Source organism: Ipomoea nil, unplaced genomic scaffold (genome assembly GCF_001879475.1).
Source record: "Ipomoea nil cultivar Tokyo-kokei standard unplaced genomic scaffold, Asagao_1.1 scaffold0755, whole genome shotgun sequence".
NCBI classification, from domain to species: Eukaryota; Viridiplantae; Streptophyta; class Magnoliopsida; order Solanales; family Convolvulaceae; genus Ipomoea; species Ipomoea nil.
This window is the reverse complement of record NW_017617183.1, coordinates 1,287,674-1,431,852: the sequence shown is the minus strand read 5'-3', so window position 1 is coordinate 1,431,852 and position 144,179 is coordinate 1,287,674. Positions and strand designations below refer to the sequence as shown.

The following is a 144,179-nucleotide window of genomic DNA, read 5'->3' as shown; positions in this document are numbered from 1 at the left end:
GCAATTAAAGGAAATTGAACAAGCTCATTTGAAGGAAGGCATTCACAGATCCCTAGCAGAAATTCATCATCATCCCGGTGCAACCTCTAGCCCTCAACCGGGGAATGCACATATTCAGGGGGATGATCAATTTATTGCTCATGATGTCTATAATGAACAGGTTGTAGCTCCAGAAGGTCCAAGTTTGTATGTGAATGAAACTCTTGTTGATAAATTAATTGTCAACCATGATGCATTAATTATTGAGGAGCAGGCTATTAATCACAATGATGCAGAATTATTAGAGGAACCGGTCATGATTCCCGGTCACTCTCAGGCAATGATTCAGATTATTGAATCTGTGGCAAATCTTGGTGGAATTCCAGTCCCAATTGCGGAACCTATTTTGAAGATTAATGAGGCTACAGTTGGAGATTGTGCTGAAGAAGAGGAACTAGCTACGGTTCAAGCCACGGTTCAAGCTACAGTTCAAGAAGATCTTGCCGTCCATAATCAATAAGTCACCCCACTTTCAGTTACTATGTCTCATTTCCAACCAAAGAAATCCCTGAACATCAAAATTCTTTGGTTGAAGCAGACATTCAATCTTCTGAAAACTTAATGGATACTCAAGAAAAAGAACCGACTCCATCAACAAAAAGAAGGAAAGTTGTCATATCTGAATCATCTGAGACCAGTGATGATAATGATCTTGACATGGAAAATCAAGCCGAGGAAGATCAAATGCAGTTGGTTGCAAGTTCCATTCATCGGAAACATGCAGAATTTGATAACCGAATTCTTGATCTGAAGAAAGGTCTGACTAAAGGAAACAGGGAAGATGAAGGAAGTTTGGTGAACTCTCTATTTCTCAAAGTAGATGAATGTCAGGAAGAAATCAGCACAAAGATTGCAAAGGTGATAGAACTCAAAAGTGATATTGATAGAGATGCACATGAGAATTTATTCAAACAAATGAGAAGTCTGAATGATCAACAAAAGAATATCACCAAGATGCTGCAATATTCTGATGAAAAGAATGAGAAAAAGTGGGATGAAAAATTTTCAGAGTTGTTGGATGCACTGGAAGCTGACAGACAAAGCGCAAACAGATTCACGATTGAACAGAACACTAAATGTTATTCATCAGCAACAGAACCATATTAATGATCTCCACAATGCATTGACAGCCATAAACTCCAAGGTGGACAAAGTTGATGGCAATGTTGAGCTTCTCCTTGATTATGCTAAAAAGGGGGAAGAGAGGAGTCATTTGGCTATCGAAACCTCATTTCGTCCAAGCAGATGAAGAGAAAGAGGAAGATCTGGTGTTCCTAGTTTTTCTCAATTTGCAGGTACTACAGGTCCAAAATTCGGAGTAATTGATTATTTCAGGAATGAAAGATCGACGTACACTCTTAATGATACTCCACCTATCATGATGAACAAAAGCGATCAAGTGAAGAAACCAGAAGATGAATCAAGAAGGGAACCTGAAGTCTCAAGAAGGAAGATAGTTTCTATTGAGCACATGATGCATGAGTTGAAGAAGTATAGAGGTCATGAAGGCAAGCACTTAGATGATGGAAGGAATTTTATAGAATGCATAAAATGGTATGTTGCAGGTGTGTTACCAGGAGAGACAATCGAAGAAGCCTATGGTTACTATATTGCAGGATGTGTTTTTGACAAGTACAGGAGTGCACAATGTGGCAACAATTTCAGATCAATCAGAAGCTAGATGAAGAAGCCAAAGGAAAAAAGGAAGATATGATCTCGGTAATGTAATCTCTTTTGAACTTAACTCTTAAAATATCTTTTGAACTTATGTTGATATTTTGGCTCTTAATCTATGTGTAATATTATAACTAGTTATTTGTATTTTAAAGAAATGCTTTTGGACCTAGCATGTATCTATCGCATATTTGAGCGTATTTTCAAAAATAAATTCAAGATCAGTCTCAAATGCGTTTAGGAATTATTGTCTAAAAACAATTCTTCTAGGTCATATTTTTTTTATGTTAAACTCATCTTAGGCTAGTCAAATAAAATAAATATTCAAGTATATTTTTAAGACTAAGCCAAATGACTGAGTATAGGTTTTGGCATCATCAAAAAGGGGAAAACTGTTAGGATTAAATTGTAACTAGATTTTGATGAGTCAAATGTAATTAGGATAATAAATTTAGTCCCCTATTTATTTATTTTATTATGAGCCATATTCAACAAGTCCAGAGAAATTATACTTGCCGAAAGAAGATGATGCTACATGAAATTATGCAAGGAAATATTAATTTGAGCTATTGTCTCAAATTAATTCAAGAAGAATTTATGCATTAAAGGTTATATACTCTCTTGGGAAGAAGATGCAAGTTAAGGGATCACAATGATGGAGACTACATTTTTCTTAAATTATGAACAGGAGGCTATACTATTTTATGGAGGAATGTCACGCCAATTTGAAGAGAAGGAAGGGGTCACACTTTCTAAATCAAGGAAGGGTCACACTATTCTTGAAGAAAGAAGAGGTCACACTTTTGGGGGCTAAGGATTGCTCTTATGTTCCACGAGTAAAAGTGAAAAGGAAAATGGAACAAGAAAATTAACAAGATTCTAAGTCGCCTAGTTGGGAGAAGAGCTTTGCAAGGAAGTTATTATTACTAAAGGGACAAGATTCAAATCTTCTTAATATTATATTTTTAGAAATGCTTAGGAGGGGATCACGGTTTTCTCAAACATTAAGGAGGTCACGGTTTACCCCAAGAGGTCACACTTTTCAACATGTCAAATATCATCAAGATAAAGATTATATTCAGAATATATTAGTTAATGAGTTAGTATGGTGTACTGGCAAGAGACTTGAAGGCATTCTAGTTGCGTATGAGTTCAAATCTTGCTTGTAGCATTTTTTAGTATATTGACACGTGGAGATTGCATGATGCCGAAGAATGCACGTAGAAAAGAAGCACAGAGGATTCAGCTGTATTTATTTGAAGATTTCAAGTAATATCATGAAGATTTTTGTAAGAAGCTATTTTACATCAAGTCAGATTTGAAGAAATTTTTTTTCAAACCATTCTGACAAAGCCCATTCCTCACCAAAAGCTGCTGCAGTAATGAAGATTTAAGTTGATGAACGGTCAAGATTGAAATTCTACAAACGACATTATGGATCTCATTGGCTATAAATAGCAGCCTACTTGAAGACTTGAAGTAGTGAAGCAACATACAAGATCTGAGAGCAAAATATACTACAAGTTGAAAAGCTTCATTCGAATTATCCAAATTCTTGAGCCATTTTCGTGAGATACACCAAGTCTTGTGAAGGAGAAATTTATTTTCACTGTGAAACAATTTTATCTATTGTGTGTAGAAAGAGGGAGAGTAGCAAGAGTGTGAAAACCCTGTTGAGTGTAGTTGTGTGCGAGACACTCATGAGTGTAGCTGTGTGCAAGACACTTGGGAAAGTGCCTATGTAGCACTTAATTCACTATTTGTATCTGGGTGAACGAGATAGTGAATTTCCTCCTTGGAGTGAAAGGAGAAGAGTGGACTAGGAGGATTACACCACCTCTGAACCACTATAAATCGCCTCTCTCATTTTACTTACTGCTCTCTTTGATTAACTGGTTATATATTATTGTAAACTAACTCATTTTAACTTCTACTTCATACGTATATGCATGCAAAATAATTTATATTTTTGTCTTGTATATTCAAGATAATACTATTCACTATTTGCATTTCTCATTTCATACGTGGACATGCATGCAAGTTTAATACCCACATATTTCATCTCTTGACATTGCATATTTAATTTTGTACTTATTCCTTTCGAATAAAGCATTGCTTATATTTATCTGGGTTTAGTATTTTCCACGTCCGCATGCGAGCTAAATTTAGCATACATATTATTTGAGCTATTTCAAGCATATTTAACGTATGCATGTGATATATCTCTCTGTTTTACGTAACACTTTACTATTAAATTATTCCGCTGTGCATCCAAGTTGTATATCTTGTTATTTATTTGTAACTTGGAGTTGAAATTATCAAAGTGTTATTAATTGTGAAAAAGTTTAAAAATTCTATTCACCCCCCCCCCCCCCCCCCCCCTCTCTAGACTTTTTACCACCCTATCGGGACCAACAACAGCACCAACACCAAGGCTACCACAAGGCCCTGATAGTTATCAACCCTGCAGAACTACTGTTTCTGCCTGAAATAATCCAGCCGCTGTGTCTCAACTTTAATGTAAACGTCAACAATAAATTGTTGGAATAGGCGACCACTATGGAGCAACATAGATATGTCTCCATGGCGTATCTGAAATTTGTAAGCATAGTATTCTCTGCAGGACACACTCTGACGCTTCCGGCCTTCACGGAAGGTCGAATCATCTGCCCTGATCAAATCATTGGCAGTCGTTACATCATTGGCAGAAATAGATACCGACTTTGTATAGCCAACTGGTTGCACATGACGCGATGACCAATTTTTCTGAATACCCTCATGCCATCCCACATCACCAAAGGGAAACAAGAGTGGATACTGTAAGGGATCATAACAACCATAATAGTACTGGATATTTTGACTACGACCACACCGACGATACACGCGAATATGCCTATTTTCACGAATGCCATCAGCCTCTTCAACCCAGACAGCTGCAACCTGGGAAGTTGTTGGGGTATTACAAACTCTCTGATCAAGTGAAGGCGAGGAGTTCAAACAAATACTGAACTCATCAGAATGGACAATATCCTTTAGAGTTATAAAAAATCTTGCATATGGATTGCAATGTAGGAGCTCAACCAATTTCGTAAAAGTGGTTTCATTTAGACGCGAAACCGACCCTAGCCGACTTTCAATCTCATGTTCCGTATCATAAAAATACAATTGAAGATTACGTGGAGGACAACCATTAGGCAACATGTCATCAATAAAATGATACATCTGACCTTGAACTTTGAAAGTATAGACACCTTTATTACGCCTGCAGAGGTTGGGGTCAGTCTTATGTATGCCAAGAGACGTGAATGCGAATGTATTATTATACGTTCTAACAGATGCCCTGAAATTCTTGACTTCGTCATCATTTGAAGTATACAGCTCTCTTAATAACATTGGCATCTCGTTTGACACAAGCACAACTTCACATTTGCAACAACAAAACTGGAGTTGTTCATAGGCCATACGAATTGCACCGCAGTAGTTACAATCAGGGACAGACGGCAAAGTCAGAGCTTCAGCTGTATCATTCTCCCAGTGGATAAAGGAGTCCGACAAGCAGAAAAGGAAACCCCAGTGATACAAAGACAATTGTATAAAGGAGGGTAATCAAATAAATGAATCAATGGTGGACGTTAACGTTGTTAGAATATATACAATTATAAGAAAAAAATAAATTAAATAAATCAATAGTAGTGGTTGATATTGTTAGCATATGTAAATTTATAAGCAAAGAATATAATTTAGTATATTTGTGAAAGGCAACAATCGAAAATAACGCAATCCAGTAACAGCAAATCATTCCAGATCGAGAAAACAACGAACATAACACTAAAAACAAAATCAAAATCAGTCAGCTGCAGCACCATATGAAAATAACCATTTAATTATCAAAAGAGCTAATACGATTATGCACCTGTCTCATGTGCATTACACACAGAAGTTGAAGCTGCGCCATTTGATACGTCGGCAACAACATCCCGTGATGGAATAGTATTGCTTTCATTCGCAATTAGGCGTTGCCACGCAGCTGCAGTACGTTTTTTTTTTCGTGCACGTGCCTCTTCATGCGTAAAACGCTTTCGAGTTTTCTCCATTGCTGTTCAATAAAACTACAAACACATCCATTTTTCAGAACGCAAAAATGCAAACCAAACCGTAAGTACGTAACAAAAATAGTCATAAATAAACAATGTTACATCCCAAAAAGGGAGACCAATTAACGTAATCAAAAAATTAAATTGCCAGTTTTCATTGAAATTTGGGAATAAACTACAGAATCGGAATTTGGTTGTAGGGAACAAATGAACAGAACACCAAATGTCATGTTTTGGTATATACAAAGTGTTTGGAAAGACAACCAATGAACAACATATAATCAGCGCACGACAATAACCAACGCTACGATAAATGTCTGCACCGTCCATGATTGCAGCCGGCGACGGCCAACGATACATTTCGTTCTACCGAAGGTAACGACCGAGGCGTAGAACGGACAGCACATTCATAACAAGCGCCAAAGTCCATATAGTCATTCTCAACGTTAGGGTCCTTCAGCATACAATGACACCATCGAAAATCAACCTCTTTATTCACCGGCTCTGGAACCATTTTGTCCATACGACGCGAGGAATGCCAAGCACACGCATATTGATGTCCACGCGTCGGTAACATCGGCTTCAATGGACGAGGCATGAGGTCTTCATCATTTGAATCAGAAAACAACCAATCCCTCATCGCGTTAGAGGCGTCGTCTTCGCCTGAAGAGACCTGTATCGGAAAAGTCTCACACTCCTCTAAATAGGCAGGAACTTCAATACGAACCAGCGGCAGCCGCCGAGGCATGAGGCCCTCATCAATTGAATCAGAGAACAACCAATCCCTCATTGACATACAGCCATCGTACCCATTCTGAAGGCACATGTATACGGAAACTGTGGGAGTCCTCTGAATACGCACAAACGGAGTGGCAAACCTCGGCGGCCGTCTGTGAAAATGGCCGTCGATTTTCCGGACGCGTAATGTTTACGCTGTCGTTTTCATAATCCATTAAGGGTTAATCAACTGTAAAATAAGAGAAAATGAACAAAAGACGCAACCAAGCGCCAGATGTATACGGTGTGTTTACAGCACATGTCACAATGACTCAGTCAAACGCTTAAACTAAGTCAAATACTAACGGTCAGCACAGACGATAACAATAACAATTACAATTACAATAGTAATAACATCAGACCGTTTTTAGCCGTAAAGAATTTGAACTGTCGTTTCATTTCGGCCAAATAGACCGGCACAGACGACGCCTCCTGAACGTTGACCGCATAAAAACACAGCACGGACCAACAACGTATCCGGTAGAGGTCATCAAAGACACCGTATATAGAATAGATAGAAGTTCAAACCAAGGGCAAGCAAAAAGCAACGTAATAAATACAAAAAAAACGGCAGCATTAATTCAAATCTTTATACCGTCGACGATGTATATAACCAAGATGATTGTTTGATGACACCAAAACGCCGACCCAAGTGCACCGCAGACGAAACGGCGAAGAAAGACACTATTGTTGTTCGAAATCGGTGTCAACCCAGCAACGCGATCCAAAAAGAAGTGTTGTTGTTCCAAATATAAGTGAAGCCCAGCAACATGATCCGAAAAGAACCAACCTCAAATAGATTCAAAAACAACCGCAAATAGATTCCATAAACTACAACGGAGAGATTTCTCCTAAAGAGTGTCGTTACAACGAAGAAAAGATGTATCCCAACGAACACATAAAGAATAACAAAGAACAATTTTGGTTTGAGGATTTTTGTCAAGCCAACGTCCTTAAAGCGAAACGACCGCAGCACTACATCTCTCCTCATTTGTCGTAATCACGCCGAAAACAGCCCGCATCATATGCAATGGTAGTACATCCGGCGACGTGTGCGGCCGATAAAAGCGGAAAAATGAGGTGAAAAGTCAAAAATACTGTGTATATGTCAGAACATTAATTGTTCCCTTTGATAAAGGCGTGGCGAAAGTGTTACCCCCACGACTGCTGCATTCACAAGGGCATAATAGAGAATTCAAAGAGAACAACCGAGGGCATATCAGGTAATAGAAGTACAGGTATATAGGTACGCAGAACGAGAAAACGTGGCTGACGACAGCCGATGTCATTTCCGGCCCTGTGCCGGCCGGCAAAACGAGCCGAACGTGCCGGGCCTATTAACCGCCGATGCATCGGTAAGGGTATATGAGCCAATGCACCTGAAACAGTAATGGCAAAAACGGGATAGAATTTCGCGGGTGCAACAACAAAAGCACATAGTACTAGGAAAACCGCCTGAAAATGTCATGGGCAAAAATAAGTGAACCTTTATGCGTATTTATAGATATTATTGATATTTAATATTATATTTATAGTTATTATTATATTTATAGTTATTTAAGTTTTCCATTTTATTTTATTTTATTCTAATATATTTTAGAAGTTTTCCATTTTATTTTATGGTGCACATTATGCGCCAATTCTACACTTAAAGTGCACCATTTTAACACTTAATAAGGTGTCATTTTTTACATTGAAGGTGCGTCATTTTAACAATTAATGTGCACCATTTTAACACTTAAGGTGCGTCATTTTAACACTTAAGGTGAACCAATTCAACAGTTAAAGTGCATCAATTCAACAATGGTATGAGGAGAATACATCCAATTTGTAGAAAACGCATTTTGTTTTATAAATTTTCATTGATTTGAGCCTTTGATCTAAATTTGATTAACTTGAGATCTCACCCCATCTTTCACCTAGAAACTCTTCACACGTAAATTATCCCTCCCTCCCCCCCCCCCCCCCCCCCCCCTATCTCTCTCTCTCTCTCTCTCTCTCTCTCTCTCTATATATATATATATATATATATATATATATATATATATATATATATATATATATATATATATATATATATATATATATTGAATTATTTATTTTAAAAATATATATTTTAAATTATTTATTATCATCCTCTATCGACAGAAATTATAACAATTGTCATTGGCAAACTCTCAAAATAATTTGTCTCAACAACAGATGTAAATTTAAAAAATCAATGATTTCATTATTGTTGAGGAAAAATATGTACACCACTTTATTACTCTTATTAAATTAAATAAATTAGTAGCTTCAACAAAAAATAATATATAAGCATTTAATTAATTTAGAATTAGATGACTATAATGTCTTTATTTTTAAAAAAATTATTCATTATTAAAAATTTAAAAAGAGATATAATTTCATTAGTTATATTATCTTTATTTTCTACAATTCAAAGATTCATTACCTTCAAATTTATTAATTTATTATATTCACTACATTGTCCATTATCTTCTTTTTACATTATCTTGTAATTAAATATCAAAGTTATAATACAAAATATGTTATATATATTTATTTACCAAGTATTTTATACAAATATAATAAATGCATTCAAAAAAATACAAATATAATAAATATTAATATTTTGTTCAATACTTTCACATGATAACCTACGATACACATCTCACAACACATGAAACATGTAGGGAAAAACTACCACTACCAAATATCAATAGGTGCTTGTAAGATAAAGAGTTAATAGTACAACTAAGATGCTATCATATACATAACAAGGCAAATTTTAAAGCTTCGTACACCATAATCTTATTGCACGATGAATTCATCTATGCTACCACCAGTAATCTAATTGCAGATGACACACTACCAAAAAAAAAAAAAAAGGACATGTACTGAAGATGAAGACAATGACAATGCTACCCAAGAGAGAATTAAGAAGAATTAGAGAAATTTAAACCAAAAGTAGTATTTATTTAGACTATCGTTTTTAGATTAAGTATTTAGACTAGCGTTATTACAAAGTTGCAAACATTTATTTTAGTTACAATATAATCAATCTCTCATATATTATATTGTATTTGTATACTTTAAATTATCGATTTAAATAAACAAATTCAATATTTATTTACCTATGCATGAACATCTTCAATATAATATTGCATTGATATACTTTAAAATACTTATTTAAAAATAATTATTGGGCATTATTTCATTCGCAAAAAGCACGTAAAAGAACTAGTATATATATATATATATATATATATATATATATATATATATATGCCCAATTTAACATCTGCAACTACTTCCTGACTTATATAGCCAACCCACGTTTCTAATGGAGCACTAGACCTTCCTAGCTTATTGGCACCATGCGAAATGAGAATCGCCAAAGACATTTGAACAAACCCCCGTTGTCAAATTCAAGTGCGTCATTCAATAACAATACATTACGATCCATTTGGAAAAACAAGAAAATGACTTCGAAAAATGTTCAGTGTTTGACTGTACAACAGAAAATTATCTTTATGTGTTTGGTTCATTTTTCAAAAAATAAACAGAATTATATAAATAAAGATTTTATTTATGATTAACCATTTTAGATTGCAAGCAACTACCAATATTAGAAAGCAAAACGAGAAATAAAATGCACTAATAAAAGAATTCCATTATGAGTCTTGCAATGGATGGGCATTTATTTTGGTCTGAAAATTTGCTTGAAAAAAAAAACCAAAAAAAAAAAAAAAACAAGAAACAAAAAAAAAAAAAAACAGAAAAACAAAGAAAAAAACTGGAAATGAAATCACACGTCCGAGGCTGAGGAAACAAAGAAAAAAACTACAGAAATCAAAATCTATATTCTATACTATATATAAAAACAAAATCCTAAACTTTAACTTCCGCTCAATTCTTAAAAGATCTCGTTTTCTAATAGAATATATTGTTTCCTACTTTCCTATTCGTACTATAATTCCATATTAAAATTCCTATTCTTCCAAAGGGCTGAACCCCAACCCTAAGGGCCCCCCACACCCGACCCGGCAGAGTATTTGGGAGGATGTAAATCATGGTAACTCAACTGAACATGAACCACAGAGGCTAGACCTGTGCTCACTGCGCACAAGGAACCCCCTCACTTTGAGAGGTTGCTCCCGCACTGTACATCAAAATTCCTATTCGCAATACAATAGGACAATCAATATCTATATTATTATCTAATTAAAAGTAAAATATTCCTTCTAGCATTTTCCCGCCCAAACTCATTATATTGGTCAAATTATTTAATTATCGAATAATTAATGATGGTAATAGAAATTCTAGAAGAATATAGAATACAAGAATATTTAATTATGGTTGTATTATTATTGTGCCTCACGGTTATTATATACTAACAGAACTTAACAAGAAAATAATAATAATATAAGTGGTAATAATAATATCTAAAAGTAATCAAGTGTTAATAATAATAATAATAATATTATTAACGTAACAATTATAACATAGAATAAAACGTAATATATATATATATATATATATATATATATATATATATATATATATATATATATATATATATATATATATATTTATTTATTTATTTATTTATTTATATTTATATTTATATTTATATTTATATTGTTCAAGTATAATAAAATCTTATGTAATAATGAAATAATAAAAAAATTACAATAATAATAAAATAATAATAATAATAATAATAATATTTATCCTAATATTAATAATAATAATAATAATTCAAACAAAACTACATACAAAATAAAATTAAAATTAAAATTAAAAAAAAAAAAAAAAAAAAAAAAAAAAAAAGAAGAATAAATGGCTCCCCTTTGTAAATGATGTGGAAAAGAGGAACTCTTGAGGTCCTCTATATAAGAGGAGCAATTGCTCCTCTTACAAACGTAATTGATTGCTCATCAATGTGGGCAAGTATTGAGAAGCCAAAAGGCTCTTATTTAAGAAATCTTAGCTTGATGACTTCTTATTTTAGTTTTTTGTTTTTAAAAAAAAGGGAATAAGGGTCAAATAGGCCATCCAACTGCACACAATAATTCAATTAGGCCATTGAACTTAAAAAACTAACAATTGGGTCCTTAAACTAACCAATTTCAAACAATTCTTACAATTTGAAGGTTTCCAACAGGTCAACATGTCATCCTTTTAAATTAATTATTTTTTAAAAATAAATTTTTAAAATTAATTATTTAAATTTAAAAAAATATTTTAAAAAAAAAAACCTGGACTGACCTCCGGCCGAAGTATGTTTCTTTAAAAAAAAAAACAAAATTTAAAATTAATTATTTTTTAAAATTTATTTTTTAAAAAAAATAATTTATTTGAGAGGATGACCTGTTGACCTGTTGGAAACCTTGAAATTGAAAGAATTGTTTGAAATTGATTAGTTTAGGGACCTAATTGTTGGCTTTTTAGGTTCAATGGCCTAATTGCATTATCTTGTGCAGTTCGATGGCCTATTTGACCCTTATTCCTAAAAAAAATTATTATTAGGGCGGTTTGGGAAAGATTAACTCAAAATGTATATGTGTTGTTTTAGTTTTTAGCAGTTTGGAGTAAATTGCTGAGTTATTAAATAATATTTTTAGAGTAAAAGACATTTTTTGTCCTAGACTTATAGTGACACGGACAATTTTAGTCTTTTATAAAAAAAAATGAGACAATTTATAGACACGCTTATTGTGATGAGGACAATTTTAGTCCTCCGTCTATATTCACGTTAGATGGTCGTTTGAGAGGGGGTATTTGCGTCATTTCATGATATTTCCTTCTCTTTATTCTATTGCTAAATGTTTTGTTCTTATGTACGTAAAAATAAGAGTTAATACCTCCAATGGTCCTCCGAGTATTAGCCATATACCAGCTGTGCTCATCTGACTTTTAAACGACCACGAGACGTACTCCTAGTTTTAAAAAATAACCACTTGTGGTTCTTCCGTTAGATTTTCTGTCAAAATGGTGTTAAGTTGGAGGGCAAACTTGTCCTTTTACTAGATTTTCACGTCCACACCCATCTGGTGCAGAAGATTTTGGAAGTACATGATGATGCCTTGTTTTTGAGTGCCTAGAACAAGAAAAATGAAATCGCCCAGTAAATTAATGCCATTTCAGTGATGGTGCTGCTGCTTTGGTAATGGTTAATGGAAAGAAAGCCATTGAGTTTAGTTCAACAGTGATTGCAAAGATCACGAGCGGCGGAGAACTTCTAAATCCGGAAAGCCGTGATGGTTGAGTTGAAGTTGCTGACTGCAGAGTAGGACAAGGCGGTGGGGCACGTCAGCGTTTATGCTTATGGTTAAAATTGAGAATGGTGGGTCGCATTAATCCTTAGAAGGGGATAAGTAAGCACGATCCAATGCTCTTAATTTCACGAAATAATCTTTGATAAAGTCTTTGTGCTTGTGGATTTGCAAACAGGGAAATGGTAGGGATGGTGAGCTTCCGGTAGGTAGTTCGGAAACGGAGGGGTCGTCTATGCCGACGCTGAGGAGAGACCTCGCTACCACTAATCGCTTTGAACCACCGCGACGGGCTGAAGTTAAGGCGTTAACCACCACATTCACCAATCACCTCTGCTCTGGCAGGCTTGGAAAGGCCGTATCCGTTTTCTTTGCGCCCCATTCCCCTTTCCGTCCTCTCTCTACGCTCATCTCTTCAGAACCTGCGCCTCAAACAAAGCCATTGTCGATGTCCAGAAAATGGAGTCCCACTTGGTCACCTTATCCTCGAACCCGCCACTGTTTTTGCTCAACAAAGCTATAGATGCTTACGGAAAAAGCGCCTGCTTGAGGGATGCCCAAGAGTTGTTTGATGAATTGACTAAACAAGGCCGCCAGTCGTGGAATGCAATGATTACTACTTATTCGCAAAATAGGTATGTCGAGAAGGCGTTGGGAATGTTTCTGTGCATGCGTAAGTTAGGGGTTTCTGCTAATGAGATCACATTTGCAAGTGTTCGGGTGTCTTGTGCATGCAATTCTGAAAACTTCACTTGTGGATGTGTATGGGAAATGGTAGGAAATGGATGTAATTCTCATTGAGTTTTTTTTTTTTTTTTTTTTTTTTTGAGTAAATTCTCATTGAGTTTCTTCTTCTGTTTTAACTGAGCTTTCATCTCCCAACATGGCTTTAATGAAGAAATATAGGTAAAATAACACTTTTGTCCTCAAACTTAACACCCATTTGACAAAAAACTTAACGGAGGATCACATGTGGTTATTTTTTAAAACTAGGAAGATGTCTCGTGGTCGTTTAAAGTCGGATGACCACAGCTGGTATATGGCTAATACTCGGAGGACTATTGGAGGTATTAACTCTATAAATAATATAGGCAGTTGTTTTTTTTTTTTTTCTTTCTCAAGTTGCTTTATTCCATCCCTGAGTGTTTTGCCCGATCTCACAAACGCTCACAAAGATCTCATGGTTTAATCCATTACTGAAGATTGAAGAATATGTCGGCGAAGTCAAAATCCATCACTGAAGATTGAAGATTTACAAAGATCTCACGGTTAAGTCAAAATTCAAAATTCCTCTTACAACACGGCGCCATGTTTCCCCTACGTGAGATGCACTCTGAAATATATTATCAGGCTAGAAATTTCTCGACCGATAACCTCCGATTCTCTTACGCTTCAATCAACGTCGAAATATACACCGTACAGGCTAGCTTTTGGACCTGTTTATGGATTACTGACGTCAGAAACGGTGTCGTGGATGTCATCTGGAAGATGTTTACTGCTGCGGTTTCTTGCACGGCGGTGCTGGGATTCTTGATGTACGGAGGAAGGGTGTATATGGTTCTGAGATGGTACCCTATTGAATTTAGAGGGAAGAGAAGGAAGACTCGTGAGAATGGATGTGTGACGGTCATATGTTTCAGTTGTTTCCTCGTACGGTGCTTTATGGTTGTGGCGTCTTGTTTTAACTATATTGCGACGGTTGACGATGTGAACCACCTTGTTCTGAGTTTGGTGTATTACATGACAACAGAGATTCTTCCTTCGACTCTTGTATGTTCTGTATATTCTGCATCCTGAGCCATGTTTCCCCAACGTGAGATGCACTCTGAACCCCACCTGCGTCACTACGAAAACCCAGTTCCAACGACTTTCTTCCTGTTCCGCCGCCCACCGAGCACGATTACAAAGTACTAGCCATATGACTTATCAGAACCCAATTCACCATAACCCAAAATTTCTTTTTGATCTAAAGAAGATCCAACTCTGAGAAGCCTATAAATTTCAGCAATAGTATAGAAGTGGAGCCCAAATCGGTTCGATTCGATTTGGGTTAGTTTAAGAATAAAAATTTGTAAATTAAGTGAAAAAAAAAAAAAAAAAAAAAAGTTCAGTTGCGGGTGGTTACTAGCGAAATGAGAGGAGATTCGAAGATGACGTTGAGTTCTTGATGGACTAATCATCCCCAGAATAATTGTTAATTGTTTGGGTATAGGTGAAGCCGAAGACGGTGGTCAAAGTGGCTAAGGAAGGAGGAGTTGGCGATGGACTAATGGTGTTGCCGGAAATCAAGAACAAAACACTCAATGATGGAAAAAGAGAAGGAGATATCATGAAATGACATAAATACCCTCATCTCAAACAGCAATCTAACAAGAATACAAACACATGATCAATATGAGCGTTTGATTAATTAACTTTTTGTAACAACTTATTATTTCAAAATGCTAAAATTCAAAAAACTAATTTTTTATTAACTTTTTGAGAAAGTGATCTTACATATATGTAATGCTTTCATATATATTTATGGGTTTGTTCCATCTTACTATAATAACAAAAATATATTCAATTCCTAACAGAATTGCAGGCAAGGGATAGGCTACAATTCCCTTCAGGTTATTATAATACTATCCACTGATAATTGACTTATTCCACTTCTAGTTCCCTTCGGAGAGACCAGGAAGCTCCCTCCACTCAGAGTAAGCTTCCCTCGAAGGTTGCAAAAGGGGTTCCAATAATGAATTTATTTAGTTTACTACCAAAGATCCTCTCAATCACTAAAGGCTCGCAACAAGTCCCATCCATCCGGTCAAGCAACTCAAACAAGTCCATGGAGTTCTTTAAACAACAAAACCCGGTTGTCGTATATGATGTTCAAAAACACTAAGGTTTTGGGTATTCACTTTTTTTTTTGTCCTTAGTTTTTTAAGTCCAGTAGCCTAATTGCATTATCGTGTGCAATTCAATAACCTATTTGACCCTTATTCTACTAATCAGCTATCAGCTAATTTACACAACATTTCTCTACAATCAGTTAATGCTATCAACTACAGCTATTTACCAAACATCCACAAAATCTGACTTCATGGAAAGAACCTCGAATTGGTAAACATTAATATATGCCCCTATGGCTAGAACAAAGCCATCTCTACCTTTACAGCCGAAAGAAGAGGCAAATCGATACACACATACATATATACACTCATTTGGGTGTATACAATCAAAATCAAACATCTGATACGCAACACACTTTGATTCGATATATAGGAATATAATTATATTTATACATTTATACAAAATTATTAACATTAAATGCACAAATACGAGGCAACCCAGGAAACACAAAATCTGGGTTCATGGAAAGAGCCTCAGATTGGTAAACATTAATATATGCCCCCAGAACAAAGCCATCAAGAAATCAATCCTCAGATCTCTCCCCTTGCAGCTGAAAGAAGAGGCAGATTGATACACACAAATACATATATACACTCACATTTGGCTGTATACAATCAAAATCAAACATAATGTACCAATACGAGGCAAACCAGGAAACACAAAATCTGGGTTCATGGAAAGAGCCTCGGATTGGTAAACATTTATATATGCCCCCAGAACAAAGCCATCAAGAAATCGATCCTCAGATCTCTACCATTGAAGCTGAAAGAAGAGGCAAATCGATACACACATACATTTGGGTGTATAAAATCAAAATCAAAATCAAAATCAAACATCTGATACACAACGCGCTTTGATTTGATATGTAGGAATATAATTATATTTATACAAAACTAACATTAAATGTACCAATACGAGGCAAACCAAGAAACACAAAATCTGGGTCCATGGAAAGAGCCTCGGATTGGTAAACATTAATATATGCCCCCAGAACAAAGCCATCAAGAAATCGATTCTCAGATCTCTACCCTTGCAGCTGAAAGAAGAGGCAAATCGATATATAGACTCACATTTCGGTTTATACAATCAAAATCAAACATTGATACACAACACGCTTTGATTTAATATATAGGAATATAATTATATTTATACAAAACTAACATTAAATGCACCAATACAAGGCAAACCAGGAAACACAAAATCTGGGTTCATGGAAAGAGCCTCGTATTGGTAAACATTAATATATGCCCCCAGAACAAAGCCATCAAGAAATCGATCCTCAGATCTCTACCCTTGCAACTGAAAGAAGAGGCAAATCAATACACATATATACATATATACTCTCACATTTGGGTGTATACAATCAAAATCAAAAATCTCATACGCAACAAGCTTGGATTTGATATGTAGGAATATAATTATATTTATACATATTTATACAAAACTAACATTAAATGCACCAATACGAGGCAAACCAAGAAACACAAAATATGGGTTCATGGAAAGAGCCTCGAACTGGAGAAGTGGAAAACTGACGGCGTCGCAGAAGTGGAAATCAGTCACTGTCATGCCGTTTAATAGTGGTCTGTGAGAACTGAGATTTGAGAAGGGAATCGTGGACAAGGAGACTATGAGAGAGCCGAGAAGGAGAGAATGAGAGATTCCGCCTGTGGTCTGTGGAGTGGAATCGTGGAGAAGGAGAGAGCCGAGAACGGCGAGAGAAGGAGTGGCCGACTGAGAAGTGAGATTCTCGTAGGGAGAAGTGAGGACTAGGGATTTGAAGGATTTCAGTTTAATTTGGGCTATTCGCAAGAATGGCCACAATTTATTGTGGAGCAAATACCAATTTTGGTTCCACGAATTTTAGCAAAATGACAGTTTTGGTTCACATGTTTGATTCCTACCAATTTTCATCCACGACTATTATTTTAATAAATTTTCATCCACAACTATTGTTTTACTGTCAAAATTCATCACGCCGATCACTCCTTCGTTTAAGACATGCCGGAATATGAAATTATTAAGGGTAGTTTCGTGCTTTTCAAATTAGGATCCATATTTGAACATGAATAAATGGATTTAAACCCTAAGATCTATCTCAATTCGCAATTTTCCTCCTCAAATTAAGGTAGGATGAGGAGGAGAACTGCGAATTGGGATCAATCTTAGAGCTTAAATTCATTTATTTATGCTCAAATTGGAATATTAAGTTGAAAATAACAAAAATGCTCTTAAAATTTTTAGATTTCGCGATGTCTTAAATTAATGGCTGACCGACGTGATGAAATTTGGTACTAAAATAATAGTCATTGATTAAAATTGGTACTAAAACAATAGACGTAGATGAAAATTGGTAGGAATTAAACATGTGGACTAAAATCGTCATTTTGCTAATACTCGTGGGACCAAAATTGGTATTTACTCATTTATTGTGGGACCATAGTTCACGCAATGCTACGTGAATTATAAAAAATAAATAAATAATTAATATAATAAAAGTACATTATTTATATAAAAAAATATATATTATATGAAATAATGTATTTTTTAGTACTCAAATAATATACTTTTTTTAATATAATATATATTTTTAATATATTAAAATACACTATTTAATAATATGATCGATACAATAATGATTGAAGAATGACAGGTTGGACTATACCGGCAAGTGGGCTAATGTGTTGGGCGTATGAGTATTTCATATTATATATATTCGGTTATTGGTCACCGACCAAAACAGAAAGTCAATGATTGAAAATAACTTCAAAATCAAATTTTTATAACATCAATGATCGAAACCGACTGAAAACTAATTTTTTCGAACGGTTAATCAATATTTTGTTCAATCCTAGCAGAGATCTAGGATTACGGCAAATTGTGTCGTGGAACCGTGTTCACCTTGCAAGGTGGACACAGTTCCAAAACTGTTCATAATTATGAATATATAGTTTAAAAATTATGAACATATAGTTCAATTAGGGATGTCAATTGTACCCACACTCGACGGGGAACCCGATTTCCCGCCCATACGGGGACGGGGAATGGGGACAGAAATAGGGGAGCGAGGATGGGGATGCGGATAATTTTGAATTTTCCGCCGGAAACGAGGGTGGGGATGGGAAGTACTCTCCCCGCCCCGCCCGTCCCCGATATATATATATATATATATATATATATATATATATATATATATATATATATATATATATATATATATATATATATATATATATATATAGGCACACACATATGTATTACTTTGTATACAATATATATAATTTTAGAAGCATTCTTGTCATTGTATGTCATGCTTATAAAATGCATATTTAAATAACATGTTTAATTGTAAAATATTAAATACTACTTTAAGTTGGGGATGAATATATATGCGTTATTTATTTAAATATTTTTTAATGTTAAAATTTTTTTTTTATAACTTATTAATGGTGTGGGGATTCCCCATCTCCGAATGAACCCCGTGGGGTTGGGATGGGGGAAATTTTCCTTTCCCCGGCGGGGATGGGGACGGGGACGGGGAATGGAAAGAAAATCGGGGGCGGGGATGGCGGGTATGTCCCCCGTCCCGTTGACATCCCTAAGTTCAATAATTATGAACATAGAGTTGTGAACATAATTATGAACATATAGTTCTGTAATTATGAATATAGAGATTCAATAAATGTGAATATGAAGTTCAAAAATTATGAATATATAGCTTTATAATTATGAATATATAGTTCAGTAATTATGAACATAGAGTTCTGTAATTGTGAATATAGAGTTCAATAATTACGAATATGAAGTTCAAAAATTATGAATATATAGCTTTATAATTATGAACATATAGTTCAGTAATTATGAACATAAAACCGCGCAAGATGGACACGGTTCCACAGCATAACGATTGTAGGATTACTGAATTAGGATGAAACTAGAGATACAGAAAGTGAGAGCCTAAGAGATATCCGTGTAATTGTGTAAATGACTAAATGAATAATGAAAGTGTGAAACTCTATCTAACATATGCTAAGAGCATCCACATATGTACTAGTGTGGTTGTTCTTATATACCTAGGTAACTTCAAGTTTCAAGTCGGATCATAATTTTAAACTAAGAATCCGAAACCCTAACCAAATTAAATTAATACTTTATAACATTATTTTTTATGGGTTCGACTCGTTTAATTTGGTCTCGAATCCGACCCGATTCGGACAAGAGGGGGTCGAACTCGTGATTTTTTCTCTGAGTAAAACTTGACTTATGCATAGTCATAAACTTAACTAATAAGGTTGTCTCTAGATTTGGAGGGTTTTGATTGGGCGTAAAGATGATCACTCGATCACACATGATGCATGCATGAAAGGTTTTTCATTCATGTGGTTGGAACAGAGGACATTTACTTGGTTTATTTTAAGACGGTGATTTCTACTTTGCATATTGTGACAAAAGTTATCATATATTTGTAAAGAAAAATATTATTTTTCCTTCTGAATATTAAGCTTATGAATATTAAGAAGTAAAATAAAAAAGGTGAAGTAGCATTGCTCATTTGTAAAGATAGGAAACTTGAGAAATCTCTCACATGCATGCTCTGTCGGATCGGAGTGTGAGGGGCCCTTAGGGTTGGGGATTCAGCCTTTTGACATAAGGAAACTTGAGAAAAGAGAGTTATATGATAAGTCTTGGAGGTCAAAGTGAATGGATCATTATTGTATTACTGAAAATAAGATAATAAAAAATTAACAACAAGAGAATATTCAACACCCAACAACAATATTAAACATTGTTTGTATAATCCTTCTATAATAAAGTCATAGAGCCATGATCAATCAAATTGCTTCATTTTGTTAAGTGACAGATTTCTTCTTAATTTTGCGTAAACACTAACATGGCGTTTGGTTGGAGAGGGGGGAATTACGTGGGAATGGAATTGCAATTCCATGGGAGATGAATTACTGGGAATAAAGTGGGAATTTAAATTCCAGTGTTTGGTTTACAGGAATAGAATTACTGGGAATTTCAATTCTAATGTTTGGTATACATGGGAATTGAAAGGGAATAAGTAGTATAAAGTAAAAAATGTCCATTGTTGTTATTAGGCATTAATTTTAGGTTAAAAAATGAAGGGGTAATTTTGACTCATCAATATCTTTTTTTTCTTCCTAAAATCCCATGAATTAAAATTCTTGGAGGAGACATGGGATTTTAATTCCATGAAAATGGGGGAATTGCAATTCCATGGAATTGCAATTCCTTTCAACCAAACAAGGGAGTTTTGTGGCCTTTGGAATTAGGTGGTAATTAAGTGGGAAGGGAATTTAAATTCCCTTCAATCAAAGGCTATGTAATAGTTGATTTATATTAATGCACTATTTTGGTTTTTTTCAATTTACTGTGTTGTATAGTATTTTGCGATTTATGTTTCCAACAATCTTTGCCCCTGAGAAACGTGTTAAGAGTCATTAAACTCTTGGAACAAGTTGTAATTATTACTATTTTTTTTGAATTGTTGTTTCTTATTGGTTGAATATTTTTTTCTTTTTTATTTACGATAAAGTTATTGACAGAAGTTACATATATAAGATACTGTAATCATTCATTTACGATAGGAGTCTATTTTTATTTGTTTTCCTTTTATGGTTATATTTAAAGTGATTGGTTTAATGTGTTTAATTTGTTTTCTTTTTATGGTTATATTTAACGTGATTGGTTTAATGTGTTTAATTTGTTTTCTTTTTATGGTTATATTTAACGTGATTGGTTTAATGTGTTTAATTTGTTTTCTTTTTATGGTTATATTTAACGTGATTGGTTTAATGTTCATGTTCTTGGGAATCCATTAGTATTACTTATGTCTATTCATGTTCTCGGTTCTATGCACGTCATGCTCTGATCGTTTGGGGTGCATGCATCGCATATTTGATATCTATATATACATACATTTACAAGACGACCTTCGCACTCTCCCTTGCTACACTCTCTACCAGTGTTGCAAAAATCGGGCATAGGCGCCGATTAGGCACTAGGCGGTCGGCCACCTAGGCGCCCGCCTAGGCGCTCTAGGCGGCGATTAATCGCTCTAGGCGCTCGCCTAGGCGCTCTAGGCGCCCTAGGCGGTCTCCAGGCGCCCTAGGCGGTCTCCAGGCGCCTAGAGGGCGCCTAGCGATTTTTTCAACCTTGCTCTCTACTTACAACTTTATTCACTTCAAAAGTTTTGGCCAATTTGTGCTTGCATCTCAACTGAACCCAGAGTTCAGAACGAAAGCTTTTGGTGCTTGGTTAGCTTCAGCAGTAAACAGCAGCAAAATCCAGATCTGTACTCAGATCTTACATGCATGTCTTCGATCTTACCTATACATCCACTCAAGAACAAATAATCGCAGTAAAAGATTGAAATGAAAACATATAAATGAAAATCAGTCATTTCTCGGAGAACAACTTTGATCTAGAATCAAGGTTGAAAACCGATGGAATGGAGAAGCTAAGAAACGGGTAGCAAAGGTTTGGGCAGAGAAGAGGAGGGCAGTGCTTCTAGAGACAGCTACTGTCTCCACCAAACAACATATTTTATATATATATATATATATATATATATATATATATATATATATATATATATATATATATATATATATATATATATATATATATAGGCTTTAGATCTGGTGCACCCCCTCTAATAGATGAGCCCATGAGGCCTAATAATACCCATTGATTGAATTCCCATCTATGGTTGAGATTAAAAGAAATAATGTCCATTATTATGTATGGTAAGGTTAAATTAGTAATTGTAAGGCTGATTTAATTAAGGACTTAAATTAAATGGAATATGAATCATCTTTTGCTGCTTTTGAGGATGGAAATTAAAAGATTCTATTAATAAAAAGATTAGAGGAATAATTAGCGTTAACAATGGGAGATGTGTGATGACGTCGCTGGTGATAGTAGGAGCAACAATTTAGGACTTTCAGCAAATAGATATTGGCAGTAACGGTAAGTGCATATTCACCTCTAAGTCTGTGCGCTACCATGGTTTTTCCCGAAATGGTTGAGGTGTGAAACGGGTTTGGGGATGGTCGATAGCAGGCGTTCACAAATCGTGTGCGTATGGGTACACCTGCCTGTGCGTACACCGTACTACGTTGTAGTGAAGGTAGTCTATGTCTGTGTTGTTTTTGTTTTGCGTTGTACCGGTCAGTGCATATATACTTTTGTGTCCGTGCATATTCGGTGGTTTTTTTTTTCGTCCTTGCATACTTCGTGTCTGTGCATATGCTGGTTTTTGTATAATGCTTATAAAATATACGCCGTACTACCTAACAAACAACCTACACTGTGGCCGTGTTTTTGGTTTTTTTTTTTTTTTTTTTTTTTTTTTTTTTTTTTTTTTGGTTTGTACCAGTAAGTGCATGAACAGTTCGTGTCTGTGCATATGCTGGTTTTCGTAGAATGCTGATAAAATGTACGCCGTACTACGGTTCGTGATATGCTGTGACCGTGTTTTGTTGTTTTTTTTTTTTTTTTTTGGTTTGGACCATTAAGTGCATGAACACTTCGTGTCTGTGCATATGCTAGTTTTTGTATAATGCTTATCTACTGCATATTTCATCTAATAAACCCATGCTATTGCATATACCTCGTATTGCACGGACTATAGAGTAAAATGCATACAAAATGCACAACACATGATGTATACCAATAGAACCCTTAATGCACACCGTATATATAAAACACACAAACTTAAAAGTACACTCTTAAAAAAACAGAAATAAAGCACAAATAATATAAAAAACTACTGCATATTTCACCTACTAAACTCATGCAATAGATATTATGTAAATGCACAGTAAATGACTGTTTTGTATCCATAGACCACTTTGCATGCCTGTCAACCAAACAATCGATCACAAATTTGCACCAATTCAGATTCTTAATCTCATCCTCGTCCGGAACACTATCCGGCACCGGGTCAGATGGGGCTTGAGCCACCTCGTTATCTTCATGTGGTGCCGAGGTCGGCGGGGGGTGGTGTTCTTCGACGGGGGGTCAGGCTGTAAAGTTGCAACCGGATCGGTTACACCAACTAGGGTGTGTGGGTCACCTTGACCTGCAAAAATCGAAAATAACACCATCATAAAAATAGATAACACTGCATTTAACTACATCCCAAGCACAAACCACATACACTCCCCACAAAAAACATACTCGACATTGTAATCAGCACAAAAATGCACCTACCATACCATACATTTGCACAGACTTAAATAGACAAATAAAAACAGGATTTTCCACTGCGTTAGGCACCTATACTATCTCTGGTGCACATACTATATATTCCCCATGATATAATTAAATGAAAAAGATGTTTACATCACACTAATTAGCATAAAAAATGTGCATACCAGCGCATTCTACACTGTAACGCACACACTATACACCTACAATGTATATGTATGCACAGACTTAAAAAACAAAAAGAACTAAAAACCACATAATACCCATTGTATAATTAAATGAAAAAGATGTTTCAACACACTGCATCACCCTAAAACAAACTTTATAAATGCAAAATCAAGATAGTTAACACTGCAAACAAACACTTATACCTAACCAAATTAAACCATATAAAAAACATATAGCGACATACTAATAACCCAAAAAAAAAAAGCACATGCTCACACAGCAGAATGCACAAAATGTGCATGTAAACGATGGTAACATGGGGGCAATGACATAAATTACGGCTAACAAGAAATGCACACGCATAGTCACTACTGCGCCCATACCCCTCCCATATTATTTATTTTTAATATGCTCAAAAATTAAAATTACAAAACCACTATACTAAATCTACACAAATATGTTTGAACATACTTAACGCAAATACAATATCCGCTATATGCACATACTATATCCCACAAATTTATACTGGAACGCACATACTATATCTCTAAGATGCATTTTCCTTCATTTCAATCGCAGGCAATTACACATATCCCCCCAAAACAATTACAAACAAAACCCAAGCAAATATACAGAGAAAAAAAAAAATGGAAACAGGATAACAAAAAAAAAAATAATAATAATAATAATGCTCGTAGACCCCGGCTCCCAGACCGACTCCCCAGTCCCCCGGCGACAAGACGCCGCCCATGCAGCGACCGCCCCAGAGCCCCGCACCCACAAAAAGAACCCACAACCCACACAAAACCCCGGCGACACAATTCGACCGCCATTGGAGCACAAACCGGCGATAAAAAACGAGAAGACAACCATACACATGTAAGACACCCCCAAACTTGACTTCAGAACAACAATAATGGGGATTGCGATTACCTTCGATGGAACCACCGTTAGCCCGCCGTTGCCTCTTCGATCGGCGTACAGTAGGCGCCACCATGATAAACTTCACCCGCCGAGATTTTTGATGGAGAGGGAGAGATGATGGAGGTCAGCTATTGATGGGGAGTAAGAGAATGGCTGGAAGAGACAGACAGACATGGAATACAAAGGGTTGAAATACTCTCTCAGATTCCCAGGCAAAATTAAATACATCCTATAATAAAAGCTATTGCAAATTTACAAAAAAGCCCTAATGTTAACAAAAGAGCTGCTACACGTGTGAAATTTCCCAAATGATCTGGACCATTCATCTAAACTAATTAATGGTCAGAAAAGAGGCTCACGAGCTCATCTTCCAAGGGGGTGTGCACCTGATCCAAAATATATATATATATATATATATATATATATATATATATATATATATATATATATATATATATATATATATATATATATATATATATATATATATATATATATATATATATATATTGGATCCAATGAGACCCATATTTTGATGAGACGGTAAGATGTAATCTGGTTCGTTTATTTTTATTTTTTTAACGGTTTTGATCTTTTGATTTTGGATCCCATGTGCTGATGTTTAGTAAAGGAGGTAGGGTCATTGTGGTATTTTGCGTGTGTGGTAGTGTCGTGTGCTATTTTTGGGAGGATATCAATTACAAGTTTTGGAATTGTAATCGGACTCTTCACATCACACTATCGATTCACTTCCTCTGCTGTCACTCCTCTCCACCCGCGACTCGAGGGTTGTCAGATTCCGACGCTAGCGGTCGTCCTTTGGTGTTCTTTGAGCGTCGTCCTCTCCTTTTCCGGTCTATCCTAGTCGCACAAGTGGTTGGTGTTCATGGCGGATTCTTCTAGCAGGAATGTTAAGTGTCGGAGGGGTAGTTCTTCCGTGTCTACTCAAGGTATTTTGACTTACTTTTGTGTGGGTCTATGGTTTTCCGGATGGGGTTTTGGTCCGGGTGGGGTTTTCCGAATGGGGTTTTGGTTCGGGTGGGGTTTTCCGAATGGGGTTTTGGTCCGGGTGGGGTGGGGGCATGCAGGAGATGGATTGTGGTTGTGGTTGTGCGGCGTGGCGGTGTTCACATAAAATGGTTTTTTTTTTTTGTTCGGCCGGTAGGTATTTTCCCGGCGTTGGGGTTTTTTGGGGTGGGGTGGGGTGGGGTGGGGTGTCGACGGTCGTGGAGGGTAATGGTGTGGTGTGGCGGTGTGTGGGCGGTGTGATGTTGAAATGTATGCTGCGTAGGGGGTCGGCTGGAGGTTGGGGGTGTGGGTAGAGGTGCTAGGGTTTGGAAGTTTTTTTTTTTTTTCTTATTCCGGTGTTAGGCCGGTCTGTATTTGTAATATCTTCTGCATGCTGTGCTTTTCAATATTTCCTTTCGAATTTTATGAACTACTATTGCAAAAAAGAGCACTATCAATTTTTGTTTACTGTGTTCTATTCATGTTTTTTAGACTTGTGTGTTAAGTCCCTAAACTAATCACAGCTGTTAATAAAACTGGTGGTTAGATATATATATGTTTTTGGTTCTGTCTATTTTATATTGTATTCAATTTTTATCCACCCGTTTGAGTAATATATCATTTGTTTTGTATGTATCAAGCTTAAATGGTTGAATGATTGTGCATAATTTGTTGTAATTGGCTCTTGTTTTTGTTTTGAATTTGCATTCGAGTGTATCATCTGTCCTTTGCAACTGAGCATTTTCAGTGAATATTGTGTAGCATATGGTAGTAGTAAGTGGTGTGCGTTATTCGTATGAGGTTTGTGCGTAATAAAGTGATTACTAATTCGTTGATGCGTTATACGTTTTAGGCTTGTGCTAATCTTATATTTGAAGTGTGTGCGTTTTGTTGGACATATTTGATGGGGTTCATTAATGTTTGTTTTGTTTTAAGTATCCTAAATATATTTTGTTTTTTTTTTTTGGTTTTTTTTTTTGGTATGCAAGGTATCTTTAATCGTGATTGGCTTGTCATGTTCTCATTTATTATAATATTGTTCACCGTATCTTGTACTAGGAATTGGTGTGTGCATTCTTAGAGTGAAGTTTGTGCGTAATATTGTATTTGCTATATTTGATGTAATTGCCTCTTCTTTTTGTTTTGAATTTGCATTCGAGTGTATCATCTGTCCTTTGCAACTGAGCATTTTCAGTGAATATTGTGTAGCATATGGTAGTAGTAAGTAGTGTGCGTTATTCGTATGAGGTTTGTGCGTAATAAAGTGATTACTAATTCGTTGATGCGTTATACGTTTTAGGCTTGTGCGTAATCTTATATTTGAAGTGTGTGCGTTTTGTTGGACATATTTGATGGGGTTCATTAATGTTTGTTTTGTTTTAAGTATCCGAAATATATTTTGTTTTTTTTTTTGTTTTTTTGTTGGTATGCAAGGTATCTTTAATCGTGAATGGCTTGTCATGTTCTCATTTATTATAATATTGTCCACCGTATCTTGTACTAGGAATTGGTGTATGCATTCTTAGAGTGACGTCTGTGCGTAATACTGTATTTGCTATTTGGTTGGTGCGTTTTAAGTTTTATGCTAGTGCGTAATAATGGGATACTGAGATCCTGATTCTGGTCTGTGCGTTGGAGGGAAAAAGTGGGTGCTCAGGAGTTTGGTTATTTTTTAATCTGTTATGTGGTTACTTTTTGTTGCTCATAGTGCATTTTTTTTGGTATGTCTAGGTGTCACGGCTGCAGAGCCGATAGATGCGGTAGAGGCTGTACATGTGGTGCCTTTCGAGGATGTTGAAGCACCCCTTATTCCGCCACCGGTCACGAATTCTGACGAGGAGGATAATGGACTAGATGCGGATGACTTGGTACTATTTCCGCTGTTGAAGATTCGTGCTTCTCCCAAGCACTTTGCTTTACCGATGAGGCGGTTTAGTGCTTGTCAGAAGAGAGCTGTGGTGGAGTTGAGTTTAGGTGAGTTGTTGAATCTTCAAATCCACGACATCCCGAAGCGGTTGGCCAGATGGTTGCTTACTAACTTCGACCCCGTGCACATGTGTTTGCGGTTGGAGAATGGGTTGGTTATCAAGGTTTCGGAGGCTGATGTCCATTCCACTTTGGGTTTGCCACTTGGTGATGTTGTTATCACGAAGAGGCATAAAGATGACATTAGTGACAGCCTCAAGGAGTGGAGTTCCAAGTTCGAGAAGTCCGATCACACCGTTACGTTATCTAAGATTTCTTCGAAGTTAAGGTCTCTTCTAGAGGGGGATGTATGGTTCAAGGGGCACTTTGCGATGCTTGCTATTAGCATCTTGGGATCTCCTATGATGAACGGATATGCGAACCAGTTGGTCTACCACCATTTCGAGGATGTTGATGAGATTTAGAATCTCAACTGGTGCAAGTTTGTCATTCAGTGTTTGGTTGAGAGGCATGCAACATGGAAACAGGCTCCGAATCAGCCGTTTGCGGGTCCTACTGTATTCCTTTTGGTACGCTCTATTTTCTTTTTACACGTTTGACATTGTACATTTATCTTTATGTTTTTTTTTTTGTTGTGTGCGAGCATGTGATAATTTCCGATTTCAGTTGTTGTACGTGGACAGAGTTGTTCATTCGGATACGGCTGTGCCCCGAGCCATGCCCTCGCTACGTGGTTGGACTTTTGGTCTTTTAAAGGCCAGACAATTATCTGAGATCAAAATGGGGGGTTTTGGTCGGGGGGAGGTTGTGGGGCCGTTCATTCCCAACGTTGACCGTGTTGTTCCGGATCCAGCTAAGGTAATATGACATATTTTAAATTCATGTCATGTGTGTTGGGGAATTCATGATACTGTTTGTGCGTAGTTGGCAGTTTGTGGGTGCTTGTTTATGTGTATTAAGTTTGTGCATTCTAATCTTGCTTATTGTATGCTTTGTGCGTAGTGTAACATCAGTTAGTGCATTTTACCCCTACACATGTTTTTATGGTTCAAAGGTCTAATCGTCCTTACTTTTTTTAAGTTTCTTACGGGTTTTCAGTTTCTATAGTGTTTTTGCATCTTAATTATCTTCCCAACAACATTTTTTTCTCATGTATCCGATGTTGTGATTTTTATAACACTTGAAATTTTAATATTTGTAATTGAGGGCGTGTTGATTCTGGTTTGTGCGTAGTTGGCAGTTAGTGGGTGCATGTTTCTGTGTATTACGTTTGTGCATTCCTTCTTGGTTTGTGTTGGTCAACGTCATATCACACATTAGTATGTGCGTGTGTGGATATTGTCGTGTGCATGTTGCTATACTACTGCTTTTGGGGAGGGAGGGGGTGGTTCTTGCATTTCTGTGCATGTGCTTGTTTTAGTAATTTCATTTTTTTCCCTTGGTCTTTGCATTTTTCTGTGTATGAGGTTTGTGCGTGCCATCATGGTCTGTGCGTCGTCATTATAGAATATTATGTGCGTAGGGGGGTGATTAACATGTGCGTGATGTTGTATTAGTGATTTATTTGCATGTGCTTGTTTTATTATTTTCCTTTTTTAACTACTCGCCATTGTTAGCTAATATTTGGATCCAACCATTGTAGACTGTTGCTGAAATCTTTGAGGACAAGACAGAGGTGTTAGCTTCCGCGTTAGATGACATGGTGCAAGTCATGGAGCAGCATCAGGAGCACATCACCCGTTCGGTTGGGTTTTCTCGGGTTTTAGTTGGGGCTAGGAAATTCATTTTGTTGGCCGAAAAATCTGGATGTTCAAGTGGAGGGCTCTCGGTGGATGCGAGGTTGGGCGTTTCACATAGTGATGATGAAATGTGGGAGAACCCTGCCAATTTAAATGCGGTGGATGCGTGTGCTATGGCTGCCCAGAACCAAAAAGTTGTTGAAGATGGTCCTTCGTCCACTCCTGTTTTACACTAGCAGCAGCCCACTCAGTGTTGGGAAGAAGTTGAAGCTGTTGCACGTCAGTACGATGAAGTGGTTTTAGATGTTCCGCATGGGGAGCCCTCTCGGGTGTCCAGTCCTGATGCAGTAATTATGATTGTCTACAGGCGTAGAAAAATTAGGCGTTCTTAGGCTTTTTTTTTTATTGTTCCAGTGACGATGGGATGTCTGTTTTGATGTGTCTAGGCACTAACGCGTACTACTCCTTTTTTGAGGATGTCGGGGTTTCCACTCTATATATGAAGGTAACTGAATTAATTCATCGTAGGGTTCGTATCTCTTGGCGTGATGCGAAAAACAAGTTGGATTGCGATGTGTTTGCAATGCGCCACCTTGAGTCGTATGTTGGCCAATCGTATGCTTCGTGGGATTGCGGTCTACGTAGAGGTGATGCACGGGCGTTGGCTTCCCTTCGCGTTCGCTTCATGTATGACATTCTACTTTTTCAGGGTAACTCACATCGTGTTTCAAATATCAACGCTGCCTTGGGGTTTGGACCCATTGATCGGTGAAACCTCGTACGTTGCTACAGACACTTTATGTTTAATCTCTGCACTTATTCCCGCTTTTGACTACGTTCTACTGTGTTTCCGTTTATTAGAGTGTACGTCGTTTGTTAGATGAACAATGTCGAATACAGTTGTCAGACTCGTGCTATTTTTTTGTTTAAGTGTCCTTTTTGTGTTATGCTATTTTGCTTTCATGCACAAACCTCCATCTGCACTAATTTCCCACATGATTAAGCTTCTATTTTTCCACATGATTAAATAATTAAGTTACAATGCGTTCATTGCAGCAACTATTACCCATGTACGCACTGCCCGCATTAGTAAAATACGTGCCCGCAAACGCCACGTTATAATATGCACATACAAAGTTCCACGCTCTATTTATCCCTTACAAGCGAACATACATTAGTCCTTACTCAGTAGTAATTTATTCATCGTACTAAAACAGTTCTGTCCCAGATAATGCGGGTGTCTAAAAATTGCTCAGTTTTCATTTTCATGTGCGTGCGTTTGTGGTGTGACGTTTGTGCGTAGTTCTGTTATTACTTGCTCGCCGGTGCATAATGTTGAGTTTTTATGATCCAAACTTAGGTTTGCGCGCTGATAAGGGCACTAGGTGCGTTGTACGCCATTTTTTAAAACGCAAAAGTATTCACGTGTGTACCACAATGGATAATTACAAAATTGTACTTTTGGAAAATTGTTTTCATTTTTTGACTCCTTAAATTCATTTTTTTTACTGTTTTGTATTTTTATAAAATAAGTATTCACCATTTAATTCGTATCACATCGATCGAATACACCTTAGCTTTTATTTACGTCACATTGCATATTGTGATGCGGTGTGCGTTCTTGGTGTGAGGTGTGTGCGTCATACTGTAATTCCATATTGGTTGGTGCGTCCTACTTATTACTCTTGTGCATCATACTGTCCATTATCCAATTCGCTAACATTTGTTCACATTTCATTCTCAACAAATTTAACTCACACCTTCGTGTAGACAACGCGAATATCAAACATAAACATATGTTCTGGATAAAAAACATTATTTATAATCTTTTTTCCTTTTCGTGCGTTCAATTCTAACCACATATAATCATCACTGCTTTTATGGGCAGTTCCTACTATTATGCCTGGTCGCCAAACCACAAGTTTTGCACGTTCGTTTTTTCTTAACTTGCTCTGCCATTGCCAGCTCCTTCGCTGATTTCATTCGCTTCCCAGACCCTTTCGTATTTGCCACCGTTGGGGGGTGCACTACAATTGTGTTTGGGGTTGGCACATCACAATATGATTCCATAACTGCCTGTTTCCCGTTTACTGTACTCCCTTCCTGTCCATCCTCGCGCATTTGCCCTTGAAAAGCTTCTATCACATCAGTCAGTTGTCACAGTTTGTCGGCCCTCCCTCGTGCCATGGCTAAATGCGATCCTCGCCCGACACCCTACTCTGTTAGTCGTACGTCGCCGCTTTTGTTGTTTTGGTCCTTCAATTGTACATGCTGTTATACCCGTCGGCCCCTTAAAACCTTCTCAAGAGCACACCAATCGCTTTCTCAATATTGTTCCGTATTTGTTCTTTTCATCAGAACTGCGCCGCACATCAAATCTGGCGTTTGCTGCGTACTTTATATAGAAATCAATCCCGGCATCTAATGACTCAAATACTTATCCTTCAAATGGTTTCAGACATGGATCACACTCTGGTATCCAAACCATCGTGCTACCCGGTGGTACCTCCGTAGCACAATCCCTCTCCTCAGCATTTTTTTCAAAGTTGTCTGTAAGTGACACACCAATACATTAGTCCATAAGATGTTATGAATAATCTAATATTCACTTGCATAAAATCAACACAACCATTACGTTAGGTCATTGTAATAAACTGTACATCTTATTCGTGATTACGCACAGACCGCATATAATACACATACGCACATGCCGTGTGAACTAACGCACAGACCCCATTTCCCGTTTACTGACTGCCATCCATTATTATAAAAATAATTGCCAGACCTTTGAAGAATGTTACATTTCATCAAAAACCTTTTATTGCACGTCATGACAACACCAATTGGAGAAATACACCCACTGGTCGTCCACCAACTGCCATGTCCAAAAATAATAAACACACGCACATACTGACGTGAACTAACGCACACACCGTCGTTAGAAAAACGCACAGACCTCATTGCATGCACTATCCAAATAACAGCCATAACCTCTACTTCATTACAAATTAATGCCTCACTTGATTTCACGCACACCCATTATAATACTAATTTTACAAACAAATTACTTCATTTCAAGCATACGCATTATAACTCAAATGAGTAAGGTGCACACGCCGCATTAAACGAACGCACAAACCTAAATTCACCCACTAACCAAATCCCACCCATTCCGTCTAATTCATGAAAAATTGATCCCACAAGTAAATCCACACACACCCATTTTAAAAATAATTTGTGTAACCTTGACGAATGTCACATCGCTTCAAAACCATTGAAATGCACGCCATGGCAACGCCAACTGGAAAATTTCACCCACTCGCCATTCACCAACTACCAATGCATGTGCGTTCGTCTATTTCCAATAAAAACACACACAAAACCCCACAAATGCTTCGTGTCCCCCTCGCATATTAATATAAATACAACCACCAACACATAACAATGCCAACACCGTACAAGCAAAACGAAGCACACGCCGTACAACCTGGATGCACAGACCAGCGTACAAAACACATTACAAAAATTGAGTCTGCAACTCTCTTACCTGTGGTATTCGACATGTTCGTCGAATGAATTTACGTCCGGAACACCCACTTACTGCTCACGGTTGGGCTCCAACAGCTTCTGTGCAGAGTTGACCACTAATCATTTCTATTATATTTGTGCTATTTAATTATGGCAAAGATTCTAATCAAATTCTAACCAAAATTAACACATTAATACAATTACTTTTAAACCCTCCTATTAATAATATTCCCTATTTTACATTACATTCCTAAAACAATCTCATCCATCCATTACAAATGTACAAATGGATGAGATGTCATCTCACCATCTCATTTAGTATAGGGGTCTCATGGAATCTGGTGCACCCTCTTTGATAAATGAGGTCATGAGACCTCATGTTATCCATTGATTAATTTTCCATCAATGGTTCAGATAATTAGAGATTATTAAAAGAAAAAAAGGATATATATTAACCAAAAGGATTAAACTGTAATTCTAGTTATTGAACTATTTATGGCATTAATAGTAATGGAATCTTAAGCATTAATTAGGGATATAATTTATGGTAATTGAGGAGATGGATCGTTAAATCTTCAGGGAACCAAGAAACGCACTTCAATAATGGCTGGACCAAGCACAGGTAGGTGCATTACTTCATATTGGCGTGTGCGTAATACTTGTATTTGCATTTTTTACTGTTTTTGTTGACGTGACGAACAACCTACGAAATAGGGGTATTTGTGAACCTCTGGAAACAGCAGTTATGTGGAAGCGTGGCTGCATACCAGCTTCTGCAATCCTTCCGGCTATATTACGTCGTGTATATATAATGGGAGATTAGGGGCCGGGTGCGTGTAGTAACAATAGTCAGTTCATTATAGATGATTAGGCACTATGTCGGTGCATAGTCGTGTGTTCGCATGTGCGTAATACCAACATTTTCGTTGCTTATTTTTTCGTTTATGCGGTAGCGTGATTGCATATAAGCTTGTGCAACCCTGCCGGGTTTATTAGGGCGTGTATGTATAGGGGGAGCTTAGGGGCCGGGTGCGTGGAGTAACAAAAGTCCGTTCATTATGGCTGAGTATGCACTTGACGGTGCGTAGTCGTGTATTGATATGTGCATATTACCAATAGGACCGTTACTAATTTGTTAGTTGATGGGAAGAGCGGACTATCAATTAGGGCTATCTATGAACCTCAGGAAACAGCTGGTATGTGGTAGCGTGGATGCATATAAGCATATGCAACCCGTCCGGGTTTATGACATCATGTATATATGATGGGAGCTTATGGGGCCAGGTGCGTGTAGTAGTAATCGTCTGTGCATTATATTGATGTTATGCGGTGGGATAGTGGTTGTGTTTATTTTTTTGTTCTGTTAGTTTACGAGAGTGACACACGTGGATTTAAAACACCTCATGCGAGGGCGTTAGTTGAGGAGGATGGTTAGTAGCCAACAGCTGGTATGTGGTAGCGTATCACTGGTTCCCTGGTTCGACATTGGTTCCCTGTATAGTTGGTTGTGAATGTTTGGTTTTTAATTATTAAATGAATGGATATTACCACTCGTATTGGTCAACTGCCTGTATTTTGTGATCAAATGTAAATGTGATGAAATTGTTGTTATATAGAAGGTGCACCAAGAATAGAGGAAGATGGTGACGGGATATACTGTGCAATGGATGTATCACCACTTGGCTAGCTTCTGCAACCCTTCCGGCTATATTACGTCGTGTATATATAATGGGAGCTTAGGGGCCGGGTGCGTGTAGTAACAATAGTCAGTGCATTATAGATGATTAGGCACTACGTCGGTGCATAGTCGTGTGTTCGCAGGTGCGTAATACCAACATTTCCGTTGCTTTTTTTTTCGTTTATGCGGTAGCGTGATTGCATATAAGCTTGTGCAACCCTGCCGGGTTTATTAGGGCGTGTATGTATAGGGGGAGCTTAGGGGCCGGGTGCGTGGAGTAACAAAAGTCCGTTCATTATGGCTGAGTATGCACTTGACAGTGCGTAGTCGTGTATTGGTATGTGCATATTACCAATAGGACCGTTACTTATATAGGCTTACCGTCATGCGACCTATCCATGCGTGAAAGCTTATACAGCATGTGTGTAGTGATTAGCATTCATAACATGCATTTTTACACCATACACGTAACACGGACTGGATTTTTTTAAAAGTAAAAATGAAATTGACACCCAAGCAATTTAGAGAAGGCGTACAACAAGTCATGACTCACAGTGAGGCCATAAAGAAATAATGTGTGTTTTACAATATGGAGAGGGGGGGGGGGGGGGGGGGGAACTATCATGATGTTGATATGTCATAACTTCATCAACCTCATCCGGCACTTGAGAGGGGGAAATAAAACTTCATCAACCTCATCCGGCACAACATCCAAATCCGGGGCTGGTTGTGCGGGTTCATAAAAAACAGCAGCAACCTCAGTCTGAGGCAAAGGATCAGCCACATTGGCAGCACCTACCGGCTCAGCAAAAAATAAGTAAATGAAGGCGCACCAACTCAACAATAGAAACGCACCAACCTAAATGAAAAAGACAGAAAAATATAAATAATAGTGCCAATTAGCAACTAAACCACACCCTATCTTGCATACGGTAAGACACTGCTACGCACAAACCACCACAACTAACAAGGCAAACCCCAAAAACCCCGACCAATAAACAAAAAACACGCAACAACCCAAAAACAGTGGTGCACCCGCCTAAAAAAGAAAAAAAAACAACCAAACAAGTAGTAGCAATTCCCCAGCCACACTTTAAATCTAACTTGCACACGGTCACAGACACAACGCACAAACCACCACCAATAGCCGCGAACCACCCCGAACCCCTAAGAAATAATAAATATATTAAAAAGCACGCAACGACCGAATAACAGACGCGCACCAACCAAAATGAGAACCCCCCGTTAAAAAAACTATTGCCAATTAGCTTGTACATTACACTCTAACCTGCACAAAGGAACATACTGCTACGCACAAACCGAAATAAAACCAACAGTAACAAACCTGACCACACCTTACCCCTACCATGCACAGAGTAACAACTATAACGCAACAACCACCCCCACCCAAAACCAGTAACCCACCGCCCCATCACGAAAAAATGGAAACACAAAATCATAATGCAGATTACAACTCCAGACACTATCAACAATGGCCGCCCACCAAACCTACTTGAATCGACGACCACCAGTCGTAAAACCGCGATGAAAATCCCAGAGAAATATAAAGCCCAGAGGAACTATAAACAAAATAAAAATACAAAAATCCAAAAACCCACAACCATACCCGCCGGTACAGAACGCCGGTTAAAACCCACCCATGGAAAACCAAAAACGCGAACGGAAAAAGAACGAAAAAATCAAATAATGGATGAACATAATACCGATATTTGAAGTAGAAGAGATTCCCCTAAGCCTCTTGGACAGCCTCCTGCTTGAACCAGCCATGAAGAAACCGCACTTTTGAGTACGCCGGAGAGATTATGCGAAGTGGAGAAGAAGCGGGTGAAAAAATGAAGAGAGCTGCTTGGGAAACGGAAGAGACCTATTTTATCTCCTCTCTTTGCAAAATTACCTCCGTTAATATGGCTAGACATAATAAATGCTAATTGAAAATTACAAAACAACCCCTAAGACAAACACACGTGTATTCCATCAACACACCATCTCACCGTTCAAAAAAAACCATCAACGATCAAGAAGCGTGCTCACGAGCTCACCTAGCAAGGGGGGTGCACCGGATTCGAAATCTATATATATATATATATATATATATATATATATATATATATATAGGATTAATATTTGATGCACCGCCGGTGTATAGATGCTATACACTGGCGGTGAATGAGGAGATGACACATCATTAAAGAATAAAATCAATGTTAATCGGGTCCATTTTTACAAAAATCTAAGACTTGTATTCTTTTAGGAAATTCTTTTATTTTTAATTAATAAAATATATCTACTTTCCTAAACATATTTATTACTTAATTATTATATATTTAATTTTCTAATTATTAATAATGATAACAATTCTAAAACTGTAAAACAATTCTCATTCAGTAATCTGTTACTACGTATCACTTATAATAATAATAATAAATTTCTAAATCTGTTATCATTCTGTAAAAGAATTCAATATACATTCAGTATCTAATTATTTCTTCTTCTTCTTCTTCTTCTTTTTTTTTAAGAAATTATTTCTAAATTATTATATTTATAACTAAGAATTCTTTAATTTTAATTAACAGAAATCATCTAATTTCCTATATCTATCTTAACTCCTAAATCTATTTAAACCCCTAAATTCCTAAATTTAAATTACAACCTTAGTCACTATTAGAAACAATTGCCACATCCAGTAAGAATATATATATATATATATATATATATATATATATATATATATATATATATATATATATATATATATATATATATATATATATATATATTCAATAATGTATAAAATCAACACTTAATCAAATGTTATGTAATAGTCAAATTATATCTTAAAACTTATTAAAAGTTATAATGTAATACACTCCATACAACAATATCCCATAAAAAAAAAAAAAAAAAAAAAAAGCAAATTTGCAAACTAGGACGATGAAACATAAAACGAGCCACATTTCCTATGTCTCATAGTTCTCATCAAAATCAATTCTTTTCATTTGTCCCAATTGACAATTATTGTCCATTTGTAATTAAATTTTACAATAATAGATTAAAGAGAATTATTGTTATGTTAATAGTTAAAAATAAAGAAATTTAAATGGAACTATAAAATAATTTCATACTACATACCATATTTTTATGTTTTAGTGTACAAGAGAATTTCAACAATATAAAATAGATATAAACAACTTATACTGAAGAGAACTCTTTACTAATAGAATACTGATAAAGATTCAGATAGAGAGAAACGATTGACATGTTGGCTTCTTCTGACAGAGAAAATTTGAATTTTGATGAATATATATTCTTACAAGATGTTGCAATTGTTTCTAATTAATAGTGACTAAGGTTGTAATTTAAATTTAGGAGTTTAGGGGTTTAAATAGATTTAGAAGTTAGGATACATATAGAAAATTAGATGATTTTTGTTAATTAAAATTAAAGAATTCTTAGTTATAAATATAATAATTGAGAAATAATTTCTTAAAAAAGAAGAAGAAATAATTAGATACTAAATGTATGTCGAATTCTTTTACAGGAATGATAACAGAGTTAGAATTTTATTGTTATTATTATAAGTGATACGTAGTAACAGATTATTGAATGCGAATTGTTTTACAGATTTTAGAATTGTACTGTTATCATTATTAATAATTAGATAATTAAATATATACTATTAAATAATAAACATGTTTAGGAAAGTAGATATATTTCGTTAATTAAAAATAAAAGAATTTCCTTAAAGAATACAAGTAATATTTTACAAAAAAGGACTCGATTAACATTGATTTTATTCTTTAATGATGTGTCATCTCCTCATTCACCGCCAGTGTATAGCATCTATACACCAGCGGTGCATCAAATATTAATCCATATATATATATATATATATATATATATATATATATATATATATATATATATATATATATATATAGGGAGGGCTTCAAGTAAGAACTACTGTATAGGTAGGAACGTAAGAACTAATCCTAGCCTTTGAATCTCACCCAATCTATGATTTAGATTTAGTAATCACTAATAAGGAGATCTACAACTTAAATAATTAAAAAGGATACTGGGGTAATTTTCACCCGCCAACAATTAATAACTAATATAATATTTGAATTGATTCCAACAATTTAAGAAAAGAAGATGATTAAGGACTCCACTTGGACTCCAATTCTGTAAACGCCAACATTGCTCCAGAATCATCTCCGCCCAGCGCCTAGGAATTACTGTCGATCGTGTGCATCCTGAAGCAGCTAAAGCCGTAGAGCAAGTGAACTTCATTGGAAAGAATGATGGCTAGAGAAGACCACGACAATAAGTTTAATATTTCAATACCTTACCATGTTTGCAATTGTATTTTGAATTGTAAAGAATTGGGAATGATGGGTTTAAGCATGCAATCAAACGACAAATTAAATCTCATACCACTGTGCAAACAAATGCGGAAACGGTAATCTTCATGTGCACCCACTTAGATCCGCCATCTTATTGAATACAGATCAATTTTGCCACAACGGCACCCCCTACGATGCTGAAGTGCACATATAGGCCTGGACATCTGTGGCTGTGTGCACCTACATTTTGATGAGAGTGCACATACGCGCCCACGTGTACCCATGTATGCACCTGAGACCAATAGTGTGTGCCGTTCAGAGGTTGCACTACGGTTTTTTTCACCTTCTTTATTAGTATATTTGTGTACGAATAATTGATTACCAACTTGATTTTACATAGTCATATAAGTGTTGGCATGGATTCGTGAAAAACAAACTGTTTGAGATGGTGTGTTTGAAGAAAAAATTGAATAGGACAGTGTGCACCTGGGGTAAACAGACTGTGCCATACCATACTTACAACTTGATTTAACATAGTTAATGAGGCACTCCTTAAAGAAGTGGCCACTAGCTACCCCATCAAAAAAAAAAACACACAAAACCCACGCCCGATAGGGTGACTAACCTTAATGAACACGTGCGCTGCAATTGTGCACCTAAGCACACTACTGTGTGCCTTCCAAAGATTCTGGACTCCAATTTTTTTCACACTCCTTATTAGTGCATTTGTGTATGAATAATTGACTTCCAAAATCAATGGCAGAGGGGTGTGTGCACATGTGAGATTCTGAGTGTGCTGCGCTGGACATTTGCGTGAGCACGTATTCATATGGGTGTGTGTACGTGCTAACATACGACCCAAAATGACCACGACTGCTCCAGTTCTGCACTTGTGAACAATAGTGAGTGTATGATGGATAGCCACAACTGCGAGTTCTGACCGAAGAACAAAAAACAATAAATCAAAAAAAAAACGTGCCTAATGGAACGAGCCCACGCGCTACAACTATGCACCTGAGACCAATAGTGTGCGCCGTTCAGAGATTCCGAATAACAGTTTTTTTCACATTCTTTATTAGTATATTTGTGTAGGAATAATTGACTACCAACTTGATTTTACATACTCATACATGCTGGCAAGAATTCGTGAAAAAACAAACTGTTTGAGATGGTGCAATCGTGAAGAAATAGAGTATGGCAGTGTGCACCTGGGGTAAACAGAGTGTGTCATACCATACTAACAACTTGATTTAACATAGTCCACGATGGACTCCTTAAGAAGCGGCCACTGGCTACTCTCGTGCCAAAAAAACACAAAACCCACGCCAGATAAGGTGACTGGCCTGAATGGACACGTGCCATGATATATATATATATATATATATATATATATATATATATATATATATATATATATAGTGCTGTGTGTTGAAAATATTTGAAAATAATTTTCGTAATTTTAATGTTCTAAATAATAATTTTAGCTTGGTTAAAGAATATTTGTTATAATAATGTTATAGTAGAGTCAGATTGCCAGGGACGAAGCTAGAAATTCGGTTGAGGGAGGGCGAAGAAGTAGGGACGCATTTAGATTTTTATTTTCAGTAAAGGCGAACATTAAAACAAAAGAAATAATTAAAAAAAAAAACACGTCTCATTATTAATATAAAATAATATTATATATGTGTGTATGTATTAAATATTAAAAAGTTTTTAAAAACGTGACTGTGTTGAAACTATTGTGAAGGAGTCAAAAAAAACTGTTGAAGCCAACTATCAAAATATGTTACTACCAAGATTTGAACTCCTACCGTTTATTAAGCAATGTCTTTCTATTGCTAGAGACATTGAGAACATCTCCGTTCACCATGTCAAGAGGTCAGCGAATTATGTGACTCATGTGCTTGTATGAGTAACTGGTTCTTTATCTGCATGTCTTGGGTTCTTGGGTCTCATACCCTCCTGATTGTATTGCTTTTTTTTTTTTTTTGAATGTTACTGGCCCTATTACATTGTAGTATCTGTTCATATACTTTCTCAACCTACTGAAACACAAAGAACCAATAACGCCTCCACTGAGGCTCGAACTCGTAACCTTCCAAATGGAAGTCCAACCCGGGTACCATTAGACCACATAGTCTTGGTCCTGATTGTATTGCTTAGTTGATGAGTTCTTAATATATTAATAGTTTGCTTAAAAAAAATAATTGCAGTTTTAGATATTAACATTAACATGATATAAAAATTATTAATAATAATATAGTTATTAATGGACATTCTGTTCATCTATTTATTATGATCTTTATGGTCACCTCACTGCTGGAAATCACTATTTTTCCGACCTCATTTCCGACCACCCAAAAATTTGGTCGGAAAAAATAAATTTTTTCCATTTTTGCGACGAATGGTTAAAGTGGCCGGAAAGTGGCCGGAATTTCCGACCACATTCAATAAGTGGTCGGTAATTCCGACCACCTTTAGAGGGTGGGTCGGAAATATTTTCCGGCAATTTAAACTTTTGTAAACTAATCCTATTTCCGACCACAAAGTGGTCGGAAATCCTTTTTTTTTTTTTTTTTTTTTTTTTTGTGGTTCAATGGTATGAATGCTACACGATTTATCTTTTTATCATTTATTATTTCACTCATACTTTTTTTTTTCAATTTCAACTGACCACGACGAAGAAAGTTTACTAATAGATACCATCTCACCATTCTTGCTATGAAAAATAAGACCGTGCCCTTTCCATGTAGATACAATAAATCATTTTCTTACTTCTACTCTTTAAATCATTTATTCTTGTTAGGACTCTACAATCCTAGTTCTGTTAAGTTTCATCATTCTATATAATGTATTGTATAACATCGTGTATTGTACTACGTATTATTTTTATCATAGAATGCAAACATTCATATGCTATTATTAGTCTAGGTTTTCTCATGACATCCATTCCTGATGACTTTGCCACTATTTCTTATGAGCGAACCATGTCTGACCCTGCTACGCTGTCTCGTATAGTGGTGGTCATGGATGCTCTTTCAACGGCACAACACTTTGTTTCTATCAAACTGACGTAATGGATTGTATATCATCGTGTATTGTATTGTGTATTATTTTTATCACATAATACAAACATTCATCATTATAACTTACCAAAAGTTCATACTAGATCACCCATAATTTATTGAATATGCTAGAAAGAGTTAATTCCAGCAATAGTCCTCTAACTATTGTGATTTTTCAAATTTGGTCATCGTCTTTTAATTTAGACAAAATAAATCATTGAATATCAGAATTGTTCCATCATTGGTCCTTTCGTTAACCAACCGTTAAATAGATGTTAGTGAATGGCTAAAAAGGAAATTCTTCTCTCTGGACCATTGTTGGAATTAACTCTGCTAGAAAAATGTATTATTCCTGTAAACTTAGTTTTTCTCTAACACATTTAATAAATACTGGGGGTGCAGGGACGAAGTCGGGGGGGGGGGGGGGGGGGGGGGGAGCTGCTGCCCCCCTCACCCCATATATAATTTGTGTATATATGTATGTATATATAGTACATGTGTTAGTATTAGTAAAATAAAACTACTAAATATCAATAAGAGTTGATTTAGATGAGTTAGTTGAGCACATGTTGAATTATGATATGATAAAGGACATGTATTTGAATCTTGACAATAACATATTTTTATAATTGGTTTCAACAGATTTTTTTTTTACTCCTTCCCTATGGTTTCGACACAGTCACGTTTTAATATTTAATACATACACACACACACACACACACACACACACACACACACATATATATATATATATATATATAATTATTTTATATTAATAATGAGATGTGTTTTTTTTAATTATCTCTTTTGTTTTAAGGTTTCGCCTTTACTGAAAAAAATTTCTGAATTCGTCTCTACTTCTTCGCCTCCCTCAACCGAATTTCTGGCTCCGTCCTTGTGGGGGTGATATTATAAATTTTAAGTCATATAGTATAAATTTTTGTAAAAAAACATGAAACCATTATATATATATACTAGTAATTGACCCGTGAGATGCACGTGATATATTATATATTCATAAATGTTAAAAAAATAAAATAAAGAAGTCAAAATCGATACTATTTATAAATATTGAAGATAAACATTAACAATAAAAAATAAAGAAGTCAAAATTTATACTATTTACTACACCCATGAAATGCATATTATTCCATAATAATGTAAAACAATTAATTGTTATTATATTTTATTATAATTAGTCAAAGTTCGTAATTTGTCAAATGCATAATATTGCATAATGTTTATACAAAATTTTAATGCGAAAAAAAAAAAAAAAAACTGCCAAATTTTCACCCCAAATTGGCGCCATTCTCAATTTAGCCCCAAAATTTCGCTTATCTTCATTTCCTCGGTTCTCCCTCCACTCCTTCACACTACTCCCTCCTTCAATCCACGCCATTCTCAGATTTTCACCCCAAAAATCTGCCAAATTTTGCCACTCTTTCACTCCTCCACTTCTCCCTCCTTCACTCCCGGATTATTTTGCCCCAATCTTTTGCCTTACTCCTTCAATCTCCCATCCGGCCTTCCTCCTTCCTTCACGCCTCCGGCACCGGCAGCAACTCAGGACCCATCAACGGCAGCAACCCACCGGCACCATCGTCTTCATTAGCAACCCACTGACACCATCGTCTTCATTAGCAACCCACCGGCACCATTGTCCTTCTCGTAAGCAATGTTGGGTTGTTTTAATCTATTGACCTAATCTAGATTTTTAATCAGTTAGGTATATTCATATGTATGTAGAAGATCTTTTTGTGCAGGATGTTGTATATATGAAATAGTGGAAGATCTTTTTGACCTAATTGAAGCCTGCATAACAGTAAGGCATTTGTAAGTTTCTTTATACTGCTTATCTTTTTTCTTGTCTTCTGTCAAGCATTCTATTGGTAGTCATTACTGTTATATATGTGCATTGTTGACGATTCTGGCATCTTGCATTGGATGGGTTTATGTTTTATGCTTTCAATTTTGTTATTCCCTATTTGATCCAGTTTACAAGTGAGTCATATTTGGCTTTGTTACTACTAATATTGACTTAAAAAAAGAACCTTCAAAGTTTTATCCTATTTACTGCATTTTTCTGTTTCATTTTTCAATAGTTTTCTTGTTTTTCTTTTATTTTTTAATTAGAAAAATGATAGAATACAGAAATGTGTTTATTTGTATCTATTTTTCAACTGAGAAAAATACCAAGTAATATTAAACTCAATTATTTTTCTTGTGAATGACTTTTAATGTTTTGTGTTGAGCAGTTGAAGTATGTAATTTGTTTTACATGTTTATGTTTTAAAATGTTTTGTGCTCACGGGTCTGAACAGCCTTTACGGCATTGGGTTGCGGGTACTTTCACCATGTTTGTTGGGCTGTCTATGGCGGAAAGCCGAAAATATTCTCTTCTTATCCCACTTCTACGAGTCTCTATTACTGAAGTGCCAAACTTGCTGGCCCTAGCTGGGAAAGGTATTGTGTTTCTTTAAGTTATTTACTAATTTTTAGTGCGGAATGTGCTGAGTCTGGTTCTGTTGTGAGGTGTTGAGGAATACAACTTTACTTTGATAAAGGTTCATATCTGAGATAGAGGCAGTTTGCAGGCAATGGTTAGCAGATGGCTCTAGAAATTTATTGGTATGATTGTTATATTTAAAGACATGTTAATTTAATGTTTTTGACCTTTCCACATGGCCTGCTTATTAAAGACTTGTTCAGTTAATTGCAGAGTAATAATCATCTAAATCAATTCTACAAACATTTAAAATATATATTGATGGCATTTTAGTAGTTTGTTATTAACTGACAGTGATGCAGTTTAGTTGATATGTCACCATATCTAAAGATGCAATTTTAGTAGTTGTTTGAAGTGTATTGAACAGTGTTGACTCTGATGCCGATAGAATTGACCTACTCTCGTCCCAAGTGGAGGGAAAAGACATTTTGCAGTCCATTTGTGTTCATTACAATTAAGAAATTTAACTTAATCTATATTTATTGTATTTATTTATGTTTATCGGGTGAATCTTTTACTTAATCTACATCTACCTATACATCATATGAAAGTGTCTTATCTTTTTTTCCATTCTCTTTTATTAAGATGGTATACTCTTTTTTTTTGCTTGCTTGACATTCAATTACTTTATGCATTTTATAGGATACTATGAAAGTTCTGGTGCAAAGGTATTAGAGGATGACATGATTGAGACCTATGACAATGATGTGAGGCCTTAAATGTAGTTCAGGTTTCGAAACATTTCTTTTCTCTATTTTCTTTCCTTCATCATCTCTGTATCAGATAGTCAATAGGGTTCTGTGACTCTATAAGAACATTGGATCGATCATCATATATATAGCTTTAATTTTTTATTTGCCCTGTAAAAAAGAAATTCAGGCTGCATATGTTCATCACTGGTTCATCTGCGTAATGTCTTTGTAGCATTAGTTTGAGGAGGTTTTAATGTGTCATCAATCTTCACTGCATGCATATGGAGTTTTACTTGATTGAGAATGGTTCCTTGATACATCATCTCATGCATTTGAACTAGGGGACTTGCTTTCTCTAATCTCTCTCAAACTCTTTCTCAGTTCTTGCTTCTTCAGCCCAATCTCGTTTCTGATGAAGTGATTGCACTATTACCAGATTCTGAAAGTTCCTTCACTCCTTAATCCTTATAGCTATAAGGTAATTAACTCTATTCTACTATTCTTTTTGTTGTTATTATGTGTGTTTTTTTTTTACTTTCTATTGTGTATATGTTTCTTTATTCTTAAATATCAGAGGGAAAATGACATCTAGAAAGCCGACAGAAAATTTTAAAAACAAGGGCTTACACTATGATTAGTGTGTTGCATCTTTAGAAATCTCAAAAACATCTCATAAAAAGAGATGCACTTAGAATATATGTAAAAGCAGTATGTAAAATTTTGCCTAGGCAGAAACGAAATAGGCGAAAGTTTCCACTTTAAGTTGCTTGCTAGTCCAAATAGGTTGTTTCATTTTCTTTATTCTTCTATTACTTTCTATGTGATTGCTACATGCTAACCATAGTACTTATGGTGCTAGCTCTCTCAAACTCTCAATCTATTTACTCTACTTTTTTCTTTTGCAGTGCCAAGGTCAAAGTATGATGCTTGTGAATTGTGATTGATTAAACACTAGTGCCACAGATTGCATGTGAATTGTATTAAATGTATGGTTCGGTGTTGTTTATTTTGATTAGTATCATAAACTTGTATTGGTATGAAACTACTATTGGTGTTACAATTGCTATTTGCAAGTGGATAATTTGTATTTTAAATTAAATTTACAAAGCAGTGAATTTTTCTTTTATTTTCACTTAATTATTTTCCGACCACCAAATGTGGTCGGAACTGCCAATATCACAGATATACAGAAGGTGGGAATTTTCGACGACCTGTGGTCGAAAAATTTGAAATTCGCCAATTCTGTTGGGGTCGATTTGTTCCGACCACTTTACAAAAGTGGACGCTACTTCCGACCACTTCATGTGGTGGTCGGATTTACCGACGAGGGTTTTTCCGAACCCCTCAAATGGTTAGAAAAGTGGTCGGAACACGAATTTTGGCCATTTCCGACCACTTTTTGGTGGTCGGAAAATTGGCAATTTCCAGCAGTGCCTATTTATTAGATCAATAATATAATAATGTCAAGTAGTCATGGGTAAAATGGTTTTGGTCCTTGGATGGTTTTGGTCCTCGGATGAGTATAATGCCTTCATATTTGAGATTGTCATTCAAGTTCACTAGAAGACAATTCTTAATTAGTGATACTTTCATATGCGATGACCATTCATAAAAGATAAGGTCAAACAATATTACATGTTGGGTTGTTACTAAATAAATCAACGTTTGTTCACGGTCAATTGTATGTTGCTGCTTCAAGAGTTAGTAATCCAAATAGTGTAAAAGTTTTAATTTTTAGTGAATTAAAAAAATATTGTAAGTCAACTACTAATGTGGTTTGCAATTTTTTTTTAATAATTTGTAATTTTTCTATTGCCGTGATTTAGTTACTGATTTCGACGAAGCTATTGCATGTCAAAGATTTATGTCATTAACGTCCAAGGGTAAATATAAAAAAAAAACAATTGATTTATTAACATTTGTTTAGTTATTTCTTAAATCTAATAAAATAATATTTGTCAATGAATACATGAACGGTATGAATGAAGCTTCCTCTAAGACGTATTTGAGTTGTGATTCTGTGTGTAAGTCAGATACAAATGTAGATATCTTATCTAAAATTCACATTACTGAATTTCTTAACAGTTTGAGATGTTTAGGTGTTCCTAACCATTGTTTAACATTAAAGGTTGGATCTCCAGTTATGTTGTTGAAGGAAAATAGACCAATCATTGGGGCTTTGTAACATTTGATGAAGTGAAGACACTTATCGAGCCTTCATTTATACAGTGGTAAGATTCCCCCAAGGGAAAAGCGAAGCAAGGGGGAAACGAGTTAAGGCGGCACATGGTTGATCGTTATAAAATTAGGAAATCATATTATTGAAGCTCAAATCTTATGTGAAAACAATGCAGATAGAAATTTTCTTATCCCACGATTGGCATTAACTCCTTCAGACCTAAGACTTCATTTTAAATTCCAAATGAAGTAATTTACAATTACGTTGCCAAACGCTACGACAATCAACAAAAGTCACGGACAAACACTATCACATGTCAGGTTGTTACTAAAAAGACCCGTCTTTAACCATAGACAGTTGTACGCAGCAGTTTCGAGGGTTAATAATGCAATAGTCTTAAGGTTTTAATATGTGGTGAACTTAGAGATTTTTTAAATACTACACAAAATGTCATTTACAAAGAAATTTTTATTAATTTGTAATTTTAGTTATGTGCAAATGTTATAAAAAATATTTTTACTTTTATTTGCTATTATTTGACCCTTTAATTGTAACTCTAACAATATTGCCGTGCATCGCACGTGTGAAATACTAGTATCATTTTATAGTTTCAATTCTAAGAGCATTTTCCAGAATTGGAGTCTATATGTTCCATTTGTAGCATATCTTAATCTTAAACAATCAGATAATCAAAATTTTATGTTTTATGCAAGTTCAATGCCATTTTTTGCCAAGAAATAATGGTCTCTGCAACATTAAATGTGTTGATACAATTAGCACAAAATAGTAATGTGGGGAACCTATCAGCATCTGCACAAGGAATATCCTCTCAAGTCTCAACAAACAACACAGTAATATGCGACTCTAGCTTGTCATCATTAAACATCTCGTGTACAAGGTTGCATATTCATGAATTATCATTAATTCTACGACGCCAAAAAAAATTGTGTATGGTATGACGGCATTTATTATAATTTCCATAAAGTAAAAACTCAAAAGAAAACCCGAGTGCAGCAAAAAAGTTTCCATACGTTATTACTAGCATTACTTGGGATTGTTTGTATGTTTGTTACAGCAGAAAAGTGTACGCCCCGCCACATTTCTCCTAACGCACAACTTCAGTAAAACGAAAGCAACAGTGCGGTATGCAACAGCCATAAGAAACAATACCAGTAAGTTTTTCCATTTAGCGTTGCTGTCCTCGGATATGTTGTATGAGGTTCGCAGAGCCTGCTCGCCCGATATGCTCCTCACCTGCCCGACTGCATAGGACGTCCCGATGTACTCGTTCTCCAAGAGTCCCTGAATGTGTATATATATATGGATGATTATTAGATTCCATAGCATCCACGAGGCATAATCAACATATGGGATTCTGATATTTTTGTTGGAATTACTAGATAAGGCGGTCAAAAGAGTTGAAAGTAGCCCGCACGGGCTTAGTTCAGTGGTTTAGTAGGCAATATTTGAGAGAAGAGATCAAGGTTCGAAACTCGGCAACCACAGTTTGGGGATTATGCCCAAAGTGACAAATCCCTTGTGCGCACCGGCATAAAGGGCCCTTAGGGAAAAAAAAGAGTTTTGACGATTTAGAAACGTGCCTGGATAGAGTAAGTATGAAATGCTATATAGGATATCGGGTACATCCATGCTGGTCCAGGCAAATCACTTCGAATTCTAAAATAGCCAGCAGAAAGCATCATTACCACCTGAAAAACAAATTGCAATGGTTACTGGACTAACTCGAACACGAGATCAACAATCTAATCGGATGTGCCAAGACTCGAAGAGAGATCGAAAAGGAGAAAAAAGAGTATCTATTTCAGAAACAGAAGTGATACTCACATGTACCACCACCAATGTCGTTATGCTCCAGAAGATATCTTGCCAGATGGAAGCAAAAACCAATATCATTCCTTCATTTACTAAGAGACACACAAAGAAATTCAGCACAAAGTACATCAACAACCCGAACTCATCCCGCAAACCAACTAGAAAGTAAAAGACAAGACTTGACGAAATGGATATGAGAAACAAGAACGGGATGCTGGCGAAAAGTTGCCCAAGCAGGAAAACAAAAGCCCCAGAATGCCGGTTCGATTCTTCACAGCTGTATATCTGCATATTATTGTAAGACGTTTGATAGCGTTAGAAATAACCACCGAGTGCGACTATCCACCATTAGATAAGCACGCTTCTATGCAGCATTACCTTGATTTCTTTTGTATGAGAAGGTACTCCAGCTATACTTAAAAGAGAGGTGAACGAAATGAATACAAATACAGCTGCAACTCTTGTCTGCAATGACAAGGAGGAATAAGGTCACGTATGAAGGACAAAAATAAGAGATGCACTGCAGTACTAAGAATATTCGATAAAGAAGTGAAATCAATGCTTTTTTTTTTTGTCAGATCACGAGGTGTCCTGAGCAGGCCCTAACTGTAGGAGGCACCTTTAAGCCCGTACCATACTCAGACTAATCCCGTTCGCACCGGGCCGGCCCAATTAAGGGGCAAAGTGCTGGCCATATTGATTTTTCCATACTCATTCACTTACCCCAACAGAGGACAAGGAATGCCCCAACCCAGAGAATACAGTGCCAATACAGAGCGCTAGAAGCATATAGAGAATCAGCCTAAACCAGTAATATTTCCACTCCCTTGACATGATCAATAAAGATCTCCAAGTCAATACTGCAATTCGTGTTGCACAATTAGCCTTTCCTTTGCTTCTGAGAGGCGGACCTTCCTGTGGCAACAGCAATCAAAAGGGATCATGAAGCAATACAATGTTCTATGAATAGCCAAGTAACTACATCAAGAGCTCTATGAACAATGATGGAATCTAACTGCAAAGCAACAAAATTCGAGAAGCAAAAGGTAAACTCAAGCATTAATTGGGAGGTTCTTTTTGGGGCAGTTACATTCGTTTTTCAGGTGACGAGGGAAACCCGCAGCCAGGGTGTGCATTGGGTAAACCCCACCTTAGCCTAGGTTGCCCATAGCTAATCAGCTCAAACCAAGAAGGCCAATAAACCGCTCCCACTGGGAGTCAAACTTGGAACCTTGTGGTTACCAAGCCAACAGCCCGACCAACTTGGGAAAAGAACAAGAACGGTTTAGTAGTTATTGGAGTTCTGCTTTGTTCTAGGACTTCTAGGTCTAACTTCACCTACAAAAGTATACATGAGATACAAACATACTTGGAATTCAAAGATGAAATAGTTCCATCTAATCCTATCCCACCCCTAGCGGAGAAAAATTGAAAAGTGCTTCAAGATTTTAATTCTTCAAAGATAAGAACATGAGAGTTTATAAATAAAAATAGCAGCCTCAGATAGTAGAACTAGCAAAATTTTACATGTTCTAAAATAAAATACATACACAGCATGTAATTTTCAGTATTCAATATCATACACTCCAGTCAATAGTGCTGAAAGCTACTGTGAAACAAATATTGATGGTAAAAGTACCTTCTCAGTGAGCTTCACTAACATACTCTCAACTGCAGCTGCATCTGCTGAGGATTTATACGTTGCTTCAAGGGTACGTATTGCAACAGCTGTGTCCATATTCACTGATGATAGATCTCCATGGTCATCCTGTCCAAAATTCAATATATTTTCAAATGAAAAACATAAGCCGCAGGGAAGATCTCATGAACCAACTTGGAAAATCTTGATGACTCACAGGGTTCCCAAAGTACAATGGAATTTCCTTTTACTCATACATTATATTACGGCATAAGGGAATTGTTCTCCAGAAAAAAATAGGGAAGACTTTGCATTCTTTTTAACCCAGTTCCCTTGCCAAAAGAAACAATAAATGCTTATCTGATCTAACAATACTTGCAACCAGTACCTGCCAATTTTTGCACATTGCAATAATCCTGTCAAAATCTGTGTTTATTGCCCGCAGGAAATGATCAGAAGGGCTTTGCATGATTGGGCAAGGAAATCCAGCATTTGAGAAGTGCTTCACAAATGAAAGATGTGTTAGTCTCTGTCCACCAAGAATAACTCAGAAAGGAAGGTTTGACATTTGACAATGGTAGAAGACTTGATAGTTTTTGCCTGATTTGTGTAAAGCAATCACTTCAAGACAACATTATCTATAATTTTACTCTTATCAATGTCTTTTATGGGGAAAAAGAGACAGTCATGGAAACTTGAGTAATGGCTTCAGATGAAGCTAACTAACAAACTTTAATGTTGCAATTGGTATTATGAGGAATGCAATGATACAAATAAAGGGAGTGAGTATTGATTCCCATTCTTTTGATTGGTATATGCCAGAATCAAAGAGGAGAATGAAATGGTCATTGTTCAAAAGGACAAAACACCATTCTGGTGTAACCAGTTGAATTTCTTTTTCTTTGTTTCTTTTTCATTGGGTTTTTCTTTCGGGGGAGGTTGGGGGGGGGGGGGGGGGGGGGGGTGAATCTGAGAACGATTTTGTGCCTGGAAAACAAGACTTGAAATTGTTACTAGCAGTAGGAACCTCAAGTTGATTTTGATATGGGATTGAAGGATAAAAATTTGAAGCAAGGCCAAGTACATTCATCTTTAGGTTATGTATTTTTAAGCAATCAATGGCTTTTTGCAATGCTGGAAAAATCATTATTCATATTATTTGTATTTCTTGTAGATTTAGTACCTGCAAGCAAGCCAGTGTTTCTCCAAAGAACAGTGTGTTGCCATTTGAAAGGAGGCATATTCGATCAAAGAGGCCAAATACTTCTGTACTGCTCTGGTAAATGGTGAATATTAAAGTGCATCCTGTACTTGCAAGTTTCTTCAGTGTAACCATCATCAAGAGTGCAGAAACACTGGACATATTAGCAGATTAAGCATCACATACGAGATAATTCAATGTTGGTAAAACAGTTTGATCAATCAATCTTGTTATCTCAACCATATCAATTGTGAGTATTAAATGAAGCCTTATGTCACGGACTGTTTTCCGTGACCGTGTTAAGACCCAAGGAATGAATGGGCCAACTGGTTAGCTTGCCAAATGGGTAAAGGGGGCGTCAATAGCATTAAGGGTGTTCTGCCGTAGATGCTATGGTCTGGCCGAGTCAGGCACGCCGACCCGGTTAAGTTTGGGGAGCCTATCGCTAGTCTTGGACTTGACTATGAAGGGGACCGATGCGATTCGAAGGGCACAACTGGTCAGGAGCTATTGCCGTTCCCCTGATGAGCCCATGGCAAGACGAAACCAGTTTGGCACGTATGAGGGTAAGGCTGGTCCGTGGGGTATGAGGGGCCTAGGACGCCGCATGGGCGTTGTGTGCTGCGCCAGACTCTATGCACGTGACACTTAGGTCTACTGGTGGAAAATATTTTTGGAGTCCTCTCTAAATAAAAAGTCTGGAGCAGGGTGAGAAGTAAACCTGTCAAGATGATAAAGGGGCTCGTCTATAAACAAAACATGCGGTCTCATCACAAGTTCCCTGGCAATGCTGACACGCCTTCTCTCACCGCTTCGAAGACCCTTCATATAACAGTGGCCACCTATAAGTTTATTACCATAATCTCCCAGTGACATAGCATGGATGGCATCCTCCACCACACTCTTTTTCTTCCAAAAGAAACCGGGCAGCTGAAGTAATGCTGAGTAGTAGAGGAATTCACGCACTGTCAAAGATCCTATAAGAGCAGTTTCTCTTTCAACATATCCCTGTTAATGCCCAAAGAATTATAGGATGTCAACATAGTAAATATAGTTACTTCCAGAGATGCACTTATATGCATCCAAAGTTTTTAAAACATGATATCTGTTTTTCTTCATTGAAATTGAATTGTCTTGGAAGACTAATATCAATATCTTTTATAGTTCAAGATTAAATTGCATCATTTGTGCCAATGACCTTGTGGGCTTGTGGTCTAGTGGCATGATTCAAGCCCTAGTGGGGGCGGTATTGACTCTTTGTGCTTCAATAGGTTGAGAAAGTAGATATGAACAGATACTACATTGTAACAGAGTCAGTAGATCACCTTACAGAGAATAACTGCATTTCACTAATCCAAATTTGACATTCTATAAAGCTGCCATTACTTAAGTCAAACAATCCAACTAGTTTGTTTGAGAAGATCGTGAACTTTGAGTCTCCATAGACTTCGGAGTTAAGAATTGTTTACCCCACCTTTGTCTCAACTCTAGCTACATGTTTTTCACTTTACTCGCTGCTTGCAGGTCCACTTTGTGCTTTTATTTTTTGTTTCATTCCCCCCCTTTTTATATGTAGTTTATATTTCTCTTCCCTCCTGTAGCTAGATAATAACTAAATAAGGAACAGTAGCAATAGAAATTGTAATTGTTTTTTAGCCATTAGTATCGGGTCATAGTATCATTATTTTCTTTTAGTCCAGTGCAGTCACGCTTTATGACTACATGCTCATTTGAGCATCCTACAAGTTAGAAGCAGAACCTTTCTCATTTATCATTTAGCATAAACCTAAAGTTGGCACATTAATTGCTAGGGTTTTACAAGATTTATCTCCTTCTAAGACTTCTAGAAAGATAATCATTCTATTTTAGCATCATTATTTGAAATAATTACTGTCCTGTATGATGGAAAACAGAAGTGTATCATAATCGCAAACCCAAATGTCCGCCCATTCTTAAAGGTCATTCTCTGAAAACCTTCTCATACTTTTACCATTGCCTTAAAAGATAGGTAGATTATAAAGAACGGCCAAAACTTAAAGGATCATTTCCTTCTAGTCACACACATAGAATATCCTTGTTAATTATGGAATACTAAGATAATGAAGCTTTTATCGGAAAAATAAATCTAGCCAGACCATCAGAATGAACCCATACATTCTAAGGTAATTGTATTCATCTAAGTTGAATATAGCACTACGAGTTTAATAACAGACCATAAAAGTGAATTTGAGAATCCAGGCACTTATGTTTGAAGTATATATGCAAAATTACCTTAGATAACAGCAAAAACATATGAAACTTTGGTAATATCATGAATTTAAATACATAGATAAGTATCACGAGTAAGATCTTACATAGGACCCATATGGCATGCGTGACTTTGCACCATTTACAAACACCTCACCATACATTCTGGCCGGATCAGGTAACCTTCCTAAAGTAGATTAACAAAATAAAATCAAGTCTTTTATGGAAACATGGACTGTTCTGTAAAACGCAAATGTTTTCTAAATATGCTAACCATTTGAATACAACACAACATACCTGAAAGGGCCCTAAGGAGAGTTGATTTCCCAGACTTAGCAGGGCCCATTATAACAGTCATTGTGCCCGGCAATGCATAACCATTAGAGCTTTTGATCACCTTGTCAGAGTATTTTCTCTTTCCCTTTATAGTAACAGTCAAGTCCTTCCATGCTACCGAGGCCCCAGCAGTCTTCCTTGTTATAACTGCCCCTTCTGCCAAAGGCGGGGACGGCAGTGATCCACTATTAAGCTTCGAAAGGGATGGAGAGGCTGGGGTAGTTGCGGCATGGATAGAGTCACCTCCTTCATCCAACTTTGCCTCAATATCAGTGTCTTCCCAGTCAGGGGAATCTTCAAAGGATATCGGTTGCCTAAGTATCCCAGGTTTTCTTAGGTAAAAGAAATTACTTGAGGGTACCCTACTTGCAGGACTACTTGCTGAAGATGATGAAGACCTATAATGATCTGAGTGGGATTGTATTTCTTCCATTCTTGAAGATTCTCTCCAAAAATTGCAGAACTTGATCCCAAAGTGATATACAGAAATTTACTTCAACACTTCTTAGCTCAGCAAATTAACTCCTGCTAACATTTTGACATAAATCAATATAGCAAAAAATAAAGTTGAATAACCCAAATCAGAATCAGTCAAACAAATTTAAACAAACTCTTCATAAAAGATAAGATTTTTTTACCACTGTTTTATCTATTATCCATGAAAAAGAACCACTAGCCCAGGAATAGAACATGAACATTTGAGAACTTAGAAAGATGACAAAGACCACAACTTTATCTTTCCCAATCCCACTTCACAGTTCCAGATAAATCTCAAAAGCTCATATACACAAAGAACAAAGAAAGAAAACAAAACAGAACTAAAAAAAAGTGAATAAACCAATGCATTTCAATACAAGGAAATAAAGCTCATTCAAGAACAACAACAAATACCCAATGAAAGTAGCATCAAGCATTCAAGGTCCAGGAAATGGCTAGCAGCAGAAGGATGAAGAGAGCAAAGAAATGATAAGGGTTTAAAGATAACCCGATATTAGACTCACCCGGATCTGAATCTTTGAAAGCGCACAAGTGAAGGGACCAGACAGCCGAAAACAGTGAGAAAGCTGCTGCCTGAAGCATGAAGAGCAAGTGAGACATACATACCCGCATTTTCCGGTTGTCCTTTTTCTTTATTTTTATTTTTTATTTTTTGGGGGTCTATTTTTGCCAAAATTTACTTCATTTATCTCCTTTATCTTTGTCTCTTTGCTGCTTTTTTTCTTTGTTGCATTAATTAGGGAAATGCATAAACTTTGCTCAATTCAGAATTATAAGTTATACATTTATTTAGCGTTGCAATATTTGATTCACCGGCTCATAATGACAAATTGGGTTAGGGTAATTGGTCGGGTTGTTAGTTTGGTAATTACAAAGTTTTAAGTTTGACTCTTAGTCAAATGGTTTTTTAATTTTCTTGATTTAAGTCAATTGTTTATAAGTAATTTATGATGATTTATCTCATTGTAGTTAGGAAAAATGTCACTTTTCTCCCTGAGTTATATACTTATAGCACTTTTTCCCCTTGATTTATCCAAATGGCTGTTTTCCCCCTGAAATATTAAATTGACATATTTACCCTTAAAATAAATATTTTATTTATTTTTTTCTAACAAATTATGACCACAATTTGGTTCAAACCAAACATACGCTATAGCAACCAATCCGAAATATTCTAATTACAATTTAGAATCGAAACCCGATATTTAGAGTTTATTAAAATCGCAAACCGGGACGGCCAGTTCATGTTCCAAACTGAAAAAAATAAAATACATTTATTGTTGAATTTAGACTATTTTGAAATAAAGATGGTTCAAAATCGCAAACCGGATCTGGAACCGCCGGTTCACGGTTCAGGATCTAGTTTTTTCGATTCATAATTTTAATAAACTGAAATCCAAATATTGGGTTCTGGATCTGAATCATAACCGTAAAATTTTAATTCGATTATTATAGTATCTGGTTCAATTCGAATCGAACGTGGTCATCCCTACGTATACACAATAATTTGTTGGAGAAGAAAAATAAATAATATGTTTATGTTAAGGGTAGAAATGTCAATTTAATATATCAGTGGGGAAAACCGCCACTTTTAAATAATTGAGGGGGTTAATGTGCTTACATGCATAATTCAGGTGAAGAAAATGATATAAGTATATAACTAAGGGGGAAAAAGTGCCATTTTCCCTTGTAGTTATTTGTTGACGACAAATTATTGTGTCGATTGTAGTCCATACAGATCGTGGACCAAAATGACGTCGTTAAATTTTATGAGTTAGAATAATGTACTTTATGTCTTAGAATAATGAAACTTCTGGGATAAAATAATGTACTTTATGACTTAGAATAATATATATTATGAGTTATAAAAATATTTGTTGCAGGGTCACGTGAATATATATATATATATATATATATATATATATATATATATAAAAGCTAAACGGCGTCGTTTTTGGACCGTGGTCCACACAGCTGTGTGAACCACAGTCCACGCAATAACTATTGTTTGCTAACCAGGATCACATGGTAGAGTTTACTAAAATAATTAGATTAGTGTAGGGTAATCCCAACCAAGTTCATGCTACTGATTTAATAATCACAAGGTTTCAAGTTCAAACTCCATGTGCGAGCAGTCTATATGGCCTTCTTAGTTTGAGCCAGTCAATTATAAGCAAATTAAGTTAGTTTACCTATTTGTGATCATTTATCAACTAAGATCATAATGCAGACTTCATCCAAAACACACATTCGAATAAAAAAGTTGTTTTCTTATATTAAATTAAATAATAGTTCAATTCTAAATTAGTTAGAGTTGCTAATGACCTTGTGGTCTAGTGGTACCAAGTTGCTCTCTCATATGGGAAGTTGTGGGTTCTATTGACTCTATGGGAAGTTGTGGGTTGGGTTCGAGTCTCATTGGAGATGGTATTGACTCTTTGTGCTCCAGTAGGTTGACTGAAGTTTTCTAATTGCATTATAAAAATAAATATATATAATAAATCAAAGTGAGTTGTTATACTTTTTTTTTTAATAAATACATTTTTTATTTGAGTTAATACCTCCAATGGTCCTCCGAGTATTAGGGGTTTACCAGCTATGGTCCTCCGAGTTTTAAATAAGCTCCAATGGTCCTCCATGTTTTAAAAAATAACTACCCGTGGTTCTTTTAGGACGTCTGATCTCGTGGTCATTTTAAACTCGGGTTATTTTAAGAATTAAAACCACGGGTGGTTATATTTCAAAACATGGAGGACTATTTGAGGTCATTTAAAACTCGAAAGACCACAGCTGGTAATAGGGGTGAGCATCGGTCGGTTACGGTCAATAACCGACCGATAATCGAATAACCCATCATACTTTTAACTCTCCATAACCGACTGACCATATAGATATAACCGACCCTATATCGGTTTCGGTCGGTTATTGCGATAACCGAAACACCGACCGACCATTTTTGAGAATAAGACTTAAATAATAAACACTAAACATTCATCACTATAATTCATACTTCCAAGTTCAACACTGCCAGAGTTCCAACACATTCATCAAATTTCAAAAAGGAAAAAAAAAAAAAAAAAAAAACTCAAAGTGCAAACAAATTCAGTTTCCCCAAAAAAAAAAAAAATACCCAAATTAATTATAGAGCCTGATGAATCTGGATCTTGGGATTTTTGGAGCCGAAACACAGCAGTCTAGAGTCAGAGCAAAATCCTTGTTGAGCAACTCCAATCTTAAGAATCTGTATTCAATAATGGTGCTAAAAATTAACAAAGTAAATGCTATTACTACTATCATTATAGACTTATAGAGAGAGAAAAACAGTGTCATTTGTGATTGTAGATAAATTTATCGAGGGTGATTGAGCGGTTGAGCCGAAACAGGGTGACTGGTGAGGGTTGTGAGGCGGTGACTGGTGAGGGCCTGTCCGGCGTGAGCATGACTCAGCTTCGGCCTTCAGTCGTTCGAGAGAGGCGGAGAGGGCTGCGGCGGTAGCGGCGCTACTCGACTGGCCGGCTGCGGCTGCGGAGAGGACGATGGCGGACGGCGGTAGGGTTCGCGATGATAGACAGAGAGAGTGAGACAGGGGCAGACGGTAAGGGAGTAAGGGGGCGTTTGGTTCAGGTTATATAACATAACCAAGGGAATGTGACATTCCAAAACTCAGATTCCTATGTTTGGTTCATATTATCTGAGGGAATCTAACATTCCCAAGGAATGTCACATTCCCTCCACATAGGATTTTGAAGGGAATGTGATTCCCTTCAATTTCTTAGGTTATGTAAGATAACCTTGGTTATGTTAAAGATATTATAGTGTGTGTATAAAAGATAACCCTAAACCAAACATGATTATATAACATACCCCAATTTTAACCAAACACAGGAATCTAAGATTCCCAGCAATCTAACATTCCCTAAGGTAATCTGACATTCCGTGAACCAAACGACCCCTAAGGGTAAAGGGTTACTGGGTCTGGGTTAGTACTTAGTACTTACAGCACGTTTGGTTCACGGAATGAATTTTGAGGTAATAGGAATGTTATTCCATAAGGAATGGAATAGGCAAGGAATAGAATAGGAATTGTATTCTATTGTTTGGTTCGCGAAAGGAATAGACTTTAGGAATTATATTACAGTGTTTGGTTGATTTAAGGAATAGAAATGAAATATGTTTTAAAAGACATAAATACCCTTATAAAAATATGTGATGTAGGCAATGGTGACGGTGGTGGTGGCGGTGGTGGTGGTGGTGCTAGGGTGGTAGTGGTGGTGGTGGCTAGGGCTGTGCATAACCCGTCCAACCCGCCCAACCCGACCGACCCGAACCCGTCATACTGGAATGGGTCGGGAACCGAACCCGAACAACCAAATCCGATCCGAGGCCGAAAACGACGCCGCATTAGTTGGGGCGGGGAGGGGGTTATATTTTCCACCCGAACCCGTCCGAGAACCCGAACTTTTCTAAGCCTACGTATAACCCTATGTAATACGACGTCGTGTAGCCTAAGTATAAATAGAAGAAGAAGCGGAGAAATCGCAACCCTAGTCTCATTTGCGCAGCTCTTCGTTCCCTTCTTCCAGAGAACTCTCTCAGTTCTCTCTTCTCGTTCTCTCTAGTCTCTACCCTAGTTCTCTCAAAGTCTCTTCTCTAGTTCTCTCAGACTGTCTCTTTGAGTCTCTGAGACGCTGAGAGCCTGAGAGTGTGAGTGTCTGTAGTGTGGAAGCTATTATTCTCCGGTGGAAGCTCTCAAGAGTCAAGCGCTCAAGCCCCATTCGTTTCCGGTAGCGATACTCCGGTGGATTGCAGTTCGCTGGCTAGGAATCGAAGCCCTTTGTTCTCGGGGGTTTATTTTAGAGAAACGAAGTAATCTCTATTCTCTAAACCCTAGTTTTTAAGATTGATACTTTGATTGTTTGATTAGGTTTATTCTGATTGTGATTTTTTGATTTGTATGGACTGTGAATAATGTGATCTGTTGAGAAGTTCCAGATTACTTACTCACTTGTCTCTAATTTAAGATTGATACTTTGATTGTTTGATTAGGGTTATTCTGATTGTGATTTTTTGATTTGTATGGACTGTGAATAATGTGATCTGTTGAGAAGTTCCAGATTACTTACTCACTTGTCTCTAATTTAAGATTGATACTTTGATTGTTTGATTAGGGTTATTCTGATTGTGATTTTTTGATTTGTATGGACTGTGACTCTGTGAGGAATGTGATCTGTTGAGAAGTTCCAGATTACTTACTCACTTGTCTCTAATTTAAGATTGATACTTTGATTGTTTGATTAGGGTTATTCTGATTGTGATTTTTTGATTTGTATGGACTGTGACTCTGTGAGGAATGTGATCTGTTGAGAAGTTCCAGATTACTTACTCACTTGTCTCTAATTTAAGATTGATACTTTGATTGTTTGATTAGGGTTATTCTGATTGTGATTTTTTGATTTGTATGGACTGTGAATAATGTGATCTGTTGAGAAGTTCCAGATTACTTACTCACTTGTCTCTAATTTAAGATTGATACTTTGATTGTTTGATTAGGGTTATTCTGATTGTGATTTTTTGATTTGTATGGACTGTGAATAATGTGATCTGTTGAGAAGTTCCAGATTACTTACTCACTTGTCTCTAATTTAAGATTGATACTTTGATTGTTTGATTAGGGTTATTCTGATTGTGATTTTTTAATTTGTATGGACTGTGACTCTGTGAGGAATGTGATCTGTTGAGAAGTTCCAGATTACTTACTCACTTGTCTCTAATTTAAGATTGATACTTTGATTGTTTGATTAGGGTTATTCTGATTGTGATTTTTTGATTTGTATGGACTGTGACTCTGTGAGGAATGTGATCTGTTGAGAAGTTCCAGATTACTTACTCACTTGTCTCTAATTTAAGATTGATACTTTGATTGTTTGATTAGGGTTATTCTGATTGTGATTTTTTGATTTGTATGGACTGTGAATAATGTGATCTGTTGAGAAGTTCCAGATTACTTACTCACTTGTCTCTAATTTAAGATTGTTGGTGGAAGCTTAATCTGTATGTGTGTAACTCACTAACTGAGTTAAAGGCTTAAAGGGGTAATTGTCCCTAATCTGGTGGAAGCCCTAGCCCCTTTGTGTGAAATCCATATATATGATGAGCATTATGAAGTGGCATACATCCACTTAGCTTGAATGCCTGAATATGGATTTCTTTGTAAATTGTATTAAGTTTATGGATATGGGACCCTTAAATTGTTTATGTGCAATTCTGCATACATGATGACATGTGAAATTAACTGAAAGTAAATAAGTAATATGTAAATATGTAATACTTCTTCTATGTATGACTGTATGGTGGAAGCTTTAATATGATTGTATGATTTGTAATCTCCCTAAAATGTGGATACTGATGCCCATCTTTATAGATGGAAAGCATCAGTGCAACTGGACACCCTCCAACCTCAACTGATGAGGAGCATGGAGTAGAAGCTCAAGGTACTGAGAGAAATCCTCAGACAAATCCTATGCCTTCTCCTCCTGTTGTTCCTACAAAGAAGAGGAAAGAGGTGGAGTCTAGATCTATAGTATGGGATCATTTTGAAAAGATCCGTGCTCCACCTGCTGAAGGTGAAACTGAGGGACCAGTAGTTGAGGGCAAATGCCTTTATTGTGCCAAAATTTATAAATGTGAAAGTAAAAAGCATGGCACTTCCTCTTTGAAAAACCATATGAAGGCCTGCCTAAAAAATCCTCATTGTAAGGACACAAGGCAGTCTCTTCTCACCTTTAATGCCTCTGGAACAGAAGCTTGTGAGGGGGTTTTGGGGACTTGGGTTTTCAACCAAGAGGCTATTAGGAGGGCATTGTGTGAGATGATCATTGTTGATGAACTTCCCTTTAGGATTGTTGAGGGAAATGGCTTTAGGAAATTCATTTTAGTTGCTTGTCCTAGGTTTCAAATCCCTTCTAGGTGGACCATTTCTAGAGACATTTATCAGATTTACCTAGATGAGAGACTAACCCTAAAGAAGTTGTTTAAGGTGAGCACCCAAAGGGTCAGCTTGACCACTGATACATGGACCTCTGTCCAAAGGATCAATTACATGTGCATTACTGCACATTTCATTGATGATCAGTGGAAGCTAAACAAAAAGATCATTTCCTTTGTCCCAATTTCTTCTCATAAGGGAGAGTATATAGCCAAAGCCCTTGAGAGTTGTCTTCTTGATTGGGGGATTAGAAATGTGTTCACTGTTACTGTTGATAATGCCTCTTCAAATGACACAGCTTTGGGGTTTTTCAAGAACTAACTTCTGTCTTGGGGTGGGTCTTCTGTTAGGGTTCAATATATGCACATGAGGTGCATAGCCCATGTGTTGAACTTAGTGGTCCAGGATGGGTTGAGATATGCAGGTCCTTCTGTTAAGAAAGTTAGAGATGTTGTGAGATGGGTGAGGAGTTCTCCTGCCAGACTTAAGAAGTTTAGAGAGATTGTTGTGCTTAATGGGGTGGAAGCCAAATGTGCATTACAACTTGATGTTCCAACAAGATGGAACAGCACATACATGATGCTTAACACTGCCCTTCAATACCAGAGGGCCTTTGAAGCTTATGAGAATGATGCCTCATTGAATGCTGACTTACCTGATTCTATTCCAAACTTTATGGATTGGCTTTCTGTGCAAAGCTTAGTCCATTTCCTGAAAGGCTTCTATGAGATGACTGTGAGAATATCTGGTTCTCTCTATGTCACTTCAAATACTTTCTTTTCTGAGATTTCTGACTTAGGTTGCATGCTGGATGACATGGTTAACTCTGTTTCAACCTCTGAAAAGGTAAACTGTAAACTGGTATCATTTATCTGAATGTGTTTGTATGCATCTCTTAATTTTTCTTGTGTTATGTCTGTTTTATAGGATATGGGGTCCCATATGAAACAAAAATTTGAAAAATATTGGGGAGATCCTGAAAAAATGAACTTCTTGATATTCTATGCCAATATTCTGGATCCTAGGGATAAGATTGAGTACATGCCTGCCCAATTTGCTCAGTTGTATGGTGATGAAAAAGGAAAATCATGCTTTGAAAAGGTTCAATCTTCTATGGTTGTCCTGTTTAATGATTATACAGCCACCTACAGTGTGCAGTCTGCATCCCCTACTGTGCAATCTACCCAATCTGAACCAGTCCATTCTCAAACTTCAGTTGGAAAACCTCAGGGTAGAATGAAAAGCCAGCTTAAAAAACAGAGAATGGAGGCTGGTGGAAGCAGTAAAGAAACTGAACTCCAGATTTATCTAAATGAAAAAATAGTGGAAGATGAAGAAAATGTGGACTTTGATGTTCTAAGATGGTGGAAGGTTAACAGTGATAGATTTCCTATACTCTCTAGAATGGCAAGGGATGTGCTGGCTGTTCCCATTTCAACTGTTGCCTCTGAGAGTGCATTCAGTACTAGTGGTAGGGTATTAGATCCCTTTAGGAGTTCATTAACTCCTAAAATTGTTGAATCCCTAGTATGTGCACAAGATTGGTTGCGGGCACCCAATCATCCAATCTCTGTGGAGGAAAACTTGGATGATGTTGAAAGATTAGAGAAGGGTACTATTTTTATTTTATATCTTTTGTAGGTTTCTACTTTATAAATTGTTAATTGTTACTTACCTTTTCTAAACTCTTTGTGTAGAATTGTCCACTGGAGCTGCTGGTTCTTTACCAAGTACTGTTGGAACACTCCCAACAATTGCTGTAATACTTTTATATAACATTGCTTTCTGACTTTCTGTTTAGTTTGATTGATAAATGTGTGGACTCTTTGAGGCAAATCAGGTAAGATTCCAGAACTGCTAATTGCTAAGTGGCTTGGTAACTTTTTTATAAATGTTGCTGCCCTTACTCAGTTACATCTCTGGTATTCTGGAATTCTGGTATATCACTTCCCTTCCTCTCATATTCTCATTTCTGTTTAGTTATGGACTTATGGCTATGATGATGCTTCCACTATTTGTCTGAATTATAAAGAGTTTGGGTGTTTGGTATGTTGCTCTGAGACAAAACTCATGAAGCAATTTGCCCCCAACTCTAAAATGATATGAAAAAAAGCAATCTGAGCCTTTCTTATTAAGTATTATTAGTTCTCTACTTCTCTTTGTATTTATTGGCTTTAAAGTTTAAAGTATTTACTGGTTTTGTAATTGAGCAGGAAGATGAGGAATGACTGAATGCTGATTGCTGAAGGCTGATTGGTGACTTGCTGACTTGCTGACTTGCTGAGTTGCTGACTGCTGACTTGCTGAGTACTTTAGTAGTTAGTACTTAGTAGTTAGTAGTTTAGTGTTGTTTGAGTATTGTAGACAAAACTCATTTTGTGGACTACTGGACTTCATTTTTGCTTTTTGAATTTTGAACACCAGTTGGAAACTGCAATATGTAATTATGTATCCAATATGTATCGAAACCCATTTCATGTACTTATGGCTATGATGATGCTTTCATTTTTGTTTTTTTTTTTGGTTTCATTAATCCGAGTTCAAACCGAAATCCGACCCCACCCGACCGTATCCGAACATGGGAAATCCGATAGGATTTTCCTATTAATTCGAACGGATTGGGGTAGTTTTTCCCAATCCGAAATCCGAGCGGATGAACGGTTTTCTAAACCGATCCGCCCGAACCCGTCCGATGCACAGCCCTAGTGGTGGCGGTGGCAGTGGTGGGGGCGACGGTGGTGGTGTTGACGGTGACGGTTGTGGCAGTGGTGGTGGGGGCAGCGACGGTTGTGGCGGTGGTGGTGGTGGTGGTGCTGCTGGGTGGTGGCGGTGGTGGTGGCGGCGGTGGCAGTGGTGGGGACGACGGTGGTGGTGGGGGCGGTGACGGTTGTGGCGATGGTGGTGGTGGTGGTGGCGGCGGCGATGGTGGTGGCGGCAGCGTCGGTGATGGTGGCGGTGGCGGCGGCGGCGATGGTGGTGGTGGCGGCGGCGGTGATGGTGGTGGTGGCGGCGGCGACGATGGTGGTGGTGGTGGTGGCGACGGCGACGATGGTGGTGGTGGTGGTGGTGAAATAGGATAAATTTATATATCTGATAAAAAAAATTAGGTTAAAGAAAGGGGTAAAAAAGGAAATAGATTCTAAAATCTATTCCTGAGCGTTCAGTAATAGGCTAATACCAGGGGGGGCCCCTAGTAATAGCTATTACCTTATTTGAGGTAATAGGCTATTACCAGGAATATTATTCCTGGTAATAGAAGTGGTTACCAAACAACGGAATAGGCCTATTACTGGGAATGCTATGCCATTCCCGGCCTATTCCGTGAACCAAACGGGCCATTAGTCTATCTCTACCGTCTACACTACTGTCACTACACGTGTCTCAGATCTATAAACTATAATAATATATTTATAATTTATAATATATTAATATATATATATCGTCGGTTATTCGGTAACCGCGGTTTCGAATGGACAATAATCGATTAGCCGAAAAATCGATTTTTTTTACTTTGTAACCGATAACCGACCAAAAATCGAAATTTTCGGTCGATTCGGTTATCGGTCATCGGTTTTATCGGTTTTTCGGTATTTATGCTCACCCCTAATACTCGGAGGACCATGGGAGGTATTAACTCTTTTTTATTTTGTGGGAGGATTTATTCCCTTCATGTGATCTGTAGGTACTAATTGCCCCCACTTCTCACAAACAACATATAATAAAACTTATTGCTAAGAATCTTGTATGCCACCCTCTATGATGGCAAATTATGTTGGGGACCATGAAACTTATTTCATATGGATTACTAATAAATATTTATTTTAATGTACTGTAAGCTTATTAATATATTAAAATGATATACACTAAAAGTAATTTTTGAATATATTAAAAATAAATATGTATGTTAATGGTCCACATTATAATGTAAACCATGGTCCATGAGATAATAATTGATGTGAATCTTATTATTAAGCATGTCATTAGCCACAATGCCAGTGTAGCATTCGCATATACACACCCAAAAAAATAAATAAAACCACTTGACTTAAACAAATTTTTATATCAATAATGTGACAATGTATAATTGAATTTGTTTTATTTGATATATTTAATAAATACAAAAGGTATCGTTATTTATTAAAAAATCTATATATGAAATGCGTAATACTATACCTATTCTTACTTTTGCATCCTATTTTATACTATTTGTTGACACAATATATGTTATTTGATTTATTTAAAAAGCCACACTTTTTGTTTATTTTAATGTTTTTCTTTAAAATAATTTATTTTAATGTTTTATTTAATAAAATTAGAATATGTGACATAAATTTTATTTAATTACGGAACGTTTGGTTGGAGGGAATTACAATTTCATTCCTACCTAAATTCCTACATAATTTCGAAGGCAAACAAATTCATTCGTTTGATTTGAGGGAGTTGCAATTCCGCGGAATTGAAGTTCTCTCATTTTCATGGAATTCGAATCCCATGTCCCCTTTAGCATTTCAATTATATGGATTTTAGAATGAAAAAGAATAACTTTGAGACAAAATTATCCATCCTTTTTAAAATAAAATTGATGTTTGACCTCTCTCTTTCGATTATAGTGTGTCTTCTTCTACTATCAACACAAAACGTTAATCAATAGGCCAACATCAATCAAATATGTTTTCTCAAAACTTTCTTATTTATTTTATTGATTTCGTTATGCAATTTTAGAGTTTATTTATAGCGTGTTACATAAATTTCAAAACTAAAATTTGAATTTGGTAATTTAGGATTTATAATAATAATAATAATGGACACTTTAGACTATGTATTCCATTTCAATTCCCATGCATACCAATTATTCTAATTACCACTTTATAGCTCTATTACATTGTAGTATCTGTTCATATACTTTCTCAACCTACTGAAACACAAAGAGCTAATAACGCCTCCACTAAGGCTTGAACTTACAACCTTCCAAATGGAAGTCCAACCCGGGTACCATTAGACCATATAGTCCTGGTAGAAGAAATTGCATTCCTTTTATCACCTAATTCCCTCATTTCAATCAAACGTCCCGTTATGGTTCTATTTTCTATGGGCAATGATTAATAAGTCATTAAAGTTTAAGCTTTTGTCCAATTTTTATGACGACATTTACACCATTTTAAGTATTGCTATAATCTATACGAATAAGGGTCAAATAGATCTTCAAACTATATATCAAAGTGCAATTAGAGATTCGAACTAAAAAAACATTTAATTAAATTAAACCCTTGAACTTGTTAAAATAATGCAATTAACTCATTTAACCTATAATAGTAAGTTATCTTCAAGTTACATGCCACCTAAGATGTCATGTAAGATGCCACATCATGTGAATTAATATTTTTAAACTTATTTAAAAAATAAAATAATTATACTAAAAAAGGATAGAAACAAGCAAACATAAACGCCATGGCAGCTCTGCCATAGTTGACGGGGAAACTCATTGCCTCGTTCGATTGGGACTTCTCAATTCAAATCTAATATAAAACTTTAAAAATAAAACAAAATAAAATGGAAGTAGGGAAGCAGCAAGGTCATGGCAGCCAAAGTGCCATGGTTGATAAAGAAGCCGGCAAGCTTCTCTGTTTAGTTCAGACGGAGAAACCCGCTGACTTCTCCGTTCAAATCTTTTTTTAAAAAAAAAAAAAAAAAAAAAGCAAACAGCAACGCATGGCAGCTTGGCTGTCATGATTGACAGAGAAGCCGGTGGGCTTCTCTATTCAGTTCAACCGGAGAAACTCGTTAGCTTCTCCGTTCAAATATATAAAACTTTTTTAACTTTATTCTTGTACATAGGAAATAAGACTTAATCCAGTATTGTAGTATTGTTCATATACTTTCCCAATCTACTGAAACACAAAGAACCAATAACGCCTCCACTGAGGCTCAACTTACAACCTTCCAAATGGAAGTCTAACCCGGGTACCATTAGACCATATAGTCTTGGTAAGAGTAAATCACCCTAAAGATCTTAAAAGTTAGAAACTTAGAAGGATTATTCTTATAAAATAAAAACATCCGCATGGGAAGCAACAAATGCACGGGAACCTTTCACTATATATATATATATATATATATATATATATATATATATATATATATATATATATATATATATATATATATATAAATTTGTTATATTTGCTTTTTTAACTTTATTCTTGTACATAGGAAAGAATACTTAATCATTGTACTGCCAAATTCGAAGCCATTTTTTTTTCACTCATATAACTATCTAGTTTCCTTTATCATCCCCAAGTACCACATACTCTAGAAGAACTACGAACAGAAAAAAAATATATATTTGTATATAGAAAAAAGTAATAAATCACCCTAAAGATCTTAAAAGTTAGAAACTTAGAAGGATTATTCTTATAAAATAAAAACATTGAATAAAAATATGAAAATAAAAAAAAATGAAATTAAAAATACCGCATATATAGCATCCATAGAAAAAAAAAAGAGAGATAGACATAAGAAATATTACTAGAAATATTACTCAAAATAAGTATGTATATATATATATATATATATATATACATATATATATATATATATGTATGTATGTATATGTATTTGCGTATGTATATGTATATGTGTATGTGTATATACATATATATGTATATGTGTATGTGTATATATGTATATGTGTATGTGTATATATATATACACATACACATATACATATATACACATACACATATACATATATATGTATATACACATACACATATACATATACATACGCAAATACATATACATACATACATATATATATATATATATATATGTATATGTATATGTATATGTGTATGTGTATGTGTATATACATATATATGTATATGTGTATGTGTATATATATACATATATATACATGTATGTATATACACATACACATATAAATATATCTATATATATATATATATATATACATATATATATATATATATATATATATATATGTGTGTGTGTGTGTGTGTGTGTGTGTGTGTGTGTGTGTGTGTGTGTGTGTGTGTGTGTGTGGCATTCAAATGCAAGCCCTCTTAAAATACAAATCACTGGACAAATAGGGGCCATCAGATTAGATTAGATTAATGGATCAGATTTTAGGGAGAAAAAAACGAGTATCATAAATATATATATATTAAAAGAGCAATGCTGACATTAACATATAATCCTAATTACGGAAGAAATTGGATGATAATATTCACCCTAAATTACCGTAGAATAATTGCAGTAGGAATACACCACACCAATCCACACGCAACCCAGAAAGTCCGGCGAACTAATCCAACGTCAAACAGACAACAGACGTGCGATTCCGGCGAGGCTTCGAACGAGAACTCCGGGACACGAACATGGATTATACGTCTCCATCACTACCAGGTAATCATTCCATCTTGATTATGATAGTTGAATGACACAATGCGATTACTACTGAATTGTATGTGGTTAAGAATATTGTACAGGATAAGAATAAATTACTATGATGTTGATTACAATGTATTCGTCCAAATCTGTGCGTATAAGAGCAATCCTAAACCCTAATAATTACCAGGAGATGATAGCTAGGCTGTACGCATGAGAAAATGCGGATAACCTCCTACGCACACGAATCGACTCTAGTGTGCACACCTTAGAACCCCCCCTACGGCTCCAAAAAACAAACCTAAACAGGGGTGAAAGTATTGCTAGAGCAGTGAATCAGCGATGAAACATGTGCTTTTGAACCCCGTGTACAGAATGAGATTGTAGCATGCACACAATAAAAACCCCACCAACCGCTACAAAAACCCAGCACAAACATGAATACAATTTGAATGTTAATGCACACCTCTAATCTATATTTGCTATGCGCAATAGGTCAAGATCAACGTGACCACAGTGAACAACAATGTGCAATGGTAATAGGCGACGACGGTGCAAAATACTGGATACCTACAACCCAAAATGAGAAGACACCGTACGAAGGGCAACGATTCCAAACAGTAGACATCGGGATTGATTCTACATAGCATACGCTACCGAGGTCAGATTTGATGTTAGGCACGGCACAAAGCGTAAAAATCGAGCGGGGGAAATGACAATTAAATACATGTTGTGCTCACAGGAGGGATACAAGTCCGAAAAGAAAGAATCCAAGAATAACTCGAAAGAAAAAAAGAGACGAAGGAGGGTGTCGAACAGGATAGGTTGTATGGCGCGTATGGTAATGACAAAGTATGACACTGGCGGATACAAAGTCTATGCAATCCAGCTGCAACATACACACTGTCTATGCTCGAATGAAGGTAGACCATTTCTAAAGATTAATAGGCAACTTGAGATCGGGCACAAAACATTTTTGGCTAACTGTGAGAAGACAAACATAGGACCCACAAAAGCTTTCAGACTGTTCAAAGAGATGGTAGGAAGTTTTACTGATATAGGGGCAACATGCATTGAATTCTGCAATTTCAGGAGGGACCTATTGGCTTATATAGCAGAGGCAGACGCTCAGATGGTGATAGAAGACATGTTCAAAAGAAAAGAGACAAACCCGAACTTCTATTTCGATTTCGACATAGATGAAGAAGCTCAATTATCTAGGTTATTTTGGGCAGACGCAGAATCAAGGAAGAAATTTGCATGCTTTGACGATGTCATGTCATTTGATGCTACGTACAGCACAAACAGATACACCTCAATTTAAATTAATGTTGTTGAATACTGTGTGTGCAAGACGTGAAATAAACGTGTGCACAGAAGAGAAACGCTGAAAATTAATAGATAGTGCCATGTGTGCGTGATGCAACAGATTGGCGTGCACAGCAACGAGAACAATGAAACACGTAAAAAAACATGAAGAGAGTTGCATACTGTTTACACGTACCAAAATTTGTGTGCAATACTAATCCCAAAAATGGTAACATTACAGGTACAAGTTAGTGTTCGTCCCTTTCACAGGGGTAGATAACCACAAAAGATGCATAACATTCGGGGCAGGCCTGATTGCGAAAGAGGATGTAGAGTCGTATGATAGGCTACTAAAGAAGTTCAAAACTGCAATGGAATACACACCAAGATGTACAATAACTGACCAAGATCTAGCACTAAAGATAGTTGTACCACAAATAATGCCAACAACTAGGCACAGATTCTGTATGTGGCACATTATGGCAAAAGTTGGGGAAAAGGTAGGGGTTGCCTTGTGGCATACCGAGGACTTCAAGAAGGCACTGAATAGTACCGTATGGGATGACACATTGACCAAAGATGAATTCAAGACAAAATGGGAAACAGTAATGAAAGGCTACAACCTTGAGGGTCATAAGTGGTTTGCCCAGCTGTACGAGGCACATGCATCATGGATACCTACATACTTCAACAACATACTTATGGGAGGACTACTCAGGACAACATCGAGGTCAGAATCAGAAAACAGCTATTTTGGTAAGTTTACAAACCACCACTGCAGCTTGGTAGAATTCATGGCACAATACAATAGTGTCATTGGAGAACAAAGACATAAAGAGGCAAGACTCATAGCAAAGAATGAAGGTTCCTTCCCTGAAACTAAAACACCGCTGAGTATTGAGAAACACGCTGCAACAGTGTACACCATACATATTCTATGAATTTCAACAAGAGGTATGGGAGGCTAGTTTCACGTGCCACATCACCGACAAAAACAACATAGGCGAAATATGGAAGTACAAAGTTGAGGAAACAGGTGGGAAAATGTTTGAAGTTACACAAAACCCAGCAGTGGAGAAAATAGAGTGTGCGTGCAACAAATTCAACCGTGATGGTATACTATGCAAACATGTGTTGGCGGTTATGAAAGCAAAAGGATATGAAACAATCCCACAAAAGTATATTGTTCCACGCTGGACAAGAGACGCACGTGCACAACCACTGTACGATGTTCCATGGGCAAGAAGAACAAATATTCCCACAACGAATGAAGGGACAAGAGTTGCAAATCAACTTTGGAGTGAATTCTACAACTGCATGGGATTGGTGAATGGTTGGCCTACCAAAATGGACCAAATGTTGGCAACATTGCAACAACTGAAAAAAGATCTACAAAGTGAGAGACAACAAACACAAGAGGGTGGGAACAATGAATCTGTGCTTGAAAGACTAGTCGGATCAGCCAGACCAATAGACATACAAATAAAACCATCGAAAATCGCAAAGAACAAAGGAAGTGGGAAGAGACTCAAAAGTAACAAAGAGAAAGCCATCAGAAAGAACCAGAAGAAAAAAGAAAGGATATGCAATATATGCGATCTACCAGGCCACAATAGTCGCACCTGTCCAGATAAACTTGCATCAGACGAAGTTTAGAATAATTTTATTTCAAAAATAGTGAACACTGCCATTTAGTTTTCAATTATGAACTACATTTCATTATTTATTTTAAGCAAACTTGATACTCATTACAGATGGTTTAGTTTTCAATTATGAACTAGATTTCATTATTTATTCTAAGCAAACTTGATACTCATTACATATTGTTTATTGATAATGAGTACATACAATGTGCACACACCACGGTATATGCATGCAAACATATGCAACTACCATAAAAATTAGTACAACCACTTAGTTCCCAAATAATTAACAACTACCCCACGCACAGTGGAAAATATGTATGCTCACTTTCTATTAATACAACTGTGATGTCCGGTGGGGGAGGGGGGGGGGGGGGTAGAAGGAGATTAATGAACTACGCACAAATACAGGTACACACATGCACACATAACAAACACCATATTTTGCTGACATAACAAAGAACAAAGTCATCAGTACAGAATTATAGAACAACACGCACCAATAAACCCGGAGGCACGTTATATTACGCTGGCATGCACATAACCGTACACCCCATAAACCTCAACCATGGAAAACACAGTAACAGACCAGATAAATACCAAGCACACCACTCTAACCAGCATGCACGCATTGGAACCCCCCATAAGGCTGAAACAAAACACATGCAGAACAAAAGACTCTTACGACATTATTTTACGTATTAGGCCCCATAGTTTAATTTTTTTAATTTTTTTTAAAAAGTGGTAGTTGTTTAAAATGACCAGTACTGCCACTACTCTGGTTTACAGCAACCCAAACAATACTCATATTTATCAGAATATTAATCCCATAGGATGGGGGAATAAACAAAGGCGTCCACACAAATTAACCTATGCACACAGGGTAATATGTATGCGCACAAAACGTCGAGAACAACCACCTAGTTTACGACCCCACGCACACAAAAAGTACAAAGCGGTGCACACATGCAACACACTAACCCCATAACACCCACAACTAAAGACCATACGAAAAGCATACTGTAACTAAACCCGTAGATCCGCGCACACAATTCAACACATCGATGCACACACAACAAACCGAGTAGCCCAATATATATTCACACCGACGCACGCAGAAACCCACAACGATGCACACCGCAACAAAAAATATATTCCCAACAATATAGACTACACAAACTACCACACCACTGACAACAAACATACCAAATCCACAAATACAAGTTAGTATAAATAAAAGGCGTCATTTGCGCCGCATATAAACATCCAAAAATAATATGATCACAATATTATGCACGCATAACTACACGAAGGTGCGGCTAACAGTTTACACATGCCAAAAATTAAAACACACCACTGTTGGCATTTCTTGTGTGCATGACACACAAGATTCAAAAAACAAGAAACTAAATATCAAATATAACTACACGGCCGAAGGAGGAACTGAAATCGACTGATACGCACGAGCAAGGTTGGCAAGACCGATGCACATTATGCTCACAAAGGATGAGCTCCCTCATGTACTGCATCCTCAACTTGTGCAGAATCGTAGTGTCCCCCTTAACTAGATCACAATCCCAATCAAGAACGCGCTGCCCGAGATACGACTCCATGTGCCGCATCATAAAAACACCGCAATCAATCTTATTCTTTGAATCCCGCCAAGCCATTTGCAAACGCTTAGATTCCAAACCACCAAAAGCAGCAGACATCCCAGGAACAACAACTTTACAGAATGCAAATAGCATGACCTTCTGTAAACGAACATAACAAAACATTGACACAACATTCAAAGCATAGGCCAAGGAGGAAATGAAAAACAGATCAGAGAGACAACAAAAGTGGGGAAGGTGTGCAACCATAAAAACACTAACCATCTCCTCAATACAATCGTCGTACTTCGCCGCCTTTGCTCTGGGATTAGAGTCATTATCAATAATCTCATACCGACCGCGTTGGAAATCAAAGCACAACAAGAAACAGTGACTACGACGCAAAATGGGGAAAAATAACTACACAGAAAACAAAAAAAAAATGGAGTGATGGAGCTGTGCACAGAAAAGAATGCCCACTCGCACCAACTGCATTATTGTGCACGTGGTTAAGACAACGTGTGCACGGGCAACCTCATGACAGTAAAAAAAAAAGGAGAAAACACAAGTATACCATGTCAACTTCACAATTGTTTGCATACGGCGACAAAACCATGTCCATCCGCAACCTCTCACAAAACCAACTGACCCTCTTGTCCAACGATTGGGAAGTATCAACAACTGTAGACAACTACAAACCCCAACGAAACCACCAAAAAACCATCAAGAGAATGAATAAACAAAAGAAAGAGACACAACGACTACAAACGGAAATGGAATTAACGGAATTGAAACTAACTGTAGTGAAGGTAGAAGCAAAGAGCCGTGTAGGCACCGTAGCAGCCTTGGCAGCCTCCCGGCGATTGAGAACCGATGCCCAAGCATCTATAACGCCAACGTCAACTTCTGAACCCGGGATAAGAGTCAACAAACTCTCCCATGACATAGAACATTGACCAACACTGAACACAATTTGACCCCTAACATTGCCAAACATCAGGACTGTAAGCACACACAAAGATATAACATGCACACAGCAATAACAAACACAAAAACAACACTAGTATAAATTGACATGTCAGAGCCAGACCCCCCACGTAACAGGTATAGTGACGCCAGCAGCCTGATACTCCAAACGAGAGACGGCACCCGGAACAGTAGAACCAAGAGGCTTAAAGGGACAGACAACTTTAGCAGGGGCACCACAAACTGGGCCACCTGAAACGGAAGGATCACTACAACCACTAACTTTCAAGCACTCATGCGAAATAACAAAAAAATACAACATATAGATATCAACAAACATAACCAACAACCAAGCTAGCCAGCCTTAGAGACAGGACAACTTCATACAAACGCAATAATCCCCCAGACACCCACAACAAAACTAAATAATAAGGACCCAACCTCAACTGTGTAGAAAACTCTGGACACTCCGCCATAGGGGAACGACCCAGCCCTGAACCGACATCAACATTGCCTTTATCAATACACTCGGGCAAAGAAACCTCTTTCTCAAGGGCCCCCAAACCTGCTTGCTCGACGCAAACATTCCCGATCCCCTACACGGAAAAACACCGCCAAATTATTAAAACCCACACCAAACAAAAAAAAGAAAAAGAAAACCAACAACAAGCACCAAACATCAAACTCATAAAAAGCAGAAAACACAAAGCTTACCGCATCAATATCATTAACACAATCACGATCAAGACCCATACCGTCCGCACGAACATCGCCAGCCAACTCATCCACCGCATCCAAACCACTAACATTCAGACCAACACCACCAAACTGCTGGGTTAACCCAAGGCTAAAAGACGGCATATCATTCAAGCCCACCCCCTCAGAAATCGCACAAAATTGAACATCAAGAGCCTGTAAACGGGGCTAGATAGTAGCATACAATTGACGACAAACATCCCCCTCCATAACCGTACCACGTGCCATCGTGAAAAAATGAGACAAACTAGTAATAGAACTTGCAAATACAGCAGCCACCTCACCAACCACACACTCAAAAGTCTACGGAGACACAGAAGAGAACACATAAGTTAGCATGAGACCCACGTGCACACAGAATAAAAACAGCGTGCACAGGAAATACCGATAACTGCACACTGCTTACTTAAATGAAAAGGACCAAACCACAACTATAAACACAATGCGAGCACAAAAAACCAACACAAAAGTTAGCATGAGACCCACGTGCACACTAAATAAGAAGAGAGTGCACAGAAGGTAACCATAAATGTACACTGCCTACCAGAATGAACATGACCAAGCGCCAACTACATACACAATGCGAGCACAGAAAGCCAACTGCGAGTGCACGACAAACCCAAAGCAGGGGGCAATGTAAATAATTACAACGAACAGTGCCAAGCAAGCAAAAAAAAAAATGCACTAATATCCACAACAGGATGACCAAACTTGAATAAGAAGCAACATGAAATGCAACTACATTGAGCCACCACCCTGATATAGAAACGAATAACAATAAGACTGAGAACAATGTACCTTTGGACCAAATTCAGGACAAGCCACCTCGTTATCATTCGGCTGGACCTCAACCATAGAGGGCTCAATCACTTAACGCCCAAACCCCCCACCAGTTATCTCCGCATACTCACGAGTCAGCAGTGGCTCAGATGTCCACCCCTGAAATGAAGGCAACAACCGTGGGACAGAACGCTCAAAGGGCAAGACCCGATCGACATAAAACAACTGAAATTAGAATAGTAAACTACATCAAATTAGTAAAATATGCAACCACAACAAAAAAAACACCAAAAACAAAGAAATAAAACCATACCGTAACAAACTCCGCGGGGCCAACAAAGCATTGATGCCGGCCATATTTCCAAGCATCATGCATCTCCACCAACGAATCCAGAAGAAACTTGCACCAATTTAAATCCCAGATGCGTCCAACGTCATCAAAACAATCGAAGTACATCTGATTCACATAGCCATTGCTCATAGAACAAACCAACGAGGAAACCACCAACATAGAGAAATGTCGCTGGAACCAGACACCCCCATCCACCTCGCCGATAACCTTATCTACAATAAGAGACGCAGTCACCGTATGACTAACCTTCCCAAACAATCATCTCCAGTGCTTCAACAGATTACTAATACGATGCCTATCACGCTTCATCATCTCGATACGACCACGTGAAAACCCCAAAACTAGCTCAACATCACGCTCATTCACCGACCCAGATCTTCCACCACTAAGATCAAACGTCCTCGCCTGGCCATCAAAATTAGTTAGGAGCCAATGGACAAGACAGGGAGGACACTCAGCCACCTTGAAATCCAACAGCGGCCCAAAACCCAAACTCCTAATAGCATCCTTCTACTGCGTCGACAAGTCCACAAGCGCATTGACAAGAGCAGAAGCTTGCACCCGAAACTTAACAGTGGGATACTCAAATACCTCCTCAGAATTTTCTTCACCACCAGCCTCCTCAGAAGGGGAAACAACACCAGGGGCAACATCAGGAGCAGCATCTACGGCATTCCAGGCAGGGTCTTGTTGCAATCTTGTAACACCCCAGATTTTCGAAACTTTTAAAACTAATATAATAAAGGTAATTTCGCATTAAATCCCAAAACGGAGCATTACTAATCATAAATGTGCGGGGTGTTATGCCACATCTGAGCTGGAGAACTCAGATGCACAGGCTATTCTAACTAACAATTCTTTAAACAGTGTCATTACATCATCAAGGCGCGCAGGCCGAAAGGAAAGATTAACTATCTAAGCCGAGGTCCTCTAGCGCGCTCCGGTAGCTAATCATCTGTGCCTGAAAGCCAAATATATCTGCTCAGCGAATGATGCTGGTAACCCACTCCAACACGTTAAAATACAATATAGGTATATATATATATATATATATATATATATATATATATATATATATATATATATATATATATATATATATATATATATAGGAAAACCATTTTGAAGCAGGAAGATATATACTTAGGAGACTCAAGCTTTAAAACCAGGAATAGACTCGACAAGTAGGGACAAGCACATTCACAGTTATAATCAAACATATAAAGACATCATCATATATCCTAAGGTCACAGGTTAATTTCATATCATTTATATCATCTTTCAGTCAAAATCTTTATCACATAAGCACACTTTGGTGGCGCCACGGGACCAATCGCATGCCCCAAACATGAGGGTTAGCGTATATAGCGCTAACACGGCCCTGCAGCACCCTACCTCATACCGCAGCATGAAGGAATTGACCGCAGCCAATTGTATAGACCGTCGATAGTTTCAACGGCGAATCACAGCCCTACACACCGCTGACGCGCTCAGTCGGTGGACTGTGATCCTCTTTTGGGGACTGCGACCCTACACACCGCCTCAGAGACTCATTCGGTGGGCAATGATCTTTGGGGACTACGACCCTACACACCACTAGCACATACACTCGGTGGATTGCAGCCGACCATAGCCCTACACACCGCCTGATCACTCATTCGGTGGACTATGGCCTTCCTCGGGCTAGTGGCCCTACACACCGCCTGGCGCGTCCAGTCGGTGGACCATAGCACACGAGGCCCATGTGGACCGCAAGCCAAGAAGTGAGTCACTGACCGCAGCCAGGAGAACGAACCGCAGCTCGTGTATAACCAATTTGATCGCAACCAAATTGGGGTATCATGCTCACATAACACATAGTACACATATTAGCACATTGGGAAGGGGGAAAGCGTATAAATAAACTTATGCGTGATTATCCACATACTAAGAATAGTCCTAAGGGGTTCATACATCTTCCTCCTAGGCCAACGGGTTACCAATTCAACTAGCATGCAATATACGAGACTCTTTTATCCTACGAACGGTACCCGAAACATCAATTAGACTCATGCACGACAAACGAGGTCCGTTGGGACACCACGGGGGTTGGGGGAACATCAAACGGGGAAACCGAAGTCCCAAAGTGGGCAAATTTCCAGCGGGTGATCGGCGGGTGGAGGGCCACCCGCAGGCGATAAACCTCCGGGCTGCGGGTGCCAGGCGGGCTGTCGTCTGCCCGCCGGCTGCCCGCTGCCGGTGGTGTTACTTCGGACAGCGGGTAGGTGGCGGGTCCCCCTACCCCCCACTGACTCTTTTCCAAAAAATACGTCCCGGGATCCTCCGTGGAACCCGAAACCATGCTTAGACACTTTTAAACGCAATTGATGCCACCACGTAGACAATTAATGGATCAAAAGCAAGAATCACATAGAACACATCCTATCATGACTTCTAAACATAATCAACACCCGAACATGCGAATTCCCACCCAAATACACCAAGAATATCACAATACGAATTTCATGATTCAACCTAGGGCTCTAATCATATTTAAATCATCAAGATCATAGTTCATCTTTAATATCAAGAAACATCAAGATTTATCAAGAATATCACACAATCATCAAGATCCACTTATCAGCATCAAGATCACACATAAAATCATCTCATCAATCATCAAATCATATCATCATCATCATAAACGATTTATCAAGACACAAGCATGGAGAAGAAGCCAAAGAATGAGGTTATAGCAAAGAAAATAGGTTTTGTTGAGACATAAGTTACCTCTTAGCCTTAATTAATCTTCCCTTGGCTATTAAGGTTCTTCTCTAAGATTTCCATCCGCTTGATGTCCCTAGGCTCGGTGGTGGGAAATCTCCCGGGAATATTTTCGTATAATATAATTATGGGTGGTAAGGCTTCTAATTGCTTTCTAATCCCCTATTTATAGAATCGAGAATCCTAATCATAATCTGAATAATAAAGGCCTACTTTCTTTATTCCTAATAGATATATAGGTCTAGGATTCCTAATTAGAATCTGACTAGTAAAAGGTTTACCTTTTTTATTTCTAATGGGCTTAAAACTCTAGTTTAGGCAAGGGTCCACAATCCATGGTGGACCACACTAATTAATTAAAGGGAATTCTAATCAAATTAAATCCTTTTTAATTATTATTAACGGATTTAATTAAATAATTAATTCGGGATTGAAGGCCGTAACACGGGGTGTTACACTCTCCCCTCCTTACAGGAAGCTTAGAAATCATTTTGGGGTAAAGAGCCCAAATTAGTATAGTAGCACATAAGGAAAATATTATATGGGAAATATATACATATGCACATACAAATTTACTGGGTTTAAGCCTAACTATTGTGCTAGCAAAATGCACCAAATAATAAGGTTATGAATATGCAACCCACATTATGTAAATTTTATGGATGCATGATAACATAACATAGAAGTCTTACATACGACATGTTCATTGTTTGATTGATTTATGATGATTTAACACATAGGATCACAAGTTGCTCCGAACATATAATTATTTATGTACCTAAATAAGAGGCAAATACCACGCGGGTGCAGGTTCGGATTGCCACATAACTATTATTAAGCACATATGCACATATACCAACATAGGTGAATCCTCATTTACGAATGGATGCAAATGTTTAATATGTAGTGTAGCATGTCGCGAGCCAAAATGCCATATGTGTAGGATCTATGCCTAATCATTGTGCTTAGCAGGTTATACCAAATACTCATAGTTACAAAATAACAAGTCTAACACTATTATGTTATATGCGGAACCTGTAAGTTGGCATGCCTGTATGCATACAGTCGTAATTATGCTAAATATGCAATTTCTTAAGTCTATAGGCATAGAGTATGAAGGCATGTGAACCTATTTTGAGTCTTAAATAATAACTAGTCCTATGGAATCATAAAGCACATATATGCATTATTCAACATGTTAAACTAGTGCATGATTAACAATTAAATTCATGTACCCAATATCGTGGTATAACCAAACATTTGTCACATAAATTCAGGAAGGTCATAAATCATATAACAATTATTCAAATAGCGAAAATCAGATTTTGAGGAAAAGATTGCAAGTAATTATGAGGAAGGTTCTTGCTTCTTATGGGTAAATAAATTCTGGGGAGATAATAGGATTAGGATCTTTATTTTGCATATCATGGATAATGGTGGGTGATCACATAACAAGTATTGGCACTTATATGCAGGTTGCTTGTAATTAATACTATTGTATATATGCATAGTGGGATGCCTTATAACATATAGTTTTGTCTAACATGCTTTGTATATATACATGAATGCGTGTAAGTGTGCGTTTTGTCATAAACATGCGGACTATGTGCATTACATATGAAAATATAAATTTCCACCTATAATTGGAGCATGTAATTCGCACACAAATATTCTTTAATAGTTACGAGTAAAATAGCATAAGTTTTCAAATGCTAAAAGGTTTATCTTGAGAAATCTTGACAGAATTTGATCACACAAGTACTTAGGAGAATTAGTTTTATCTCGGTGGTAAATAGATTTTAGGTAGGCATAACTCTTACCTCTAAAAGCCCCAAATACCTAAACAACTTAGAATTGAAGACCCTTGATTGCTAATTCCTAAATTAATTGATGACCTGATGGTGAGGCTAAAGTTTTTAATTATTTAGGGAAGGTAGGAGTGGTAACAGGGGGGGTCATGCGAGGGGGAAAAGCAGAATTAGGGCTATCTCAGGATATGTGTATGTATATATATATATATATATATATATATATATATATATATATATATATAAGAGTGATGCAATTTGTACGGAATGATATTTCAGGGTTAGGATATGCTAAGTGCAAACTCATAGATGCATATAAGATTATTATAGCTAGGGTACATGTGTATGGTTTGGGGCTAGGGATATTATTGTATATAATATGACTGTAACAATTTATATGAATACGTATGAATAAGGGAGGATGTTCTATAGGCTCACAAGTATATATATATATATATATATATATATATATATATATATATATATATATATAAGCATGTAGGGACGTACCGTATGTGACGCAATCATGAAAGATTTAGGATTAGGTAAGGTGATTAGGGTTAGGGTGTAATAATAATGAAAATAATAATAATAATAATAATAATAATAATAATAATAATAATAATAATAATAATAATAATAATAATAATAATAATTTGCGTGTAACTGTAGCATACAAATGTAATTGGGATTTACTACATACTTTAGGAACGTGTGTGTGTGTGTGTATATATATATATATATATATATATATATATATATATATATATATATATATATATATATATATATATATATATATATATATATATATATATATATATATATATATATATATATGTATATGCATAATAGAAGTTTTGGGGAATATATTTAGAGTAGTAGTGATATACCTATTTATGTATAAGTGTTTGTTTTAGGGGATCCTTATCTTAGAGGTCAAGGGTTCTAAACAAGGCATTGGAAGCTTGTGGTCTATTATGCAATATGGACCAAGGTCTAGAGGGATAGTTTTAAGATAGTTTTGGGGACGCAACATATTTTTTTTTTCAAGGATAATTTCTAGATGACCACTTGGTTTAGGTTAATCGGATTTCTCCCGGTCTCACTCGGATTGCCTTTCAGGTCAAATCTTAATGTGCAAGGTGCCCGAGGATTTAGATTTCTAGAAATAGAATTAGTCCCTATATTTTCTATGTAATTTATAAACAAATCAATTAGAAAGATAATTCGACTTTTATGTTCAAGCATTAGATTGTTATTTACATGTTAAACACATAAGAAGTATCAAGGGAGACACACAAATGCACAATGGATCAATAAAATGAGAAGTCAAGAAAACATACCGTACCAGTGGGCGCGAGGTGGGCGGTCGACCGCCTGTCAAGTCCCCACTGGAACGTGGCAGGGCACGTGGTGGGTGGTCGACCTCCTGCCAAGGCCCCACTGGAATGTGACGATGAAGAAGGAATCACTTCGGGAAAGTCACGAGAATGTACAGATTTAAGTTCAAACAATTCTATACTCATACGAACAATAAAAGGGACTTAAATGCATGGAAAATCTTAAGGAATCACATTATTATGATACTAACAAGGAACACGGGAGACATTCAACGAGATATCATAAGGATCACACACCCCATTCTCCCCCTTCTTAACTAAAGCTACGTTCCCACAATTTTCCTCCATGCAAACTTATGTAAGTAGTTATCGTGCTATTAGTAAGTTAATTATCAAAGTAATTGGCCAATTATGATTAGGAAGAGTGAGCTATTATATGCCGAATAAAATTACCAATTACAAGTCCCAAAATACTTTATCAAATAACAGATATCCAAATAATGCACATTTGATCAAATAGTTAAGCAACAATATGCAATTCCTGACTCAGTCTATAAACAAATCAATTAGGAACATAATCCAACTTTCATGTTCAAGCAAATAAACAAGTATGGTATTTAAATAAAATTGACAGTTTATCAAGTTTTAGTATGTCAAAGCAAGTTGTTAGTAATCAAAGAGTGATATGCAACAAGACAGGTAATAGTATGCAAGAATGTCTCAACTTTTTAGGGCAAGCATAAGGAATGAAGAACAAGTATGTGAGAAAAAGCGATAAACTTACAATCTCACCGCGCGTCCTAAGATCCCTATATCCTAAGTTCCTAAACATCTGAAGTTTAAGCTTAATATTCTAAAGTTCAAGCCTAATGTCTTAAAGTCTTATCCTTAAGGCATTGTCTTAGGGTTGAACTTAGGCTCTGATACCATCTGTAACACCCCAGATTGTTGAAACTTTTAAAACTTATATAATAAAGGTAATTTCGCATTAAATCCCAAAACGAAGCATTACTAATCATAAATGTGCGGGATGTTATGCCACATCAGAGCTGGAGAACTCAGATGCACAGGTTATTCTAACTAACTATCCTTTAAACATTGTCATTACATCATCAAGGCGCGCAGGCCAAAAGGAAAGACTAACTATCTAAGCCGAGGTCCTCTAGCGCGCTCCGGTAGCTAATCATCTGTGCCTGAAAGCACAATATATCTGTTCAGCGAATGATGCTGGTAACCCACTCCAACGCGTTAAAATACAATATAGGTATATATATATATATATATATATATATATATATATATATATATATATATATATATATATATATATATATATAGACTCGACAAGTAGGGACTCTAGCTTTAAAACCAGGAATAGACTCGACAAGTAGGGACAAGCACATTCACAGTTATAATCAAACATATAAAGACATCATCATATATCCTAAGGTCACAGGTTAATTTCATATCATTTATATCATCTTTCAGTCAAAATTTTTATCACATAAGCACACTTTGGTGGCGCCTGGGACCAATCGCATGCCCCAAACATGAGGGTTAGCGCATATAGCTCTAACACGGCCCTGCAGCACCCTACCTCATACCGCAACATGAAGGAATTGACCGCAGCCAATTGTATAGACCGTCGATAGTTTCAACGGCGAATCACAGCCCTACACACCGCTGACGCGCTCAGTCGGTGGACTGTGATCCTCTTTTGGGGACTGCGACCCTACACACCGCTTGACGAGCTCAGTCGGTGGGTCGTAGCTGATCAAAGCCCTACACACCGCCTGAGAGACTCATTCCGTGGGCAATGATCTTTGGGGACTACGACCCTACACACCGCTGGCACATACACTCGGTGGATCGCAGCCGACCATAGCCCTACACACCGCCTGATCACTCATTCGGTGGACTATGGCCTTCCTCGGGCTAGTGGCCCTACACACCGCCTGGCGTGTCCAGTCGGTGGACCATAGCACACGAGGCCCAAGTGGACCGCAGCCCAAGAAGTGAGTCACTGACTGCAGCCAGGAGAACGAACCACAGCTCGTGTATAACCAATTTGATCGCAACCAAATTAGGGTATCATGCTCACATAACACATAGTACACATATTAGCACATTGGGAAGGGGAAAGCGTATAAATAAACTTATGCGTGATTATCCACATACTAAGAATAGTCCTAAGGGGTTCATACATCTTCCGCCTAGGCCAACGAGTTACCAATTCAACTAGCATGCAATATACGAGACTCTTTTATCCTACGAACGGTACCCGAAACATCAACTAGACTCATGCACGACAAACGAGGTCCGTTGGGACACCACGGGGGTTGGGGGAACATCAAACGGGGAAGCCGAAGTCCCAAAGTGGGCAAATTTCCAGCGGGTGACCGGCGGGTGGAGGGCCCCCCGCCGGTGATAAACCTCCGGGCAGCGGGTGCCAGGCGGGCAGTCGTCTGCCCGCTGCCGGTGGTGGTACTTCGGGCAGCGGATAGGTGGCGGGTCCCCCTACCCCCCACTGACTCTTCTCCAAAAAATACGTCCCGGGATCCTCCGTGGAACCCGAAACCATGCTTAGACACTTTTAAACACAATTGATGCCACCACGTAGACAATTAACGGATCAAAAGCAAGAATCACATATAACACATCCTATCATGACTTCTAAATATAATCAACACCCGAACATGCGAATTCCCACCCAAATACACCAAGAATATCACAATACGAATTTCACGATTCAACCTAGGGCTCTAATCATATTTAAATCATCAAGATCATAGTTCATCTTTAATATCAAGAAACATCAAGATTTATCAAGAATATCACACAATTATCAAGATCCTCTTATCAGCATCAAGATCATCAAGATCACACATAAAATCATCTCATCAATCATCAAATCATATCATCATCATCATAAACGATTTATCAAGACACAAGCATGGAGAAGAAGCCAAAGAATGAGGTTATAGCAAAGAAAATAGGTTTTGTTGAGACATGGGTTACCTCTTAGCCTTAATTAATCCTCCCTTGGCTATTAAGGTTCTTCTCTAAGATTTCCATCCGCTTTATGTCCCTGGCTCGGTGGTGGGGAATCTCCCGGGAATATTTTCGTATAATATAATTATGGGTGGTAAGGTTTCTAATTGCTTTCTAATCCCCTATTTATAGAATCAGGAATCCTAATCATAATCTGAATAATAAAGGCCTACTTTCTTTATTCCTAATAGATATATAGGTCTAGGATTCCTAATTAGAATCTGACTAGTAAAAGGTTTACCCTTTTTATTTCTAATGGGCTTAAAACTCTAGTTTAGGCAAGGGTCCACTATCCATGGTGGACAACATTAATTAATTAAAGCGAATTCTAATCAAATTAAATCCTTTTTAATTATTATTAACGGAATTAATTAAATAATTAATTCGGGATTGAAGGCCGTAACACGGGGTGTTACAAATCTCGCTAGGAAAGCCAATGGAGGTGAAACAAAGTCATCATCACTAACGCAAATGTGAGCCCCACCCGGAGCACACTGCACCGCTTTGAGCTTCTTACCTGGAAATAAAACACCAACACCACCCACTTATATTAGCACATAACCAGACACGCACACAAACATGAGACCACAACGCACAAACCAAAACACTACCACGCACACAAACAAGAATACACATGACCAAACACGTACACCAAACCACCTTAAAGACAGCGCAAAACTATTGCAGAATTTACATAGTAAACTGTCCATGTCCATAGTAAATTGTTCATTTTAGTGTACTCATTAGTTTTGATAAACGAGTATAATTAGAAAACAACTACAATTAATTGGTAAATTACTAGTATAAATAGTTGTTTTAGTTTAGTGACCAATTTAATGTGATGCAGGTATATGTCTCTCTACTACTGAGTATATACCAAATATAGTCCATAAGATATGCCAACCATCTCTATAATGGCTTTTAACGGGTATGCAGTAGTTGTTGATTTTCTAGTAGTATATTAGGAAGTATGAGTTGTTCAAATCAAGAAAAAATGCAAAAAAGAAAAGAAATGATTTTGTAATGATAGATGGTGATGTGTGGTTAGGGGATGACAATGGTAGTGAGTAATAGTGTAGTACTGTGGTAATTTATAACTGTGATGGAGTAGTGGTGGTTGTCGCATGTCAACTGAGAAAAAGATGAAAATGTAAACAATATCGCAAATTATAAAAATCGAAAAGTAATGCACTTGGTATTAATGAATTTATTAATGGATTCATGTGTTTACATTGAACCATTTGTGGCTCAGTCCAGTAATTAAATGGGTGATAACTGCATGCACCCATTTATTACATAACCCAGCTAGATTCAACGCACCCATTAAGCAATTCTATTAATTACAAACTGAAGCTCTAAGACCACACCATTTTGGAGAATTCTGCCCCCACTAAGTTCTAATTGCCACCCTTAAAGCAGTTGATATAGTTTCCTAAATTGCTAACATGAATAATCATTTTCTCTAGGGATGGAGATAATTTGGATGCTGGGACAGAGACAAATGCCAATTTACACCATCAACTCTATTATCATTTTTGGGTACAGATCAATCTGAAGATATCTTGTGCAGGAAATTAAATTATATTGCAAATTTTCTAAATTTTGGTACAACTCAGGGACAATATATGCATTTTAGCTAAAAATTAGGACGTAGACAAAAGAGATATTGAGTATTTCTTTTGTAAGAATGCTTGAAATACATATTAATTCTATGAAAATGAAAAGTAAAATGCAGTCAACCGGAATCATTTACATTTTATATTCTTTGGCATGCATTCAAGATGAAGGTTAGCTCAAAGTAGGCATCAATCATACAAAGGAAATCTGCTTTAAGTTGCAGAATAAACTCACAACAAATTGAATGTCCAACTAGCTCAGGACTTGATATAATGTTTTGCAGAGGCAATTACTCCATCGAACAGAAGCACAGAAAAAAACCCCAAAAGAAAAGACCTACCTACGCCAAATCGCAAATCGGACTGTCGCGATTCGCACGACACCACCAACACACCCAGACACCGACACCACAACAGAAACTCAACAGCAAACAACACAAAAAACGCCCAAAACCGAAAAAAAACAACCAAAAAAAATGAAAACGCACCTCCACCGACAGCGCCGACCGGTGGTTCCTTCCTCTTCAGTGAAGCGCGGTCCCCACCCACTAACATGGCTACGTGGAATTGAAAATTGAGAGATGAAGGTGTAAAGAAGACGCGACTCACCAACGCTTCAACCGCACGGAGAGAGAGAGAGCGACGTAGACAGACGAGGAAGCAACGCGTGAATGTGGAGCAGTTTGACTAGGCTACAACAATGCGAGTGAATGTGGAGTAGTTGGACTAGGATGCAATAATAAACAAAATACCAAAAAATCCCCCCCCCCCCCCCCCATCATAAAAACAATGAAGATAACGTAAAAACCCATCAGCCACACACCCCCATCAAAGACCGTCCGATCAAACCATCCAACTTATCTATCAGTTTGAGCATGAGTTTGCGTATTGAGCTATGATTAGAAACATCTGTTTAAAGCATGAGAATTGTGTTTAAGTTGAGTATTTTGATAAATGCATGTTTATGTGAAGTATAGGTTGCAAACATATAGAGATGTTTATGAGTATGTATTGAGTTTGTTGATTAAGTGTTGTAAGTGATTATAATCATACTTTAGATTATGTGTTTGTCAAATGTTTCCAAATGTATATCTATAGTATTTTACAGGGTTGAGTGACTTTATACTTAGCATTAATTTGCTAACGGGTTTATTTTCCTAATTGTTTTTATAACCCCTTTCAGGTGGGCCCAATGTTTGAGAGTGCACGAGTTAGATTAGTGCGTAGCTGAAGTGGTAGTCTCTAGATTTAGATTCTACCTTAGCAGTTTGATGTTGATGTTAGATACTGTTTGACTGATCCTTTTGTTGGTGCTTGGACACCAGGGTTTGTTCCCCAAATTTTTAATGATGTTTTGATGAGCTTGACTCTAGTTAGTTACCCCTTTTTGTAGCCTGTGCAGTCATCATGAGTGATGACTGTGGCGGTGACACCCGACTTGTTGGTTTTGGTTGGATTTAAGTTAACTAATCTTACCTTTTTATCTTGTTTTAAGTTAAGTATTTGGGAATTAGATTATAGAAAAGTAGGGTGTTACATCGACGTAGCATAATATCTCGTTAGTTGGCTGTTATGTGCTGATTAAAGCCGTTAAACCCGGTTGGGGATAGGGGGTAGTATGGCGTGTTGTTATATTGGTCTTCCACGCATTCCAGCTGAGGTGGAAGCTACGGCATACGGCAGCAGGAGTCGGCAAAAAACCATCCCAAACAGCATGGTTTCTAGCTTTCCACAATTCATGCAAAAGCCCACATATTTTCCCCTTCGTCTCACATGATCTACCAGCTGAGTTGTCCAACCAAGAAGCCACCCACTGCATAAAATCATCATCGTTAATAGGAGGAACTGGCAAATTTGAAACATCCCATACACGCTTTGCATATGAACAAGAACACAAGACATGCATGACGTCCTCCACACCTAAACCACAAGATGGGCATAAATATGAGACTTCTACCCTCTTTCTTATCAAATTTGTGGCAGTGGGTAGAATGGAGGAGAGTGCTCTCCAAAGGAAGGATTTTCACTTAGGGGGGACCTGAAGCTTCCATACATTATTCCAGACAGTACTAGGAAGGGTCGTTATTAAGCCTAGACTCTTGTAACCCTCCTTCACGGAGTAACAACCTCTAGTATCTCCAAACCAAAACGAAATATCCTCATAATCAACATTAGCTGGGATCTGAATAATAAGGTTGGCATCTCTAGGCTCAAACAACTGATGTATAAATTCCCGTTTCCACTCATTTGAGACAGGGTCGATAAGATTAGAAACCCATAAATCCCGAGTAGTGTCAGTGGGGGTAGTCCGAACATAGGGGTCCTGAGGGTCCGGTAGCCATGGATGCAACCAAACTTTAGTAGAGCTACCATCCCCTACCATGCGCCTGCATCCTCCGCGAATTAACATCTGACTAGCCATAACGCTCCTCCATACATAACTGGGGCAACCACCCAGTATGGCTTCTAAGAAAGATGTCTTTGGAAAATATCTTGCCTTGAAAACACGAGCCATAAGGGATGCGGGGTTGGTAAGCAAACACCACCCTTGTTTCCCATGCAATGCTAAATTAAATTCATGTAACCTTTTAAAGCCCAAACCTCCATACTTCTTCGGCACACACATCTTGTCCCAAGCCAACCAGTGAATCCCTTTTTCAGTGCTACTCTTATCCCACCAATACCTGTTCATCAATCTTTCCAGTGAGATACACAAAGTCTCAGGCAGAAGAAAGACACTCATGGTATAGGTAGGCTAGCCTGGGCCACACTCTTTAATAGCACCTCCTTCCCTGCTTTAGAGAGTAATTTTTTATTCCAAGAGCCAAACCTCTGCTTTAATTTCTGTTCAATATAGGTGAAAACCACCTTCCTGTTCTTTCCAACAACCGAGGGTAGCCCCAAATATTTTCCAAAGTCCTCAGTCTGGCTTACCCCCAAAGTTTCAACTATTTCCTCCTTCACTTCTTCACTAGTGTTGCGGCTGAATGAAATACTTGATTTATGGAACTTTGATATTTAGTTACAAGATAATATAAAAAGAATACAATGGACAATGAGGTGAATATAATAAATTAATAAATTTGAAGGTAAGAAATCTTTGAAGGGTAGAAAATAAAGATAATATAACTAATGAAATTATATATCTTTCTAAATTTTTTATAATGAATATTTTTTTTTTAAAATCAAGGCATTATAGATATCTAATTTTAAATTAATTAAATGCATATGTATTTTTTTATAGCTAATAATTTATTTATTTTTTGAAAGCAACTACTAATTTATTTAATTTAATAATAGTAATAAAGTGGCGTACATACTTTTCATCTATAATAATGAAATCATTGATTTTTTTTTAATTTCCATTCGTTGTTGAGATGAATTGTTTTGAGAGTTTGTCAATGACAATTGTTGTCAATAGAGGATGATAATAAATAATTCATAATATATGGTTACTGTGACACCCTGTAAATTCAGATTCTATTTAGGGATTAATTGAGTAATTAATCCTAATCCAATTGGTAATTTAATTCTTTAAATTCCTGAAAATCTAATAGTCAGGGACTAGTAATTGACTAGTCAACCCAAGTCAAGATGTTGTACCTAAAGCTTTGAGAATAATTCCCTTGTTCCCTTACACCTTTCTCATCTTAGTAAGGGTAAAGAAGACATTTCCCCTATGATTGTATACCAAGCTAACCTAGAAGACATCTTTCATTTCTCTCCTAACACTTTGAAATCAAAAGCTCTCACTTCTCTCTAAAAACCTAGCTAGCTTTTTCTCCAAGCTAAGTTTAGACTTTCCAAGACCTTCAAAGTTTGTCTCCAAGATTCCACCTTTCCTACTCTTGAGCATCTAGGAGGGTAAGATCTATGTTCCTTTTGTGTTTTTAGTGTTTTCTAGGGTATCTTTTCCTAAAGATGAAATCTTTATGATCTTTTGGTGTGTTTTTGAAGTTGGTGTGGAAGGTGAACCTTGTTAGGGGCTTTGAGAAGTGTTAAGTGAAGGTTTTTGTCTTCAAGAGGTAACCCATGCTCTACAAAATCTATTTTGCTTACCTATATGATGATTTATTGGATTCTACATGTGATTTTGCTATGAAATGTGAGTGTTGATGCATTGTCTTGTGAAAATGCATATCTAGAGCTTGTTATTAGGGTTCATGAATGCCATTGCTTGGCTATTCCTTTGATTCAAGTCATTTTGTTGTATTTGGTGAGATTTGGCATGTTTTGGACTTGAATTTGAGCTTGGTGTTGAAAATCCCCGAAGGGATTAATTGTGGTACAGGTGTGTACCCGCGGGCGGAACGGCGGGTAGTGCACCACCCGCCGCCCCACCCGCGGGGTACATGGTGATGTGGGTGTGGTACCCGCGGGCGGTACCACGGGTGGGGGTCCACCCGTGGCCCCACCCGCGGGGTACAATATGTGGCTTGTTGGGGATTTGTTCCCCGTGATTCTTTTGACTCGGTATTTGGTTTGTTGACTTCTCGATGTTCTGTTGTGGAACTATTTGCGTGTCTTCTTGATGTTTCGTATGTCTAGAACTATATGGTAGGATTCCATGTAGGTTTTGGTGTCTTGAATCGTGCTAAGTGTTCAACCTTGTGATTCGTTGAACCGTGATGAGTCTTGTGTGTTTTTCGGAACTATGTTTAGTTTACCCGTTTGATAAGCATGCTAGTTCGGTGTTTAAATGCTAGCGTGTGTGGTTTGTTCTTTCCTATTGTGGATGATGACTTGTGTTGATCATCGTTGTTGTCGGATTGTGATCCTTTCCTTGTTGAGTATGGTTTCATATCTTCGTTGTGATCCGTTGATTGATTCCTATGATGGTGTCGTGTGTGTGGCTATACCTGGATTGCACGATTAATGGTATGGGACATTAGTCACTAAGGTACGGCAGCGGTCCTCGTGGTGGCCATGACGTGAGTATGGAGGATGTAACCCGAGTGATGGGTTCACGAATTTCTTGGGAGGCATGTGTTGCCATGTGTGTGATCGGTACCCTCGTGTACTATGAATTGGTGGAATTTGTTGGTGGTTTGTTGGTGGATGGGGACGACGGTCCTCGGAGGGAAAATGTTGGACTTGGTGTACAGGGGTCCTGGAGGTAAAGGTTGGAACTAGACATAAGGTGGGGGGTAGCCATAAGGTTGGAACCGGGCATAAGGAAGACATCTCAATTCGTGAAGGGTGATGTCACGAAGACAAGTGTTGCCGTTGTGTAATTCTATATTCGTGACGAGTGATGTCGCGAAGGCATGTGTTGCCATTGTGTGTCTCTTATTCTCTTGTGTTATGCATGTCGGGTGATGTTTTACTGAGTGATGATAGAATATGCCTTGAGCCGTTCTTGTGTGTCGTTGTCACTTCTTGATGTGTCATGGGATGTGTTCCCTCATCTTTATTGTGAGTGCATAGAGTATTGTGTTTGACTTTCTACTCTTGGCTTTGAACTTATATATACTATATCCCGTTTCGCAAATGGTTTTGTATATATATCATATCTATGTATGATATTTCACATGTATTGGTGGGTTACCAGCATCATTCGCTGACCGAGCGTCGTCCCATATATTTGTGTGTTTCTTTCAGGTCCCGAGTAGAGGCGAGCGCAATCTAGAGATGGATAGTATAGATCCCTCAGACCTTGTAGTTGTTTTGGCCTGTGTGCCCGATGTTGGATTTAGACTTGTTGTTTGACCTTGTCCCATGTAGACAAATTATGTTGATGTTGTTTATTCCTGTGTGTTCACCATAGTGTGGACGTGACATAACACTCTACGTTTTCCATCTATTTCATACTTAGACTTCTGCTGTGTATGCTTATTATGGTTAGATTATCTGCATGATTAAGTTTTAAATTGGCATGGAAATTGGGGATGTTACAATTACAATATATATTGTTATAATGATATAGTAAAGACTAACTTATAAATTTATTTAAAAGTTTTAATGCATTGATAAAATTCTGATGTGTAATCTTGTTCAACTGGAGCTAGTGGGATGCCAACATTGTCAATTCTTTGGAAAATGGTCCGACCATTTTAGAGTCCATATGTAATTGTATTCATGATCAACAACTTTGTATTAGGTCGTGCGGGTCTAACAATGATGTAAGAACAATTTTGTCTGTAAAAAACTAGTATAATATTTGTAAAGTAACGTATAATTGTACCATTATAAAAATACATACAAAAAATATTATTACCATAATGACCTAAATTATTCCAATAATGCAAAAGCATAATTGAAATATTAAGTTTTGTTCTAAATAATCAAAAGAAGATTAATTAAAAGAAAAAAACTTAACCTAAATTTGTTTTTTTTTTTAAAATGCAAGAAAATCAAATGATTTTCAAAGTTCATGATTTATAATATTTGATGCTCAACTTTGAATCCTATGTATTTAGTCAGGCTAATTATTTGACAAAAGTTTATGGTAATTTTATATTATATTTTTAATACATTTTAACATATTTGTAATATATGTTTAACAAGTATACCAACTCTAATTGAGATGAGGTTCGAACCTAAGACCTTTCTTATAGAAATTAATGAGTAAGTTAAGAATAATAAATAGTTAACGGAATATTCCGTTACTAAAATTTATACTAACGGAATTTATGGTTATTTAAAGAAAGAAAATAATATAATACATGGTAAATAAGGAAAATTATTTAAAAAAATACTAAAATTAAAATAATATGAACCATTAATTTTAAAAAACAATTACATCAACATTTTTTTTTTCAGTTAATGACCTAACATTATTGGTTCTTATTAGATTTGTATTTGTATTGTAGATTTGTATTATAGATGTAGATTAAATAATCAAGTAGTCCATATATATACAAAATTACAAATTCCAAACAAATAAGGATTACAAATAAAATAAAAATAAACTTAATTGAATATTTAAAATACAGATTATATGACGGTGCCATAAGTCCATAACGTGCGAGTGTGGGACACTATTAAAAGCGTCGATTGATTACTTCCTCGTTATTCTCGCACGCATCCGGTTTCCTTCTCCGGCAAAATATCTCTCCCTCGTCCTCGGCTATCCAATTTCAGATCGAAGATGAGTCACCAAGCCGAGTCATCTGACTCGTGAGTTCTTCGTCTCCCTGAGTTTTCAACCGCCTTCGGTGTCATCGTCACCGATGAATCGGAGACACTGTAACTTCGAAACTATGGTTGTTTTACTTCTATTTTTTGATGCGATTGCCTCTTTTTCGATTCTTCCAGGAAAAGTACTAAGAAGGACTTCTCTACGGCGATTCTGGAGCGGAAGAAGGCGCCGAATCGGCTTGTCGTGGATGAGGCGATCAATGATGATAACTCCGTCGTTGCTCTCCACCCTGCTACCATGGAGAAGCTCCAGCTCTTCCGTGGAGACACGATTCTGATTAAGGTATCATCGAATTTTTTTGGCTCAAGTTTCACACGCCGTTTGAATGTCCAAAACAGTATGGGTTACAGTTTGTCTTAGAATCGTTCCATTCTGTAGCATGTCTTTTGAGAAAGAGTTTGGTTAAATGTTTTGCCGTTTTTGGTGAATTAATAATCTTATCTTGTATGTTGATTAACAGTTCTTTTATTAATCTGTACTTTATACCCTTTTATTGTTTGAGTTGGAAGGTAATATTGGGTTTCAACATAATGGATGTTGGAGATGTGATTGAATTTTCTGTAATTGTTGTTCTACTGGTATGCTACTTAGGCATGAGTTAATTCATGCTGCATTATGCTCTACTTCTATTTGACAGAACCCTTTAGTACCTAGGGGTGGCCGTATGAGGGTTTGACCAAATATTTCAGTTTTGGTTTGAGTTGGTATTAAAAACAAAAATCAAAATAGTCTTCATATCCAAAGAACCTTTAAATTAACTCATCACGCATGAGAATATTCAAATTAAAATAAAAACTTACAATTATAATGATAAACAAAGACCATGTTTCCTCATTAATCAAAACAGTGCTAGAAAGTCAAAAAATCCACATCTTATTAGGATTTTGAGGCTATATATTTTCATATAAAATTACATATTTTAGAGTTCTGTTTATAGTTTGGTTTATGGTTCAGATTGGTTTTAGTCTGAATCAGGGGTTGGTCAAACCAGAACAAAATCAACTTTTTTGTTCTGGTGAAAATTCCAAACTCAAACCAAGCCAATATGTTTGGTTTTGGCTTTGATTGGTGTTTGAGTCAGTTTTGATTTTGATTTTGGTTTGTTTGGTTCAGTGTCCACCCCTAGTATAATAACTGATGTGTATAATGTGTGAAGAATTTTTTGTTGTCATCTGTGGATTTGGCAGTTTTCAGTTTGGCCTTCTGTAGATTCTTTGTGGCAATTTTGGTTGATGTAATTAAAAATATGGCTACACTAATTAATTTTTAATGGAATGGTGAGAATATTGAGTTGCACGAAGCTACTGGCATATGCACCTTGGTTAACCATGAATTCATTTTATTATTATTATTATTATTATTATTATTATTAATAATATTAATATTAATTTTCAGATATCCTACTCTATTCTATAATTGAGCCATATTGTACATTTTGTTGTTACTTTGAGAATGATTGTTACATTTGGTTGGGTATGGATTGTAGTATCTAACTTTTTTTTGAACTAGTTCCTGACTTTTTCCTTTTAACTAATGCTTTTTGATTAATTTATGTCCTGTTTATACCTGATTTACTAGATTTTATGTGGTAAATGCCCCTTTTCTTCTTTAATTGACTGAGTAATCCTACCATCATAATGTAACTATTTTTAGGAAATTTTTTTATGTATTTGGTGCTATTATGGGAATATATTTTTACTTATTGTGTGCCAAACTAGTTGATATAATCTGAAAATTTCTAATGTGACTTTAGTAGCATAAAGCACAACTACATAAATCAATTTACTGAAATGAATTTGTTGGTTGGATTTTCTAGATATGATGTTTGCCTCTCATTTTGGGAAACTCATAATTTATTTCTGTCTCATTTATTTTACAGGGCAAAAAAAGGAAAGATACAGTGGTTATTGCTCTTGCTGATGAGACATGTGAAGAGGCAAAGATTAGGATGAATAAAGTTGTCCGGTCAAATTTGAGGGTCCGACTTGCTGATGTTGTATCTGTACATCAATGTCCAGATGTTAAGTATGGGAAACGTGTGCACATACTTCCTATAGATGATACAATTGAAGGGGTCACTGGTGATCTCTTTGAATCATACTTGAAACGTAAGTATGCAACCTGTTTTCACTACTGAGTTGCCATAGTTCAAATATATACTCATTGGTTCTTGGTTGATAGTTTGATACAAGGAGTCTATTGTAGCTGCTACATGTTTCCCAGAGTAAATGTTATACTTTAATATTTGAAGGAAAATTAGTAATCTATTTTAACTCCAGTTTTTATGACAGTTCCCATGCATTATACGTTTTCATGTTTATTGTGGAAAGAGGAAAAAGTTTTGGTTTTATTATAATTAGAAGCTAAATTTTAGGCTAAATATCCTGATATCCTAAATTTATTTATTTATTTATTTTTTCCCTGCGTACAGTAGGCTTAATTTTTTTTGTCAAAGGTATATATCCAAGAAATTACCACAATCTATGTAATTATGTAATAGAGAGTACCTACATAAAAAAATAGAAACAATTGATGAAGTATTTTTTATCCCTAATAAGCATTATCTCCTCTTTTGATGAACAATTATTGTTTGAAATTATGCTTGTCTGTCTCTCTTCTGAAATTGTGTAGATCATCTGACAGGATTGGATTTTTTTAATTACCTGTTCATTTAATAATTGAACATTTTGCTTGTAGCTTACTTTTTGGAGGCATATCGTCCTTTGAGGAAAGGAGACCACTTCCTTATTCGAGGGGGTATGAGAAGTGTGGAATTCAAGGTCATTGAGACAGATCCAGGGGAATATTGTGTTGTTGCTCCAGACACTGAAATCTTCTGTGAGGGGGAGCCAGTGAGGAGGGAGGATGAGGATAGACTTGATGAAGTTGGGTATGATGATGTTGGTGGTGTGAGGAAACAAATGGCTCAGATTCGTGAATTAGTAGAGCTGCCATTGAGGCACCCTCAACTTTTCAAATCCATTGGAGTGAAACCGCCAAAGGGTATTTTGCTTTATGGCCCTCCTGGTTCTGGGAAGACACTGATAGCAAGAGCTGTTGCCAATGAAACTGGTGCATTTTTCTTTTGTATCAATGGACCAGAAATTATGTCCAAGTTAGCTGGAGAGAGTGAAAGCAACCTTAGAAAGGCATTTGAAGAGGCTGAAAAGAATGCTCCATCTATTATATTTATTGATGAAATTGATTCAATTGCTCCCAAGAGGGAGAAGACACATGGTGAAGTTGAAAGAAGAATTGTTTCACAACTCCTAACTTTGATGGATGGATTGAAGTCCCGTGCTCATGTTATAGTTATTGGAGCTACAAATCGTCCCAACAGCATTGATCCTGCTCTCAGGAGGTTTGGTAGGTTTGACAGGGAAATCGACATTGGTGTTCCAGATGAAGTTGGGCGCCTTGAAGTTCTTCGCATTCACACTAAGAATATGAAACTTGCTGAGGATGTAAGATCTCCTTTATTGCTTGATAGTTTGTTTTCTTGCAGTAAATTGTGTTTGTTAATGGTTACTCTATTTTGCAGGTTGACCTGGAGAGAATTGCTAAAGACACACATGGTTATGTTGGTGCTGACCTTGCTTCTCTCTGCACTGAAGCTGCACTTCAATGTATCAGAGAAAAAATGGATGTCATAGATCTGGAGGATGAAACAATTGATGCTGAAGTTTTGAATTCTATGGCTGTTTCAAATGAGCACTTCCAAACTGCTCTGGGAACAAGCAATCCTTCTGCATTGCGTGAGACTGTAAGTTTACAATTACAGATGTCTATTTTGTGGCATGGTATCTTTCTAAGTGTGGTTTGGATGACTTTGGAAGAGCAAAATTTTCACTGCTTTTATTGTTTTGAATTTACCTGCAGGTTGTTGAAGTGCCCAATGTCAGCTGGGAAGATATTGGAGGACTTGAAAATGTTAAACGTGAACTTCAAGAGGTAATTGGGAATGGTCATTTTACAGTATTCATGTTTTTCCGCATCCTTTTTTCAGATCATGCTCATTAATCTAATTTCTAATTATCTTGTAGACGGTACAATATCCTGTGGAACACCCAGAGAAGTTTGAAAAATTTGGTATGTCGCCCTCAAAAGGTGTTCTTTTCTATGGCCCCCCTGGGTGTGGGAAAACTTTACTGGCCAAGGCAATTGCAAATGAGTGTCAAGCCAACTTCATTAGTGTTAAAGGGCCTGAATTGCTCACCATGTGGTTTGGAGAAAGCGAGGCCAATGTTCGTGAAATTTTTGACAAGGCTAGAGGATCAGCACCATGTGTTCTCTTCTTTGATGAGCTTGACTCTATTGCAACTCAGGTATTATTTTCCTCCCATTCTCAATAAGAACAAGTTGAAGAGATTTTTGATAGGTTGAAAGAGACTAGCACCGGTTGGTTCAATTGAGGTGTTAATAAAATATAAGATGACAAGGAGGAGATGAAGAACCATTTCTGAGTTATATTATATTTGAGTTAAGTTACATACAAGCTGAGGCGAATGCTTACAAGTGTTTGTTGTTGATATTGTTGCAGAGGGGTAGTAGTGTTGGAGATGCTGGTGGTGCCGCTGATCGGGTTCTTAACCAACTTCTTACTGAAATGGATGGCATGACGGCAAAGAAGACTGTTTTCATTATTGGAGCTACGAACAGACCAGATATTATTGACCCTGCACTGCTTCGTCCCGGTCGTCTTGACCAATTAATATATATCCCTCTTCCAGATGAAGATTCTCGGCATCAGATCTTCAAAGCTTGCCTGAGAAAATCTCCAGTTTCCAAAGATGTTGATATAAGAGCTCTTGCGAAATACACTCATGGATTTAGTGGAGCAGATATCACAGAGATCTGCCAGAGGGCATGCAAATACGCCATACGGGAGAACATAGAGAAAGTATGCCATCTCACATCTGTATTATTTCATTTAAATTTTACATTTGTTCTCCTTATGTGAGGGAACACCCACCATTCACCATTCAATCTTCTTTCAGGATATCGAAAGGGAGAAGCAGAGGAGGGAGAATCCCGATTCCATGGACGAGGATGATGCTGGGGATGAAGTTTCAGAGATTAAACCTGCGCATTTTGAGGAATCCATGAAGTATGCTCGTCGGAGTGTGAGTGATGCCGATATACGCAAATACCAATCCTTTGCTCAAACACTGCAACAATCTCGCGGTTTTGGAACTGAATTCCGCTTTGCTGAGTCAGGAACTGGCGGGGCCTCTGGAGCCGACCCATTTGCAACCTCTACTGCAGCAGCTGATGAAGACGACTTGTATAGCTAAGTTTTAGATATATATATATATATGCCCTTTAGTATTAATTATTAGTGTTTAGGCTACTTTTTTTTGGGTTCCGTTCAGATATTTTTACTCTTGCACTGCAATTCCCTTTTCTTGATATCTGGATTAAATATTTATATATGGTAGACGTCAGATAATCTCATATCTTACGCACTCCATACTAATCTCTTTGAATATTCTTTAATATTAATTATTTGTGGTTTTTTAATATCCCCCATAGGCCATAACTCAAGAAATAAGTTAATTGTTCCAATGAAGGTATGCCTAATGTGGAAATTAATTTAAAAAATTGTCTGAAAGTTCTCATAAATTAAAGAGTATATTCTTTGTATCAATACAATACATGTTACGTTGCAATTAGCAATGTGTGTGTTTGGCGACCTTGATGCTGTTTTGGACTTTTGGTGCATGCCCCTCTGCGAATCATAGCTCTGGTTAGGAAGTTTTTTTAAAGGTGGGATACCATAAAGGGAAGAAAGTATAGCTTGAAGAGAACAAGTAAAAACGTCCCTGTTGAGGCCGTTTAGACTAGTAAACACGGCCTCAACAATAGAGATGACCACGGTTTCGGTTCAACCGTAACTGGAACCGTGACTGTCCGAACCGAAACCGAACTGGAAACGTCCGTACGGTTCCGGTTCCGGTTCTTAATCGGAACCTATAAGGTTTCGGTTAAGGTTTGTAAAATCTTGGAACCGGAATCGCCGGTTAAGGTTTATAAAATCTTGGAACCGGAACCGGCGGTTCCGGTTTCAAATCGGAAAAAAATAAATATTATAGTGTTTTTTTTAATTTTTTTTTTTAATAATTCCGGTTAGAATTGGAACCTTACTATAAGGTTCTGGTTCTGGTTCCGGTTTCGCCATCCACAAAACCGGAACCGTGGTCACCCCTACTCAACAAGGACATTTTACGTTTTTCTTTTTGTAATCCACAGTACTTGTTTATATATGTATTAGTTGTTGCACTGCTCTCACCACGCCCGCGACGGGTTCTTCACTCATAGCAAATGCAGCTCTCCTCTCCCCCCTTCCCCCTTTCTTGTTAATGTTAGGCGCTTGGCGGACCAAATCAACGTTTAATTTTTGTGACCTTTATTTCCCTTGATATTTTTTATGGCCAGGATCTTTGTTATAATGGTGTCAACATGGGTGATTCAACTCTTGTGGTTTTTATTCATCATGTATATTATTATATAAATAGGACCCATTCTTGTCATTTCTATAATATAACAAAAAAGTTTTCCTTCTTCTCTTCTTTTTCTTTTCTATATCTTTATATCGGAGCAGTGTTTAGTGCGTTCCAACGGTAATTAATGAGTGTATGTTACTATAGAATAGCTATGTAACATTGGGAAAAATGAAATTGTTCTAAAAGGTTCACTACCTTTTCTTCACGCTACAACTTTAATCTTTGCGACATGATCGGTTTTCACTATAATTTTTAGAACAATTTCTGCAGCTTAAAATTAGTCAGGAACACTTCAATAATATTGTCAATTACCTACCATTATCTTGACTTTTGAAAAATAAGTCCAAGTTGTCTCTTACTAACTAGTAGTTTTCATCCCGCGATCACCTAACTTAAGTTCAAAGGAATCTTCCCTTCCGCGATGGTCGATCTTGACATCTTAAAGAGGCAGACGACATATAGAGGTTTTGAGCGGCAGAACAAACAAATATCAAAGGCTTTAATCTAAATATTGTAATTTGTTAATAGTTTGGAAAAGGCATATTCTAAATGGAAAGCTCAAATCATTCTTGAAAACTTAGGAAGGTGATTTTCAAGTAAACTTTGATTTCACCATTCGACTTGAGAGTTTTTAAGAAGTAGGATGTTGATCATGCAGGCTAGTTGAAGTGCCACTTGATCCTCACATAAAATGAGACTGACTATAACATGTTAAATATATGTCTTGCAAATAGATATTGCTCAAGTGTTGTAATGATAACATTGATTTAAATTACAATTTAATAGATAAGTGGGGGCTATTTGTTCTTTTGGGAATGAATACGAACTTGTATTGATTTGCTTCATATCAATGCTATATATGAATTATGAATTTCCTCAAGTGAAGGAAAAAATGGCAAAGTTTAAACAATTTTAAATGTTAAAGTAATTATATGTTGAACTTATATTGTTAAAATTTGTGTAGATAAATTATCTCTAATAAATGTCAGCTTGAATATATTCTTTGGATATGAGGCTACAAAGGTTTTCTACACAAATCCAAATACAAAGCTTTTATCTAATACAAAGGTTTTAATCTAATCAACTATACCATTCATACTAGACAGCGCTCTCGGGAAACATCTCTAAGCCAACCTGAAATCATTTTAAAAAATATTAGCGTATAATGCTAAGTAAAACCACTTCAACACGTAAAACTACGTACATATACTTTTATATCAAAATAGGTTTTGCAACGGTATGACTACATATATATCATACCAACGAACTCAGCTGAAAGATTGCAAAGATTGATACTCAATCAACAATAATCAACTCTAGGGGCACTAGGCACAATCAATAGAATACTCAAATGGATTCAATTCAAGAAAGCCAACGGGGAACCACTCAGCTCAACTTAGATTCAAGAGATTAATACCACAACATGAACAAGATAGAGTTCCAAGAGTTCTCTCATCAATCAAAGCATAATGGTATATATACATAGTCAAAGAATCATATATATAGCAATAATCAAGTATTCAATATCAATATCAATATCCAACCGAACTCCAATCCAACATTTACACCAAGAGTCCAACCTGTACACCAGTCCAACCTCATCCACCAAGCGGAGCCAAATCTTTCTTCCACCTATGCAATTTATATTCCACCAATGCAAATAGCCAAAGCTCAATAATACAATATAGCCAATGAGATGTATATATATACCATCATTTAACTCACGAATCATTTGATATCAAGAAACAAGGATTCACAATTCAAACGGAGACCAAAGGTTTCACAAAATTCTGGAATGGACTCACAATGAACCAAAGATTACTCAACAATGCACCAAAAGATGACCAACAATGCACCAAAGAAAAATGCACGGGAAGAGACTTGCACAGAATTCAACGGGTAGGAGTGGCGGGTGTTATCTACCCGTCACTCACACCTCTGCAATAAACCTAGCAGGTCTGTCTCGCGGGAGTTAACCACCCGCGAGATCTACCCGCAAGGCCAAAAGAATGAACTAGCGGGTCCATTCAACGGGGGATTCCCACCCATGAAAACCACCCGCAAGGATAACACGAACCAACAAATAGAATGCATCAGACATCAGGATTCAACACAACAGAAGCACAGATTCATCAACAACAGAGGCTAAAATATAAGGATAAATCTATTCCAACACACTAGATCATCAACGAAGCAAGGGAAATTAAGAATAGACATCATAGCTCAACAATAGACTCAAGATATCCAAGAATAAAGCTCAAAACAAGGAATAACACAAAAAACATACTCAAGATTCTTCAAGAAATTCAAGAATATTTGTATAAGTTGGAAATAGGTTTTGATGGACATGGAGTTTACCTTTTAAGCTAGCAATCCAAAGCAAAACCCTCCTAGAAGCTAACCCTAGCTCATCCACTTTCACTTGATCATCTTAAACCCAAGAAATCACCATAAGGAGAGGAATAAGAAGCTTGAAGATGGAAGGATGGAAATAAAGAGGAAATCTTACCAATAGAAGATGAAGGAAGATGAAGCTTAGCCAATATCAATTGAGGAGATGAAAGGGAGAATATGTTTGGGTGTAGTTGTCGTGAAATGAAGAGAGAGGGTGAGGGAGGAAACTTCATCAGATGATTGCTATTCACATATGTATATATTAGTCTAGGGTTGTAATTATTTGCAAGACTAATGGGTTGGGCTTGAAAGGAAATATGTTGGGTTATTATATAACAATGTACATATACAATATAAGAGTTGGGCTAGAGAACTTATTTAAATAAATAAATACATAGGATAAGGAAAAACCCATATCACTAGGAATTAAATGTATTTAGAATAAATATATGGACTAATTTAAATAATTGGGTCTAACAAGAGAATAAATTCCTCCTTAGAAAATAATTATGGTGGGAAATCCCGGTATAAAATATACGGGGTGTCACACTCCCCCCCCACCCCCCTTAAAATGAGCTTCGTCCTCGGAGCTAAAAAAAGAAAGGATATATAAATGGGTTGAAGTATGTTTGAATTCGAATTTAGGAATATGAATCGAAGTAGAAACGCTATGCAAAAGATATACTGATAAAGATTCCTAATCACAGCTCTAGAAATTCAACGCAACCAAAACCAAGCACTAAGATCTACTAACTCACTCATAAGGAACAACAAACCGGAACTTACCAAAGAGGTGCACACCAACAGGGTGCAACAACCACAAACAAACTTAGAAACAACAAGGTAAAGAAACACAGCTTAAATGGGAAGGTAAACACACAACCTCACTATTTGTTTGAGAAAACATAAGTGTTAAAACGTAGCTCACAAGACACTCAACACTCAAATGGCAAATCGATATGAGGTTATGCATATTAGGAATCAAATGAATGGCATCCTTCCGATTATAAAGCAAATGTGGCAAACAATATGTGACAAAGTCAATTTAGGAGATGTTCGAGAAAACACAAACCCCAATGGTTGTTTAGAAAATAAGCTCAAAATGGGAACACACCTCTCACACAAGAATTTTTTCTAAACCAAGCAAGCAAATGGGTTTTTGATTCTTTTTATCCAATCCTCAAGGGCTTATCAAGCCAAGCCGACTAGTGGGAACGATGCAAGCAAGCTCGCCCTGAAACTGGCCCAAAATGCCCAACATAAAATAAAGTGAAGGTTTGGTATGGACCTCTCCCTGCCAATTGGCTTAAACGGGCACTCTTTTCTTCTCAACCCCCTAGAATCGTTACCAGGCGACCCGACTTCACATGGAGCTCTATGCTTTTTCGAAGATCAATGCTATGGGTGCCTAGTTTCCAGCAGGGTGGCTTCCATCCTCTCTCTCTTCTCATCTCCTAGGACATCGCCATTGGGACAACCGACTTCACGTAGAGCTCTACGCTTTTTCGAAGACAGTGCAATGGATTTGCCCCAAGCCCTAGCGAGATGGCTCACCTCATTTCTTATCTCAAGGAGTGACCCATTTTTGGTTTTTGCCTTTTTCTTTCTTTCTTCATTTCCCTACTTCATTCTCTCATGCTTTTTTCTGTGGGGTTAGGGAAATTTTCTCTTAATACTCACCAAAGGCTCACCTTTTGCCCCATGCCATACCGAGATTTGTCCAATTCCGGGTCTTGCCAAATTAACATTTTTTCTACGGCCCCCACTTGCTCACACTCCCACTTCAAAGGATCCAAGATACCGAGGTCCACGAAGAAGGATAGAATCCATACAAGCATACAAGAAATCATAAACCTACTTGGGCTCTATGCAAGCTCATAGGTGTAAAGAGGTAATTTTTCAGAAACATTTAAAAAATTCAAGACGTCACACATCATTTGAGCACATTTCCTAGATAATATGAACAACGACATACATTTCATTCATATATAAACCTTATTCAATCACCATTCAAGAGTCAAGAGAAATAAAGCACAGAGTGCGTCCTTTCCACACTTTAGAACGAACATCGTCCTCGATGTTCACTTATGTGGACGCAGGGTGGGAAAATGAGTGGGTGGGTCATTCATGGTTACCTTTTCCACACTTTAGAATTGTGGCATGGGGTGTGGTGGGAAAACGGGTTGAAAAGAATATAAGAATCAAGCAAACATGAAATCGGTACAACACGAATAACGAAACCATGCACTTTCCACACTTTAGAAGTGCAAATAGGGTGTGGTTTCCACACTTTAGAAACAAACAATTCAATACGGGGCACAAACAATAATTCAAAATTAGGGAAGGTAAAAGGGACTCCCCTTTGAAGCACAATTTCCCTATTTGTCCAATCAAGCACCTTTGCCCCACCGATTACATCAACCCCTATTCAATAATCTTCAACAGATAAAGCCACAAATCTTCCAAGAAGGTTAGGAAGGGCAATTTCATAGATAAAGAACATTAAGCATGCAGTCAAACAAAATAGAAGATTGGCGAAATTTAAAGGTCTAGAAGTCTAAAAACAAAAACAACAGCAGTGCAAAGTACGAAAAGTAAAACAAAATACGAGAAATGAAAAATAAAAAACAAGTCTGAATGATAGTATGTAGAGTCACTGGTAACCAAGTAAATCCTTTCAAGGCCACTTAACCAACTACCCCGGCGGTGGATGTGGGAACAAAATCATGAAGTATTGCCGGAGCTCCTCTGTTTGTTGTCTCTGGGCCTCCAATACTTCCTCGTGAAGTCTTTGTTGGTTGGTCAAGTTTTCCTGGTGAAGCTGATAATGAAAAGCTTGCATAGTGTTCCAGTTGGTGACCGTTGCGTAGTGTGGTGGCACGGGTGGGAAGATGGGCATGGGTGGTGGTGGTGGTTTCATGTCAAACCCCTTGGGTAGGAGAGGAACCTCCACTACGATGATGTCATCCTTGGCTAGAGGGGTCATCTCGCGCTCCCGCATATGCGGTAGACCTTGCTGAAGTTGGTCTTCCTACCGCCCCAAGAGTATGCTAATAAGCGCTTAAGTTATTTCTTGCCATGTTCCCGTGCCCCTCTCTTCTCCTTGCTAACTTGATTCTTTCTCTTCTCATCTTTTCTTAGATGAGGTAGCCCTAATTGTCTTTGCTTCCTACACATAAGAATTTGCAAACACAGTACAAAATAACAACATCCTCGGGTCCACCCATGTTAGTCAAGGGAACCAAGTATTTTGCATTGAATATCAAATACCAAGAGAACACAAAATAATGTCATTTCAATCCAAGAACATGGTTTTCACACCTTTTTTTTTTTTTTTTTTTTTAAAGAGCAAGTAGCCACATTTCAATTAATTCTACCCAAATGGAACTTAACAAGAATTCAACAAAGTACATTCAACTTCACAAAAACATTTTCTTTTCTTTACAAATTCAATTTTCAAAACATCATTGACAAAAGAATATTCATGAATGAACAAATTGAAGCTCAACAATTTCAATTTTCAAAATGATTAATGAACATTAATTTAAACCAACAAAGCATAATCAAAGATCACATGACATTAAGGCACAAAGCTCTTCAAATTCTCATTCAAGCATTTCATCAAACATCTAGTATGCATTTTAAAATCATCAAGAATCGAACAAGAAAGTTCCATGCAATTCATATTCTATGTAACAATAGCTTTATCAAGCACAAATACATGGACTACAATAATCAATTTCATCAAAATCAAGCACAAATAGATAAACATAGATGTTGAGCAAAAATCCCCAAACTGAAAGAGATTAGGAATTTCATACCTTGGGTGATGAATTTGAAGTGTTAAAACCCTGAGGATTTGATGTTGGAATGGTGTACTAACGATGTACGGGCGTACCTTGGTCATTCACAAGCTTTGGAATGGAGTTGGGAGTGTTTTTGGAGTGGAGAAGGTGAAGAATTTTCGAAGAAATGAAGTATTTTCATTCGCACTCCGATTTACGCGACTTGTCACGTGCGTGACGGTCGCGTAAATTGGTCCCCGAACCAATTTTGAAATTTTCACTCCCGGTTCTTTGAAATTTGCCTCGCACTTTGAACATTTTGAGTTCCTTAGTGACTTTCCCTACAATGTTAGCTCAAAACAAAAGTCAAAACGACAAAAACGAATGCAAGAATTAAAAGAAATGAAATTTATTTGCTTGGGTTTCCTCCCAAGAAGTGCCACGTTTTACATCATTGGCCCGACGCATCTTACCGTTACGCGTCGAAACATATGAGAATTGGGACCACACCATGCGTCCCGTCAACCTTAGCTTTGAGATATGCCCTAAGTGTCGGGCATTCTCAAATTCCTTTAAGCATAGATGACGCTCATACCCTTCAACGGATGTAGCAACTATTGGTTCAATGAGTATTGCATCCAATTTTCTTTCCCCTATTCTTGGTTGTGCATTTCTCTCCCCGTTTCTAAAATTGCCCTCCTTAGTCCTTCCTTATTCTCAATATATGCTTTTTTAACTCCACCATTTTCCTCATAAGCATCTTTTCCCTCAATACAAATATAGTTGCCAAAACTGACAACCTTAAGCACTTTCCACTCACCCTTCTCAAAATAATCTGTAAACTCCTCATCACCAAAGCAAAGAGAATTACCACTATCCTCATAATCAAGAAAATCATTGCAAGAATAAAAGGACTTATTATCACAATCATTAAGAGAGTCATTATCAAAGGTATGAAAGGAGATATTTTCATAAGCACATATGGATCTAAAGGAATTATCATTAAGAGAAGACGAGCAATTATCACGCACTTCAAGAGTAGTCGTATCAAGAGAATGAGCAATAGAATTATCGCATGTAATAGCACAAGGAGGATCAAGAGATTTACTATTACTTGGTTCTTCGTCCTCCCACACGGTCCCAATCTCCTCATCGCTTGAGTGTCAGTCTTCTACCCCTTTTTGATTTTCCAATTCATGAATTGGAACTTCTTCGAGCACCGGGGCTTCATCACTACTTCTTGAAGTGGCGGCTTGAGCTTCCAATTGGATCTGTCTTGAGATTTCTCCCGTCATCCATGCAAGTGTGGTTTTCATTCTTTCCAATTGTTGCAAAATCTCATCCCGGTATGCGGCCATTTCTTCTTTGATTTCTCTCTTGACTTCGGCTTTAATATTAGCCAAGACTTCCCTTTCTTCTCGAATGAATTCTTGTAGTCTCCACTCGAGGTTTTCGCGTTCTTCATCATATGGGATTAAAGGTTGGCTAGCATAATCCGGGGTATTCCAAGGTAGAGGATTATAAGGGTAATGTGGTTCATTTCTTTCATAATACATTGGTGTGGGTGGGTAGGGTGGATATTGAGGTGGGATACGGTTTTGGTGGGAATAACAAGGCCGGATAAGGATTGGTTCTTCATAGAAATCAAAGGATGGAGAATACATCTTTGAAGATCACCTATGAGCACAAGAGGAAAAACACGGTCCTCGCAACTAGAAGTAGTTGCTCGTGAGTAAAAATGATATGCAACAAGTATATGCCCACATCCAAATCAATGAATATTCACACTATGTACAAAACGAAAGAATAAAACAACACAATGGATTCACAAGAAGGCACAATGGAACACAAAAGAACAAACAAAAAGAAAAAACTTCTTAGGCAAATATGCAACTCATGCTATCAACACAACATCCAATACCATTGCCATCCCCGGTAACGGCGCCATTTTGACAAATGGATTTTTACATCCACTTGTAGTGTAGTGGGATGGATTGATGGAATGGGATGGGAAGTGTAAACGGAGATGTGGAATCCCCGAGTGTCGGTCTCATGGATGGACGATTGGGAATTGGACGTTGTGGTCAAACACAAGCACACATTAGCACAAGGAAGCTAAGAAGGTTCAAGGCAAGGAGTGTGAGAAAGTAGAGTGCAAGGTAAGTAAAGATGCAAGCAAGTAAGAGAGATAAACAAAAACATAATAATATGAATGTAATGGGGAATTGGATGGAAAACACTTGATCTCATGCCAATTCCACTCTCTTATAATCCTCCCTCATTGGGATCCTTCAATGAAGAGAGGAACCATACACAACTCATTCACAACAAAAGCATCCAGGTCAAGCATTATGCAATCATCTCATCAATTCATCTATTTAAGAACACAAATGCATATAATCAAGGCAATCCAATCCAATTCCTAAAATAGCTAGCCACACATTATATATAAGAAATCACACATGTAGAAAATAAGATCTAGAAACTATAAAAGATAGGAATGGATAAATTAAAGCATGAATATAAAGGGATGAAGGAATAGTTACCAAATCCTTTCTACAAAATGCAAGATCTACTTTGAAATTGAAGAGTGAGAGTGGCTATCTAATTCTATAGAGAAGGAAGAGAGAAATCTAACCTAACCTAATCAACAAATCTGAAAAATGAAAAGTTTTTCCTCAAAATTCTGCCCGAGACCTCTATTTCTATGCTGAAATCTCGCCAAAGGCCAATTATTTCCCATTTACTCAGGCGTCACGCCGTCACGCCTCGCGTGACTAGGAATCCTGACACGGTTTTTGCTGATTTTGACTGCCTAAATGTCCGAATTAGTCTTTGTGGTCTTCATGAAAGGTGCAACTCTTTAAAATTCCAATCTAATGCCACGGGAATCACCTCGTTTGGACATCCCTATCTTCAGATATGCTCATTCTACCGAAATATCCTAAAATTGCCAATATTTTACTTTATTTTACAAATGTGATTGCAATTGGTCCTTATGCCTAACTTTAGTCAAAATAAGCTATTCTAAGTATATAAAAGGCCTAAAGGACTCTAATTAAGCAAAATATGACTCCTAAATATCCCATAAAAGTAGCACATTTTAACACTTATCACAACATTTGGTGAACAATTCTGCATCTGAAATCTCCCCAAACTTTGTTAATATAGGTTTCTTGAGATAGACCAAGTATACCATGAGACCTATCCATATGGATCTTTAAGCCAATAACATAAGTGGCATCACCCATATCCTTCATTTCAAAGTTCTTAGAGAGGAATTATTTCACATCACGAAGCATCCCCTTGTCATTGGTGGCAAGCAAAATGTCATCCACATATAAAACACGAAAACATATTTTACTCCCACTCACCTTTTGGTATATACAATTGTCAAGAGGATTTTCAACAAAACCAAATGAAGAAATAACTCCATCAAACTTGATATACCATTGACGGGAAGCTTGTTTTAGACTGCATATGGATTTCTTAAGCTTACAAACTAAATTCTCATCATCCCTAGAAGGGAAACCTTCAGGTTGTTTCATATAAACTTCCTCTTCTAGATCACCATTAAGAAAATTAGTTTTCACATCCATTTGTTGTAGCTCAAGATTGAAATGTGCAACCAATGCCAAAACGAGTCGAAGTGAATCGATTCCTTCATTTTGAGTAAATTCCTTCGCAATAAGTTAGGACTTGTATCTCTCAATATTGCCTAATGAATCTCTTTTGGTCTTAAAGAACCATTTACAGCTAATGACCTTGGCCTCATTAGGCAATTCAACAAGTTCCCAAACCCAATTGCTTTTCTTGGAATTTATTTCATCTGCCATGGCCTCATTCCATAAGTCAGATTGGGCACAATCCGTGGCTTGAGAAAATGTGTCAGGATCATTTTCGACTCTAATGTTAGATTCTTGTAGATACGAAATGTAATAACTAGGAACTGCTGATCTTTTCATCCGAGTAGACCATCTTAATGTTGGACCTCCATCACCTTGCAAAGGTTGTGGGCAACTATCTCTTCAGAAAATGGGGACAGTTCTTGGATTGGTTCACTCTGTATCGGTTCAGAATTTTGTAAATCCTAAATTCGTTCAACCATTGGTTCAGAATCTGGCTTAGGAAATTGTTGTATAACCACAAGCGAGACCAAAGGAGCATTGCGTATAATTACAACCCCATTAGATGATGTAGAAGGTTGAGAGCCATTATGATCGAAGGAATGAACTAAATCCTTAAATCGATCGCTCCCAATAATTACGTCGTCTTCAAGAAACTTAGCGTTCCTTGATTCAACTATCCTAGTAGTATGAGATGGACAATTGTTGGTCCCGATAGGGTGGTGAAAGTCTAGAGGGGGGGGGGGGGGGGTGAATAGACTTTCAAGCTTTTTCAAAATAAATAACTCTAGGGTAACTTCAACTCTAAATATCAAGTAAATAGAGTAAGTTTTAAACTGCACAGCGGAATAGGTAGTATGTAAAGAGTTATGCCCAATCAATGAATTAAATACGCATGTAAGATATGTACAGATGATTTGTAAATGACAGAGATATCTTGAATATATAAAGGAGATGGTGCACTCAATATATAATAACAATATTCAAGATTATAAATAAATATCGTATCATGTCGACCGTGTGATGAATGTTACATGCAACACGTCAAACTTGCTTATAATAATTCAATATTTAAGCTTGAGAAGTTTGAGTCACATGCATACGTGAAAACACACTAAACCCGAACGATTAAGATTGACTGTGAATAGTAAACGGGTTAGTCGGATAAGATAGATAGATAGAGCAAATTATGTAAGTGCGATATGTAAATGAGAGAGGCAATTTATAGTGGTTTGGAAGTGGCGTAATCTTCCTAGTCCACTTTTCTCCTTTCGCGTCTAGGAGAAATTCACTATTTTTCACACATAGTTACAATAGTGAATAAGCGCTACACAAGCACTTCTTCCGGATGTCTTGCACACAGCTACACCCAACTCCGAGTGTCTCGCACACAACTACACTCAACTTCGAGTATTTCGCACACAGCTATACTCAACGCCAACTAAGTGTCTTGCACACAGCTACACTTAGCAACTACGAGTGTTTTGCACACAGCTACACTCACTAGAGTATTTTGCACACAGCTATACTCTTTCTACAATTACAAATACAAAGGTAATTGTATCTCTCTCTCTCCAACTAGATTTGAGACTATTCAGACTAAGTCTCTAAGAATATTTGAGCACTTGCACTTTTTGAATTTTCGTGTGTATTGCACTTCTATCGCGGTGCTCTGTCTTGTTCACCTCTTTTCTTTTTCACAGCTATGTTTGTCTTCAAGTCTTCATGGCTTTTTATAGGCAATCAAATATATCCGTTGGAGTGGGATAATTTGATATTTGAATTTTGAATCTTCATAGCCTGATATTGTTGACAATAGTAGGTCTTCAATATTGATTTGATTGTCAACTTGCCTGACAAATAATATTTTATCACAACCTGATTTTCTAGTTGTTTCTTAAAATATTATTTTGTTGTCATATTGAATATCCAACGTATCTTTGAAATAAATTCATCTGATAGAATTTATTTCTAGGATAAGTTTTTATATTCATGTCTTCATAAATATTTTTCCGTTCTGATCAAATGTCTTTCAGGAAATTTTGGATTCTTGTGGCATGTGAGTAGACTTGGAATAAATTCCTTCGAATTAATCCAATTTCTGATCATCTTGCTTCTTTGCCACATTGTGCTTCTTTGACTTTGAACATCGTGCTCCTTTGACTTGAACATTGTGCTTTTCTGATTTGGTCACATCGTGCTCCTTTGGACACATCGTGCTTGTTCACATTGTGCTCCTGTAGAACATTGTGCTCCTTTAGATACATTGTGCTCCTTTTGAACATTGTGCTCTTTTTGAACATTGTGTTCCTTAGCACACATCGTGCTCCTTAGCACACATCGTGCTCTTTTGGTAGCATTGTGCTCTTTTTAATACATTGTGCTCTTTTGGTAGCATTGTGCTCCTTCAGTAGCATTGTGCTCCTTCAGTAGCATTGTGCTTGTCCGAAAACTTGTCTTGTAAAAATAAGTCTTTTTAATACATTGTGCTCTTTTGGTAGCATTGTGCTTGTCCGAAAACTTGTCTTGTAAAAATAAGTCCTTGGGGGGGAATCGATCTCGAGTGTGACTGTTTTGAGTAAGGACTTCTACCATTTCGCCATTAGGCTCATCCGATCATTCTTTGCAACATCATTTCTTTATGCTTCTTTCTCGGATGAATACTCGTAGGACCAAAATTAATTTCTCAAATTAATTTTGTTTTTCCTATGGTAGATTCCTTTTGACTCGATATTCTGATTTATGATGCCTGTACTAAAAGACCTAAAAACTAAGGGGATCTAAAGTACATTTGGCTCATCAAAACTTACAAAAATATTCCTATCAATTTTCCCCCTTTTTGATGACGCCAAAACCTATACTCAGTCATTTGGCTTGTCTTTTAAAAACAATTATTTTTCAAAAGAATTTATTAACTTTGACATAGCCAAGACGAGTTTAACATTTGATTTTGACTCTAAGAAAGGTATTTTTAGCAACTAAAATTCCTATTCGCATTTTTGGATTTTAATAATAATGAATTTTTGCATTCTTCCAATTTATGAGATTTGATACAATCTAAGCTAAAAAATGTTACCTTTCAAGACAAATAAAATAAAAATAAATAACAAGGAAAACTTAATAGCATCATAATCAGATATTTCGAATCATTCCAACTTGTTCCAAAATGTTCATGGGTTCATGTTCCCGTGGACCATACAAAATAAATGTGACAATCATACAAATCATCTAATGACTTTGTTTCTCTTCTCTTTAAGCACATGATTTATATGATTTTGAACATCAATGAAATTGTCACTAATGGCATAATTGTTGCATACCTGCCCAACTGAATAATAGTTGAATGCTTCGATGATGTTGTTTCCGGGCAGTATACCTTCTTCATACCATATGATGCATTCTTCTAGGCTTCTTCCATTTTGTAGCTCGGCATCATTGACTTTGATATAGTCCTTTAGAACCATGATCATCAAAGCTCTAGCATAGCTTTGGATTCTTCTGAAATTCTCGTTTGAAACCCACAAATTTTGATCACTTGGACCACTCTTCTTCATACCCTTTGGTAGATCATTCAAAGTCACCAACTTTGGCATTTCAACTCTACCATCTCTTGGTGTGGATTCCAAATAGAGAGCTGCACGGTTATACCAATTAATTTGCTCAATATTTCCACCTGCACAAACAATGTCACGAAAAGAACGGTTAGTGGTATTTGCGCTGCTTGATCCTCCTGGACTGCCAGTGTAACACCCCAGATTTTCAAGACATTTTAAGCTTATATAATAAAGGTAATATCTCATTACATCCCAAAGTATATCATAAGTGTACGGGGTGCTATGCCACACCTGGGTTAGAGAACCCAGGTGCACAGGCTGTCTAACTAATATCCATTGGAACGCAATGCATAATATGGCACGCAGGCCGAAAGGGAAACTAATCTACTTCTACGCTCCAGTTCTAGCGCGCTCCAGTGCTCTAGTCCTCTGTGCCTGAAAGCCAAATATCTCTGTTCAGCGAGAGATGCTGGTAACCCACTCCAACGCGTTGAAATACAATATATATAGAGATATATATAGATATACGAAAACCACTTTGAGCATGAAGATATATCCTACGAACTCTATCCTTAAAACCGGGAATGACTCGACAGATAAGGCCAGACACAAGCAACAGTTATAACGAGCATATACAGTTCACGACAGATAAGGCAGATAAGGCAAAGCATAAACAATAGTCATAACTCAACATAAACAATCCCCAACATAAATCCCATAGTCACATCCCCCAAGACACTCATGATCACCACTCATCCATATCACAACACATAGCACACTTTGTTGGCGCCACAGGACCAATCGCATGCCCATACATGAGGGTCAGCGCATATAGCTCTGACACGGCCCCGCAGCACCCTGCCCCGTATCGCAACACGGAGGGGTCGATCGCAACCGACCGATGAACCGCAGCTCATCATAGTGTTTGATCGCAACCAAACAGTGGACCGCAGCCCAAGAGAATGTCATCTGACCGCAGCCAGGAAAGAGGACGAACTGCAGCTCGTATAGAAACGTTTGATCGCAACCAAACGGTGGACCGCAGCCCAAGAGTATCAATCTGACCGCAGCCAGCTTCTGAACCGCAGCTCAGGATAACCAATCCGATCGCAACCGAATTGGGGTGACACCCACACATATCACACAGCAAGCACATGCAACCCATATTACACACTGGAAAGGGGGAGAAAGCGCATAACAAAACCTATGCGTGATCCATCAAATACTAAGAATAGTCCTAAGGGGTTCATATTTCTTCCACCTAGGTCAACGGGGTACCAATTCAACTAGCATGCAATATAATAGACTCATAAACCTACGAACGGTACCTGAAACATCAAGCTAGACATAGGCACGATAAACGGGGTCCGTTGGGACACCACGGGGAACGGGGGGAACAGCAAACGGGGAAGCCGGGGTCCCAAGGTGGGATAATTTCCAGCGGGTAGCCGGTGGGTGGGGGCCACCCGCCGGCTGCCCGCCGGACTTTACTGTTCCGGGCAGCGGGTCACCGGCGGGCAGCTGCCCGCCCGCCGGCCACCTGCTGCCGGGCGGTGTTTCACGGCTGTGGGTAGGTGGCGGGTCCCTTACCCCCCACCTACCCCCCACTGACTCTTTTCACACACTTTACGCCCCGGGAACCGTTGTGGAACCCGGAACCATGCTTAGACACTTTACAACGCAATTAACGACAACACGTAGACAATTAACGAATCAAATACAAGAAACGAACGGCACATAACTTATCATGCTTTTCTAAATATAATCAACACCCAAACATGCGATTTCCCCACCCGATAATCCAAGAATAAGATCATATGATACAACCTAGGGTTCTAATCACTTTTATATCAACAAGATTACGGTTCGTCTTCTAATTGCAAGATTCGGTAAGAATAACACATAAACGTCAAGAGCAGCACACAATTATCAAGAACAACACATAATCATCAAGAACTCCATATAATCATCAAGAACACCATAATTATAAGAATCTCCCAATATCAAGATTATCAAGATCCCTCATGGGATTATCACATCAAACATCAATAATAATCATCATATCTCGCCAAAACACAATAATATGGGGGAAACCCTAAGGGGGAATCATAGCTATGAAAATAGGTTTTGTTGAGATACCTCTTAGCCTTAATTAATTCCTTGACTATGAAGGGTCTTTCTTTAAGCTTTCTTGCTTTCTTGATTTCTTCTACGGGGATTCTTGGAGCTCTTTCGGGGTGGTGGGGCATTATTCTTGTGGGGAGTTCTAGGTGTCTCTTAAGTCCCCTATTTATATATTTAGTAGTCCTAACTAGGAACTAATATTATAGGTTTGCTAATTCTATTCCTTTTGGAACTAAGGATTGGGCTTAGGGGTTGGGTTTATATATGAGGGCCCATGGACTATGGTGGGCCTTTTTCCCTAATTAATCATTATAATTTATTCTTTCTCTTGGGCTGTTGATTAATTAGTTAAATGGTTTTAGGGGTCGTAACACGGGGTGTTACACTCTCCCCCCCTTACAAGGGGCTTCGTCCCCGAAGCCCGGTGTTAAAGTCCATCCTTTCACCCCCAGACACCTCGTAGCTCGGCCTCCTGATTAGGGTTGCGGCCTTATGTTTGTCTTGGCTTGGGGTAGGCTAAACTTTTGATGGTGTTGTGATAGAGAAGTTTCGGGTGTACCTCGGTTTCCTGCGCTGGAACTGGACGCCCCACGAGTGCCCAAGGCGGCCTCGATTGCTGCCACCCTCTGATCGAGTGCGCGTGTGGTGCGAATCAAGGATGAGAACCCTTCTTCCATGATTTGGTTCTGTCGATTGAGTTGTGCGAGAATGCGCTCATTGACCGAACCCTCGTCCTGTCCCCTCGGGCCCCCTCCCGACTGTGGGTGCACTGACGGGTTAGGCCCGTCATCCTCCTCCTGTTCCTCATTTCCCTCCGAGCCCCCACAATCTTGCATGGCTCGCTTGAGCTTCTTGTTGGAGATGCCCAACCGGTCAACTAATTCTCTCCGCTCTTCCTCGGGTTTTTGGCAAATTTCTTCGAGGGTGAGGTAATGTCCCCCTTCGGTGAAGTAGATGTCGTTGCGGCGAAGGTTTTGAGCATTGAAAACCATACCATTGGCGGTTTTGACCTCGGTGTGGCTTAGGTCCACCCCTTTCTTTTCCATGATCCAACTTAGGATCATCCCGTAGGGTAGACTACGCCGGTTGTTTGTCTTGCAGAATTCCATGTGCTTTAGCATGAGTGCCAGCAGGTTGAACTTGATCTTATGTTTCAAGAGATAAGCAAAGGTGCACTCTAGGCTCCCTACGTCCTTGCTTTTATTATTGGTGGGCAAGAGGCTATCGGTTACAATCATAACCAATATCTTTTGTTCTGCCGATAGCCACTTCCGGTTTGGCCGTGTGGCCGAGGTGAACCCGTCCTCCTTCCCGAGTAGGTACCCGAGGTAGTCCTCGTATCCCGTATTTTGGGTATCAATCCACCCCTTTCGGTCATAGTTAGACACACCCGTGGTGGTCAATTTCAAGAGCTTGGCCAAACGGCCTTCGGAAAGCACAATTTCCTTGCCACGGACTTTGGTGGTGATTTCTACCTTGTCACCCCATTTGGTGGCTACAAGGTGTTGATAGAACTCCTTCACCAATTCGGGGTACGTATCCCCTTTGATGGCGAGATACGTATCTAAAAGCCCTTGATGTTTGAGCATATCAACCAATTCCGGAGAGAATTGGTCGGGTTCAAGTGCTTTACCTCCGATCACGGTGTAATCGGCGTTGCTCCACTCCGGGGTGCGGGTTCCGAGGGGTTTCTTTGGCATCGTGGTGCTTTGGTTGATGGCGACGCTTTTCCGGCGATTTTCCGGCGATCTTCTTTTCCGGCGGGGCGATGGCGGTTTTCCGGCGAGTTTTCCGGTGGGCCTCCGACGTGTTTTCCGGCGAGATGGCGGTGGTGTTCTGGCACGATTTTTCTGGTGGGGTCTCCGACGGTGTGGCGTCGCGAGGTGGTGGCGGCTAGGCGGTTCTGGGCTGGTGCGACGGCGTGGGGGTGGCGTTTGGGCAGCGGGTTGCAGCTGGGTGGCGTTCGGGTGGATAGCGGGTGGTCTCCGGTGGCTTGGTTTGGACGGCGGTGAGGCGGGGCGAGGTTGGCGGGGAGTGGCCGGGCGGTGGCGGCGTCCGATTGGCGATGGCGTGAGGTGATTGTGGGTGGTTGCTATGGTGGGGCAGCGGGGTGTGTGAGAGGGAGGAGGAGAGGGAGTGGGGAGGAAGAAGAGGAAGAAGAAGGGTTTTTGATTTGGGGATTTTGTGGGTTTTAGGGACTTGGGGGGTTTAACAAGGGAGTATTCCCTTGAGGTTTCAAGAAATACTCATGGCTTAGTGGTTGAGGCTTTAACTTGTAGAGGGTAAGTCTAAGGTTCCATTCCTAATGGTAACATTAAGCATTTCTTGATGGTGTGGTTTTTGTCTTTTTCCTTGTTTCGTCCTTTAGTGGAGGGAAGGTTGGGTTGATAGTTTAACTTGTGTTTTACCTTTGTAGTGGAAATTGGAATTTGAAAGAAAAACCTTTATTCATAATACTTTCGAAATAGCTAAGCTAAATAAGTGGTCTTTACGACACGGGGGTGGTTACAAGGGGTGTGATGATTTATCCTAGACAGAACTCGTTTTCTGGATTTTCTTCGGGGGAATCCGTATGGTCCTCGTCCTCTGGGATTGGGTTTCCCCCTTCTAGGTCCTCTTCGTTTCCGAGGTTGGCTTGAGTGTGGCTCATAACGAATACCTTTCCGGGAGCGCCGTAACTTCCTTGATGACCGGTGCCCCCGTGTTGGCCCACGGTGGCGGGGCGCGGTCTTTGGGGTCGAGTGCACTGGAAGGCCTTGTGCCCCTCCTCTCCGCAGTTGAAGCATCGCCAGGGGTTGCCCGCGCAATCCTTGCCCCTGTGGCTTTTGTTGCATCTCGGGCAAGGGAAGCTTCCTGGATTAGCTTCGTTGTTTCCCAGGGGCGGTCTTTGGTTGGTCGGGTTGTTCGACCTTGTGCCGGTGTCGTTTCTCGTTCTCTTTACTAGCGGTGCCCCACTTCCGGTGCTTCTTCTTTGTATTTGTTCCTGAACTCCGCGTTGGAGTAGTTGGATTCGATAAAGGTTCGCGGCGCTGGAGTAAGCCTCGTTGAGGGTCCGAGGTCTGCTTACCACTAGTGCCTTTCGAGCTTCGAAGTTGAGGCCCGACACGAATCTCTCTATCTTGGTTACCTCGGTGGGGACTAGCTCTGGCGCGAAGCGTGCCAGCTCGAGGAATCGTTTATGGTATTCTACGACGGTGGCCGTTCCTTGTTTTAGATGAAGGAACTCTTCGTACATGGATGCTTTTATGTGGGTTGGATAAAATCTCTCTCGTAGTCGTGTCTTGAGATTCTCCCAATTGAACCCGGTTCTTGTTGATAAGTGGGTCCCTCGTGGATCCACCAGAGATCGGCCTCGTGCCCGAAGTAGAACGAGGCTATCTCTACGCGGCGTTCCTCCGGGCATTCTACTACCCCAAAAATCTTGTCAAGGGTTCGGATCCATTCTTCTAGGACCGCGGGATCCTCTTCTCCCAAAAACGTGGGTGGTCGGTGATTTGAAACTTGTCGGGCGACGTCTGAGTTTGCGCTTGATGGAGGTGGTGGGGGCCTGTTGTTGCGGATGGCCGCAAAGTGCCTGTGCGACTTGTGTCAGCTGTCGTAGGGTTTGGGTTAAGGGGTCGTCTGTGGCGGGCTCTGGAGTTCTTGATTGCCTTCTGTTTGGTGCCATGCTATCGTCTTTCTGGTCAGTGTTTATAAGAACGTTAAATTATGGTCTGACGTACTTCTTATGAAGTGATAAGTGGGGAAGGGTTTTAAAATGAGGAAGGGTAAGTGTAGAGAAGTTATGTGTAGGTTTCACAATCTCACCGCGCGTCCTAAGATTCCTGAGTCCTATGTTCCTAGGTACCTAGAGTTCAAGCCTAATGTCCTAAAGTCCGGTCTTAAGAGTCTTTTCCTAGGGTCAAACTTAGGCTCTGATACCAACTGTAACACCCCAGATTTTCAAGACATTTTAAGCTTATATAATAAAGGTAATATCTCATTACATCCCAAAGTATATCATAAGTGTACGGGGTGCTATGCCACACCTGGGCTAGAGAACCCAGGTGCACAGGCTGTCTAACTAATATCCATTGGAACGCAATGCATAATATGGCACGCAGGCCGAAAGGGAAACTAATCTATTTCTACGCTCCAGTTCTAGCGCGCTCCAGTGCTCTAGTCCTCTGTGCCTGAAAGCCAAATATATCTGTTCAGCGAGTGATGCTGGTAACCCACTCCAACGCGTTGAAATACAATATATATAGAGATATATATAGATATACGAAAATCACTTTGAGCATGAAGATATATCCTACGAACTCTATCCTTAAAACCGGGAATGACTCGACAGATAAGGCCAGACACAAGCAACAGTTATAACGAGTATATACAGTTCACGACAGATAAGGCAGATAAGGCAAAGCATAAACAATAGTCATAACTCAACATAAACAATCCCCAACATAAATCCCATAGTCACATCCCCCAAGACACTCATGATCACCACTCATCCATATCACAACACGTAGCACACTTTGTTGGCGCCACATGACCAATCGCATGCCCATACATGAGGGTCAGCGCATATAGCTCTGACACGGCCCCGCAACACCCTGCCCCGTATCGCAACACGGAGGGGTCGATCGCAACCGACCGATGAACCGCAGCTCATCATAGTGTTTGATCGCAACCAAACAGTGGACCGCAGCCCAAGAGAATGTCATCTGACCGCAGCCAGGAAAGAGGACGAACCGCAGCTCGTATAGAAACGTTTGATCTCAACCAAACGGTGGACCGCAGCCCAAGAGTATCAATCTGACCGCAGCCAGCTTCTGAACCGCAGCTCAGGATAACCAATCCGATCGCAACCGAATTGGGGTGACACCCACACATATCACACAACAAGCACATGCAACCCATATTACACACTGGAAAAGGGGAGAAAGCGCATAACAAAACCTATGCGTGATCCATCACATACTAAGAATAGTCCTAAGGGGTTCATATTTCTTCCACCTAGGTCAACGGGGTACCAATTCAACTAGCATGCAATATAATAGACTCATAAACCTACGAACGGTACCCGAAACATCAAGCTAGACATAGGCACGATAAACGGGGTCCGTTGGGACACCACGGGGAACGGGGGGAACAGCAAACGGGGAAGCCGGGGTCCCAAGGTAGGATAATTTCCAGCGGGTAGCCGGTGGGTGGGGGCCACCCGCCGGCTGCCCGCCGGACTTTACTGTTCCGGGCAGCGGGTCGCCGGCGGGCAGCTGCCCGCCCGCCGGCCACCTGCTGCCGGGCGGTGTTTCACGGCTGTGGGTAGGTGGCGGGTCCCCTACCCCCCACTGACTCTTTTCACACACTTTATGCCCCGGGAACCGTTGTGGAACCCGGAACCATGCTTAGACACTTTACAACGCAATTAACGACAACACGTAGACAATTAACGAATCAAATACAAGAAACGAACGGCACATAACTTATCATGCTTTTCTAAATATAATCAACACCCAAACATGCGATTTCCCCACCCGATAATCCAAGAATAAGATCATATGATACAACCTAGGGTTCTAATCACTTTTATATCAACAAGATTACGGTTCGTCTTCTAATTGCAAGATTCGGTAAGAATAACACATAAACGTCAAGAGCATCACACAATTATCAAGAACAACACATAATCATCAAGAACTCCATATAATCATCAAGAACACCATAATTATCAAGAATCTACCAATATCAAGATTATCAAGATCCCTCATGGGATTATCACATCAAACATCAATAATAATCATCATATCTCGCCAATACACAATAATATGGGGGAAACCCTAAGGGGGAATCATAGCTATGAAAATAGGTTTATTTGAGACATGGGTTACCTCTTAGCCTTAATTAATTCCTTGGCTATGAAGGGTCTTTCTTTAAGCTTTCTTGCTTTCTTGATTTCTTCTACGGGGATTCTTGGAGCTCTTTCGGGGTGGTGGGGCGTTATTCTTGTAGGGAGTTCTAGGTGCCTCTTAAGTCCCCTATTTATATATTTAGTAGTCCTAACTAGGAACTAATATTATAGGTTTGCTAATTCTATTCCTTTTGGAACTAAGGATTGGGCTTAGGGGTTGGGTTTATATATGAGGGCCCATGGACTATGGTGGGCCTTTTTCCCTAATTAATCATTATAATTTATTCTTTCTCTTGGGCTGTTGATTAATTAGTTAAATGGTTTTAGGGGTCGTAACACGGGGTGTTACAGCCAGCCTCACCATCACCGAACCAATATTCCAATCCTCCTCTTCTAGCAACATTTTTGCCAGCAGATCTGCCTCCTCCACATCTACTACTGCTTGTGCCAACATTTCGGGTGGCCATGACAGTCATCATCATCTCAAGCATGCCTTCCAAATGACTGAATCTCTCTTCCCCCTTTTTGGCGTAATCAAGGAGTGTATGAACCGATTCACGAAGAGATGAAATAGATTCGGAAATATTTTCATATGATCCCCGAAGGCAGCCCACTTTGGTGTTGACGGAGATGAGATCCGTGTGGACATCACTAATATGCTTCTCATGTTGATGAACAACATTGAGAATTCCTTGGCTTTGACTCACGGCAATTGCTTCATTTGCCTTTCCAGAATTCTTGAGGATTTGAGAGAGTTGGATGTAGAACTCATTGAGTTGCCCCTTGACATTTGCATTCAATCCTCCAACTTGTCTCTCAAGTGCTTGGTGGGTGTCGATCAAATGTTGTTGACTCCTCCGATTTTCATCAAAAGATGTTTCGAATTTTCCACCTTGAGTATTGACAACATGATCCACATGAGTGTAGATGCTTTGAAACATGCTTTCCATTCGGTCAACAAGGCTTAGTACAACTTTCTCCAGATTTTCCAATTTTTCTTTTGAGGTTGTGCCATCAATGTCTTGCTCTTCTCGGGTTGTGGGAACACACCTTGCTCCTTCTTGAGCAGAATTGACTTCAAGCATGTGAGATTGTGCTTGATTTTCCACTTGATATCCTTCTCTTTCCGGTGTGTGTAACACGTACGTGTCACCTTGTGCACTTTCTGCATGAATGGATTGAATTTCCTCCGTGTGTTGGCTAGCTTGCATGGCATTTTGATCTTGACTTATTTCAGTGAAATTCAAAACACTCACATCATATAAGCCAGTGTCCATTAAATGTGCACCACATGTGACATTTATTTCTTCTTCATTCCTTGTGACAAATTCATCAATATCAACTAGGAAATCATCTTCGGTAGGCATATCTCCTTGGACTGTGACATCAACAGTAGCTTCGGCCAACTTAGCTTTCAATTTATTCACAAATATTCCATTCATCGTAGACATCAAAGTTGCATGGCCAACATCAAAATTTCCAATCCAATTCAAGGAAAATAATTCTTCTTCTTGCATACTCGGTCCCTTTGTCATCAAATCTTGATAAGAACCAAGTCTCCATTTTCTCCAATTTAAGACTCTTCGATATTCACTCACTAATACCAAATCAAGTTCATCCACTTGATGAATCTCCTCATTCAACATTGTTTCCAATTCGGCAATTTGGGAAAAAGGATTTATGAAACTTTGGCTTGTATTGGGATTGTGACTTATGGTTGGATTTTGGCTTGTGTTTGGATTTTGACTTGTGTTTGGATTTTGGATTGTGTTTGGATTTTGGCTTGAGGTAGGGTTTTCATGGGATTGAGTTGAGGGTTGAGAAGATAAACCAAGAATTTCTACAATTGGCCTTTTCCTAGCAGGAATGCCTCTCGGTTTCCTTTTTCTCTTGGAGCTCAAATCAGTTGATTCCTCATGATCCTTAAACAGTATCCGGTTACTTCCAAAAGGCTTTCTTGATCTCATTGGTAACCCTTTCATTTTTATAATTTCACCAATAAGCAAACCGAACCCTAGGATGCGGTTGAACTTCCCATTCCTAATTTTCGCACCTTTCACAAAATGTGCAATCCGGCTTAAAATAAGTTTACTCCAGTCACCCCTAACTCCATTCATCACAGCATGCAAATATCCAATTCTCACGGGTGATATATCCTCCATACTATTCAGTTTGCACAATACATATTTATAGAGAATTTTAACTAGCATCTCATACTCAAGCTTCAAATCAGATTTTTGACCGGAAAGATTTGGTTCGAGAGAAGCATTCTCATTCCGAATTTTTGTCCAAATTTCCGTGTGATCATATGTGTGAACATCTAAGTCCAACAGTGGTTGTTCTGGACTAGATATAGGCAGTCCAAAGGTTGTGTGCAACTCTTGTTCATCAATGGTGATGAGAGTTCCATTCACGGTGGACTCAATGGTCCATCCAACAACCTTGGCATTCATATAAAAATCTGCTACATCTTCATCATAAAATCCTGAGTATGGATAAGAACATAACCTCATGAGATTACTTTGTTGAAGTGCATGGATGATTCTTTGTGCAAGATGAGAGTTCTCGGCTTCTTTGAGGAATCCTTGAGGGTCAAAACTTCCTCCGGCCTTGATTCCAACTGCTAGCTTCGTGAGGTTGAGTTGTGTAGTGTGTTCTTCATTCGGTTGAGAGCTTGAATCTCCAATGGTAGCCATAATGTGCTTGGTATTTTTAGAGATTGAGGGATTGAAGATTTTGAAAGAGATGAAGATTGAGTGTTTCGGCTATGGAATATGAAAGGATTTTGAGAGTTTTGAGTGTAATGGTGGCTCTTCCAACCAGTTGGGTGGAAGGGAGGTGTCTTTACACAAATATCCTCACAACTTAAATGTTGACTTTTAATAAGTGAGGGGTATTTTTGATATTCCAATAGCTTCCAACCTTTGACCTAACTGATAGTTAGTTTAGGTTATATATTCTCCATCCAATTTGTCTGCTGATGTGGCGCCAAAAATTTAGATACTCGGACTGATTTTACCTGAAATAAAATTCATAGAGCACTAAATCTGTTCCGAAAATGATATGTATATATCTACACGTTTTATGTAGATGGAAGAAAGAGAAATCTATTCTTTCTAGACTATTTATTATGCACAACTACCATAAAAAGGTGTTCTTATTTAAGGCAACTTATCATCACACCATCTTGTCACTCTTAAATGGTAAGATTGTGTAGATCTAAATGATTTTTATTTACGCATATATGTATGTAGATACACGGTTGAAATAGAGATACATGCAATTGAGATATGTAGACTTTAAATGTAAAGATGCGACAACTTTTGCATGTGTGACACATAGGCACGAAATAAAATCAGATAAAGTATCAAAATTTCAGATGAAAATTGAGCTTATAATTTAAATAGAATTTAGAAACTTAGCTCAATTCAATCATGCCCATCTCGTGTCTTAATTTCGAAAATGTTGATTCACACAGAGGCTTTGTGAGAATATCAGCTAATTGATTCTCAGTCGGGATGTATTCGATTGATAATTCCTTCTTTTCAACATGATCCTGGATAAAATGATGTCTCACGTCAATGTGTTTTGTTCTTGAATGTAACACGGAATTGTGAGTTATAGCTATGGCACTTGTATTGTCACACAATATGTTGACATTTTCACAATTCACGCCATAATCTTTCAGCTGTTGTTTCATCCAAAAAATTTGCGCGCAACAACTCCCAGCAGCTATATATTCAGCCTTCGGCTGTACTCGTGGCTATGGAGTTTTGCTTTTTGCTAAACCATGATACCAATCTTCCCCCTAAGAACTGGCATGTCCCTGAGGTACTTTTTCGATCGATTTTACATCCTGCAAAATCTGCATCTGAGAAACCAGTTAGTGTAAAATTATCTTCTTTGGGATACCATAATCCCACATTGACTGTTTCTTTTAGGTATCGGATGATTTTCTTGGTAGCAAGAAAATGACTTTCTTTTGGCTTTGACTGGAACCTGGCACATACTCCCACTGAATAAGATATATCTGGTCGGCTTGCAGTGAGGTATAGTAATGATCCAATCATTCCTTGATATTTTGTTTCGTCAACATCCTTGCCTTCATCATCTTTATCCAATCTTAAAGATGTGCTCATCGGGATCTTGATTGAGGATTTTCCATCTTGACCGAATTTCTTTATAAGATCTTTCGTGTATTTGGCCTGATTGATGAATATTCCTTCATTGAGTTGCTTTACTTGTAAACCAAGAAAGTAGTTCAACTTTCCCATCATGCTCATCTCGAACTTATTCTGCATTAGCTTGGAAAATTTCTCACATAAAGTTTTATTAGTACTACCAAATATAATATCATCGACATAAATTTGTACCAATAAAATGTGATCATTTTCTTGAATTCTAAACAAGGTTTTATCAACAAGGCCTTTTGTAAAACCACAGTTAATTAGGAACGTTGATAGGGTGTCATACCAAGCTCTCGGTGCTTGTTTTAACCCATATAACGCCTTCTTTAATCTGTAGACCTTATTAATATCACCTTTTACCTTGAAACCAGGAGGTTGCTCAACGTAGACTTCCTCTTCAAGTAAGCCGTTCAAAAATGCACTTTTCACGTCCATTTGATAGACAGTGAAATTCTTGTACGCGGCATATGCTAGAAATATTCTAATGGCTTCCAGTCTTGCAACGGGTGCAAACGTTTCATCGAAATCTATGCCTTCTTCTTGTGAATATCCTTTTGCCACTAAACGTGCTTTATTTCGTATGACAATTCCATCCTCATTTGCTTTATTCCGAAAGACCCATTTTGTTCCAATTACATTGTAATTTTCAGGTCTTGGAACTAATTCCCATACGTCACTTCTTTTAAATTGATCAAGCTCTTCTTGCATTGCATTAATCCAATATGGATCACTTAGAGCTTCTTCAATGCTTGTGGGCTCCACCTGAGAAAGAAAACAAGAAAATAAAGTATGTATATTTGAGGACCTTGTTTTTACTCCTTCTCGTGGATCTCCAATCACTAGCTCTGGAGGGTGATTTTTGAGCCATCTCTAGTCAGGTTGTAGGTTGCATGGGCTTTGCATGTTTCCTTGCTCAGTAGGTAAGTTGGAGGTAGACACATTTTGCTCATCAGATTGATCTCCAACTTGTGTTTCAACTTGAGAATTTTGACTTTCCACGTGGGGATCTTCATTGACTTCCACGTGTCCTTCACTATTGCAATCAATGTCCAATTGCTCCATACCCTGTATAATTTGATCTTTGAAAGATATGTCAGTATCATTAAATGACTTTTCAACTTGACAACTTTCCTGATCATTTTTGTTGCTCTGGGTTTTCTTCTTATGAGCTTCATCAAATGTAACATGAATTGATTCTTCTACCACCATTGATTTCTTGTTCAATACTCTGAATGCTTTGCTGGTAGATGAATATCCTAAAAATATTCCTTCATATGCACACTCATCAAAAGTCTTTAGATATGTTTTACCATTATTAAGAATAAAACATTTGATGCCAAAAGTATGGAAATAATTAAGTTTAGGTTTTCTCCCTTTCCATAATTCGTACGGAGTCTTATTGTAAGACTTGTGTATCAAGCTTCGATTTTGCGTGTAGCAGGCGGTGTTGATTGCTTCAGCCCAATATCTTTTAGGTAGCTCAGGTGACGTAATCATCACTCGTGCGGCTTCTTTTAGCGTTCTATTTCTTCTTTCGGCTACACCATTTTGTTGCGGTATACGTGCGGCAGATAATTGATGTAGAATTCCTTGAGAATTGCAGTAGGCTTTAATTACTTGATTCACGAACTCTGTTCCTCGATTAGTTCGGATTTTTGCAATTTTCAAGTCTTTCTCGTTTTGTAACAGCTTGAGTAGTTCTGGCAGCTTTTGCTCGACTTCGTTTTTCTTTTTGAGAAATATCGTCCATGTGTACCTGGAAAAATCATCAACAACAACTAGTGTATATTTCTTACGACTTAGACTTACTAGGTCTACTGGACCGAATAGATCCATGTGTAGTAGACTTAGAGGTCTTGTTGTAGATTCTTGGGCTTTGGATTTGAAAGATGACTTGATTTGCTTTCCTCTTTGGCAAGCATCACATATTTGATCTTTCTTGTAGACAATGTCGGGTAAACCTTCAACGAGTTTGTTTCTTGCTAGCTTGTTGATTGTCTTGAAGTTTAGATGATTCAACTTCTTGTGCCATTCCCAACTTGTTGCGTGTGAGTTGTTTGCTAGTAGACACACTGATTCTTTTGTTGTGTTCCAATCCACAACATACATATTTTTCTTCCTTATTCCTTCGAGCACAACTTCTCCCGAGGAATTATTCTTTACTTGGCACTTGTCTTTGAAGAACTCAACTAGATATCCTTTGTCACAAAATTGACTTGTACTCAACAAGTTGAATTTTAGACCTTCAACAAAGGATACATCTTCGATTTTCAAACCATTTCGAAAAATTGTACCAATTCCTTTTGTTATGCCGTATCGTTCATTTCCACCGAATACGACTTTTGGTCCTTCGATATTTCTAAGATTCACAAGACTAGATTTATTTCCAGTCATGTGTCTAGAACATCCACTATCGAAGTACCAAACTTCCTGCAAACAAATTAAACATTTTTAGGTACCCAACTTGATTTGGGTCCTTGGGTGTTAGTCATTTTCGGTACCCAAATCCACCTTGTACTCACTAATCTAAGTTTAGGTGATTGGTAACCATTAAACACATTATAATCATAATTAATTTTTGAAAACAATTTTTGTGCCGGTTTTTGAAAATTTACTCGATTTTTTGGCACGTGGGATGAAGATTGTTTGGGCCTAGGATAGGCATTAAATCTGGACTTAGTCCATGGTTTAATATAACCAACCCAATCTTTTTGAGGGATAAAATCTCCCTGCCTCAATTCTTGGATTCCTTCCCATTTTCCTATGAGGGCTTTGTGCACTAGACTCATTGGTGTGTTTCCATTTAGGAACAAACTTTTGCCTTTTTGTATACTGTTTGGGCGAAATATTATTTCCTTGACATTAGTTTGGTGACCAATTCCTTGTCTCACTGTGCTTTCTTGACCTTTAACAAATTTTACTACTTGGACTTTATTAGTTAAAGTAGTAGTAGAATTGGCTAAGTTCGTGGAGGCTTGAGAACACGATGGATCATAACCGAGTCCGGTTTTATCACTTGAGGGTTTTTGCATATTTACCATTTTGTCCATTATTTTGGATGAATGTGTAAATGTTGCTATAACCTCTCTAAGGTTGTGTTCTCTCACTTCCCTTGATTTACACTCTTCTTGAAGACAAATAATTTTATCTTTCAAGTCTTTCACTTCAAGTAGAGCATTTTGCAATTTCTCATTTATTTGATCTTTTTCGAGAATCAAAAGACAATTGCGCTCTTTGAGTTGAGAGTGAGTGTCCATTACGATTTGACATTCTTCCATTAAGTGAAAGAATGACTCTCTAGAAAATGAAGAGTTTACAGAATCATAAGAGTTAGATGTTACCTCATTTTCTTCACTTCCATTTGCCATAAGACACATGTCCTCGTAGGGTGAGTTGTTGGAGATGCTCATGCAAAACATTGCATTGTCATCCTTTGAGGTGTCACTTTCATCACTTGAAGATTCTTCTGACTCACTTATTTCAAGTGGGTCACTAATAAGTGCTTTTCTTCTCTCCTTTGTGAACCTTTTATCTTTGGGCTTGAATTCTTCCTGTTGAGAGTTAGAAACATTTGTATATTGATTTTTACTTACCTTGGGGTGTGGACAACTTGCTGCAAAGTGTCCAGGCTTTCTATAGTTGTAGCATAAATTCGAATCTTCTTCAACAATTTCTTTCTTCGAATTCTTTGTTGCGTTCCACGATTTCCCTTGTGGATTTTTCTTGTAGTTGCTTCTCTTCATGAATTTCCTAAATTTTTTGACAAAGAGAGCAAATTGATCATTAGGCAATAATTCAACATTTTGTACTGACCTTGAGGTTGATGGTTGCTCGGCTATAAGTGCATTGTTCTTTTCTTCATGATCTTCCTCTAATCTTGATTTCATCTCAAATTCATAAGCTTTTAGATCACTGAAGAGCTTATCGGTCGATAGGGTTTTTAGATCCCTATGATCTCTCATGGCCGTGACTTTCATGTCCCATGTAGATGGTAGACCACGTAGAATTTTGAGTGAGATTTCTTTTTGATTAATATCTTTTCCAAGATCATTAATCTCTCCTAAGATTTTGGCAAATCTTGTTTCCATGTCGGTAATATTTTCGCCGTTTAGCATTTTGAAATCCTTGAATTTCTTTAATGCTATAGTGAGCTTATTATCTTTTTCTTGTTCGTCTCCTTCACCAATTTGAATGAGCATTTCCCAAATTTCCTTCGCGGATTGACACTTTCGAACTTTTGGAAATATCGTGTCATCGATAGATTTAAACAAAATATCCTTGGCAATATTGTCCAAGTTATTTCTTGTTCTATCTTCACGAGACCATTCCTCTTTTGGTTTTGGAATCTATTGTGGAGTGTCACTTGTTTGTACGGATGAGGTGTTGACTTGCAAAATCTCAATAGGACCACTCGTAACCACTTCCCACATTTCATCGTGTAATGCGGATAAATGTACCTGCATGCGAATTTTCCAATCATCAAATTTCTCTAAGGAAAATAATAAGTTTTGGGCAAGAGCCATATCTCTTTTCATCATCTTGATTTTTCGAGATCTGTCTAGCAGTCAAAATTGACTCAAATAGACAACCGCTCTGATACCAATTGTTGGTCCCGATAGGGTGGTGAAAGTGTAGAGGGGGGGGGGGGGTGAATAGACTTTCAAGCTTTTTCAAAATAAATAACTCTAGGGTAACTTCAACTCTAAATATCAAGTAAATAGAGTAAGTTTTAAACTGCACAGCGGAATAGGAAGTATGTAAAGAGTTATGCCCAATCAATAAATTAAATACGCATGTAAGATAGGTACAGATGATTTGTAAATGACAGAGATATCTTGAATATATAAAGGAGATGGTGCACTCAATATATAATAACAATATTCAAGATTATAAATAAATATCGTATCACGTCGACCGTGTGATGAATGTTACCTGCAACACGTCAAACTTGCTTAGAATAATTCAATATTTAAGCTTGAGAAGTTTGAGTCACATGCATACGTGAAAACACACTAAACCCGAACGATTAAGATTGACTGTGAATAGTAAACGGGTTAGTCGGATAAGATAGATAGATAGAGCAAATTATGTAAGTGCGATATGTAAATGAGAGAGGCAATTTATAGTGGTTCGGAAGTGGCGTAATCTTCCTAGTCCACTTTTCTCCTTTCGCGTCTAGGAGAAATTCACTATTTTTCACACACAGTTACAATAGTGAATAAGCGCTACACAAGAACTTCTTCCGGATGTCTTGCACACAGCTACACCCAACTCCGAGTGTCTCGCACACATCTACACTCAACTTCGAGTATTTCGCACACAGCTATACTCAACGCCAACTAAGTGTCTTGCACACAGCTACACTTAGCAACTACGAGTGTTTTGCACACAGCTACACTCACTAGAGTATTTTGCACACAGCTATACTCTTTCTACAATTACAAATACAAAGGTAATTGTATCTCTCTCTCTCTCCAACTAGATTTGAGACTATTCAGACTAAGTCTCTAAGAATATTTGAGCACTTGCACTTTTTGAATTTTCGTGTGTATTGCACTTCTATCGCGGTGCTCTGTCTTGTTCACCCCTTTTCTTTTTCACAGCTATGTTTGTCTTCAAGTCTTCATGGCTTTTTATAGGCAATCAAATATATCCGTTGGAGTGGGATAATTTGATATTTGAATTTTGAATCTTCATAGCCTGATATTGTTGACAATAGTAGGTCTTCAATTTTGATTTGATTGTCAACTTGCCTGACAAATAATATTTTATCACAACTTGATTTTCTAGTTGTTTCTTAAAATATTATTTTGTTGTCATATTGAATATCCAACGTATCTTTGAAATAAATTCATCTGATAGAATTTATTTCTAGGATAAGTTTTTATATTCATGTCTTCATAAATATTTTTCCGTTCTGATCAAATGTGTTTCAGGCAATTTTGGATTCTTGTGGCATGTGAGTAGACTTGGAATAAATTCCTTCGAATTAATCCAATTTCTGATCATCTTGCTTCTTTGCCACATTGTGCTCCTTTGACTTGAACATTGTGCTTTTCTGATTTGGTCACATTGTGCTCCTTTGGACACATCGTGAAAGGACACATCGTGCTTGTTCACATTGTGCTCCTTAGCACACATCGTGCTCTTTTTAATACATTGTGCTCTTTTGGTAGCATTGTGCTTGTCCGAAAACTTGTCTTGTAAAAATAAGTCCTTGGGGGGGAATCGATCTCGGGTGTGATCATTTTGAGTAAGGACTTCTACCATTTCGCTGTTAGGCTCATTCGGTCATTCTTTGCAACATCATTTCTTTATGCTTCTTTCTCGGATGAATACTCGTAGGACCAAAATTAATTTCTCAAATTAAAATTGTTTTTCCTATGGTAGATTCCTTTTGACTCGATATTCTGATTTATGATGCCTGTACTAAAAGACCTAAAAACTAATGGGATCTAAAGTACATTTGGCTCATCAAAACTTACAAAAATATTCCTATCAACAATAAAACCTATAACCCTTAGAAGATTGTGCATATCCAATAAAGAAAACACTAATATTCATTGGGTCAAGCTTCTTTTCGTGCGGGTTATATATCCTCACCTCAAACTGACATCTCCAAACACGCATATGTTGCAAAATCGGTTTCCAACCTTTGAATAACTCAAATGGTGTCTTAGGGACAACCTTGGTTGGAACATGATTTAATATATACGTAGCCGTCTTAAGTGCTTCACCTCACAACGATTTTGGAAGGCTAGAGTTGCTTTGCATACTTCACACCATATTCAGAAGGGTCTTTTTTTTTTTTGAAAGTCAACCTGGTGGTTGGATTTATAGAAGTGATAAAATAGAGTCTGGAGGGACGTTGTCCCAGTACATAGCAGTAGCGAAAGTAAAAGCCGTAGAAGCTAAAGTATGAGCTAATAAGTTCTGTAATCTAGGAATGTAAATAACTGAGCAGTAAGCAAACGTAGATAAATAGGTTCTGCAACTGTCGATAGCATAACCCAGGTATGACCGTGATGTGGTTGATGGTCCAGATAGATAGGACTATAATAATTGGCAATCCGTGTGTACTTGTATAGATTGCTCGTTCCGTCTCTTAAGCCATGATAATACTTCTTTGCATGCAAAAGCCTCGGCCATTAACGGGGAGTGGCATCCTATTAACGGGGCACTGAAAGCCGATAAATAGTGGCCATTTGCGTTGAGGAGGACCGCCCCAACAACAGCTGTATTTGTTCCACGGTGGTAGCTCGCGTCTATGTAACATTTCACCGGCGCCGTTGCTGCGCCATCTTGGGGTTCGACCGAGACAGTGTGCGGTGGAGGCAGCGCATTGGAGGCAGTTCCGTCGGCCAGTAACGGTACGTCGGCAGTATGATGAATAGGAGCAGCTCCGGGGTGTTGAGCAGGTTGTTGTGGCGCACGGTGGTGGACAGCTTTCCATGCCCTCATTGTAGCTGTTGCAATCGTCAATAACTTCGTTGGTCTTGGTAGGCAGGCATCCCACACCGCTCCGTTTCGGGCCCTCCATAAGTGGTATAAAATTGCAGCTGCATAAATAATTCCATCAAAGTCTAGAACATTCAAGATTGCACTAAACCATTCATGGAAAACATTTGTGATAATATTGGGAATTGGAAGGTTGGATTGAGTCCATATGGAGTGTGCATAGTCACACAAAACTAATGCATGCATGGTATCTTCATTCATCCTCCCACACATGGCACACATCGGGTTAACCTCCACTCTCTTTATAAGCAAGTTGTTGGTAGTAGGAAGGATATCACAAATAGCTCTCCATAAGAATGTCTTCCACTTGGGTGGAATTTTTAACTTCCATAGGGCTAGCCATTCATCAAATATCCCATTAGAATTATTCACATAGTTACCAACTATACGCCTGTAACCACTCTTGACCGAGTAACATCCATTAGGATCATCATACCAATACCATATATCCTCATATTCAGGTGCAACTGGTATCCTTTGGATTCTAGGTATATCACTTGGCTGGAAAATATCGGCTAATATATGCGCGTCCCAGGTCTCCGTATCCTGATCAATTAATCCTACCACTTTGGCCCCAGACAGGTGTTGTGGCATTTCTGTGTGAATCATAGGATCAAGTTCATCCTGCAGCCAGGGATGTTCCCATATCAAGGTAGATTTACCGTTCCCAACTCGCCTTCTTATACCTCCACATATTAGATCCTTAGCCGCCATAATACTGCGCCAGCAAAAACTTGGATTATTTCCTATAGTCGCCTCCAGGAAAGTATCCTTTGGATAATATCTGGCTTTATAAATCTTGGCTACCAGTGAGTCTGTGTTAGTAAGCAGTCTCCAGGCCTGTTTACCTAACATTGCCAAATTAAATGCCCTTAAATCTTTAAACCCCAGACCACCATGTTTCTTTGGGACACATAACTTATCCCAGGCCTTCCAGTGGATGCCACGATCGGTTCCTGACCCCCACCAGTACCGATTCATAATTCGCTCAATAGCTGTACAAATAGATATGGGTAATAGGAAGACACTCATTGAAAAAGTTGGCATTGCCTGGGCCACACTTTTTAACAAGATCTCCGTACCAGCCTGCGTTAACAATCTCTTATTCCAAGACCCAATCCTTTGCTTGATTTTATCCTCTATATATGCAAATGCAGCCTTCTTGTTCCTGCCCACAAAGGAGGGTAGTCCTAGGTATTTCCCAAAATTTGGAGCTTGAGTAACACCTAGTATTTGTGCTACCACATCCCTATCATTCTGTCCTGTATTTCTGCTGTAACATATACTGGATTTATGATAATTTACCTTCTGGCCAGATAAACTCTCATATAATAACAAACAATTTTTTATCTCAGATGCTTCCTGTATATTTGCTCTGAAAAATAGTAGGCTATCATCTGCAAAAAATAAGTGAGAGATCGGAGGTGCCCCTCTAGCAACCCTGCAACCATGTATTAATCCTCTATCCTGCGCTCATTGCAATAAAACTGACAACCCTTCTGCACATATAATAAACAAGTAAGGGGATAACGGATCCCCCTGGCGGAGACCACGCGTGGGCGTAATGGAGGAGCTACGGGAGCCATTTATCATAAAGTTATATGACACAGTAGTGACACATAACATAATCAACTCAATCCACCTACTATCAAAACCCAGGGCTAACAACATCCCACGGAGGAAGGGCCATTCCATACGGTCATAGGCTTTGGCCATATCAAGTTTGAGTGCACCCCATCCTACAGCCCCACACTGCTTTCTATTCAAGAAATGCCCCACCTCAGCAGCTACAAGAATATTATCAGTAATCAGCCTGTCCGGAATAAAAGCACTCTGTGAGCCCGATATTATACTCTCCATCAAAGGCTTCATTCTCTGTGTAATCATCTTCGCCATTATCCTGTAGATCACATTACTCAAAGCTATTGGGCGAAAATCTGCTACCACTTCAGGGGTTTTCTTCTTCGGGATGAGCACCACATCCGTATTGTTCAGGTTAGAGGGGAAGATCCGATTATTAAGGCAGTTCAGAATAAACGCCGAAATATCATTACCAACTATATCCCAAAAATGCTGGTAAAAACCTGGGTTCATACCGTCCGGACCAGGGGCTTTGTCTGGGGCCATTGCAAACAGAGCTTCCTTAACATCAATTAACTCAAAGGGTCGTAACAACGATTCATTCTGAGTCTGGGTTACACGGGGGGTTATCTCAGAGAATAAAATGTCACCATCCACAGGTCCACAAGAGGAGAATATATGGGTAAAGTAATCCAAGATAATTGTATTCATAGCATTTCCTTCCAACCAATCCCCATTATCATTCATAAGTTTATAAATAGTATTTTTCTTCTTACGATGAGAGGCGTACTTGTGGTAGAATTTTGTATTCGCATCAGCATTCTTAAGCCAGTGTTGCTTGGCTCTTTGCCTCCAGTAAACATCCTCCTGGCTCTCCATATTACTCAGAATTCCCTCCAGTCACTGGAATTCAGCTAGAGATGTTGGATCAGTGCGACCCCTAAGAGCATCCACACTTGTGCATATTGTGGGGAGATTTCAGCATTAATTCTTCCCTACATGAGATAATAACTAGTGTGGAGGGGAGATAATTGAAAAATAATTATCCTGCAAATGTGAGGATATTGTCAGAAAAAAAAAAAAAAAAAAGAAGAAGAAGGAGGAAGGCTGTGCGCGAAGCCGGGCGCGTGCAGCGCACGCGCCCGGAGGCGCGTCAGGCGCGCCAGTCGGCGCGCCTGACGCGTCTGATTACTTTTTTTTTTTTAATTTTTTTTTTGTTTTGTTTTTTTTTTGTTTTTTTTTTCTCTCCCCTCCCACATTCTCTTTCCTAATCACTCTTACATTATCCCCCCATTCTCCCCAACCAATGTGGATGCTCTAAGATGTAGTTGCTGTTTCCGCAGGAGCATGATCTTCTCCCCAAACTTATGATACCGGTCACCACCCCACTTGGTTAACCGGTTCCCACAATGTGCTATACAGTCCTGGACCCCATCATGCCTCCCTTCCTCCCATGACTTTTCCACCACATTCCTGCACCCATCATCATATACCCAGGCCATTTCAAACCGAAAACCCCTCCTTCCTCGCCCCCCACTCCGGAACGTTTTATGGATACTCAGAAACAGTGCAGAGTGATCCGATCTCTTCATCAGATTATTAATGACCCTGGCCCTCGACACAATCTCCCGCCAATCATTAGAAGCCAGTACCTTATCCAATTTTTCTTCAATACATGCAGGTGTACCCTTCCCCTTTTCCCAAGTTAACCGGTATCCCTCCATAGGCAATTGAGTCAAGCCACAGTGATCAATAGTCTCCCCAAATCCGCGTAGGAGATTATTAGGATGTGGATTGCCCCCTCTCTTCTCATATTGAAACAAGAGCTCGTTAAAATCCCCAATCATAACCCAAGGTAGGGTGGAACGCGGCGCGAAGGATTTTATCAAGTCCCATTCTTCCGTACGCATATGACGCTGGGGATAGCCATAATAACACGTCATCCTCCACCTCAGAAAACTGGGCATATTCACCTCAATATCAATATGATTTTTGGAGTAACTCAAAAGACTCGCCGTATCATTCTTACGCCACAGTAGTGCTAAGCCACCACCACCCTGCGGACTCGGATCAACATAAAAAAGACCATCAAAACCAAGGGTGACACGAATCCTTTCAGCATGTATTCGTTCCACCATGGTTTCCATAAGATAAATAAAATCAGGCTTCTTACGGGACGCTAGGTCCGTTAACTCTCGAACTGTTCGTGGATTGCTCAAGCCACGACAGTTCCAGCTGATGGTACTCATAATGACGGGCGGGACTGGGAACCAGTACCCACCACAGACAAGTTTTTTTGGATCTCTGTCATAACAACATCCCCTCCATTCTTCACACTGCCCTCATCATTCACATTCAAATCGGCCATTCTCCTCTTTGTTGCAGCCGTGACTACACCATTCTCCCCACCGTCCCGTGCAGCCTCAGATGCACTACCATCTTGTCCATCAACCCGAGCACTCGGAATAGCGCCCAAAGGGGACCCCGCCATGGGGTTGCCGTTCATGTCTAGCAGCCATGATGCATCCACCTTACGCGGACCCTTCTTAAAACCCGCACGTAGGCCCTCACCATACGGATACTGGTCAATTGGTATTCCTGCATCTCTCGCTTTTAGACGATACTTGTGTAGATGTCCCCATCATACCACAGAAGTAACAAAAGTTGTGCAGCCTTTCATATTTGAAGTTAACCCAACACGTCGACTTATCCCTCTTCATAAGTTTCATGAGACGTTTCAGTGGTTTCAAGACTGAGATTGAAACCCTAATCCGGTAGAATGTCTTCCATGGTGCATTCGCAAACCTATCATCAATTTTAACAAAAGTTCCGAGAAAATTCCCAACTTGCTCCAGAATAAGGTCAGAGGTATAGCCCAGCGGTAAGTCATGCACCTGTATCCACATATCAACCGTGTTCAGCGGTACCGTGACCGGAATTACCCCATCCTGGACCTGTTTGCAAACAAACGTGTGATTCTCAAAGGACCATGACCCTCCCTCAAGAACCAATTGAATATCTGTTTCATGGAAAAACACAAACAGGAAAAGCCCCGGTTGCAATTTTGAGACCCGTACCCCCTTAACCGGCTGCCATACCAAAGCCATGACCTGGCTCATGAACTCTGTCTTCACAAGCTTAGTAGTCAAGAATCTTCCAACCAGCCGCCATGTTTGAACTGCCACAGCAGGCTGTTCGTCACCCCCCACGCCCGGCGGTATGAAAACATCGTCCTCCTCGTCATCAAGAGCGACGTCAGCCCAGCGCCTGCCCAAAATATTAACCGCCTCCGTCACCGACTCTTGCTCCATGTTTACGGACAGTGAACGCCGGTGCAGACCCGTAGAAAGAAGCCAGAAGTCGCCGGAAATCTCGATCAGAGAAGGGAAGAGAGAAACCCTAGCGTAACCCTAGAGAGAGAATTCTGGATCCACAGCATAAATACTCGGCTAACATTATCCCTGCAACTCTTTCTCACTTTCTAAAAATTCATTCAGCAACAATCCCATGTTCTTGAAGAAACATAGTAAAGTGACTTAGTGCTTGTCCATTTTCAGTGTATCTACCATAGTACTCACCACCTCTAACAGATCTAACTATTTGTATTTGCATATTACAGTTGTTTTCAACTTTAGACTTGAATAATTTAAAGGCCTCCAATGCTTCATGATTATTATGAAGTAAATACATATAGGTAAATCTTGAGAAATCATCAATAAAGGTGATGAAATAATTCTGACCAGGCATGTCCATATCAGGACAACATATGCCAGTATGTATAATTTCCAATAACGTTGAACTTCTATTGACACCTTTCTTTGAAATGTTTGTCTGCTTACCTTTAATGCAGTCAACACAAGTCTCAAAATCGGTATAGTCTAGAGTAGAAAGTACTCCATCTTTTACCAATCTTTTAATTCTTTCAAGGGAGATATGACCTAATCTCCGGTGTCATAACATTGAGGAACTTTCGTTAGTACTACATCGTTTGGTGCCGTTTTGAACATGTAAAGAATTGTGAATTAAATCATTTTTTAAGTTAAGAAGATAGAGACCATCAGACAATGTAAGATCACCAACACAAGTAGAATTACTAAATAATTTAAAATACTTGCGATAAAATTCAAATTTGAATCCAAAGGGTACAAATCTTGAAACTGAAATTAAATTCCTTGAGAAACTAACAACAGAAAATGTATTATCTAATGTCAAAACAAAACCATTATTCAAAACTAATTTGCAAACTCCAGCAACTCCAACCGTTGAGCGAATCTTGTTTCCAAATAAGACGTGACACTCAGTTTCCATTGGTTGCCTTAGATTTTGCATGTCCTGCAAAGAATTTGCAATGTGGATTGTTGAACCAAAATCAATCCACCAAGAATTAGTATTTACATATGACATATTAGATTCATAACATACAAAAGAGGAGGAAATATTACCTTTATCGGACACCCACTTCTTGAATTTGGTACAATCTTTTTCATGTGTCCTTTCTTCTTGTAGAAGAAACACTTTTGTACCTTCTTAAAATCAGCTTTTGGGGTCAGTTTTCCTTTTGTTGCTGCAGTAGATCCCTTAGATCTCCCAAATTTCTCTTTAGGCTTTGTTGTGGCCAACATAGCACTCCCCCCAACTACCTCAATAAGCCTTTCTTCCTCTTGTGCACACATGGTTATCAATTCATTGATAGTCCAGTTGTCTTTACGTGTGTTGTATGAAATCTTAAAGGGGCTATAATGTTGAGGGAGGGTGTTAAGTACAAAATGCACAACAAAAGGTATCTGGTAAAATTATTTCCAACTTCTTCAGTTCAGCCGCAATATCCCTTGCATGATGTGTTTGCGCGTGCCCTTAACAATGGAAAGACGAAGACCAAAAAACTTCAATTCATGATTAGAGTACTTGCCAAATCTTTATTCGATGTAGCAAACTAGTCATCAATAGCTTTGAACAAGGTTCGACTTTGTCACAATGGTCAATTGACCCACGAATACTTCTTGGAATTCATGCCTTAATGAAATACACACACAACCGATTGGTCTAGTCCATTGTGCGTGAAATTTCTTGGTAGCCTCAAAGCTATCATCAGTGATAGGAGGAGGCTCTTTATTGTGAATAGCGAAATCCATCTCAAACAACCCTAAGTGTAGGAGAACAACGTCTTTCCATTGTTGGTGATTGTCATCGCTTAACATAGGAACGTCAATCATTATTGTGTTTTGAGTTAGGAGTTGAGTTCTGTAAAGAATAATGAACGCTTGGTTAGAATTTTCGAGGCACAAAGATAGAGAAAGACTGAAGTGCATATTATTACCAATGTAAGTTATGCAAGAGACAGACTTGAATGCCATAAAAATTGTCTGTGGGCTAAATTTTTACGCATAATAAATCCATCAAGGTTGAATAGTGGAACATAATGGGTACGAATTTTGGTTTGGTTTTCCACCCTTAATGCTAAAACTACAAAACTATATGCCGATTCATAATCCATGTGGGCAAATTATGATCATAGTTTAGTATTTCTTCCTAATTGATCCTACAAATACAACAAATTGCTTGTGTGCTAAATTTTGCAATATCACGTAGAATGAATTACAAAGGTATAACCTATCCTTAATGTGATTTAATCTGAAGACAATTTAGGCAATTAAAGATGTTGTGACTACTCTTTAATTACAAAATTGTAATCACTTGGCAAAGGGAAATTTAAAGCCTAGCAAATAAACTATATTGACATGTGATAGACAATTCCCAAGTATACTCCCAAGAAAGTTGGTCGGGACAAAGCCTCAGTAAAAACCAACTCCTTAGACAGAGTAGCATCTAAAGGGGACTAGTAGCAACAAGGCGTTTAAGCCAAGGCCATAGAACTAGTATTCCTCCCAAAGAAACTTCCCCGGTTCATGTGTTATTACATTCAATATATAGCAGATTGATTGGTTATAAATCAAAATTAAGAGTTCACCTATGTATAAGGATTTAAAAAGGGTAAAGTATGAATTTTTGATGTACTTTATGTGCTTTAAGAACTTTAAGAAATCACAAATGGAGTAATAATTGAAAAGTAATAATATGCGCAATCTATCCTTAAAAAGACACTAAATTCACCTAAATAACACTAAATGCTGCATAAAAGGCATTTAAATCATAACTAAAGTGCACTAAATTTATCCTTAAAAGAACATGCTTTTCTAAAACATAATTATAACAGCAAAATAATTATGGCAATAAACATATAAGGCATGCTTAGATTATGCATATCATTTACTCATACTCCATAAATAAATTGTAAGACTTAATACAATTTAAATATGAAAATTCAATATTAAATTAAAAATTCAAATAAATTTAAAATTTAATAATTTGTTCAAAATTGAATAATAATTTAATATTGACTTTAGGCAAAATCAATTGGATAATTTATTAGAAAAAGTCTAAATATGATGAAGAAAAAACTTAATCAAGCCCAAACCGAACATGCCCATTTTTTTTAGGAGGGTCCAGGTCTAGCCGGATTGGGCCAGACTCAGCCCAAATATAATCATTCATCTAGGGGTGGCCAAGGTTCCGGTTCCGGTTCCTTGGATGGCAAAATCGGAACCTTATATTAAGGTTCCAGTTTCGGTTCTAGCTGTGAACATTATTATTATTATTATTATTTTATTTTATTTAAGTTTGTAAGTTGTAAAGGCCAAAGGCCAAACTTTGGCCTTTGCGCCACAACCCACAGATTCAGCTGTGAGCTGTCCCACTGCTCACTGGGCAGTGCGGCAGTATCCTGCAGGCTGCAGGCCTACAACTATCATCTTTTATTTTATTTTATTTTTTTCGCTTTGGAACCGGAACCGTCCGGTTCCTCTATTACGATAACCTTAACCTGAACCTTATTGGTTCCGGTTAGGAACTGAAACCGTACGAACGGTTTGATTCCGATTCCGATTCATCATCTTCTTCTGTCTTAATCAAAATCAAAACCCTAGCAGCCATATAAACAAGGCCGCCAGCATTGCTTGAAGGAGGGAAATCAGACATTGACTCAGGGGATTTACATTTCGGGATTAAAACAATGTGCGTGTCATTTATATGATCCGGGAGCATCCCAGTAAACATAAAAAGACGGCAAAAAGAGACTATCTCAGGTCCAACAATATCCCAGTAGGTCTGGAAAAATGCTGGTGACAATCCATCCGGGCCTGGAGATTTGTCCGGGTGCATTGCGAACAGCGCATCTTTGACCTCCTCGGCAGTAACTTCCCGTATTAACATGGCATTTTGATCCCCATTTATTCTGCTGTCCACACACTCCAGAACTGGCCCTGCCTCCCCTTCGGCTGACGAAAAAAGATTGGAAAAATAATCCACCATTATACCACTCATCCGCTGCTCATCATCCGTAAAATCCCCATTCATATCCCGCAGCCCCCGAATCCGGTTTCTCCTTCGCCTTCTATTAACCGAATGGTGAAAAAACCTCGTGTTACTATCCTCCCCCCCTTATACCACATCTCTTTCGCTCTCTGCCTCCACCTATCACTCTGATTTCGTAGCGTTTCCATATACTTCCTTTGACACTCCCCAAACTGGCGAACACTTTCATTGTCTCCTTTCCCCCTTAACCTCCCCATTTCCCCTTGGCAGAATCGGATGGTTTCAGCCTCCCCCCTATTCTGATTTCTTCCCCAGTTCCACACTCCTCTTCCACACTCACTCAGCCGCACCCCAATATCACACAACCCCAACCGAGACCATTCTCGTTCCACCACATCCCTACACACCGGATTCCTACCCCAGTTATTCTCAAACCGAGGTCGTCGTTTAAAAGTCGTCATATGAACTGCTTCCATTGCTAGGAAAAGTGGTAAATGGTCGCTCGTAGTGCCCTCCAAAGACCAAGCTTTGGCCTTTGGGAATTTGTCACGCCACGTCCCCGAAACCAGAATGCGATCCAGTTTCTCCCTCACCCATTCACTCGTCCCC

At 38.0% G+C, this 144,179-nt stretch overlaps 5 protein-coding genes and 2 long non-coding RNA genes across 10 annotated transcripts; 3 read left to right on the top strand and 4 right to left on the bottom strand.

The window, feature by feature from the left end:
* The first annotated feature begins 43,648 nt into the window (after positions 1–43,648).
* LOC109176753 lies at positions 43,649–46,693 on the top strand. Its single transcript, XM_019326143.1, has 6 exons — positions 43,649–44,060; positions 44,156–44,214; positions 44,714–44,855; positions 45,541–45,605; positions 45,972–46,068; positions 46,496–46,693. Exons 1-5 carry the CDS (start codon positions 43,649–43,651, stop codon positions 46,050–46,052), a joined length of 759 nt encoding a protein of 252 aa, XP_019181688.1. The 3' UTR covers positions 46,053–46,068; positions 46,496–46,693.
* Positions 46,694–48,777: 2,084 nt separating this feature from the next.
* On the bottom strand, positions 48,778–56,135 carry LOC109176781 (ABC transporter G family member 3-like). 4 transcript variants are annotated; one of them, XM_019326172.1, is made up of 12 exons: positions 56,027–56,135; positions 54,987–55,550; positions 54,797–54,876; positions 53,164–53,450; positions 52,425–52,596; positions 51,630–51,743; positions 51,242–51,370; positions 50,326–50,517; positions 49,981–50,067; positions 49,615–49,887; positions 49,371–49,478; positions 48,778–49,071 (listed from the first exon to the last, which is right to left on the bottom strand). In XM_019326172.1, the coding sequence occupies exons 2-12, from the start codon at positions 55,456–55,458 to the stop codon at positions 48,814–48,816; spliced, it is 2,172 nt and encodes a 723-aa protein (XP_019181717.1). In that variant the 5' UTR covers positions 55,459–55,550; positions 56,027–56,135; the 3' UTR covers positions 48,778–48,813. The 4 variants fall into 4 exon arrangements, with proteins under 4 accessions (XP_019181717.1, XP_019181718.1, XP_019181719.1 ...); XM_019326173.1 differs by having other exon boundaries at positions 48,814–49,071; positions 54,987–55,553; positions 56,027–56,126; XM_019326174.1 differs by lacking the exon at positions 56,027–56,135 and adding an exon at positions 55,917–56,004 and having other exon boundaries at positions 48,814–49,071.
* Positions 56,136–68,693: 12,558 nt separating this feature from the next.
* LOC109176767 lies at positions 68,694–85,286 on the bottom strand. Its single transcript, XR_002053448.1, has 3 exons — positions 85,277–85,286; positions 80,548–80,553; positions 68,694–68,826 (listed from the first exon to the last, which is right to left on the bottom strand). It is a non-coding gene; the product is annotated as an uncharacterized LOC109176767 (long non-coding RNA).
* LOC109176766 lies at positions 68,887–81,854 on the top strand. Its single transcript, XR_002053447.1, has 4 exons — positions 68,887–69,059; positions 72,750–72,757; positions 79,858–79,863; positions 81,842–81,854. It is a non-coding gene; the product is annotated as an uncharacterized LOC109176766 (long non-coding RNA).
* Positions 85,287–89,463: 4,177 nt separating the features above from the next.
* LOC109176752 lies at positions 89,464–90,636 on the bottom strand. Its single transcript, XM_019326142.1, has 2 exons — positions 90,000–90,636; positions 89,464–89,813 (listed from the first exon to the last, which is right to left on the bottom strand). The coding sequence occupies exons 1-2, from the start codon at positions 90,634–90,636 to the stop codon at positions 89,464–89,466; spliced, it is 987 nt and encodes a 328-aa protein (XP_019181687.1).
* A 4,240-nt stretch (positions 90,637–94,876) lies between these two features.
* Positions 94,877–100,522, top strand: LOC109176769 (cell division cycle protein 48 homolog). The gene is made up of 9 exons (XM_019326152.1): positions 94,877–95,012; positions 95,151–95,316; positions 96,914–97,142; positions 97,732–98,498; positions 98,576–98,797; positions 98,914–98,985; positions 99,078–99,359; positions 99,575–99,934; positions 100,032–100,522. The coding sequence occupies exons 1-9, from the start codon at positions 94,984–94,986 to the stop codon at positions 100,326–100,328; spliced, it is 2,424 nt and encodes an 807-aa protein (XP_019181697.1). The 5' UTR covers positions 94,877–94,983; the 3' UTR covers positions 100,329–100,522.
* Positions 100,523–133,934: 33,412 nt separating this feature from the next.
* LOC109176751 lies at positions 133,935–137,078 on the bottom strand. The gene is made up of 3 exons (XM_019326141.1): positions 136,111–137,078; positions 134,181–135,993; positions 133,935–134,033 (listed from the first exon to the last, which is right to left on the bottom strand). The coding sequence occupies exons 1-3, from the start codon at positions 137,076–137,078 to the stop codon at positions 133,935–133,937; spliced, it is 2,880 nt and encodes a 959-aa protein (XP_019181686.1).
* Between the last annotated feature and the right edge of the window lie 7,101 nt (positions 137,079–144,179).

What these genes read in the sequence shown, in the direction of transcription:
- LOC109176751 (XM_019326141.1), bottom strand. Translation starts at nt 137,078, where the DNA reads ATGGAGAGCCAGGAGGATGTTTACTGGAGGCAAAGAGCCAAGCAACAC. An exon ending in ATTATATGTGCAGAAGGGTT is followed by an intron (nt 135,994 to 136,110) that starts GTCAGTTTTATT and finishes ACTATTTTTCAG; the next exon opens with AGCAAATATACAGGAAGCAT. An exon ending in GGAACGAGCAATCTATACAA is followed by an intron (nt 134,034 to 134,180) that starts GTACACACGGAT and finishes CCTAGATTACAG; the next exon opens with AACTTATTAGCTCATACTTT.
- LOC109176753 (XM_019326143.1), top strand. Translation starts at nt 43,649, where the DNA reads ATGCGAAAAAAAAAAAAAAAAACTGCCAAATTTTCACCCCAAATTGGC. An exon ending in GCTGGCCCTAGCTGGGAAAG is followed by an intron (nt 44,856 to 45,540) that starts GTATTGTGTTTC and finishes TGCATTTTATAG; the next exon opens with GATACTATGAAAGTTCTGGT. An exon ending in TTGAGACCTATGACAATGAT is followed by an intron (nt 45,606 to 45,971) that starts GTGAGGCCTTAA and finishes ACTCTTTCTCAG; the next exon opens with TTCTTGCTTCTTCAGCCCAA.
- LOC109176752 (XM_019326142.1), bottom strand. Translation starts at nt 90,636, where the DNA reads ATGAGTGTCTTTCTTCTGCCTGAGACTTTGTGTATCTCACTGGAAAGA. An exon ending in TTGTTACTCCGTGAAGGAGG is followed by an intron (nt 89,814 to 89,999) that starts GTTACAAGAGTC and finishes CTTGTGGTTTAG; the next exon opens with GTGTGGAGGACGTCATGCAT.
- LOC109176769 (XM_019326152.1), top strand. Translation starts at nt 94,984, where the DNA reads ATGAGTCACCAAGCCGAGTCATCTGACTC. An exon ending in TTGACTCTATTGCAACTCAG is followed by an intron (nt 99,360 to 99,574) that starts GTATTATTTTCC and finishes ATATTGTTGCAG; the next exon opens with AGGGGTAGTAGTGTTGGAGA. An exon ending in TACGGGAGAACATAGAGAAA is followed by an intron (nt 99,935 to 100,031) that starts GTATGCCATCTC and finishes ATCTTCTTTCAG; the next exon opens with GATATCGAAAGGGAGAAGCA.
- LOC109176781 (XM_019326172.1), bottom strand. Translation starts at nt 55,458, where the DNA reads ATGGAAGAAATACAATCCCACTCAGATCATTATAGGTCTTCATCATCT. An exon ending in CTCATACAAAAGAAATCAAG is followed by an intron (nt 49,888 to 49,980) that starts GTAATGCTGCAT and finishes AATAATATGCAG; the next exon opens with ATATACAGCTGTGAAGAATC. An exon ending in CGACATTGGTGGTGGTACAT is followed by an intron (nt 49,479 to 49,614) that starts GTGAGTATCACT and finishes TTTGTTTTTCAG; the next exon opens with GTGGTAATGATGCTTTCTGC.